Raw genomic sequence first — 144,179 nt, 5'->3', positions numbered from 1 at the left:
TACACAATGCTGCTGACTACTTTGAAGGTCAGTAAAACTTTGAAGCATATATATATATTGTACAAGCTGTAAATAAATACTTGACACTATTAAAATTCCAACCCTCGTATTTCATGTCTATTTGTAGCTATAAGACAATAGCGAAAGGTACCCGGTTCGAATCCCTGCCAGGCGAAAATCATTTGTACCGTCGTTTCAGGTTCCAGTATCATGTTGTTGGTGAGCATATTTAATACCTGACACCTGATTGTGCTTTGCCAGCAATCCATACAGGTTTTGGTGAACACTTCGATATTTTGTCGCTTTATTCATAATCGAGTCTCTATCAGACACGCAAGCTTTGTTCACATTAGGATCATGAACAATAACTCATCATGTCATTTAATGAGTGTGACAAGACTTCTGCATTGTTACCTATTGTAATGAAGTTTAATTTACAAGCACTAGGGTCTGTATCATCTCTAGTAATGCGTTTTGTAATATTTTTGTATGACGGTATTGTGTTACATCTGCACTGATTGCTATAAAGTGCATGTTCTCTAGTGGTCTCTAGTACGCATTGCGTATATACGAGGATGAGTCAAATGAAAACCTTAAATAGTTTTTTAACTATTATTTATCGTGCAGAAGTGGTACAAAGCTCTATCACTTTTCAACATAATCTCCCCCACGCTCAATGCAAGTCCTCCAGCGCTTACAAAGTGCATAAATTCCTTTAGAAAAAAAATTCTTTTGGTAGTCCGTGCAACCACTCATGCACGGCGTGGCGTACCTCTTCATCAGAACGAAACTTCTTTCCTCCCGTTGCGTCTTTGAGTGGTCCAAACACATGGAAATCACTTGGAGCAAGGTCTGGTGGGTGTGGTCGATGAGGAAGTGGTTGGTGGAAGTAAATCCAGGTTTCGTCTCTAGTAACGATTCTTGCAAGGAAGCCATCACCTTCTCATTCAAACCGCCGAAGAAGTTCTTCACAAGCATCAACACGTCGTTCTCTGACTTCAGGAGTCAGCTGCCGTGGCACCCGTCTTGCAGACACTTTGTGAAACTGGAGCACATCATGCACAATGTGGTGTGCTGACCCATGACTGATCCGTAAACATTTTGCAGTGTCATTCAGTGTCACTCGGCGGTTTTCCTTCACTATGGCTTCAACTGCTGCAATATTCTGTGGAGTCACAACTCGTTGTGCGTGACCTGGACGAGGAGCATCTTCCACTGAAGTCACACCATTTGCGAACTTCCTACTCCATTCGTAGACTTGCTGCTGTGACAAACATGCATCACCGTACTGTGTGTCAGCTTAGGGACTGATGACCTTAGCAGTTAAGGCCCTTAAGATTTCACACACACAACTGGGGCCTCTGGTCAAACTGAACCGATCATTATTGGAAATGGTTATTTTCGTCTACTTGGAGACCATTTGCAGCCATGGACAACGATGGAATTTTTATGGATGAAAAGTGCCCCATGTCACCGGGCCACAATCGTACGCAATTGGTTTGAAGAACATTTTGGACAATATGAGAGAATGATGTGGCCACCAAGATCGCCTGATATGAGTCGAGAGAGGTCAGTTCATCCACAAAATCCTGCACCAGCAACAGTTCTCAATTATGGACGGCTATAGACACAGCATTGCTCAATATTTCTGTAGGGGGACTCCAACGACTTGCTGAGTCCATGCCACGTCGAGTTGTTGCAAAATGGATCAAATGGCTCTGAGCACTATGCGACTTAACTTCTGAGGTCATCAGTGGCCTAGAACTTAGAACTAATTAAACCTAGCTAACCTAAGGACATCACACACATCCTTGCCCGACGCAGGATTCGAACCTCCGACGGTAGCGGTCGCTCGGCTCCAGACTGTAGCGTCTAGAACCGCACGGCCACTCTGGCCGGCGCCGAGTTGTTGCACTACACCGGCAAAAGGAGGTTGGACACGACATTAGGAGGTATTCCATGACTTTTGTCAACTCAGTGTATGTTGAGAAAATTATCGGTCCTATTACGCTTGTTTGGAGCACATCCGACGTTACTCACATTTCTGTACATTTGCCGTCCATTGTACACTCCTGGCCATTAAAATTGCTACACCAAGAAGAAATGCAGATGATAAGCGGGTATTCATTGGACAAATATATTATAGTAAAACTGACATGTGATAACATTTTCACGCAAATTCGGTGCATATATCATGAGAAATCAGTACCCAAAACAACCACCTCTGGCCGTAATAACGGCCTTGATACGCCTGGGCATTGAGTCAAACATAGCTTAGATGGCGTGTACAGGTACAGCTGCCCATGCAGCTTCAACACGATACAACAGTTCATCAAGAGTAGTGACTGGCGTATTGTGACGAGGCAGTTGCTCGACCACCATTGACCAGACGTTTTCAGTTGGTGAGAGATCTGGAGAATGTGCTGGCCTGCCCAGCAGTCGAACACTTTCTTCATCCAGATAGGCCGGTACAGGACCTGCAACATGCAGCCGTACATTATCCTGCTGAAATTTAGGGTTTGGCAGGGACCGAATGAAGGATAGAGCCACGGGTCGTAACACATCTGAAGTGTAACGGCCACTGTTAAAAGTGCCGTCAATGCGAACAAGAGGTGACCGAGGCGCGTAACCAATGGCACCCCATACCATCACGCCGGGTGATACGTCAGTATGGCTATGACGATTACACGCTTCCAATATGCGTACACCGCGATGTCGCCAGACACGGATGCGACCATCATGATGCTGTACACAGAACCTGGATTCATCCGAAAAAATGACGTTTTGTCATTGGTGCACCGAGGTTCGTCGTTGAGTACACCATCGCAGGCGCTCCTGTCTATGATGCAGCGTCAAAAGTAACCGCAGAGATGGTCTCCGAGCTGATAGTCCATGATCTGTTGACTCAGGGATTGAGACGTGGCTGCACGATCCGTTACAGCCATGCGGATAAGATGCCTGTCATCTCGACTGCTAGTGATACGAGGGCGTTGGGATCCTGCACTGCGTTCCGTATTAACCTCCTGATATCACCGATTCCATATTCTGCTAACAGTCAGTGGATCTCGACCAACGCTAGCAGCAATGTCGCGATACGATAAACCGCAAACGCGATAGGCTACAATTCGACCTTTATCAAAGTCGGAAAGCTGATTGTATGCATTTCTCCTCCTTACACGAGGAATCACAACAACGTTTCACCAGGCAAACGCCGGTCAACTGTTGTTTGAATATGAGAAATCGGTTGGAAACTTTCCGCATGTCAGCACGTTGTAGGTGTCGCCACCGGCGCCAACCTTGTGTGAATGCTCTGAAAAGCTAATCATTTGCATTTCACAGCATCTTCTTCCTCTCGGTTAAATGTCGCGTCTGTAGCACGCCATCTTCGTGGTGTCGCAATTTTAATGGACAGTGGTGTAATTTTGTGGGTTCTATTGGCCAATATTTCATCTTGCTAGTCGCGTAACGTATGACTGAAGATACTTCGTATGATCTCATATTGGTTGGTAGACGATGATACGGTATAGTGTCATTCGAAATTTTGGAAATATAGAAGTTATCTGTTCATTTTTTATTTCATTTACATCTATGATCGTTTTTCCTCTTAGAGCTTTCTCCTTAATCCGTGCTATTTATTGGAGAGCAAAATCTTTATTATTCAGTTGCAATATTTCAGGGCAAGACGAAATTCCCACTGCTGCTGTTCAGTGAGTTGTTTCTCTTTGGCGGTAGAAGTGGGTGTGGGGGGGGGGGGGGGGGGGGTGGCAGCTGGACATAGAAAATGTAAGTGGTTCATTATAAACAAAGTCATTGTTGTATCTGTTATAACGACTCAAGAATTTGGAATCTGCACCAATTCAAACCTTTCTACTAATTCAGTAAATCAAATACAGTATGGTGCGTCTGCTGAGGAAATGCAGTCGGTATCGAATTATTGGAAAAACGTAGCTCCTCGCCAGCTGGGAAGCTTCAGGTCGATGTAATGCGACGGCAGTTACAGCACTGCTGATACTAGAGGGCCAGGGCAGCGCTGTTCACTTTCTGGTAACTGAATTACAGGCAGAAACTTCAGCACGGGAAACAATTCGAGAGGTGCTCGATTCTGAGAAGAAACCATAGATACACTTTTGTAAATCATAGATTTCAGTGATCAGTCGTCTTTTTAAAATTTATTCTAAATGGAAGGTAACCTGATGATAGATACAGTTTCCTAAATACGTAATATGTAATTCCTTTACTAGTCGCAATTTTCATATGCCATGTTCTGAGATTTAACATTATACTAGCTGAATAAACAAAACACTACAGCTTCTCTCTCTCTCTCTCTCTCTCTCTCTCTCTCTCTCTCTCTCTCTCTCTCTCTCTGTGTGTGTGTGTGTGTGTGTGTGTGTGTGTGTGTGTGTATCTTTCACCAACACACATACTATTGACTGACTTAATACTATTTAACACTATATTTTGCCTATTTTTACTCTGTGATGTCTAATGGAATTATATAAGGGGCGATCAAAAAGTTTCAATTTGAGTGCGTCTCTGCAGCGTATATGCAGCACCCGATCTCTCCCCATGCAATTATCGCACCTTCGCTCCCTTGAAAAAAGGCCTTGAAGGGTGGACGATTTCTGTGGGACGAGAAAGGCAGTCATTTACCAGATGGGTTCCTGTAACGTGGTTCATCGCTGAGACGATTGCCTCAATGCTCAGGCCGATTTTGCCTTATTGGCATACCGGTTCTGGACCGTACGGCCTTCGAAAGAAAACTTTTTTGACACTCTCGTTATACAAGGGGCGTTGAAAAAGAAAGGCGTCGGAGGTATAATTACAGAAACCAGTACCTGTACGTTAGAAGTATCGACCCTGGCTGATGAAACGTCCCACTGTGACACAAGGCGGTGAATGGCTGTCTCATAAAATTCCCAGGTCTGAGATGTCAACTAGTTGCGCACGTACAGCTGGACGTCGTCGTCCGAGATGAATCGTTTGCCCCTCAGAGCCTTTTTAAGGGGACCAAAAATGGCTTAATCACAGGGAAAGAGGTCCGGACTGTGTGGAGGATGGCCGAGAACCTCCCATTTGAATTTCGGCAGGAGTGCCGCGACTGTCTTGGGAGTATGAGGATTTGCATTGTCCTGGAGCAGAATGACCCCCCACATGTGAGATTACCTGGTCGTTTTGATTTGATCGCTTGGGGAAGGGTGGTCAAGGTTTGCGAGTAACGCTGGGCATTCACTGTTGTCCCATGCAGCAGGAAGTGAATCAGAAGGCGGCCATCTTGGTCAAAGAAGGAAGTCGGCGTAACGTTTCCTGCACTCGTTGGATCGCCTTGGCTTTTTCTGGTAGTGTTGACCCTGGATGCTTCCAGAGGAGACTTTCTCGTTTTGATTCTGACTCCATGATTCATCTCCAGCCACCACTCGTGCCAGGACTGCATTCCCTTCCCGAGCATAGCACTGCAGATGAGCAAGACAGTGGGCTATTCGACATGCTTCCTGGTGTGGTTCAAGACTTTGGGCACACACTTTGCGCATGTGCACTCGTTCCTTCATGACGGTGTGAACACTTTCGACTCAGCAGTCCTGGGTAATGATAGCCTCCACCAATTGGACGATGTCATCGGTAATGCAGTGTGGTGCTGCAGACCGTGCATCATTGGCTAATGACACCTGTCCTTCCCAAAGGGCTTGTGGTACACCTTGACCCTCGCAAGGGACGTGCAGTTCTCGTCGTACAATTCTGAGATTCGTCGATGATTATCCGTTCCTCCTACTCCTTCAGCTGTCAGAAAACGAACAACACCTATTTGCTCTTCTTTTGACGCCTCCATGTCACTGTTTGCAATGCGACTGGCAGAGTTTTACGATTGATGCGTGCTGCTGCTAGCTCTGTATAGCCACGTGACGTGCACGCGTGCCCTCTAACGACGGGCTGTGAACTTCCACGCGCTGGTCGGAACCACATCTCGCTACACACGCCACGATATTACCCTCGTGTCACCGGCTTGCGCATTCCAGACTCCAGCTCTTTTCTTTTTGAACGCCCCTTATATTTTGGGGTAACTCCTCAGTTAGGTAGAAAGTATTCAGTACACAGAAGAAAGTAATTAGAATTATGTGATTTGATAAGCTTTCTCGGCGGAATAACTTGTGCTACTCTTCTCAGGTTTGAAGCAGCAGCTTCAAGAGAAGTTGACACAATATTTCGGCGGTCTACTGGCCCAGCATCTTCAGTTGCAACTGCCGAGTACGTCGACGAGACGAGTTCGACGAGACGCGGGAACAGCAGTGTATTACATGAAGATGACGGCCAGTTGGACAGTCGAAATATTGTGTCAACTTAACCTGAAGATCCGGTGCAAACCAAATAACAGTATCACAATTGAAATTAAGTGTGAGGCTCACACACATACCTCTAGGAAACATCTCTTTAAACATTTCGGAATATTAACCGCAGCCTATCAGCACATTTATTCACTTATGAAATTTGTTATCACCAGTCCAACGGTGTTTGAGACTAACGAAGACATTCTCAAGTACAACACTAAAAGGAAAAACGATTCGCGTAACACTTTAATGACTATAAATTTGGAACAGAAATGGGTGGAATATGCTCTTTGACAATCCACGCATGGAAATAAGATACGTCTGCACCATTTTAGCGGATGACCCAGGAGCAACTGCTCGCGTTCTTCGTTTTATCCACTTGACAGACCTGTCTAAGGACATTTGAGTATGCTGTTTTCTTTTCACCCCTTGCCTGTTAATGTGCCTTTTATAGTGTTGTCCTTTGTAGTTGCTGTTTTAACCTTGTGCCTCGCAGTGCGTTCATAACTTAGTCTGGGCGCTAATGACCACCGTAGTAGTGCGCCCTAAAACCACAAAAATAAAAATCCTCCTATACCATAGCGGAGTACAGGGTGATTCAAAAACAATACCACAAATCTGAAAATCGAGAACTCTGCGTAGAAGGAAAGGAGAGCTACGCTGTTTCTGCCGTCGATTGAAGGAAGCCCTGAAGTTTCATTTGCTTGCTCATTTGGCCGCTAGGAGCGCTGTTGGCCACATAACCTTCACTTCTGTTGTCAGTGCAAAGATGGTGACAACTCAACAAAAAGCTTTTTGTGTTATCGAGTACGGCAGAAGTGAGTCGCCGACAGTTGTTCGAGTCCTCCCTCGGGTGTGTGTGTGTTTGTCCTTAGGATAATTTAAGGTAAGTAGTGTGTAAGCTTAGGGCCTGATGACATTGGCAGTTCCATAAGATTTCACACATATTTGAACTTTTTTTTTCTTTTTACACTTGTTCAGCGCTCATTTCAAGCCAAGTATGGTGTTCAGCCTCCTGATAAGTGGTGTATCGTACGTTGGTATAAACAATTCACAAAGGAATGGTGTTTGTGCAAAGGGAAAAGTCCCGGACGGCCGCGCACGAGTGAAGAAAGTGTTGACCGCTTTCAGAAAGCATTAGCTCACAGTACACGAAAGTCGACCCCCATGCTAGCAGAGCGCAAATTTCGCAACCGACCGTTTCGAGAGTTGTAAGTAAAAGGTTAGTAATGAAAGCTTATCGTTTACAATTGGTTCAATCCCTTACCGAAGGGATAAGGTGAAAAGAATCGAGTTCTGCGAGTTTGTCCCTAAGCAAGTGTAAAACAGTTGACCCGTTCATTTCGAAGCTAGTGTTTAGCGATGAGGCAACATTTCACACAACAGGGAAAGTCAGTCGGCACAATGTCCTTATACGGAGCCCTGAGAATCCGCGGTAAACAATTCATCATGAACGTGATTCACCCAAGGTGAACGTTTTCTGAGCCATTTCAGCCAGTAAAGTTCTTGGTCCTTTTCTCTTCGAAGGTACAACTGTATGTAACGGGGATAACCTATCCGGAATTTTATAGAACTGTTCCCTCAACTCGAAGAAGAGGCACATCAACTCACATTCCAGCAGGATGGGGCCAACCTCGCTGGCACGTATCTGTCCGTGCCTATTCGAACGAAAGGTACCAACAGCATGGGATCGGCCGCCAGGCAGTTCGTGACAGAGCACTTCAAAATGGTTCAAATGGCTTTGAGCACTATGGGACTTAACATCTGTGGTCATCAGTCCCCTAGAACAGAACTACTTAAACCTAACTGATGTAAGGACTTCACACACATCCATGCCCGAGGCAGGATTCGAACCTGCGACCGTAGCGGTCACGCGGTTCCCGACTGAAGCGCCTAGAACCGCACGGCCACACCGGCCGGCTAGCACTTCATCACTGGCCGCCAAAAAGCACTGACTTCAGCCATTGTGATTTTTTTTTCTATGGGGGTATGTTAAAGACATGATGTTTCGACCACCTCTGCCAGCTTGAAACGAGTTGTATTATCATTTTAAAAGATATGTACGGAAATGTGCATGTGACGTTCCGTCTCTGGCAATAATTGAATTCCGACTGAGAACAAAGAGAAACAGGAACAAAAAATTAATTACTCCTTCCACGAATTACAGAGAAATCAATTCTCATCCAGCTGACTGCGAGTTTTAAAAATATCCCCTAACGTCTCCTAAAAACTGTTCTGCAGTGCTCCTGTACGCGACAGACAACTTAACCTCGTCTCGTTGCTGCAATTGCCGGCCGCGGTGGTCTCGCGGTTAAGGCGCTCAGTCCGGAACCGCGCGAACGTTACGGTCGCAGGTTCGAATCCTGCCTCGGGCATGGATGTGTGTGATGTCCTTATGTTAGTTAGGTTTAAGTAGTTCTAAGTTCTAGGGGACTGATGACAACAGGTGTTAAGTCCCATAGTGCACAGAGCCATTTGAACCATTTGATTTTTTGCCGCTGCAATTACGTGATCAGCAACATGCTAAAATGTTTCAAAAAGCAGTACTGCGATCCATGCAGAGTGCTATTCATGAATTAATTGCAACAATTATTACCACGCTTTCATACATAGAAATCGAATGATCAAAATGGGTTTGGTCAACTGACCTTAAACGATGTAAATAAAAATGAAAGAAACCAATAAAAACTTTTAATTTACTATATTCAGAAAACTGACGATTTAAAAGCTGACAAACTTTTCACTGACTTTTAATTATGGCCAGCATGTAGCGATGTAAATATTTTTCTTCTTCTTTTTTAAATGTGTTCTGTGTTTGTTCCATTGGCGTGTATACATGATAACGTTTATCGTGAATGTGATCTTTGAAAACGTAACTAGTTAACTAACTGTACCACGCAACATCCTCTACAATTTGTTTTAGATAATCTAGCTTTGTTACTGTTGCTAGTTTTCCCCTGTACTGCTCCTCCAAGAGCCGATTTAAATGTCACTGGACGTCGTAACACATGTTCCACTAACCTGTCCCTCCTGGTAACCGCCTTCCGTAGCCTTTTTTTCTCACCTCTTGCTTTTAGTACATATTCATTTCGTATTTTATCTGTCCATTTAATTTTTAACATTCTTCGATATTACCACAATTCCAGTCCTTTCTTTTTTTCTACCCTGGATTTGTATTTTACATTCCTACAGTTTCAGGAACTTCATCATTTCCACATCAGTATCTCATACTGGCAGAACGCCCTTCTTTTTATAAAGAATGCTTTCATCGACTGTATTAGTCTACATCTCACATCTTCATTGCTTCAGCCATCCTTGCTTCTTAAACGGCTTAATTCATTCACTTCCTCACTACTGTGTCGTTCCCAGTTTTTGGTGCTAAACGAGTTGTTATCTCCCTTTCTACTTCTCCTCATTATTTTCGTCTTTGTTTTGTTTATTTTTAATCCACAATATGTACTGTGAATCCTATTCCTTTCAACAAGTATTCTAACGTTTCATTATCGTAGCGAGAAGGACAACATTGTCTGACAGCAGTAGTTTTGTTAGCTAAATAGTATGACAGTTTTAAAGAAGTCTGTTGTAGATGTGTAGCCGGCCGGAGTGGCCGAGCGGTTCTAGGCGCTACAGTCTGGATCCGCGCGACCGCTACGGTCACAGGTTAGAATCCTGCCTCGGGCATGGATGTGTGTGATGTCCGTAGGTTAGTTAGGTTTAAATAGTTCTAAGTTTGGGGTGTAACGTTAGTTCGCCTCCACGTGGTGCAACCTGGGTAACGCTAAATGAACTAACACAACTGGCGGCAGACCGAGCGAAGAATTCCTGCCCGACATCACAGTGAAACAGACGACAGACGAAGCGCTGTGAAAGATACATACAACGGTCCTTTTAGGGACCAATTGACGAAGGATCTCGGACCATGCATCCGAATCTGCCATTTAAACATTGAGGGCATAAGCAGAGCAAAATGTTAAGTATTGCAGGGAATTTTACACAATAACGACATTGACCTGGTAGCTGTACAGGAAACTCATGCTGAGAATAGAGTCCAACCTGAAGCTAGAGAAAGGATACTGGGATATGATCTACTTGGAGCCACGTATGACAGACACTACGGCGTTGCGACATATGTGCGTGGGGACATAGAGGACGCCTTTCTAGTTGAAGCCTCCAGTGCAAATGATATCCATGAAGTTGTCATCAAAATAGGAGAAGTTACAGTAACTAACATCTATAAACCTCCTGCTACTACATGGCCGGCTTAAGTGATAAAGATCCACCCACACCCAAGCGTAGACGTTGGGGACTATAATAGTCACCACGAAATGTGGAAATATAGTACGGATGATGGCAATGGAGACATGCTGGTCGATTGGACCAAGGAACAAAATACATATCTGGTCTTTGATGCCAAGGACCGAGGGACATTCAGATCAGCCGCATGGAACTGCGACTACAACCCGGATGTGTGCTTTGTTTCGAGGGATACAAACGATAAACCACTGACAGCCTCTAGAAGGGTCCTGACGGACTTCCCTCATAGCCAGCACTGCCCTGTGCTTATTAATATCGGTATATCCATCCCGATAATAAGGTCTTACCCTCGGAAAAGGTGGAATTTTACAAAAGCTGACTGGACAAAATTCTCTGAACAACTTGATTATACCTTGAGCTGGATCCCTCCAACCAGCAAGAGCTATGAGAGATTTGTGGGAGCGGTCATTAGCTCTGCGAAAACAGCGATCTCAAGAGGGTACCGGTCGGACGGGGATATGCGATGACCTGTACGCGGAGTTCCTCAAGAATGGGGACCGGGAAATAACGGATGAACTGTTACATAACATCGACTTTATTAGACGGCATGAATGGGAGAATACTGTTGAAAATCTAGACTTTTGAAAGTCAAGCCGACAAGTCTGGTACCTACTGCGTAAACTTGGAGGCGTAAATCCATCTGAACATAGAAAGGACGAAATATCTCCCAACAAGGTTGCATCCCGCATAGTTTCCGCGTCTAGAGCCCCACGAGATAGAAAGCACACAACGAAAGTGAAGAAGGAGTTAAAAACATTAAAAAGGACCCGTGCAATTGACTCAGAATATCCATCAGATATTCGTATCGAGGAGGTTGTCAATGCCCTGAAGAAGGTTAAATCAGGCAAAGCTCCGGATTTCGATGGTATCCACCCTGAGTTCCTCATACATTCGGAGCCTGCACAAAACAATGGCTGGCTAAGTTCTTTACGGAGATTCTCCAAGTGGGTAACATTCCTCCCTCACTTAAACGAGCAAAGATCATCGCAGTCTTGAAACCTGGTAAACCAGGCGATAGACCAGAGAGTTACCACCCCATTTCTCTTCTCAGTATGGTCTATAAATTATTAGAAAGACTGCTCCTCAACAGAACAGGTCAAACTATGCTCAAAAAAATCCCTATCGAGCAAGCAGGATTCCGTCCCTATCGCTGCTGTACAGATCAAGTCCTAACAATATATATAGAGGCGGGGTTCCAGAAGAAACATAAAGTAGCTGCAGCATTCATAGATCTAACAGCAGCCTGTGATACAGTTTGGAAACAGGGGCTCATGTACACATTAATCTGTGTCGTCCCCTTCAAGAAGATAACCAACCTCATTGATGATATGTTGTCAAATAGAACGTTCCAAGTAATAATGGGGAATGAGAGAAGTAAACAGATGAAACTCAATAATGGACTCCCACAAGACTCTGTCCTTGCAGCCACTTCTTTTCAGCCTTTACATCGCCGACATGCCTGCAACCAGATCGCGCAAATTTGGTTATGCTGACAACTGGGCTCTAGCAACAGCCCACATATAGAAACTGCCGAAGATAACCTTACGAGTGACCTAGGGATTCTCAGCGAAAATGGAGGCTACAACCTAGTGCTACAAAGACGGAAGTATCTGCCTTCCACTTGAACAACAAAATAGCCAACAGAGAACTACATGCCTATCTAGACGGGAACATTCAAAGAACACCTGACGAAAACTGCAGCGAAACTCAAAAACACGCAACAACATTTGCAGAAGCTCTGTGGCACCACTTGGGGCTCCACAGCATCTACCTTAAGAACATCCGCACTTGGCTTGGTGTATCCAGTGGCAGAATACTGTGCCCCAGTGTGGCTCAACAGCAAACACACACACATGGTAGATAGCCAACTTAATGCAACAATGTGTATTATATCAGGCACAATCAGGCCAACTCCTACAGTGTGGCTGCCCGTTCTCGGCAACATAGCCCCTCCTAACCTGCGCCGAGAACACGCTCTGGTTAGAGATTTTCAGAAAATCATGACCAACCCTCAATTACAAATCCATGAAGATACTCACGACATCCAAGGAAACCGACTCCGGTCTAGGCATCCTCCACTAAAGACCGCACAGGCTCTGCACCAAACCAACTTTAAAATAAATGACCGATGGAAAGAGGAATGGGAGAGCAGACCAGCAATAAACTGCCACAGTATGCCATGCAACTTTAGTAAACAAAAAAGATTGATTGCCCTCGCAAAGTTTGGTCAACTCTTAATCGCATCAGAACCAACTGCGGGAGATGCGCCGACGACTTGCACAGGTGGGGTAAACTTCCTTCAGCCGCTTGCGACTGTGGCGCTGAGAGATAGACAGTCAAACGCATCGTGCAGGAATGGCCACCAAGGATTTCCTAATGGCGACCAAAGAGACAATCGACTATATATCATCTAAGCTGGACGTCTGCTTGTCATTGCTCTTCTGTGAGTGTAAATTTACAATTGGTGGTGTCCTTCTATACAAACTGTTACTTATAGCTCTGTTTATAAATATGTGATTTTTTTAAATCGTGTTTTTTCTGTAATTTTTACTGTGATGTTATGAGCCATACGCTAAACAAATAAGTTCTAAGTTCTAGGGGACTGATGACCTCAGAAGATAAGTCCCATAGTGCTCTGAGCCATTTAAACCATTTTTTGTAGATGTGAAGGTCAGTTTGTATTTCACGCTTTTAGCTGAAACTCAATCTCTCATTTAGAAGGTAACAGATATTTTGAAAACAGGCTGAGTTACTGGCAACGATTATCAGGCGCTAGTAACTACATGCCTTATCAAGTTAATATGAACTAGTGTAGTCGTTATTAGAGGAACATACAAGAATAATGACCATGCACTACTCTTTATGAATAACGACGTAATGAATTGGTTGAGGCTAGTGTTGCCAACCGTCCCGTATAGTAAGGTATTTCCGTATCTAAGGTTTAAATAAATTATCCCTTATCCACTTGTTGGGACGCTAAAATCCCGTATTTAATATTTTTCCGCTAATTTAACTTATTCATGTACCTCATTTGTCAAAATTACAGAAATGTTTGGCGTATATGTCGCTGGTCAGTATATTGAAGTATTAATTTATCTTGTAGCACATTTGTCGGAATCATGGCATGGTACATCAAATTATTTGTTTATTAATAGACATAAATAACGTAAATAACACAATCTGACTTACTGAACAATACTTTGAAGTTTGAACAGTTGTGACAACGATGAACGGTACTTTATTTCAACAAGCCAAGACAAACTGCAGCTCAGAAACAATGGCAATCACGCCTTGAAAAAATGTCAATCGTCAACAGCCAACACTCGATATTAGTTATTTGTTGTAAGAATACGGTTAATATTGAAACAATAGTGAACGATTCACCTCGTAAAATACTTAAATGGCCGGAAAATTGAGAAAAAAAAATAACTATTCCTACCAAGTATTAATAACAATTTGTTCAAGATGGCATGAATAGGTTGTAACTTAGAGTCACAGTTATCAGGATTTTTTTAAATTGTTAAGAATGACAAGAAACTGTGGCTAAAGCAAAAGAAACAGGCAAAAACGATTTTGTCAGACATTAGCCCCAAGAGGGAATGATATAATTATGTCATTGTTCAGTGATTGACATTTTGAATCTTTTACAAGTTTTGAAACAAGCCCCATACTATATACATCCATAGTTATTAATACATTATTTTACAATGATCTAATTAACATAAATTTTCTGGTTACTGCGTTGTGCATGACCTTTAGTCAACAAAATAACAGCTGATAGGATTAAAAATTTTGTTTCCGATATTGGGGTGTTGTAAGAAGTTGGCAGTCGCAGTGAGGTACTGAGACTGTACTTAGGGCGGCGAGGTTCAAATTTTGCTCCAGATATCCAGCTTTAGATTGTCCTTGATTTATCTAAATTACTTCAAGCGAATAACAGGCTGGTCCCTTCAAAAAATTCTATGACCAGTTTCCAGCGTATTACTTGTTCAGTCCGTGCTTGTGGTTCAGATATACAAATATTGGTGAAGTTATGATCGATGGGACGTGAAACCTTAACCACCCTTTCTTTCTTCTTAATGTCTAATTTTGGGGACTGAATTATGTGTCAAGGACAGATTATGAAACTCCGCAAGCCAAGGGCAAGGCGTGCTATTAACTTCTGTAATCGCCAATTACAGTTACAGATAAGAAACATTTAAAACATTTCTGATATATATTTCTTTCTACAATTTCAGTTGCGGATATACTTCATCCTTACAAAACGCACTGTTAATCCGGAGCATTTAAGACATTTACGGCCGTCAGTGTGAAGGGTGCCCGTCTGGAAGCCACAGGGACTGTTCAGCTACACGCTACACTCCTGTTAACTTTTCAGCAACAGCCATTAACGATGCGCGCGTATCCCTCTGCAAGGTTCATCCCCTCTCTTCCTTCGATAGAGCTGCGCAGCTGTAAAAGGCAGTTGATAATCGTGTTAGCGCCAACGATTCTCTAGTCCTTTTCAAGACACGAGAGCTATTCTTTTGCACGCAACAGTGCTGAAAGTGTTCAGATATAAATCTGGGTGTATATTTTAGTGTACCGTAGTATTTTAGTAAACATCCTTATTCATTCATTATAGTATTAATGAACATGCATATTTTTTAATCATTTTGAATTATTTTCTGCTTAAGGGTGAAGTTGGATTGTTGAATCAATGTGGACGCTGTAGCAGGCTCCTCAAAAGATGCAAACATACCAGATTGTAAATGTGTGCTGGAAAGTAGGTTGAAAAATCCATTTCGAGCACTTAGTTTTGAGGGCTTCCCCCCATGAACCATGGAACCTGCCGTTGGTGGAGAGGTTTGCGTGCCTCAGCGATACAGAGAGCCGTACCGTAGGTGCAACCATAACGGAGGAGTATCTGTTGAGAGGCCAGACAAACGTGTGGTTCCTGAAGAGGGGCAGCAGCCTTTTCAGAAGTTGCAGGGCAAAGAGTCTGGATGATTGACTGATCTGGCCTTGTAACACTAACCGAAACAGCCTTGCTGTGCTGGTACTGCGAACGGCTGAAAGCAAGGGGAAACTACAGCCGTAATTTTTCCCCAGGGCATTCAGCTTTACTGTATGATTAAACGATGATGGCGTCCTCTTGGGTAAAATGTTCCGGAGGTAAAATGTCCCCCATTCGTATCTCCGGGTGGGGACTATTCAAGAGGACTTCGTTACCAGGAGAAAGAAAACTGGCGTTCTACGGGTCGGAGAGTGGAATGTGAGATCCCTTAATCAGGAAGGTAGGTTAGAAAATTTAAAAAGGGAAATGGATAGGTTAAAGTTAGATATAGTGGGAATTTGTCAAGTTGGGTGGCAGGAGGAACAAGACTTTTGGTGAGGTGAATACAGAGTTATAAATACAAAATCAAATAGGGGTAATGCAGGAGTAGGTTTAATAATGAATAAAAAAAATAGGAGTGCGGGTAAGCTACTACAAACAGCATAATGAACGCATTACTGTGGCCGAGATACACACGAAGACCATGCCTACTACTATAGTACAAGTTTATATGCCAACTAGCTCTGCAGATGAAGAAACGTATTATGAGATAAAAGAAATTATTCAGGTAGTGAAGGGAGACGAAAATGTAATAGTCATGGGTGACTGGAATTCGATAGTAGGAAAAGGGAGAGAAGGAAACATAGTAGGTGAACTGGGGGTAAGAAATGAAAGAGGGAGCCGCCTGGTAGAACACTGCAAAGAGCATAACTTAATCATAGCTAACACTTGGTTGAAGAATCATGAAAGAAGGTTGTATGCACGGAAGAAGCCTGGAGATACTAGAAGGTATCAGATAGATTATATAATGGTAAGACAGAGATTTAGGTACCAGGTTTTAAACTGTAAGACATTTCCAGAGGCAGATGTGATCTCTGACCACAATCTATTGGTTATGAACTGTAGATTAAAACTGAAGAAACTGCTAAAAGGTGGAAGTTTAACGAGATGGGACCTGGATAAACTGAAAGAACCAGAGGTGGTACAGAGTTTCAGGGACAGCATAAGGGAACAATTGACAAGAATGGGGAAAAGAAGTACAGTAGAAGAAGAATGGGTAGCTTTGATGGATCAAGTACTGAAGGCAGCAGAGGATAAAGTACGTAAAAAGACGAGGGCTAGTAGAAATCCTTGGGTAACAGAAGAAATATTGAACTTAATTGATGAAAGGAGAAACTATAAAAATGCAGTAAGTGAAGCAGGCAAAAAGGAATACAAACGTCTCAAAAATGAGATCGACAGGAAGTGCAAAATGGCTAAGCAGGCATGGCTAGAGGACAAATGTAAGGATGTAGAGGCTTATTTCACTAGGGGTAAGATAGATACTGCCTGCAGGAAAATTAAAGAGACCTTATGAGAAAAGAGAACCACTTGTATAAATATCAACAGCTCAGATGGTAACCCAGTTCTAAGCAAAGAAGGGAAAGCAGGACGGTGGAAGGAGTATATAGAGGGTCTATACAAGGGCGGTATACTTGAGGACAATATTATGGAAATGGAAGAGGATGTAGATGAGGATGAAATGGGAGATATGAAACTGCGTGAAGAGTTTGACAGAGCACTGAAAGACCTGAGTCGAAACAAGGCCCCGGGAGTAGACAACATTCCATTAGAACTACTGACAGCCTTGGGAGAGCCAGTCCTGACTAAACTCTACCATCTGGTGAGCAAGATGTATGAGACAGGCGAAATATGCTCAGACTTCAAGACGAATATAATAATTCCAATCCCAAAGAAATCAGGTGTTGACAGATGTGAAAATTACCGAACTATCAGTTTAATAAGTCATAGCTGCAAAATACTAACACGAATTCTTTACATACGGATGGAAAAACTGCTAGAAGCCGACCTCGAGGAGGATCAGTTTGGATTCCGTAGAAATATGGGAACACGTGAGGCAATACTGACTCTACAACTTATCTTAGAAAGTAGATTAAGGAAGGGCAAACCTACGTTTATAGTATTTGTAGACTTAGAAAAAGCTTTTGACAATGTTGACTGGAATACTCTTTTCAAATTCTGAAGGTGGCAGGCTATTTACAATTTGTACAGAAACCAGATGGCATGAAAAGGAATCAGTGGTTGGGAAGTGAGAGAGACTGGGTTGTAGCCTCTCCCCCATGTTATTCAATCTGTACATTGAGCAAGTAGTAAAGGAAACAAAAGAAAAATTCGGAGTAGGTATTAAAATCCATGGAGAAGAAATAAAAACTCTGAGGTTTGCCGATGACATTGTAATTCTGTCAGAGACAGCAAAGGACTTGGAAGAGCAGCTGAATGGAATGGACAGTGTCTTGAAAGGAAGATATAAGATGAACATCAACAAAAGCAAAACGAGGATAATGGAATATAGTCGAATTAAGTCGGGTGATGCTGAGGGAATTAGATTAGGAAATGAGACACTTAAAATAGTAAAGGAGTTTTGCTATTTGGGGAGCAAAATAACTGATGATGGTCAAAGTAGAGAGGATACCAAATGTAGACTGGCAATGGCAAGGAAAGCGTTTCTGAAGAAGAGAAATTTGTTATCATCGAGTATAGGTTATATATATTCTGAAAGTATTTGTATGGAGTGTAGCCATGTATGGAAGTGAAACATGTACGATAAACAGTTTGGACAAGAAGAGAATAGAAGCTTTCCAAATGTGGTGCTACAGAAGAATGCTGAAGATTAGATGGGTAGATCACATAACTAATGAGGAGATATTGAATAGAATTGGGGAGAAGAGGAGTTTGTGGCACAACATGACTAGAAGAAGAGATTGGTTGTTAGGACATGTTCTAAGACATCAAGGGGTCACCAATATAGTATTGTAGGGCAGCGTGGAGGGTAAAAATCGTAGAGGAAGACCAGGAGATGAATACACTAAGCAGATTCAGAAGGATGTAGGTTGCAGTAGGTACTAGGACATGAAGAAGCTTGCAGAGGATTGAGTAGCATGGAGAGCTGCATCAGACCAGTCTGAGGACTGAAGACCACAACAACAGTTTTGAGGGGAAATGGCCTGATCAAACAGGGACGACTTACGCCAAGTCCTAGGGAAGGCCTACATCAAATCTTCCACGTTTAAATACAATAATTAAAATTATGTCAGACATTTTCAAAAATCTTGTACTCCTCCTACAAACTGTTTTGTGGCTGTAAAATGACACAACAGTTAAGGTGTTGACATGTTTTTTTTTTTTTTTTTTTTTTTTTTTTTTTTTTTTTTTTTTTTTTATCGATATGCACGTCAGAGTGAGAGAGAAAATTATGTTACTGTTAAACAATCTTTGGTCTCGTTGTGGCACAGGCTTTGCCTCTCTGGAGTGTGATTGATACATTCCTAGTTGCAATTTGGTAAGCGATAGACATATTCAGTAGTGCTGTGTTGACTTGTCATTGTATCTATTAGATGAAGAAAAATTCATTGCAAAAGACAGCAAAGACGAATATGATGTACACTCCTGGAAATGGAAAAAAGAACACATTGACACCGGTGTGTCAGACCCACCATACTTGCTCCGGACACTGCGAGAGGTCTGTACAAGCAATGATCACACGCACGGCACAGCGGACACACCAGGAACCGCGGTGTTGGCCGTCGAATGGCGCTAGCTGCGCAGCATTTTTGCACCGCCGCCGTCAGTGTCAGCCAGTTTGCCGTGGCATACGGAGCTCCATCGCAGTCTTTAACACTGGTAGCATGCCGCAACAGCGTGGACGTGAACCGTATGTGCAGTTGACGGACTTTGAGCGAGAGCGTATAGTGGGCATGCAGGAGGCCGGGTGGACGTACCGCCGAATTGCTCAACACGTGGGGCGTGAGGTCTCCACAGTACATCGATGTTGTCGCCAGTGGTCGGCGGAAGGTGCACGTGCCCGTCGACCTGGGACCGGACCGCAGCGACGCACGGATGCACGCCAAGACCGTAGGATCCTACGCAGTGCCGTAGGGGACCGCACCGCCACTTCCCAGCAAATTAGGGACACTGTTGCTCCTGGGGTATCGGCGAGGACCATTCGCAACCGTCTCCATGAAGCTGGGCTACGGTCCCGCACATCGTTAGGCCGTCTTCCGCTCACGCCGCAACATCGTGCAGCCCGCCTCCAGTGGTGTCGCGACAGGTGTGAATGGAGGGACGAATGGAGACGTGTCGTCTTCAGCGATGAGAGTCGCTTCTGCCTTGGTGCCAATGATGGTCGTATGCGTGTTTGGCGGCGTGCAGGTGAGCGCCACAATCAGGACTGCATACGACCGAGGTACACAGGGCCAACACCCGGCATCATGGTGTGGGGAGCGATCTCCTACACTGGCCGTACACCTCTGGTGATCGTCGAGGGTACACTGAATAGTGCATGGTACATCCAAACCGTCATCGAACCCATCGTTCTACCATTCCTAGACCGGCAAGGGAACTTGCTGTTCCAACAGCAACATATCCTCCTTTCAAGACACTGTCCATTCCGTTCAACTGCTCTTCCAAGTCCTTTGCTCTCAGTGACAGAATTACAATGTCATCGACGAACCTCAAAGTTTTTATTGCTTCTCCGTGGATTTTAATACCTACTCCGAATTTTTTCTTTTGTTTCCTTTAATGCATGCCCAGTATACAGATTGAATAATATCGGGGAGAGGCTACAACCCTGTCTCACGCCCTTCCCAACCACTGCTTTCCTTTCGTGCCCATTGACTCTTATAACTACCATCTGGTTTCTGTACAAATTGTAACTAGCCTTTCACCCCCTGTATTGTACCCCTGCCACCTTTAGAATTTGAAAGAGAGTATTCCAGTCAACATTGTCAAAAGCTTTCTCTAAGTCTACAAATGCTAGAAACGTAGGTTTGCCTTTCCTTAATCATTCTTCTAAGATAAGTCGTAAAGTCAGTATTGCCTCACGTGTTCCAGCATTTCTACGGAATCCAAACTGATCAGTGCTGCTACAGAAGAATGCTGAAGATTAGATTAGTAGATCACATAACTAGCATAACTTGATAAGAAGAAGGGACTGGTTGGTAGGACATGTTCTGAGGCATCAGGGGATCACAAACTTAGCATTGGAGGGCAGGGTGGAGGGTAAAAATCGTAGAGGGAGACCAAGAGGTGAATACAGTAAGCAGATTCAGAAGGCTGTAGGTTGCAGCAGTACGGGGAGATGAAGAAGCTTGCACAGGATAGAGTAGCATGGAGAGGTGCATCAAACCAGTCTCAGGACTGAAGACCACAACAACAACAACAACATGGAGTACCTTAGGAAGATATCATTCAGGGCTCGTGGAAAGAAAGCCAATGTGCACTCGGTATGTCTGCCGGGGTACCCCATTCGAGATGTGCAGGCAGCCTTGCCTACGGCTATCGAGCATGGAGGGTGTAGTCGTCTGCAAGCTGTGGACCAGGTCGACGCCAATAAGGCCTGTTGCATGCGTTGTGAGGCCATCCTCAGTTCATACAGGTGGCTGGCAGAAGTGTTGAAGGCTGCTGGTCTCGTGTATCGACTGCAAACAGAGCTCGCAATTTGCAACATTGTTCCCAAAGTTGACAAGGATCCTTTGCAAAAATGAACCGAAACCGGTCATATGAATAATAAAAAAATTTGCAATCAAGACGGTTTTTAAGTAACATTAAGGATCCTTTGGTTTGGAGCCGAGGATCTCAACCATAAGCTTCACCAAATCAGTGACACTCTTGGCTGCAGATTTCTGAACCTGCATTACTGGATGGAGGATGTGAGGACTCCCCTTGATAGGTCAGGAGTGCACTATATGAAGGACGCAATTACTCGGTAGCAGAGTCCTTGTGGGGTGTGCACATGGATTGTCAGGCTAGGTTGTAGTTTAAGATTCTTTGATGAACACTCGCCAGTCGATACGCATGTAGTGAAGGATGCTTCAACTGCCAAAATTTTATCAGTAAACTGTCGAAGTATTCGCAACAAATATCCAGAATTTATGGCCACATAGCGCTCAATTATTCTTGGGGCTGAGAGCTGGCTGAAACCCAAAGTACGTAGAAATGTATATGGGAAGACAGATTAGACATGACAGGGATTGGAGTCTTCACTGTACTTGTTAAACGTATTGTCTCTATTGAGGTCGAAAATGAGTGCGACAGTGAAGTTATCTGGTCGCATATAACAGATCTAGGTGAAAAGAAGTTAATTGTTGGATGCTTTTACCAGCCAGCTTATTCCAATGTGACAGTTCTAGAATCATTCAAAGAAAGTCTATGGTCAGCACTGCATAAGGTAAAGTACCCAAATGTGGCGCATTACCCAAATATGGCCACCCTATCTAAACTCTTTGGCAAGTCGTGCACTCTTGCAGAGGGTGCTGGTGAGTGCTTGAAAGAAGAAGACCTGAATCTTGTGTTTCCTTTTCAGGAAAAAAGTGAGTTTTAGGTACATTGTAGCGAGAGAACATGCAAGGAGACCAGTTTTTTTAATAACACAAAGTCCGCATTGTTTGCTTTATCTTCATTTGTTGTATGTATTTTACATCAACTGTGGCTTTGGAAATCACGTGCCGTTTGCAATGCAGGCCGTTCTCCCAATATAGTCCCCAGGCTGGATCTAATTATGGCCCTGGCGCCAAATTTGGCTAAAGATCTTCAAATAATTGCTCTTCCTGTTTTCAGATGACAGAAAGACGAAACTGGGATACAAATTCTGAGCTCAGTGCTAGTGATGCAATGCAATAGGGAAATACACTGATCAGCCAGAACATTATAACCTCCTTCCTAATAGCCAATATGTCCACCTTTGATACGGATAACAGCTGTGACGCACCATGGCATGGAAGCAATGAGGTCTTGCTAGATAGATGGAGGGAGTTGGCACCACATCTGCACACACAAGTGTCACCTAATTCCTGTGAATTCCGGGAAGGGTGGCGACGACCTCTGACATCACATTCAATTACATCCCAAGTTTGTTCGATTAGGTTCAGATCTGGCGAGTGGGAAAGGGGGGGGGGGGGGCGCAGCACATCTGTTGGATCTCGCCCTCGCCATTGTGTTCCTCAAACAACTCCATCCCACTCCTGGCCTAGTGGCATTGCGTATTATCTTGTTGAAAAATGCCATTGCCATCGGGAGATTCACGATGAAGGGGTGTACGTGGTCTTCAACCAGTGTATGATACTCTCTTGACGTCATGGTATCTTGCACAAGCTCCACTGGACCCATGGATGCCCACGCGAATGTTTCCCAGAGCATAATGGAGCCGCCGCCAGCTTGTCTCCATCCAGCAGTACAGATGTCAAGGAGCTGTTCCCCTGGAAGACGACGCATTCGCACCCTCCCATTCGCATGATAAGAGTGTTGGGATTCATCAGGACATGCAACTCTGTGCCACTGTGCCAACGTCCAGTACCGATGGTCACGTGCCCGTTTCAGTAGTAGTTGCTGATGTTGTGCTGTTAAAATTGGCACATACGTGGGTCGTCGACTGCAGAGACCCATCTTTAGGAGTTTTCGGTGCACTGTGAGGTCAGACACACTTGTATCCACCCAGCACTAAAGTCTGATGTTAGTTCCGCCACAGTTCACAGGCGTGTCCTATTTTACCAATGTCTCCAGCCTACGGCGTCTGACATCTGTAAAGAGAATTGGTCACCCAACCCTACGACGTCTGGCCGTGGTTCCACCTTCGTTTCGCCACTTGTTGAAGACACTCACCATAGCACTGCTCGAGCATCCGACAAATCGTGCAGTTTCCGAAATGCTCGTGCCGAGCCTCCAGGCTATCACAATCTGCCCTCGGTCAAACTCAAAACAGATCATGCACCTTCCCCATTCTACATATGGACAGCACAATCACTGACACTACATGCGCTGTGCGTGTGTCTGTCTAGCAGTCATTCCTCGTCAGGTGACGCTGTTATCGCCTGGACGGGTTTATATCGATAGCAGGTCGGTGGTCATAATATTCCGGCTGATCAGTGTATGCCTCATAAACAAGTGGTGCGTGAATTTGAGGTAGCAAGAACAACATTAAGAACACATCTGAAGTCTCTGAAATCGCAAATCGCTGAATCTCGATATGTTTTGAATGTTGCACTAAGTCGGAAAACTACTTTACTTCCCAAGATAGAGGCTCAGCTCGTCGAGTACTGTAAAGTAATGAAGAAAAATTCCTAATGTTTAATTGGTTTGTGAGACAGTCATTAGAAACAATATTGTGTATCCTTTTAAGTCTCAATGGCTACAACTGTTCATAAGACACCATCCTGATATTTCCTTCAGAGCACCGCAGCTGCTCTTTGAAGCTAGATTCCAAGGATTCTCAAAGGAGAACGTGAACAAATTTTTTGCGATTCTCTTTGTAAGCCACAATCAAACAGTCTCGTGCTTACATAAGAGCTGCAGATATGTCAACATCTATCAATGGGTTTATATACACGAGAGTTTTCCCCTTGGATGAAAATCAACGTTCTTCACGTTAATCATCAATGCTATCATCTCGTGAAATTTGATCTGTGCCTTCCATCGAACCAAGCACTTCCACCCAACGAGGTACCACTACCTTTATCACAGCCTCACCTCACAAACATTACATTGTGGGGACATAACAGAAGAAGCAAGACAAGGAGGATTCAGCTGCAAGAAAGAAGACAGTTTTTGGAAACCGAAGAGAAAATGAAAAGTTTCTTTCTCTCAATCCTCAGAAGATTTTGAAGCTGGAGATTACGATTCAAATTCTGGTGGCATAGATGTTGGTGGCGAAAGGGATGACAGTGAGCATGCAAAATGACCAGTGTATTATAAACTGTATTCACGGAACAACAAAGGACAAAAATGGAATCGATGGAGACGGTGCTTTTCATAAAGCAACGAGAAAAGTGCGATGGACGAATTTCACATAAAATTACATTTATTTGCACACTTTGTTTGAAATGTAAATGTTAGTATTCGTGTGTTTTCTAGTATTAACAAATTTTTGCAAGTTCTTACGTTTACAGTGATTTTATCACCAACTCTCAATGTTTTATGTGCGTTTAATACATAGGGACCATATTTGGATCACCTTTCTCGTAAATAGTGGAAGGACACTTTCTCATATTATCATTACTTTTGATATTTTTCAGTTACGTGTTACAAAAGTTAACCTTAGCACGTACAATAAACATACTAGTGTGTGTATTGAAGCATATACTATACTTTTCTTCAGAATAAATTTACAGGTAATAATGAAAAAAGGGCCCATATTTGGGTACTTCACCTTAAATACCCAGATCATGCAATACTGATTGGAGGCGACTTTGACATATTAAGTATAGACAAACTGCAAATCGATTTATAAAAGATAGCTGAATGGTGCGAAAAGTGGCAGTTGACCCTACATAACGAAATGTGTGAGGTCATCCACATGAGTGCTAAAAGGAACTCGTTAAACTTCGGTTACACGATAACTCAGTCTAACCTAAAAGGCGTAAATTCAACTGAATACCTAGTTATTACAATTACGAACAACTTAAATTGGAAGGAACACTTAGAAAATGTTATAGGGAAGGCTAACCAAAGGCTGCGTTTTATTGGCAGGACACTTTAAGGAAACTGCCTACACTACGCTTGTCCGTCCTCTTTTAGAATACTGCTGCGCGGTGTGGGGTCCTTACCAGATAGGACTGACGGAGTACATCGAAAAAGTTCAAAGAAAGGCAGCACGTTTTGTATTATCGAGAAATATGGGAGAGAGTGTCACAGAACTGATACAGGATTTGGGTTGGACATAATTAAAAGAAAGGCGTCTTTCTTTGCGACGGAATCTTCTCACGAAATTCCAATCACCCACTTTCTCCTCAGGATGCGAAAATATTTTGTTGACAGCGAACAACATAGGGAGGAACGATTACCATGATAAAATAAGGTAAATCAGATATAGGTGTTCATTCTTTCCGCGCGCTATACGAGATTCGAATAACAGAGAAATGTGAAGATGGTTCTATGAACCCTCTGCCAGGCATTTGAATGTGATTCGCAGAGTACACATGTAGATGTAGACTGGGCCATCTATGGATACACTGCAGGTGGTACAGACAGTCTTGTGAACTAATCCTTAGCATTCTTTCCGAAAACTGTCTTGAACAGCTAGTTAGGCAGCCGACAGGCAATGGAAATATCTCTGACCTTGTAGTCATAGATTGCGTCAGTATAGACACGGGGATTAGTGGTCATGATGTCATGATAGCGACTATGGTTACGAAAGTTAATAAATCTGTCAAGAAGGCTAGGAAAGTATTTCTGCTAGAGTAGCTAAGCAATTGTTAGCATCTCATTTAAACAATGCACTGACATGATGCAGTTTCTGTATGAATGACATAGAAGAATTATGGGCAAAGTTTAAACAGATTGTGAATTGCGCTCTGGACAAATATGGGCCTAATAAGTAGACTGAGGACGGGAAACATCCACCGTGGTTTAGAAACGAAATTCGGGAAATGCTGAGCAAGCAGAGGTTCAGAAGAGAACGCGCAAATGACGACAGGCAAAGTTTAGTACAGATTCGTGCGTCTGAGAAAGGATCTACGCTCGAAACATACAACAACCACTGTCATATCTCAGCAAAAGATGTGACCGAAAACCCGACAAAAATTCTGGTCCTAAGTAAAATAACTAAACGGTTCTAAGGCTCCCGTCCAATCACTCCTTGATCAATTTGGCGTGGCAGTAGAAGATCGCAAAACGAAAGCCGAAGTTTTAAATTCCGCGTTTAAAAATCGTTCACGCTGGAAAATCGTACAAAAGTACCGTCGCACAGAGTCCCGTATGGATGACATATTAATAACCATCCCTGGTTTAGAAAACGGCCAGGGTGGCCGAGCGGTTCTAGGCGCTACAGTCTGGAACCGCGCGACCGCTACGGTCGCAGGTTCGAATCCTGCCTCGGGGATGGATGTGTGTGATGCCCTTAGGTTAGTTAGGTTTAAGTACTTCTTAGTTCTAGGGGACTGATGACCTCAAATGTTAAATCCCATAGTGCTCAAATCCATTTTTTGAGCCCTGCCTATATCAAATATCAAGATGCAGTAACCACTCAAACACGGTAGGTGTCAACAGTACAGTCGGAGTTATAAAAAACATGTCAGGGAGATGCAGAAAACGGTACAATCGTTGTCATAATGCGGGAACACAGCGATTATGTCACATAATCTCTGGCTTTCGGATCAAGGATGGAAGCACTTCTAAATTGGCTTTGTTCGTCAACTTTCCGCGTACCGCCATGGTTGAAGTATACCGTGCATGGCAGAATGGCCCTATCCAAAACGCACCGAGGTAACTGCGGAGCACCACAGGCTATACATGACAGAAGTGAAAGACGGATGCGGAAGTGTGTACCGGTAAATAGACATGTAACTGTTGAGCACCTGAATGCCCAGATGAACGAAGGGGCTATCAACAGCGTCTCATCAATGACCATTCACCATATCTTGCTGCGTAGGGACTACACAGCTGGTGCCTGGTTCATGCACCCACGGTAACTGCTATTGATAAATCAATGCCAAAATTAGAAGATGCCTTTCCAGATGTATCATAATTTGTGTTCCCTCGTACAGATGGCCATTGGTGTGTACGGCCCTCCAACAATCATCAGAAAGGTCTAGGTCAGAGGAGAGAATGCTAATGTCTGGGGAACATTCTTGTTGCATTCCCTGGGTGATCATCATTCTGGAAGGCACAAATTTGCGTCCATTCTTGGGGACCATGTCCACCCCTACATGCAGTTGGTTTTTCCCCAGTACAATGGCATTTACCAGCAGGACAATGCAATGTGTCACACAGCTGGCAGTGTATGTGCGTGGTTGAAAGAGCACCAGGATGAGTTTACCTTACTCCCGTGGCTGCCAAATTCCCCGGATTTAGACCCAATTCAGAATCTATGAGACTACAATCAGACAGTTCGCACCATCGATTCTCAACCCACAAACCTATCACATCTGTTAACAGCACTGGAGTCGGCATTGCTCAATATCCCTGTTGGTACCTTCCAGAACACCACTGACTCTCTTCCTCCATGCCTGCACTGCAGAAGGTATTTATTCAGGGTTTTGCCTGGTGGTCACACTGACGTGACTGGATGGTGTACCTCGGCATTATTTCTGGGCAGTTGATACGTGCTCTATACGCCATCTCTTCATACACTGCTCCACTATCTCAATGTCCTAACAATGAACTGAAGTTTCTCCGTTGAAATTACTACAATTCTTGTGGCATTTGTCTTGGGACAAACATGATGTCTTATTACAACGAAACAAAAATTCAGTTGGCACTCTTATGCTATCATTTTGTCATACAGGAATTCATCATCCATACACAAGGTGTATCAAATTTTTTGGGTCCATAATTATACAAATGGTAGAAGACACAAAGTTTTATATTTAGAGTCTGAAACCAACTGCTACAAATGTACATTTAAGGTTTATTTAAATAAGCAATATAAACTTCATAGCAACACCATACAGTACACAGTAATTGACGAAGCAGTGGCTGCTTCCATACACATACTGCAAGGTTGTGTATCATCTTGTCACACAGCCTCAGTGATCCCCGAAACATATTGTACAATCACTGAGACTGCTAGGGCGCTGTCATCAGTTTTGACTGAGCTCACGTAATCCCACAGGGCAAAAATGTAACGATGTTTATTGAGGTCCTTCTCCTTCTGGATGGTGCAAAAACATTGTTTAATACCCTGGCCAGCAAGACTCTCAGATGATTTCATCTACAGGTAAGGTAGTAAATGTCTTCAACTCAGATGTTCTCTGCTGTTAACTTTTCTCTGTAGATTTATTTGGCTTTCTAAGCACTACATACACTACTGGCCATTAAAATTGCCACACCAGGAAGAAATGCAGATTATAAAAGGGTATTCATTGGGCAAATATATTATACTAGAACTGACATGTGATTACATTTTCATGCAATTTGGGTGCATAGATCCTGAGAAATAAGTACCCAGAACAACCACCTCTAGCTGTAGTAACGGCCTTCATACGCCTGGGCATAGAGTCAAACAGAGCTTGGATGACGTGTACAGGTACAGCTGTCCATGCAGCTTCAGCACGATACCACAGTTCATCAGGAGTAGTGACTGGCGTATTGTGACGAGCCAGTTGCTCGGCCACCATTGACCAGACGTATTCAATTGGTGAGACATCTGCAGAATGAGCTGGCCAGGGCAACAGTCGAGCATTTTCTGTATCCAGAAAGGGCCGTACAGAACCTGCAACATGCGGTCGTGCATTATCCTGCTGAAATGTAGGGTTTCGCGGGGATCGAATGAACGGTAGAGCCACGGGTCGTAACACATCTGAAATGTAACGTCAACTGTTCAAAGCGCCGCCAATGCGATCAAGAGGTGACCGAGACATATAACCAACGGCATCCCATACCATCACACCGGGTGATACGCCAGTATGGCGATGACGAATACACGCTTCCAATGTGCGTTCACCACGATGTCGCCGATGTGGCCATCACGATCATCCGAAAAAATGTCGTTTTGCCATTCGTGTACCCAGGTTCGTCTTCGAGTACACGATCGCAGGCGCTCCTGTCTGTGATGCAGCGTCAAGGGTAACAGCAGCCATGGTCTCCGAGTTTCCATGCTGCTGCAAACGTCGTCGATCTGTTCGTGCAGATGGCGTTCCGTATTACCCTCCTGAACCCACCGGTTCCACAGTCATCGGATCTCGACCAACGCGAGCGGCAATGTAGCGATACGATAAACTGCAATCGCGATAGGCTACAATTCGACTTTTATCAAAGTCGAATACGTGATGGTACGCATTTCTCCTCCTTAGGTGAGGCATCACAACAACATTTCACCAGGCAACGCCGGCCAACTGCTGTTTGTGTATGAGAAATCGGTTGGAAACTTTCCTCATGTCAGCACGTTGTAGGTGTCGTCACCGGCGCCAACCTTGTGTGAATGCTCTGAAAAGCTAATCATTTGCATATCACAGCATCTTCTTCCTGTCGGTTAAATTTCGCGTCTGTAGCATGTCATCTTCGTGGTGTAGTGGCCAGTAGTGTGTTTCGCAAAACATTAATACACATAACATGTGTAACATCTCAACTGTTTGACAAATAAAAATTCCGCTATAAAAACTTCACAGCAGCTGTTTGTTATAAGAACTAAAGCAGTTTACAAACATGAACCCCACACACCAGACACATTCATGACGCATGATACACCGTTTCGTAGTGTCTGAAGTATAAACTTTTTATTATTTGTTCGTCAACTGAAGATAATGCAGTTTGTTTTGGGGTGGGAGCGGGAGTAAGTGCGGCTCACCATTTGTCTCATTGGATTTATGTGGCTCACCACAGTTTCCTCTCCTGTGGAATTATCTTCACCTCAGAGTAGGACTTACAGTGTCTATTGCTGTATATACACTCCTGGAAATTGAAATAAGAACACCGTGAATTCATTGTCCCAGGAAGGGGAAACTTTATTGACACATTCCTGGGGTCAGATACATCACATGATCACACTGACAGAACCACAGGCACATAGACACAGGCAACAGAGCATGCACAATGTCGGCACTAGTACAGTGTATATCCATCTTTCGCAGCAATGCAGGCTGCTATTCTCCCATTGAGACGATCGTAGATATGCTGGATGTAGTCCTGTGGAACGGCTTGCCATGCCATTTCCACCTGGCGCCTCCGTTGGACCAGCGTTCGTGCTGAACGCGCAGACCGCGTGAGACGACGCTTCATCCAGTCCCAAACATGCTCAATGGGGGACAGATCCGGAGATCTTGCTGGCCAGGGTAGTTGACTTACACCTTCTAGAGCACGTTGGGTGGCACGGGATACATGCGGACGTGCATTGTCCTGTTGGAACAGCAAGTTCCCTTGCCGGTCTAGGAATGGTAGAACGATGGGTTCGATGACGGTTTGGATGTACCGTGCACTATTCAGTGTCCCCTCGACGATCACCAGAGGTGTACGGCCAGTGTAGGAGATCGCTCCCCACACCATGATGCCGGGTGTTGGCCCTGTGTGCCTCGGTCGTATGCAGTCCTGATTGTGGCGCTCACCTGCACGGCGCCAAACACGCATACGACCATCGTTGAACCAAGGCAGAAGCGACTCTCATTTGTGAAGACGACACGTCTCCACTCGTCCCTCCATTCACGCCTGTCACGACACCACTGGAGGCGGGTTGCACGATGTTGGGGCGTGAGCGGAAGACGGCCTAACGGTGTGCGGGACCGTAGCCCAGCTTCATGGAGACGGTTGCGAATGGTCCTCGCCGATACCCCAGGAGCAACAGTGTCCCTAATTTGCTGGGAAGCGGCGGTGCGGTCCCCTAAGGCACTGCGTAGGATCCTACGGTCTTGGCGTGCATCCGTGCGTCGCTGCTGTCCGGTCCCAGGTCGACGGGCACCCGGCCTCCCGCATGCCCACTATACGCCCTCGCTCAAAGTCCGTCAACTGCACATACGGTTCACGTCCACGCTGTCGCGGCATGCTACCAGTGTTAAAGACTGCGATGGAGCTCCGTATGCCACGGCAAACTGGCTGATACTGACGGCGGCGGTGCAAAAATGCTGCGCAGCTAGCGCCATTCGACGGCCAACACCGCGGTTCCTGGTGTGTCCGCTGTGCCGTGCGTGTGATCATTGCTTGTACAGCCCTCTCGCAGTGTCCGGAGCAAGTATGGTGGGTCTGACACACCGGTGTCAATGTGTTCTTTTTTCCACTTCCAGGAGTGTAATAACAGTAATCTGTCTTCCCCCAGAATTTTTCCCCTCTATGTTCGTAGAGCTAGTGTTGTCCACATATTCCTTTCCTCAGCATCTGCAGCGAACCTCTTCATTTCCTATTTTCGAAAGATGGTGGTGCCTTTCAGGCAGGCCACTGCCATGGTGATATCCATCACGCACTTCCTCTTTCATGTTGTTTCAGTGATTATCATACAGTTTCATTCGACTTTGGCGTATCTAAATTTTCCTGATTGATATTAATCTGATGGATTATTCGAGTTAGGGTAAACCACTGAATGATCTGACAGTACTTTCATCACTTGAGTAGCAGTAGTAGAATTAAATACGGCGTTAGAGACAGATTTTTGGACGCTGGAGGTGACCATTGCATTAGGGGCAGCTTTAGAACTTTCCTCTAGCAGCAAGGGAGTTCGCCTCCCTTTGTAGTCACCAAAACTGGCCGTGCACCCTGCAGGGCAGTAGTTTATGGGCTGCCATTCGGGCGGTTGGCCTTGTTCCGTGAGCGGCCGAAGTAAGAGGGTCGGAACACGGTCGCTGAATGCGAAATGACAGTTCTTTAGAAACATCCTGGCGCCGGCTTAACCGCTGTATTAGAAAGTGGACGTGATGTCGGAGTTTGGTCTCCTTATACCATGTGTGGATCCAGGTAAAGCGGCGTAGGGCTGGCGCCCGGCTAATGTGTTTATCACAAGAACAGCGTTCTCTTTGAGACTGGACGACGAATTTCTCTGGTTGTCGCGTTTCTTAGATGCCACGCCTCGCCAAAACGCCGCCCACTAAATCGTTTTGTGGACAAAATGGAGCTTGTTTTCACTAGGAAGCTTCCCTCATCTTGTGGATGGCGTCAGGGGTTTGGCTTGAGGACCTCCAGGCATTGTTTGCTGTCATTTGGAGAACACAATGTGTACTGCACTGCAGTGATTAGTTGAAATGAATGGCACAGTAACCACTGCCAGGATAGGTTTGTTCAAGAACAGCGACAGGTGTGTGGGGGGGGGTGGGGGTGGCTGTTTTTCGGAAGGTTTTGAGCAACGGTAAAGACGAGGACTTGCTTCACGAGGGTCGCGGAGTACGGTCGCTAGAGCTCTTCCGTTTCTACAGAGAGAACAGTTAGGTGCAAACATATCCGGACACCCGGGCGAAACTTTTATATTTTCTCGGACGTGAGACAATCACCGGCGGACGTGGTGTCATCTCCCACGGTACAACTTAGCAGCTTCGGCAGCGCACGCACGCAGACGACAGCATCTCGACTTTCACCAGCCGTATCGGCAATGTTGCGCAGCTTTGGCAAATTCAGCAGCTTATCAATCGTTTTCTCGGCCATCTTTTTTTTTATAGCAGCCTTGTACTCGTGGTAGTCACTCCCGGTGTCCATTGCATGCTTAATTATAATCTGATGCGGGAGAACAATCAGTGGAACGATTCAGCAGAGTGTGCTTGACTAGATTGGCATTCTTCCACTCACATAAGCCAGTCTTATCTACACGTAAATTCCAGTTATATTCCCCAAGTCTATTGCCAATCAACCTGAGTTCGTATTAATGTAAAATTATATACAGATGAAGTTTCTGTTTATATGTTTGTTCTCTCTTGGCCTTGATATTAGTTAATAAATCTCTTTGTGACACCATAGGTCCTTGTTAACAATTTTTCAACGACACCCATTCTCATTCCCTATCATGTCTTTTATTTTGTTGCGGGTTTGGAGGAATTAAATTAATTTTATGTCATGTTAGTCAACTCAGGAGTGATCCACACAGTGGCCACTATTTAACGAATATCAGATTACCTTGCGTTATTCATAAATCTATCATCTCTTGGGTATAGTGGTTACGACATTTTAGTCGTTTGGCAGATGGAGAACTGCCGCCACCATTGACTAGCTGGCATATTGTCTGTCCAATTTCAAAATCCCTGTTTCTTATTTGCTTCACTCGCAGCACATGATTCAAATCCGTGTTGTAACACACATTCTCAAAAATTTCTTCCACGAATTAAGACCTAGATTTGACTCTAGCACACTTCTTTTCGTGAGGTATAGTCTATTTACCTGCAGTAATCTGCCTTGTGCGGTATAAATGGCATGTTGGTCGAAAACACCCGGTGCACCTTGCCCAGTTACATGAGAAGCAGCACTTGTAAACTCCCGCCAGCATGCCACTGGACAAGTTTGCTCTTCCTTCACTAACCATTCTCCGAGGGGTGATGTCTAACGAACATGTCACCAGAGGACGCTGAGTTGACATGACCTCACTGCCTTCAACTCCGATTGGATAACACGACTTTTTAAGCAATCACACTCAGAGCTTCGCCCCTACCCACCCAGATACTGTGTATCTACAGACGTAACATTAGTGTAGAATACTGCAGTGAGGACAGTACACTGACATAGCATTATGCTACAAACCTTTCAGTGAGTTATACACTGAGGTATCAAAAGTGATGGGATATCTACTAATATCGTGTCAGGCCCCTTTTGCTGGTGTAGTGCAGTAACTCGACTTGGGGTGGACTCACCAAATCGTTTTACATCTCCTGCAGAAATATTGAGCCATGTACATTTGCAGCTGTCCAGAATTATTACACGTCGATTATGTTCCATATATGTTCGACAGGATTCATGTCAGGTGACGTCAGTGGCCAAACCATTCGCTCAAACTGTCCAGAATGTTCTTCAAACCAGTTGTGAACAACTGTGGCCCAGTGACACGGTGCTTTGTCAGCTACAAAAATTCAGTTTATTGAAAGTAACTTCTTCTACAATACAATAGCTGGCTGTACAATAGATGTAGACGTCCGTCGATCTAGCCGGAGATATGGTTCCTCTCGGTCGGCTGGTACTCCGATTGGCGGTGCAGTACAGCGGCTTCGGTAATATCTTCTCGGAGACTCTGCTATAGCGGTTGCCATTAGCAGCGGACGAAGACTGCTCTGCCTTCGACCGGCCGGGCCTATATAGTGAGCTGGAGCCAACAGAAACCGGGCGTAGGAATCCGTGGCCGGAAAGTCGCGGCAACCTCTGCAAGGAAAGGTTCCTATTAATCGACTGGAATCTTCGGCGTGTTTACCTGACGTCTTCGCCTGTTTGGCTGTTGGTTTGTTTCCCTCATAGCGTGGCTGTTATGCGGTGCTGCCTACCATATAGGGGAACCCGATGGCAGACAGTACAAAGTCCATGAATGGCTGCAAATGGTCTTCAGGTACTCGAACATAAGCATTTCCAGTCAATCATCAGTTCTGATGGACCAGAGGGTCCAGTCCATTCCATGCAAACACAGCTCACACCATTATGGAGCCACCACCAGCTTGCAAAGCTCCTTGCTGACAACTTTTGTTCATGATTTTGTGGGATTTGTTCCACATTCGAACTGTGCTATCAGTTCTTAGCAGCTGAAATCAGGACTGATCTCACCATGCCATGGATTTTCAGTCGTGTAGGGTCCGAACAATATGGTCGCCAACACAGGAGAGGTGTTGTGGGCAATGTCGTGCTGTTAGCAAAGGCTCTCACATTGGTCATCTGCCGCCATAGGCTCAAAATTTCGATGCACTGTCCTAAAAGACGCGTTCGTCGTACATCTCGCATTGATTTCTGTGCTTATTTCAAGCAGTGTTGTTTGTCTGTTAGCTCTGTCAACTCTACGCAAACGCTGCTGCTCTCGATTGTTGTGCCATACAACATTGCGTTGTCGATAGAGAGAGGCAATGCAGAAATTTGATATTCTCACTACGCTCTTGACACTGTAGATCTTCGAATACTAAATTTCCTAACTATCATTCCACATTTAAAAACCATTAATTCCCATCCCACGGCCATAATTACACCAGAATCCTTTTCACTTGTATCACCTGAATACAAATGACACCTCCGGTAATTCACTTCCCTTTTATATGTTGTGTACACGATACTTTCAAATGGTTCAAATGGCTCTGAGCACTATGGGATTTAACATCTGAGGTCATCAGTCCCCTAGAACTTAGAACTACTTAAACCTAACTAACCTAAGGACATCAAACACATCCACGCCCGAGGCAGGATTCGAACCTGCGACCGTAGCGGTCGCGCGGTTCCAGACTGAAGCTCCTAGAACCACTCGGCAACCCCGGCCGGCTAAACGATGCTACCGCCGTCTGCATGTGTATCACTATTCCATCACTTTTGTTACCTCAGAATATACGTGTTTCAGCATTCAAGTCTGTTTGTTCCACTCCAGGACATTACTCCCTTTGCATCTAACTCCACACCACAAAAGACCTTATAATACACTCCTGGAAATTGAAATAAGAACACCGTGAATTCATTGTCCCAGGAAGGGGAAACATTATTGACACATTCCTGGGGTCAGATACATCACATGATCACACTGACAGAACCACAGGCACATAGACACAGGCAACAGAGCATGCACAATGTCTGCACTAGTACAGTGTATACCCACCTTTCGCAGCAATGCAGGCTGCTATTCTCCCATGGAGACGATCGTAGATATGCTGGATGTAGTTCTGTGGAACGACTTGCCATGCCATTTCCACCTGGCGCCTCCGTTGGACCAGCGTTCGTGCTGGACGTGCAGACCGCGTGAGACGACGCTTCATCCAGTCCCAAACATGCTCAATGGGGGACAGATCCGGAGATCTTGCTGGCCAGGGTAGTTGACTTACACCTTCTAGAGCACGTTGGGTGGCACGGGTACATGCGGACGTGCATTGTCCTGTTGGAACAGCAAGTTCCCTTGCCGGTCTAGGAATGGTAGAACGATGGGTTCGATGACGGTTTGGATTTACCGTGCACTATTCAGTGTCCCCTCGACGATCACCAGAGGTGTACGGCCAGTGTAGGAGATCGCTCCCCACACCAGATGCCGGGTGTTGGCCCTGTGTGCCTCGGTGGTAAGCAGTCCTGATTGTGGCGCTCACCTGCACGGCGCCAAACACGCATACGACCATCGTTGAACCAAGGCAGAAGCGACTCTCATCGCTGAAGACGACACGTCTCCATTCGTCCCTCCATTCACGCCTGTCGCGACACCACTGGAGGCGGGCTGCACGATGTTGGGGCGTGAGCGGAAGACGGCCTAACGGTGTGCGGGACCGTAGCCCAGCTTCATGGAGACGGTTGCGAATGGTCCTCGCCGATACCCCAGGAGCAACAGTGTCCCTAATTTGCTGGGAAGTGGCGGTGCGGTCCCCTACGGCACTGCGTAGGATCCTAGAGTCTTGGCGTGTATCCGTGCGTCGCTGCGGTCCGGTCCCAGGTCGACGGGCACGTGCACCTTCCGCCGACCACTGGCGACAACATCGATGTACTGTGGAGACCTCACGCCCCACGTGTTGAGCAATTCGGCGGTACGTACACCCGGCCTCCCGCATGCCCACTATACACTCTCGCTCAAAGTCCGTCAACTGCACATACGGTTCACGTCTACGCTGTCGCGGTATGCTACCAGTGTTAAAGACTGCGATGGAGCTCCGTATGCCACGGCAAACTGGCTGACACTGACGGCGACGGTGCACAAATGCTGCGCAGCTAGCGCCATTCGACGGCCAACACCGCGGTTCCTGGTGTGTCCGCTGTGCCGTGCGTGTGATCATTGCTTGTACAGCCCTCTCGCAGTGTCCGAAGCAAGTATGGTGGGTCTGACACACCGGTGTCGATGTGTTCTTTTTTCCATTTCCAGGAGTGTACTTCAAAGTTATGTATATTTCAATTATTAAGTATATCTATTACAAATGAACGTATTAATGTGTTAACTTTTCTGTATGTCTGATTGCGTTTATTGGCCATCTCAACTACCAACACAACAGACATCAATTGGCGACAAGCGTGATTTTTTTCCTTCAACTGGTGACGAGTCTGTTTTTGCTGTAATTAGTGACGAGCATACAGTAACTTTGTGTTACTTTGTGTTAATTTGTGTATGCAATGGAAACTTCTCGGCAGCACTTCCTCACTGCACTTATTCGGTGTCAGAGCCAACAAACTATCTCGTTGCTCACTACTCTTGGCACATTCATGGAAGCACAAAAACCTCAACAAAGCACGACGACTCAAGCACGGAATGCCAGTGACCACAGGTACACAGACTCCTACACTCTTCAGCTCTTTTGTTGCACAAAAAAAAAAATGGACAGAATATTGCCATCAACTAGAACAGGAGTTTCAAGCCTACGATGTATCATGTGAATCACAATGCTTTTTCTTTTTTTCTCGGATAGGAGCGCATATTTTCCAATTTTGTAGGAATCTGTTCCCTCAGAACTTTAAACCCTAGCACACGAGGATATTATTCGTGCAATAGATGACTACTTCGAAGCTCAGATTCATGAAGCTGCTGCTAGTTTCAACTTTTTTCATGCACGTTGTCGTAAAACTCACTCTTTCAAGAAATGAACTGCTGAACTCAAGATTATGACCAGGAACTGCAAATTTATCTGAGCTTGTGGAGTTTCAGTTCAAAAAGAGATCACTTGTGATGCCACCACTCAAAACGTTGCTGAGAACATAGGAATTATGGTCTGAGATTCTAAAACATCAAAATCCCGCTCTCAACAATGTCCTTAAAGTAACCAAAGCTCAGGAAGTTCAAGACTTTGCTGAACATGACTAACACAGCCATGCGGCTTAGGGGAGTGTTGTCGTCCAGTCCAGGGAAAAAAAATTATTTCTAACCTCACATTGAATAAGTTCTAATGTTGTGAAGTGCACCCCGAAGGTATGAAAGCTTGAAGTGCTTCAAAAGAGGGCTTAAACTGTGAGGTATCCAGCGTCCTCGTGGCCTAGAAGTGAAGCCCAGCTTCAAAGGGATGCGCCGCGAGGACACCAGCTACCTCACTGTCTTACAGGGTGTGACCGTAAAACAGTATATACTTTATAGAAAATGCAGCCAATTGACTGTTATTTGTTAGGTTATGTAATAAACAGTATACAAACATAGGACCAACAATTGATTTTCTTACAATTTGTGTGTTTTTGAAGAACAGGAAATGCAAACAAATTCATGACATTCCTTACAGACTGTAGTTGGTTTTGCTAGAAGTCTCTGCACTTCATTTCTTCCTTTACCTCTTCAAATCTTGAAGTAGCAACTTCTGCACCTCTTCCAGATTTTTCTATTTCGCTTGTGTCTCTGCAAGCTCTCCATTAGGGTATAGCACTTGAAACTTTTAGAAGGTTGATTTGAAGTCGACGTATCGACGTTGTGCCCTGAGAAGCTCATGACTATTTCCTCCCTCAAATTCTTTATAGGAATATTTGTCTCAGTAAATATTTCTTACAAAATGTGAGCATTTGCTACTGCTGTGTTGAACATAACTTCAAACGCCACTTTATGGTACCATCTTGTTGTTTTCCAAAATTGTGAAAAATTTGACATCTTGTCTGACACATCGATTCCTTGCTTTGCCGCATTACAATCCAAAATGGCTGCAGGCTTAAATATTTTCTCGACAGTTTTCTTGCTTTTCGTCCCAGTGATCCCATTTAGATGCCTTGCTTAGTAGTGAGAAACATCACATCTCTTACTACTATTCCATTAGACTCTCCTCCAGCGAGTTTGCCTTGTCTTATTTGTGGCACTGTGTGATGGTGGGGAGGGGGGGGGGCAAATGCTTCCTTTTTTCCCCTCAGTGTACCTATAAGGTAAGTATTTGTAAGCAGCAAATGCCTAACTAAGAACAAGCTTGGGAAATAATTGCCAGTAACAATGGTGCATCCCTTACCTACATATTTTTCCATTAAGTCTAAAACTACTTTTTCTGCAAGATTTTTACTCACATTGTACAGCCCTCCTGTATAAACAATCATTCTCAGCATATAACCCGCTTGGTTACAAAGTTTGAATACCATGATTCCATATCTATGGTTCTTGCTGGGGATGTAGGGCCTACTGACGAAATAAAAGACATCCGTGAAAGAACACCATCCACTCACCCACTACTAACATCTCTGACAGTTCATATTGCAAGCAAAATTTACTTTGGATCATATTAAGGAGTTTTCAGACCTTGAATATACGTCCATTTTATCTGCAGATGCGTTGCCCTCGAAATGGACAACCCTCAACAGCAGTTGAAATCGATTACAGGATATAGTTCTAGCGACTTGTTTATTCCTTCATGAACACTAGTACTCCAGTAGTTGGTAATGTTAGGGTAGTGAAAAAGCTGCATGTACATAATGATGCCAAAGAAGTGGCGTTTGTCTCCCTCCAAGCTGTAGCTCTTCCTTTACCATGGAGCTGAGCAGTAGACGAGAATTACACAGCATTTATGTTTGTTTCAGTAACAATTAACGCTAGAATATCGTCCCCGATGAAAGTTCTGAAGACTTGTACTGGTTTCAGATCCTTCTGATTCTCGGGGTAATGTGAGTCATTATATTCAAAGGTTTCCATTCATCTGATTGTGCGTTCCTTAGCGGGCTACAGTCCATTTCGGCCTAGTTTTCGTTTTCACTTATATCTAGAAATTGAGGAGAAATGGGTCACGTAACCTTCTTCCAATTCCTTGTCACTTTCATTCTCAGACACCAGTTGTTGGTTGGGTGAGGAAGATTCGTTGAGTCATTGTCGTCACACAAATCACGAGCACTGAGAATTGTTAACAGCTCTTCCTCTGTCAAGATATAAGACTTTTCTTTCGGTCACTGTTTACCAGTAGAGGTACTGCGGCTTGTATCTCCACCGCACCTCTTCGATGGCCTATCGTTATACTGCGCCATTTACTGTACAACAGAGAGCAAAGTAACAGTGTCAAAATACATTTGGTGTTTAGCAAGTGATTACAGAACAATTCATAATGTGCCAAATAGTTACCCGTCATATTCTTCAGTTGCTTATGCCAACACGTACTGTCACTCTGCCGCACAGTTACACAAGAGTATTACTAAATAATTAAAACTAAACTATGAAAACAATGTATCAGAACCATGTCACACAGAGAGCAGGGTTTCACTCGTAAATGAATCTGCAATCTAGCTGCACATACTATTACAATGTTACCTGGAAGGCCACTAAAAAGGTAGAACTGAGTTTTCCGCCAATCCAGCCTGTTTCAGAGTAGATTGTATGCAACTAAAACTGATGGAGCCAGCACCCTCGCAGCCTGTGACAAACCCACATCTGAGGTTACCGGCGCTCTCATATCAGTACTGCGATCTAGTGGCCACTGCATGTACTATTATAATGTTACTTCATAAATGAGAGGTATCGAATTCCTGCAAGACCAACCAGTTAGAGAGTCAGTTGAATGCAATTAAAGCTGAGGGACGCAGCGTCCTCATGGCCTGTGAGAAACCCACTTCTGAGGTTACTTGCACCAACATGGCAGCGAAAGTGTTAATGTGCCTGTCGTTGCAACTCTAACCACAGATAGCTCAAAGCTGCCCCAGTTTCACAGGCATATAACTGCTGCCACAGGCAACTGAGTAAACACACAATGCGGGATGCTCAGCCATTTCTTCAGCTTGCTCAAACATTCCACCATCATGCATAACATTTTATGTAACCCATGACCATAAGAACTGCTTTCTCTGCCATGAGTACTGCCCACACTGCCACAAATCAGGACACAAACAGATGATGTGCATGAAAATGAAATAAAAGTAAATTCTGTTACAAGCAAGTCACGATTTGTGAAACAGTAAATAAACATGGTATCTCAATCTTGGTGTATGAACTACTACTGGCTATCCACACTGGCACCATGGACGAAAGAAATGTATTCGTACAGCAAAACACACGCTGCAGAACTTGTGTTCTCCTAAGCAGCTCTCCTCTATAGACGTACAGTTTAATGCTTCGTCAGTCACAGCTCAAAGACAGTCTTCTGCAAGTTTGAACTGATTGTCATATTCAGAGGACAAACCACAAACTGTTTATGTCTTTGCAGATTTGCACTCAATCTGAACCGTACCATTTCAATTAGATACAGATGCTTCAGTCACGAAAATTAATCAGAATATTTATGAGCAACCCCAACTAAACAAATCATGCCTGCATCTCATGGCATACAAGGGCTAAATTATCTCCGTTCAAGTAACATGTGCAATGCAATCAACGTATAGAAATACAACCATGGTCTTGCATCAGTGGCTTTCACAATGGCTCACTCTCGTTCTAATCCCAATATTTTTGGTATGGATGCTTTTGATTTTTTTAGTTTAGATATTGGGTTGTGTACATGCTACTGGTACATAACTTTTCCCATCAGTATTCATCAGTTGTATGATAAATAAGTACATTTGTTCAATGGCACACTGAGACATGCAAACAATTTTCACATGTGACACTGCAAAACCAAAATTTTAACATTCTCGTTCAATACTGCATGCCACTCACAATGACATTGCTTCTAAACTCAATAAATTAGTTATGAAATCCATTTCTGCAAGTCAATCATCATCTCCTCTTGTCATCACATGAAAAGCGAACAGGAAGGTCAGAATTCTTGCTAACTTTGAAGGTACAATTAACACTAATAAGAGTGATGGTTTCCTTCTCATTTCCAAGTATTGATGAGCTTATGTGATTGCTTCCTTCCCACTTTCACCACACAGCTGTCATATAGAGTAAAATGTTTACTGGACATGACATATATGTCAAACGTTACCTTCTATTGTCACTGCCTAAGATCTGACAGCAATAACATACATGAAACACTGTGTACTACGTTTTCCACTGAAGCACCAAAGAAACTGGTATATACATGCATAATCATATACAGAGATATGTAAACAGGCATATTGCGGAACTGCAGTCGGCAGTGCCTATATAAGACAACAAGTGTCTGGCACAGTTGTTGGTCGGTTACTGCTGCTACAATAGCAGGTAATCAAGGTTTAAGTGAGTATGAACGTGGTGTCAGTCGGCGCACGAGCGATGGGACACAGCATCTCCAAGGTAGCGATGAAGTGGGGATTTTCCCATACGACCATTTCACGGGTGTACCATAAATACCAGAAATTCAGTACAACTCAAATCCCTGACATCGCTGCAGTTGGAAAACGATCCAGCAAGAACGGGACCAATGGCAACTGAAGAGAATCGTTCAGTGTGGCAGAAGTGCAGCCCTTCCGCAAGTTGCTGCAGATTTCAGTGCTGGGCCATCAACAAGTGTCAGCATGCAACCCATTAAACGAAACATCATCCACATAGGCTTTCAAAGTCGAAAGCCCACTCGTGTACTGTCGATGACTGCATGACACTAAGCTCATCCTTCTCATTACCATATATCGATGAGCTTACGTGACTGATCCCTTCCCACTTTCACTACACAGCTGTCATATAGAGTAACATGTTTACGGACATCACAGATGTGTCAAACATTACCAACTACTGTCACTGCCTAAGATCAGACAGCAATAACATACATGAAACACTATGTACTATGTTTTACACTGAAGCAGCAAAGAAACTGGTATATGCATGTGTCAATACTGACGTAGAACTGTTGATGACTGGGAACATGTGGCTTGGTCAGACAAGTCTCATTTCAAATTGTATCGAGCAGATGGACATTTACGGATATGGAGACAACCTCATGAATCCATGGACCCTGCATGTCAGCAGGGGAATGTTCAAGCTGGTGGAAGCTCTGTAATAGTGTGGGAGTGTGCAGCTGGAATGATATGGGACTCTTGATATGACTAGATACGATTCTGGCAGGTGACACAGAAGTAAGCATCCTGTCTGATCACCTGCATCCATTGATGTCCATTGTGCATTCCAGCGGTCTTAGGCAATTCCAGCAGGACAATGCGACGCCCTACACTTCCAGAATTCGCTCAGGTGGCTCCAGGAACACCCTTCTGAGTTTAAACACTTCCGCTGGCTACCAAAGTGCTCAGACATGAGCATTATTGAGCATATCTTGGATGCCTTGCAACGTGCTGTTCAGAAGAGATCTCCACCCCCTCGTACTCTTATGGATTTATGGACAACCCTGCAGGATTCATGGTGTCAAGTTCCTCCAGCACTACTTCAGACATTAGTCAAGTTCATGACATGTCGTGTTGTGGCACTTTTCTGCGTGCTCGTGGGGCCCTCCATAATATTGGGCAACTGTACCAATTTATTTACCTCTTCAGTGTATGACCTATTTCAGATCCTATCGTATTAACCAACAAGCATATCATTGCTACAGGAGTTCATGACATGCTACTGAAGATGGGTTATAAACTCTTAAACTGATTTGGCAAATAAACCATTTATAGTGCAGCTCATGGCCTATACTAGATGTCCTTTAATATTACATAAATGCATTAGCATGCAAGACTATTTGCCACAATCCAGAACTTCATTCTCTCTGCTTATAACTGCGCATCACAAAAGAACCTATAGCACATCAAAGTTACGTACATCTCAATTATTAACTCTATCTATTGTAAAGAAACCTTATTAATGCACTATCTTCTTGTGTATGTCTGGTTCTGTTTGTTGGTCACGTCCACTATCAACACAAAATTTCGTATCTCCATCCATAATTCAATACTTTGCTTTTAAAGCAGCAGAATTTCTTCACTTCATCTACTGCTTGATCCACCATTTTCCAGATTTGATGATAAGTATTGTTGTTACTTGTAATGCTTTTCAGTTCTTTTGCCTTTCTTTGCATTACTCTCAATCCATATTCTGTGCTCAGTAGACTATTCATTTGTCACTTTCACAAAAGACAGCAGTGCCATTAGTGAAGCTCAGCATGATTACCCTTTCAATACACAGTTTAACTCCACTTCCGGACAACTATTTTATTTCCTTCACCGCTTCCTTGATAAGCAGGCTCAGGCAGTACAAGGAGACAAACTGTATCCCTTATTTTCACTCTTTTTCAACCCAAGCACTTTCATTGTTTTCTGGTTATTTTATGTATTTTCTTTCCCTATACCATATACCTACAGGGGATGAACAAGAATGAGAAAACTAAAAAAAAAAAAAAAAAAAAAAAAAAAACACATTACCATGCCCAACATGGCATTCAAAGCAGCTTCCATATGTCTCAAAATAGATGAATATAGGTCCTGTATTGTTTTCAAGGAAACTTATAGCATTCTTAAAGCAAAATAGTGGAAAGATTAGGTAATGATTATGGAGTTGGATAGCAAATACACAGTCTTCTCTTCAAAACAGACAACGAAACCTCAATATTATTAACATCTGGTGGCTGCAGTGTCCCGGGGACATGTGACAACTCATCCTCATGCTCATAAACTTGTTCTCGACAATGCGAGCTGTGCGAACAGGGGCCCTGTCATCTTGGAACACGGTATCACCATTGGGGAACAAGTGTTGCACCATGGGCTAGACCTGTTCAGTCAAAATTGTCATATAATCCTTCACAGTAATGCAACATTGTGGCTCACGGAATACCATGATCCAGCTGCTCAAACCATCATCGAACCCTCTCCATGTGTGACTCTTGGGATATCAGTTCAACCAGAAGTCGGAAAGGTGTGAAACAAGGCTTTTCTGATGGGGTAACTTCCTTACATTGCGCCATAGTAAAGGATTAATGGCTTCGGCACCAAGTTTTCCAGTTATGGGCCATTTGCATCACTAATGAGTGGTTTTGAGATTCAAGCTCGCTCTGCAATTCCTTACTTATGGAGTTTCCTCATTGTTCTTTTGAAGTTGACAGGATCTGTGAAGTGGCATTCAGTTTTGCAGTCCCCTTATTTTTTGTCACCATCCTCTTTTATGATCTTCTGTCATGATCAGTCAACACACATCATCTTCCACATTGTGATTTGACAGGTGATGTTTCTCCACTTTCCCTGTATGTGGTATAGATCATCAATATGTTGCCTCTTACAACATTAAACATTTCAGCTACCTTGATTACAGAAGCACCCACCTTATGAGGAGCAACAACTTGTATATGTTCTAGCTCTCTTAGCTCTGACATAATGTATTCACAACACACACAACATTGTTCCAGCCATGACTTTCATTGCGTTGCAATATTTTTGTCCCATCTCTGCATTTTTATAGGAATTCAAAAGTTTATTCTGGTCCTATGAAAGTGTACTGATTTTTCAGAAGTCTTGTACTTATTATCAAGAATAACATCAGAAGTGTTTCTTTGGTATCTTTACTTTTCCTAAAGCAAACTGATAATCTAACTGATCTTTTGTACACTATGTTGTCAGCAACTTTAACCATTTCACAGGGCATGGGAAGAATATTTAGCCAACATTTTTATTTCTTGTTGCAACCTGGGAAGCCATACAACTTCTGTACACTCCTGGCATCTAGTGAGTCTGCTGCAACAGCTGTAGTTTCTGTTTGTTGCAAAATACACTGAGGTGACAAAAGTCATGGAATACAGCCTAACATCATGTTGAACCTCCTTTTGCCCAGCGTAGTGCAGCAGCTCAATGTGGCATGGACTCAAGTGTTTAGAAGTCTCCTGCAGAAATATTGAACCATGCTGCCTCCATAGACTTTCACAATTCCCGAAGTGTTGCCAGTCCAGGATTTTGTGCATGAACTGACCTCTCTATTATGTCTGAAATATTCGATGGAATTCATATCCCGCAATCAGGGTAACCAAATCATTTGCTCAAATTGTCCAGAATATTCTTCAAGCCAATTGCAAATCATTGTGAACTGGTCACATGGCATATTGTCATCCATTAAAATTCCATTGTTTTTGGGAACATGAAGTCCATGAATGGCTGTAAATAGTATCCAAATAGCCATACATCAAGAGGTCCCAGACAATTCCATGAAAATGCAGTCCACGCCATTATGGAGCCATCGTCAGATTTCACAGTGCCTTGCTGACAACTTGGGTTCATGGTTTTGTGAAGTGTTCACAACACTCAAACTCTATAAACAGATCTTACCAGCTGAAATCTGGACTCAACTGACCAGACCATGGTTTTCCAGTCATCTTGGGCAACCAGTATGGTCATGAGCCCCAGAGTGTGCTGCAAGGAATGTCGTGCTTTTAGCAAAGGCATTCACTCACGTCTACTGCCATAGCCCATTAATAACACCACACTGTCGTAACAGATACATTCATCACACTATCTCTGGTACCGCGCGCTGCAAAACTTGAATCCGCACCAGACGATATGGTTGTCGAAGACCCCTAGACGTCTCTGCACCATCACGGCGCAAGCCGTGATGGCGTGTGCCTCCTGGCCTGCATTTAGTGTGAGGGCGCCACAGTGGAACACGTGGTCCCAGCGGCCAATAGCGGCGCCCTCGATCATGTATTTAAGCGCCTGCCTCTCACCCAGCCAGTCAGTCTACTCTTGCATACGTCTCTGGACATATCGTCTCACCTTAGACAGCGTATTTACTTCTGTGTTCTGTTAATGAGTGGACGTGGTTGTCTAGTTAGGTTTTTTTGTGACTCTGTTATTTCGATCTTGTTGTTGTCATAAGGTCCTTCGTTGGCTGTGTCCATCCTCTCCTGTTTGTGTTCTGTGAGTCCCGCCGTGTGCTTTCCATCACGTCAACCCTGCAACCATTCCGGTCGAAGTTACAAAATTTAGGCGATAAGGTAAATGGTGGCCTTTGTTGGCATGGAGGCGAAGTTGGTCTGTCTGCTGGAGCAACAGCAGCAGCTCATGCAACAGCAGCAGTTCATGCAGCAGCAGCAACTCCAGTTAGACATCTTACAGCAGTCACTGTGATTGCTAACAGACAAAGTCAATGCCCGGGATGCATTACCACAAAAGCTTCCAAGTCGTCGGGTGTCTGATGCATTCCCACATCTGCTGTCATCCCCACCATTTAATGACACAAAAGAAGACTGACAGACATCCTTACATCAACTGAAACAACATTTCACGGCTTTTCAAGTCACAGATGATACCTTGCAGCAGTCATTGTTTTTGTCATGGGCCTCCCCAGACAAGTTCTTTCTTCTCCGCAAGTTGGTACCGTTGACCGATCCTGTGGCTCTCTCTTTCCAGGAGATATGCCTTTTGCTGACAAACGTTACCATGTGGTCGCCTCTCGGCTGGAGTTCCACCAGTACCATAAACAGCCTGGTCAATCGTATCGTTCCTGGGTCACGGACTTGCAGGGTATCAGCCATCGATTTGGTTTTACGTGCACCAATCAGCAGAGTAAGGCTTTGTATGTGGACTCCCTGATCCAGAATGTGGTGGTTCAGCTGGCTCCCGATCCTGAGGTCCATACTGCAGCACTGAAACTCAATAACCCCTCCTTGGAAATCCTTCGCATTGCCCACTACTTTGAACTTGCTCAAGCAGCTAACGAGCTTCTTATAGCACAGCCACAGGTGGCGGTGATAGAGGCGTCACAGTGGGTTCCATCCTCACGACATCAACGTGGCCCCGCCAACAGAGGCCAGCGCCATCAGGACTCCTCATTGTCCAACATCTCTATGGCAGCGGCGCCTCTGGTTGCCCGTCGTCACCAGTCATGTGGGCCACTTCCATCTTGCCCACAGTGCTTTACTGCACATTCCCACTTCTGGAAAAGCTGCATGCTCTCAACAAGGAGGGCCACACCTGATCGTTTTGTCATAGTCGCTTGACTCGCTCCAGTTCTGCCCCTCCTGGGCCTCAAGATACTGTCCATGCTCTGCAATCGGTCGTCCCACAGGATGACCAGTCGGCACGGAAGTTTTTCCTCATGCTCCGCCTTTTCAAAGAGGATGTCAGTTTTCAAGTCGATACTGGGGCCACCGTCTCCCTGATTGATGTGGCGACATATGCCCGACTGGGATCTCCTGAGTTGTCACCTCCCTCTCGCCATTTGGTAGCCTACGGAGATGTTTCCATTCCCCTTCATGAGACGTTCATCGTCCAGGCAACGTACAAGCGTGTCCCCAGCTGCTTACCCTTTTTGTCATAGACCATCCATCGACTTTGAATATTTTTAGCCTGGATGCATTTCAACTTTTCAATTTCTGACGAAGTTAATGTAGTTTCCACGGCTGCTCCTTTTCAGGACTTGGACGATCTGTGCTTTGCTTTTGCGTCAATGTTTGCAAAGGATCTCAGATGTGCTTCCAGTTTTCAGGTGCACATCACCCTGCAGCCGGATGTGCAGCCTCGCTTTTTCTGGGCCCGGCCCCTTCCGGTGGCCTTACAGCCAGCAGTCAAGCAGGAACTTCATTGGCTCTAGGCTGCTGGCGTTCTGGAGCCTGTGACTTACAGTGCCTGGGAGACACCATTGGTGGTCATACGGAAACCCGATGGGTCCCTTCGGCTGTGTGGACTTCGGCACTACTATCAATGCTCAATTCTTCGTCGACACTTCTCGCAAAGCTTGCTGGGGGCGAATATTTTTCAAAGATTGACCTGGCTGAGGCACACCACCAGTTACCCTTAGATGCCGAATCTCAGAATATCATGGTTATCAACACGCCTTTTGGATTGTACAAGTACAAGCACCTTCCCTTTGGTGTCTCTTCGGCACTGGCCATTTTCCAGCGGTTCCTGGAGCAGCTAACATAGCCTATCACCACCTGCATGAGTTATCTGGATGACATCTTGGTCACTGGGCGTTCCCGCCAGGAACATTTGCAGAACCTCAGTGTCTTATTTCAAGCTCTGCAATCCACAGGTTTATGCTGTTGACTGGACAATTTTTTTTTTTTTCCAACCGGAAATGGAATACTTACGCCATTGACTTAGCAAAGATGGCATTTGCCCTTCATGTTGTAATGTCGTGGCCCCTGAGGCCCTTCCTCATCCCAAGGACTTACCTGAACTCCAGGTGTTTTTAGGTAAGGTTACTTATTACTTAAAGTTCTTGCACCAGACTGCCTCCGTTGCTCAACCCCTCAATCACTTGCATCGCAAAGGGGTACTTTTTGATTGGACTCCTGTGTTTGACCAGGTTTTCCTCCATTTAAAGGCGATGCTATAGTCTGCCCCTTGCCTTACTCTCTTCTCTCTGGACCGCCCCTGGGTTGTGGCTGATGTATCGGCATACAGCATTGGGGCTGTCCTCACACATCAGAATGCTGATGGCTCTGAACAGCCCATAGCTTATGCCTCTAATACGTTGACCCCAGCACAACAGCGCTACTCCCAGATCAAAAAGTAGGCCCTGGCGATCCAAAAATTTCACACCTGTCTTTTTGGGGCAAAGTTCACCCTCCTGATGGCCCATAAACCCTTGGTTACACCTTTTGGACCCTACTCTCACCTTCCAGAGTAGATGGCTCAATGTCTCCAGTGCTGGGCATTGTTTTTACGAAATTACACCTACACCATCCAGTATAAGCCCACCATCCACCATGCTAATGCAGACACTTTGTCACATCTCCCAGCAGGCCCCGATCCTGCCTTTGACCAACAGGAGGTCCTCTGCTTTCACATTGATTCTGCTCACCGGGATGCACTGGACAGTCTGCCTCTCATGGCTGCTCACATCGCCGCAGCTACCCGCTGCAACCCTATCTTGCGGCAGGTTCTCCACTATGTGGTCCACAGGTGGCCCTCATGTGTTACTCATCAGATGCTGTCCGATTTCAGCCCCTGGCGTCACCTGTCCCACAGGCTCTCTGTTGTTGATTACGTCCTTCTGTTGGCCACAGAGTTTGATGCCCATCCATATTTGCAGCTTTGGGTGCTCAGTTTGTTATACTGCGGGCACTGGGGTATGCCCCGTATTAAAGTTCTGGCTTGCCGGCACATGTATTGGCCCGGCATCGATGGCGAAATTGACTGCCTGGTCCGTGGGTGCACTTTGCGTGCACGTCACCAGGCAAGCCCCCCCTCAGTCGTTTGCACTCTGGCCTGTGCCTCGCCAGCCCTGGGATCGCATCCATATCGATTTTGCAGACCCATTTTTGGGGTCCATGTGGTTACTTATCATTGATGCCTACTCCAAATACCCATATGTGATCCGCATGGCGGCCACCACCGCGGAGGTTACGCTAACGGCCCTCGCCCAGGTTCTCGCCATTGGGTCCCTGCCACACACATTGGTCTCCCATAATGGCCCCCAATTCACGGTGTCCTCCTTCCACGACTTCTGTCATGGCAACTGTATCAAACATATCCGTAGCCCCCTTTCCACCATTTGTCCAATGGCATGGCAGAGAGACTTGTCCACACTTTTAAACAACAGTTGACAAAGGCGGTTGACACATCTCCAACCACATCAGCCCTCACCCTGTTTTTGAGCACCTATCACACTACGCCAATTGACGAACGCAGTCCGGTGGAGCTCCTTCATGGGTGACAGCCACGGACCCTGCTCCATTTGCTGATGTCTTCCCCCACCCACCCCCACTTCTGGCCCTCGCAGCATTATGTCCCCACCACAGCCGTGTGGGCCCGCGAGTACAGGCGTAAGGTGGGCTGGACACCTGCCACAGTCGTAGCACCACATCTGCAGCGTGTGACGTTGGTGCAGGTGTCGAAAGAGTTGGAGCGCCGCCATCATAATCAGCTCCACCCGCGTGCCCCCGCAGGACTTGCATCACCACCTCATCCCCTCGTTTCTTCGGGTACGGACATGGTCCTCAAGTCGTCACCCTTGCACCCAGTTTACGTCTCTCCACAGGCCTGCCGACAGCCCTCCCCACCCACAGGTGGATCAGCAGCTCCCTCCCAAGCCCTGAACTCTGGGTCGACCACCATGAATACATCATGTGCCCCTTCCTCCCCACCAATGGCGGTTGACGAGCCCAGCTCTTCTTCCCACTGCCACCCACCTCGGCACCGTCAGGGGCGTTTCCGCCCCTACGCGCAAGTTTCACGGGGAGAGGGATCTGGCAACGCACACTGCCGAGCTCGAATCTGCACCAGACAATATGGATGTCGAAGACCCCTAGAGGTCTCTGCATCATCATTCCGTAAGCCGTGACAGCGCGCGCCTCCTGACCTGCATTTAGTATGAGGGCGCCTCGGTGGAACATGTGGTCCCAGTGGCCAATAGCGGCGCCTTCAATCGTGTATTTAAGCACCTGCCTCTCACTCAGCCAGTCAGTCTAATTTTGCATACATCTCTGGACATATCGTCTCGCCTTAGACAGTGTATTTACTTTTGTGTTCTGTTTAGGAGTGGACGTGGTTGTTTAGTTAGGTTTTCTTGTGACACTGTTATTTCGATCTTGTTGTTGTCGTAAGGTCCTGCGTTGGACGTGTCCATCCTCTTCCGTTTGTGTTGTTGTTCATGGACCGCTCCATGGGTACCGCCATGCTTTCCGTCGTGTCAACCCCGCCACCATTCTAGTCGCAGTTACCACACAATCAACATTGATTTCTGTGGTTATTTCACACAGAGCTGCTAGTCTGTTAGCACTGACGACTCTATGCAAATGCTGCTCTGAGCCGTTAAGTGAAGGCCGTTGGCCACTGTGTTGCCGTGGTGCCAAGCAATGCCTGAAATGTAGTATTTTCAGCACACTCTTGACACTGTGAATCGCAGACTATTGAATCCTCTTAACATTTCCAAAATGGAATGTCCCTGCGTCTAGTTTGAATTACTACTGCACATTCAAATTCTGTTAATTCCCGTTGTGTCGGCATAATCATTTTGGAAATCTTATCACATGAACCACCCGAATACAAATGATGGCTCCACCAATGCATTGCTCTTTTATAGCTTATGTACACAAAACTATCGCCGTATGTGTATGTGCATATCACTATCCCATGACTTTTTTTCATGTCAGTGTATAGCTTTTAGGGCCCTGAGAAGCAACAGCCAGCCAAGTAATGTTGTTTTAAAGATGTTTGGGAAGTAAGAGCAGGCATACCACTGAAGTAGTGTCTCCATGGAGCATGGGAAGTACACTTAGCACAGAACTGATATTTACCACCACGGTTTAACAGGAGCATGGGAAATATACATACCACCAGCGTTTTTGGTCCTAAATCACAAAAATAAAATTGTCAAAAAATAAATACAGTCAGTTGAACACAATACCAAAAACATTAACTTAGTTGAGTTGCTATAAACAGTGGTTCCCCAATATGTTTAAATAATTCTTTGGTTTCTGCTTCCAGCAATGGTTTTAAAAATTCTGGAGGAATGTTAAGAGGACATGCTGAAAAGTAATGTCCCCGAATTTTTAGGTGAAAACTATTCATGTTTTGCAAATAAAAGAAACTTTATTAATATTCTACATCTTCAGTCATATGTGTAGGTATTTATTTCTCAGCATAGTATCCCATGGCTTTTGTCATGTCATTTCTCCCTACGTGAGACCAGTTTGTTGATACTGTCATTGTAGATTGTTTTAACTTTGTTACCTTAGCCACTGCTTCACCTCTGTTCCCACTGCTTCAGCACTCTCAAAGTGAAGTCCTCAAACACAGACAAAAACTGGATAGAGACAAGACAGGACTGTATGGAGAATGATCAATAACCGTGAGCCCTAGGCATTGGGTAGTTTCAGATGTTGCAGTGCTCGTGTGTGTCTGGCATTTTCATGCTAAAGGAAAATTTGCTCCACTTGTGGACAAACTCTTCAAATTTGTGTTTTCAGTTTTCTGAGACCCTCATAGTGCCTTGCAGAGTTTATGGTGAGGCCTTAAAAAGCATGAATTCGAAATGTGCCACACCCTGAACATCCCGGAACACTGTGAACGTAGCACAACTTTGCCTTCTGATGGCATGACCTTGAAACTTTATGGCATCAGTGATCCTCTGTTGCAGAGCTCAATTTACGCTCCTTTTTTTTTGGGCAGAATGGTGAAGCTAACATTCATCATATGTCACAATGTTGTTATGGGATCGATCTGCCTCACACTTAAAATGCAAAAGAGATTTTTGTCAGATGTCCAGTCTCCTCTGTTTCGTGTCACATTGAGCATTCAAGGCACCCACCACACACACAGTTTTCTGTACCACAGTTCTACAATGATGGCCTGTGCATGATCTTGTGATGTGCCACATTTACCTGAGGTATGCTTTGATGATTTAATCTGAAGTGTGCATCAGTTCAATTCCAATGAGTCTCGTCGGCTTCTGTACATGGTCATCCATTCTGAGCTCTGTCACATACCCTTAGGTTAACACCACCATTTCTTCATTACAGACATGAACAACTCAACACCACACATTACTGATGTCGATACAATCATCACCAAATACAGCTTTCATTCTACTATGGTTTTCAATTGAGGCACATTTTCTGTGGTTAGAAACTCAATTACAGCACACTGTTTCTCACACGCCAACATAGTTACGTTACACACCACCATGCTATACACTACTATTCAGAATCCTCTAGCAGCAGAAGGTTGCAACTACTGTCAGTAAAACGGGAAGATGACTAAGTATTATGTCTGACATGTATATCTCAACCGATATTCAGAAAGAATAAAAAATTTGGAGGCATTACTTTTCTGCACGCCCTCATATGTATCCCTCATGTCTAAGTATTTCCATCATCGATTTCTTCTATCACATTAGCAGACATTTCCTCCACTTCTCAAGGCTCTCAATGTACTCTTTAACCTATTTGAGCTCTCCTATACATTTAAAAGTGGACTTTCTTGTGCAATCTCAAATATCGAGGACTTTGCAAGCTATTTTGACTTTCCTTGAAGCTTCTATCCTCCAGAATTTTTTTTCCTCCACAACCATTTCATATAAATTTCCTTGCACTTCCTACTGATTTTATTTTAATCTGGCTTATTCTGGAGAGTCTTTTCTCTTCCTGTATTTCCTTGTTTCATCAATCAGCTGAAATACTTCATCTATAACCTACAATTGTTTTGCAGTCACTCTTTGTATACCTACAGCTGTAATTGTTGACTTTGATTTGGCATTGATTCTGATGAGAATAATCTTGTTGATGGGCTGTTCATAGCAACTCATTCTGTGCCATATTCCTATACATTATGAATACTATTCCCATTTTATCATATTCTGCAGCTTTTTATATTACCTTATATTTGTCTGACTGCGCATTTACATCTTATTCCAATTTCACTTCAGTGCCCCTGCCATAACTAGTTTCAGGCTGTGCCTTTCCCTTCTCACATGTTCTAGTTTCCCTACCACATTCACACTTTTGACATTCCATAACCTACCTTGTAGAATATTAGCCTTCTGTTGCTTTTTTAACCTTTTCTCATTTTCACTTCTGCCTTGTCAGTCCCTTCTTGAGACCTGACTGGAGCACTGATCTGAAGTCTTTTTGCCAGTGGACAGATTGTCATAATGCTCTTCAGAGACTACATTTCCTTAATGCAGTTATTTCAATTATCTTCTTCATCCTCATACTGTTGAACATTCCTTATTCTTCCACCTTTGTGGGCTATGAGTGTAATACAAAATAAAGACTTAACACACATTTCTTCTGTGGTGAGCTGTAATATTATTACAACACCATGTCCTGTACCAGGCTGACTCACTCTATAACAAACTAGTTCTAAACAGCTTTCTGTAAGTTAAAACTGTTATTTCAAAAATAACAGATATATGTACAAAGCTCTTTATTTACAAATTAAATTGAAATACAGTATAGAAATGTTACAATCTTTTCCTTTTATTTTGTACTTTAGTTTTCTTTTCATTTGTATTTACACTAACTTCAGGTGTCTCCTTTGGATGATGCTTCATTTTTCTTTTTTTTCTTTTTGTAGCAAGTTTCTGAAACAATACAAAGAAACTCCTCAAGTAACATAAATATGGTTAGTAATAAATTCTGTTTAAAATCTCTCACAAGAGATACATTGTAAGAAAACAATGTCATTAATATCATATAACATAAAACCTTTATGTAAAAATAATTTCTATTTCTTCTGCTAAAAATAGAAGTGTCGTGTGACTAGGGCCTCCTGTCGGATAGACCGTCTGCCGGGTGCAAGTATTTCGACTTGACGCCACTTCGGCAACTTGCGCATCGATGGGGATGAAATGATGATGATTAGGACAACACAACACCCAGTCCCTGAGTGGAGAAAATCTCCGTCACAGCCGGGAATAAAACCCGGGCCCTTAGGATTGACATTCTGTTGCGCTGACCACTCAGCTACCGGGGACGGACATTTCTTCTGCTGGAAGACACGAAACATATTAACACTGTTCATCTACATCTATATTGATATTCTGCAATCCGCCTCATGGCACGTGGTGGAGGGTACACCATACCACTGCTAGTTGTTTCTCTTCCTGTTCCACTCATAAACAGAACAAGGGGAAAACGACTGTCTGTATGCCTGCGTATCAGACCCATTTTCTCGTATCTTATCTTCTTGGTCCTTATGCGCAATGTATGTTAGAGGCAACAAAATCATTCTACAGTGACCTTCAAATGCCAGTGCTCTAACTTTTCTCAATAGTGCTCCTTGAAAAGAATGTTCCCTTCCCTCCACTAATTCCCATTTGTGTTCTCAAAGCATCTCCGTAACACTTGCATGTTTCTGAACCCACCAGTAACAAGTCTAACAGCCCGCCTCTGAACTACTTCGAAGTCTTCCTTTAATCCCAGCTGGTATGGATCCCAAACACTCGAGCAATACTCAAGAATAGGTCGCACTAGCGTCCCATATGCTGTCTCCTTTACAACTGAACCACACTTTACTAGAATTCTCAAAAAATAAACCAAAGTCGACCAATCACCTTTCCTACCACAATTTTCACATCCTCATTTCATTTCATATTGCTTTGCAACATTATGCCCCTGATATTTAAACATGATTTTCTCAAGCAGTACCCTACTAATAATGTATTTGAAAATTACAAGTTTGATTTTCATACTCATCCACATTATCTTACATTTTCTACACTTAAAGCCAACTGCCATTCATCATACCAACTACAAATTTTCTCTAAGCCCTCTTGTATCCTCCTTGAGTCACTCAACTTTGACACCTTACCATATACCAGAGCATCATCAGCAAACAACAACAGATTGCTGCCCACCCTGTCCTCCAGATCATTTTTGTTGTTGTTGTTGTTGTTATTGTGGTCTGAGTGGTTTGATGCAGCTCTCCAAGATACTCTTTCTGTGTGAGCCTCATCATCTCCAAATACCTACTGCAACCTATATCCTTCTGAAACTGCTTATTCATCTCTTTGTCTCCCTCTATGATTTTTACCACCCACCACTCTCACTCCCTTCCATATCAACCAATCCCTTCTTTTGGTCAAGTTTTGCCATGACTTTCTTGCCTCCCTAATTCTGTTTAGTACCTACTGTTAGTTACATGATCCACCCATCTAACCTTCAACATTCTTCTGTAGAACCACATTTCAAAAGTTTATACTCTCTTTTTGTTTAAACTGTTTATCATCAATGTTTCACCTACATACATGGCTACACTCCAGACAAACACTTTCAGAAAATATTTCCTAACACAGAAATCTGTATTTGATGTTAACAAATGTCTGCTCTTCAGAAACACTTTTCTTGTCATTGTCAGTCTCCACTTCATATCCTCTCTGCTTCAGCCATCATCTGTTATTTTGCTGGCCAAATAGCAAAACTCATCTACTACTTTAAGTGTCTCATTTCCTAATCTTATTCCCTTAGCACTACCTGATTTAATTCTACTACATTCCATTTTTCTTGTTTTACTTTTGTTGGTGTTTATCTTATATCCTCCTTTTAACACATCATCAATTTCATTCAACTGCTCTCCCACATCCTTTCCTGGGTCTGACAGAATTAAAATGTCATCTGCAAATTTCTAGGTTTTTATTTCTTCTCCCTGAAATTTAATCCGTACTCCTAATTTTTCTTTGGTTTCCTGTACTGCACGTGGAAAAGAAAGAGTGCCCATATAAATATGGATGGAGCACCTGATGCACAGCAATGGCTACCTGGTAAAGCTTAACTGCTAAGCTTACGACTCGAACCAAACTACTTAGCTGTATCTTCATCCATTTGACCTAAATTGTGTCTCATGTTACAATGGACCAACTTTGTTTCGATTTCTAAAACTTTTCTCTCCCCTTGAACTTTGAGTCTCAAATTTCAGGTGCGGCTTAGATTCAAGTAAATACGATATGTGGTACAATGAGACATACCCTCTGACATGCACCTCATAGCATGTTATTGAGTATAGATGCAGATGTAGAAGAGGACCTCGCTGATCCATATAGTGTGCACCCATATTCTAGCTGCAATCGCACAAAAGCCTTATACAAATGGAGTTGATGTGCTCTGTCCGCTCCCAAGATCTGTGGCTAAGAAAGCATGATGTTCAGTGTCTTCTGGGTTCTGGCTTTCAAGTCTCTCAGGTGCGGTAACCATGACAATTTGGAGTAAAAAATGTGGCCTAGAAGGCTCACCAAATTTTTAAAATGTAGGATGGGGTAACCCACTTATAGGTCAAGTAAATTAAAAATATGACAAGAATGATTAAAATGAACACACATACATGTATCTGCAGGAAACTGAAAACTTGTCTTTGCAGCCCACTCACCTGAACTGTGCACTGTAAGTTGCAAAATCATCCACAAATAAGGAGTGTTTTACACAACTCTTCACTGCAGACATGATACTGTTTATGGCTATTGAAAAGCGGGTAATGCTAACAACACTGCCCTTAGGAACACCATTCTCCTCCTCAAAACGATCCACCTGTGTGTCACCAACTCAACACTTTAAAAACTGCTTAGACAGGAAACACCGTATGAAGAGTGGGAGGTGGCCACAAAAGCCCCATTGATGGAGTTGTGTGAGAATATTATGTCTCCAAGTAGTATTGAATGCCGTACAGATTTCAAAGAATATACTGAGACAGTGGTGTTTACATAGAAAAGCCTGTTGAACAGCTACCTCCAGCACAGTCAGGTCGTCAACACAGGACTGAAATCTCATGAATCCACACTGAGTGTGGCTAAGTCATTGCATGATCTCTAACGACCAGACCAAATGACTGTTAATCACTCACTCCAGGGTCTTTCCTATATCTTTCCTATACAGTACGTTAAGGTGACAATATGGTAACTACTGGGACATACGCAGTCCTTTCCCGGTATGAGGACAAGTATCAAAATTGCCTCTCTCCATGAGTTGGGAAAGTGACCTGTCTGCCATATCAAATTAAAATATTTGAGGAGGATTTCCTTTGATGCTATTGCCAAATGTCGAGGCATGCTGTACCAGATTTGGTCGTGACCAGGTGCAAAATCACAAGTCTCAGTCAGTGCTGAATTCAACTCCTACAAGGAGAAAGGGCCGCTGCAAAAATCAGAATTGTTGAATCTGAAGTCCATCCTGCCCCCTCTCTACAGCTACAAGGTTGAGGAGGAAGAACAGATCCTGGCTGGATTTGGCAGCAGGTGATGTCTTGGTGCATTATTTGGAAATGCACCTGTTTCAGCACTGCTGCTATTGGGAAACGATTGTGTTTCTAGCAAACACTCCTGATGGCTTTCCATACTTTCGTGGAACAAGTGGCATGGTTTATGGAAGCCAGGAAAACTTGCCGTGACTTTCTCTTACTCTCCTTAATTACACCTCGAGCCTCGGCTTTTGTGACTCAAAAGGCTGTGAGGTTATCTGTTGTTGGGTGGTCTTTAAATTGTTGAAGAGCTGCCTGCCTGTACCAGGTTGCTGAGCAGCACTCATAGGTCCACTAAGGTACAGACTGTCTCTTAAGGTAACCTGAGGACTTTGGGATACATACGTTAGAAGCAAGATGGACCACTGTTGTGGTGTTATCCACCCATTCCTACATACTGTCGCAATGTCTTAACACAGCCAGCTGGCTGAACACTGTCCAGTTAGCCTTGCTGACAATCCATTTTGGTGGCTTCTGTTAAGTAATGCTCCATCCAGTATGTGGATGACCCACATTGGGAAGTGGTCACTGGAATGACGAATATCAGTTGCTTCACACTGAGCAAGGTCTCCAAAGGCTGGAGAGCCAAAAGAGAGGTTGATGGCTGAGGACGAACCAGTAGCAGGTGAGAAATGTGTGGGACCATCTGTGTTGAGGATGCACAGCTCCTGAGAAAATATGATGTTCTCCAACACTCAACCCAAAAGGCATATGCAATTTGAGCCCTATAATACATTACACACACTGATATCTTTTACTAGGAGAAATGGGCAGGGGAGCTGTTCTATAAGGTCTGTGAGAGCCTCAGTGTCTATCACATCCTGCAGAGGTACGTACAACACAAGCACAGGGGATTTTCCTATGCTAGGAGTTTCAGTTCCTTCCCCTGTGCCCTCAATCCATTGATTTTCCACTGCAGTATGGGAGTCATTTGTATCAGAGGTTGCACTTTCACCTTGTCTTTCTGACTGGAAGGGGAGACCATAGTGGGTGGAGGCTCAGTCTTGGGGTAAAGATTACAGCCCTAGGATGACAAGAAGGTCCATCAGCTTTGAAGATGAATTATGAGAGAGATCACAGAGAGTGACATCAACTTCACCTTACAGCTTACTTCCCATCTCTGTCAGAGGCTAATTCTTTGCCTTTACCTTAGGTAGGCTTTAGAGCCACAACCACAGCTATGGTGGAGGCAACACTGGACAGTGAACTGAACTATTGGAGGGGCAGGGAGCTCTGCAACAAAGGCAACCATAACCTTTTCTGATGTTCTAGGGGGTGGCGGGGTGGGGGGTTGGGCTTCAAAACAGCTGCAGCAGTGCAAGTGCTTCGAGAAAAAACAGATACTACTGCAGACACTACCAACGTCCTTTTGAATACCAGCATGAGTTTTCGGGATTGGCTGTTTGAGAATGGAAGCAAAAGAGGCAGCAAATGTGAGTAGTTGCATGGTCTTTTAGATATTTTTGGTTTCACCATGTAAGATGCCCTTGTAATTTATATCTCCAGGATCTTCCTTTCTTCAAGAAAGACACTGCAGTCTCTACTCCAGACAGGGTGATCCCCAGAGCAGCTGACACACTTCGTAGGAGATGAACAACCAACTCCTTCGTGGGTGCCCTTACCACATTTGCCAGAAGTGGCTTCTCTCTTACAACTTAACAGTAGTGTGTCCAAAGCATACACACTTAAACCAGTTCATTGTGTCACGCCACATGCTTAGATGAAGTAAACCTGCTTTGACACACTCTGGAAGTTGCATGGTGTTAACTGTTAAGTATAGAAGAGTTTGATTTCATCAGACTGCCATCCACACTTTTCATTATGTTTTGCATATCAACAATGCCTTCTTTGGTCAATCAGCATTCAGTTCATCTTTGGGAATACTGACGAGATCTTTGCATGGCATAACTCCTTTGCTGTCGTTGATGGTGTTGTACAGTTCAGTTTCGGTTGCATACTCCCCGAGGTGTTGAGCTTTCTGGAGGTTCTTTACTTGATGAGAACCATACTTACCTGTCAACAGCATCTCATTTCACAAGCACTTGACATATTTTAAAGTGCCATAGATTCCCTCTCAATCCTTTTGGGTGCAGAAAGGTGAAACTTTCTTAAAACTGCCCTTTTACAGTTTGACAGAGCAGCAAGCAATCTGTTACTGTAAATGGCAGCACCTTAAATAACTCCTAAATTAAGAGGACTGGCTACACCAGCCCTCTTGTTATATTGGGTGTTTATACCTATGACCTGCCTACCCATTCCACTGAGAGAAAAAAGAGTAAATATTGAAGGTTCCATCTCGGTCCCTCAGTGACAATGGACTGGCAGCACTCACCAGTCTCCAGCTCAGGAAACTGGTGTCACAAAGCCTGTACATGGTAAATGAATGCTGATCCCCTGTGGGCTAGACTCATTCAAATTACAACTGATGGTTTCTGAAATGTAATTAACATTGAAAACCGAACAATGCAAACTGAAAGCAGAGGAATTTGTTAGGATGTGCCACTGACATCTATAGCCCATCAGGAAATTAGCAACGCTCATTATCCCCAACATATCTAACAGGATCAATACAGATTTGGTTCAACATACGACTTGCAGATACTCAGCACATTCAAATTGTGACTGCACAGAAAATTCAAGTGTTAACACCGTGTCAAACTGTCAAAATTACATGTTCTAATAATACAAAATATTTGCACACTGCTTTTGCTCATTAACATGCAAATCTGTTAAGGTACTCAAACCACCTTATCATGTACGGTTTTGGTTTTCCAGAGTACAAAATGGTTCTACCACAAATGGATCCTGACAAGTAATGACAGACAAATAACATATATTCTGAACACTGCTTTCACAAACCTTTTGTTTTCCAATTACTTTGCTGAATATGCATTACTCAGAGAGTTCAGCCATTTCTATGCCTAGCAACCCAAAGGCATATAATAATTATAGACCGAACATCCAAAAAGAAAAAAATAACACAGGAGGAAAAAAGCTTACAGCAATACAATAAGCCTTATCTAGATCAAAAAATGACTTGGAATCCAACAGTTTTTATTATTTTTTGTTACAGCACTTTGCATTAAATCATAAGAACAAGAGTACGCAAGGTCAAATATGTGATGCTGTAGAGAAATGTCATTACCAGCATCAGAAAAAGTTTACATTTTGCGATTAATGCAAATACAGATTTGATTTCTGCCACAAAATATGAAAACGCGAAACCATTCAACATATCGTGAAACAGCGAACTGTATCAAAGATGAACTATTTTATCAGAAATTGTCTGAAATAACTTTATTTTCTTTACATAAATACTGAAAATGTAACCAGTTTTTGGTTACTGGTATTACACATCATCTGGCAAATCCCAATTTGAAAAGATAGTGTGTGTCATAATGTATTTGCAAAATAAACAATGCACAAATGCAATAGCATATCAGTGCACTCAATGCTCTGGTGCCATGCCAATTGTGAGCAGTTGAATGGTCTGTGTAAGATACACACCACATAATGCAACAGAGTACCACTGACTAAGACAGCCCTTATCAACTGAGCAGCAGTACAAGTTTGTTCCAATCTCAGAAAAAAATAAATACATGAATAAATAAATAGATAAATAAATAAATATAAGGATGAAAATCCATGTAAATGATAGTGTTTACATTCACTGAATACTGTATTCAGGACCGTAGCTTATACACTGCTTCGAGTGCTGTTGTCGCAATGTATAACAAAAAATAGTAGGTGGTTGCACACATTTGTTTGTTAGCCAAAGTTCACCACTTTTACTGTGGCAATTTTTGGTGGTGGGTATTTTGAACTGTGTTCACATCAAATTCTGCTAGATGTTGGGCCTGAACTACCGGGTTTACAATATTCTGAAAATGTCCTTAAGCAATATACTCTTCCAACCTCAAGATGCAATTGGAGAGTTGCCCATTCCGAATGCTTTGTGTTGTATGTTGCTTGCTGTTGTTTTTTTTTTTTTTTTCTTATTTCCTCACAACACCAGAAAGATCAGTGATCCCTGACACTGTGTCAGTTCTGCTTTCACAGAAAAATAGAGCACAGATATTAGCTGGCTGACTGCCTTGCAAGAGGAAGGCAGGGCTTTTTTCCCCACACTGCTCCCTTCCCTCTGCAAGTCATTTTTCTAGTTTGTTTAGTTTAGGCTCACAGCTGTCTGCCAGTATACACAGTCCACATACTACACCAAAGCAAGTGGAAAACGAAAGCTGTCATGAATTTTGATCATGCCACAATTCCTCCTCTAACATGTGAAAGGAATTCTTTTCAGTACTACTTCTATGCAGCGTGTCTTGTCAGTACTATCTCCAGCATCGTCACGTATGGGCTGCATGGCTATGAATGCCCAAAGAAGCTCAAAATCAATATTACACAAATTTTGTAGCAATAGAATTGAGTGGAGAAAGAAAAATAATTTCAAGAAACACATTAAGTCAGAGATGCATTCAATTCATTGGTAGAAAAATGCTCGAACTTCTGAACAGAACAATCCTTTGTTGAAAGTTGAAATGTAGCCAAAAGAAGAAACAAAGGTTATTTCAGAATTTCAGAAAGAAAAAAAAACTGTTGAAGGTTTTGCAAAAGCAAACATTCCAGTCATAAAGTTCCCCAGTCTGCACATTTTTTAACATTCAATGTCACATCAATAAGGCTTTGTCTTCATTCATGTCACGTGACATCTTTTTAAATTTGCAAGCAAAAAAGTTAGATGTGAATTCTGACACAATTTGCAAATTTTGGTAAAAATAGATATGAATTTAACCAAAGATAGATGCTACATTTTCCAGATACTAGTCAATACCAAGTGATCATAAAACATCCGCAGCTTAAAAAAACAGACATCTGTGACTGTATGAACAAAGAAAGATCAGGGATTAATGAGCTGTTAACAATGACAGAAGCAGTGACAGAGCACAAGATTGGACTCATTAAGGCTGTCACAGCATGGTGTTTCATATGGAACTGTTCTAGCATTTACCTTAAGTGATTTACAGAAACCTTGAGATGGTGCCAGGGGGAAGTCTGCCTTAACCACAGCGTCAATGAGGGTAGAACATTCTAACACTCGTAACAGGAATATTAGAAAATAAAAGTTACAATTAAGCAAGTAGTACATTAAAAAAAACATAGAAAGAGTGATGACTACATATTAAAATTCTACTGTTACTGAGCAGATAGACATAAGGCATAGTAACAACAAATAAAAAAACTGACATAGCAAGAGCTTCTTAATTCTGTAAAAGAGCTTTTCTGTAATGTATTATCCTCACGAATTCAATTTAAACCCAATGCATACCTCTTTCTGTGGACAGTTGCCTTTCCTGTGTCCTTCACCACCACAGTGGAAACAAACACCAGAAGGAATGAAAGTTCCACATTTGTGATTAGTAAGGCAACAGCGTCCACATGTGTCACAGTGCTTCCAAGAAGGTTTCACACATCTGTTGCACTTAAAGCAATGCTCATAAGTTGTCCCATTCTGTAACAGAACAATAAAAAATGTGTGATAGTGTGATAGCAAAAAGAATTCAGTCAGTTCAGGTCTAGTATGTACCAATATAAAGAATTCCTTCAATAGCATTCACTGCCATTTCATAGTAAAAGACTCAGAGAAACACTTTAATATGTGTCATAACGACAAGCCACAAACCGCAACCCACTGATTCCACTGAGCTTTGACACACTAGTCAGGGAGCCATATAAAGTAACTCCTTTGAATAGGTTTAGATCACTAGTCTCCCATTTTTTAAAACATCAAGGTCAAAAGTCTTGAGGCCTACAACACAATAGTTTCTCATAAATTGAAAAAGTTGCTGATTTTGATCTAATGCAAAATTTAGTTGAGACAGAAAGCCAATGCTAACTGGTGCAGTGTCCAAGCTGTTGCAAAATCTATATAATATAATTTTAGGTTAAATAAACTTTATATTGAACAACAAAAAATAACAATTAGCATGTGTTCCTACATACTTCAACAATTCTTGGTGCCAACTGTATTTTTTGTGTTTTCCTGTTTTCTCATAACATACTGTTTTTTAAGGTACTTGGAGAAGAAAAAGAGAGCAAATATATTATACACTGACAACTGGTTATATACACGGAAAAACAATATGCACATATACAAATGGTGTTAGTATCACATACACAAGGTATAGAAGGGCACTGCATTGGCGGAGCTGTCATTTGTACTCGGGTGACTCACATGTAAAGGATTCTGATGTGATAATGACCACAAAATGAGAATTAACAGACTTTGAATGCAGAATGGAAATTCAAACTAGACGTTAGGGACATTCAATTTCAGAAATCTTTAGCAAACTCAATATTCCAAGATATACAGTGTCAAGCGTATACCAAGAATACCACACATAAGGCATTACCTCTCACCACTGACACTGCAGTGGCTGACAACCTTAACTTAATGGGGAAAAAAACACAGTGGAATTTGTATGGAGTTATCAGTCCTAACAGACAAGCAACACTGTGTGAAATAACAACAGAAACCAATGTGGAATGTTCAACAAACACATCCTTTGGGAGAGTATGGTGAAATTTGGTGTTAATGGCCTAATGGCAGCAGACGGCTAACGCAAGTGCCTTTTCTAACAGTGCATCACCTGCACCACCTCTCCTGGGGTCTTTACCATATTGGTTGCCCTAGATGACGGTAGAACTGTGGTCTAGTCTGATGAGTCCCGAGTTCAGCTCGTACGAGCTGATGGTAGGATTCGAATGTAGTGCAGACCCCACAAAGTCATGGACACAAACTGTCAACTTGTGTGTGCTGTGTATACATGGAATGGACTGTGTCCTTGGGATGTTTGGCTACTTTGATAGAATTTGCAGCCATTCACAGACTACATGTTCCCAAACATGTCACCAGACCACAGTTGTTCATGATTGGTTTGAAGAACATTCTGAACAATTCAAGTGAATGATTTGGCCACCCAGATCATCCAACATGGATCTGATTGAATATTTATGGGACTTTAATCAAGAGGTCAGCTTGCGCACAAAATCCTGCACCGGCAACATTTTCGCAATTATGGACAGCAGTCAATATTTCTGCAGGGAACTTCCAGCGACTAGTAGTGTCCATGCCACATGAAATTGCTGCAATGCAGCAGGCAAAACGAGGTCCAACATGATATTAGGAGGTATCTCATTACTTTTGTCACCTCACTATATAATCTCTTTGAAGTTGATTTTGACATTCTGTATGTATAAGAACTGTGTGTGGAATACCGAGGCTGAAATGTGATTCCATATACAGCTCTGGATCCTTATAACATCACCTGGAAAATGTAGTTTTCAAACTATTTTGAGAAGTATGAGAACCTTGCTTACTTTCATAAATTTGTGTTAATACGAATGCACCACAGGAAAATTTAGATGATAAATTATAAGACATAATTGCTGATGAATACTTACCTTAAGGAGCAAAAGCATGTAGTACTGTTGATTTGCACATATAAAAGAAAAATTCATACATTTTCTAGCTTTCAAAACTAACAACTCCTTTTTCGGGGAAGAGAGAGGAGTAGGTTGCGGAAGATAAAAAATGAAGGGCAGCTCCTACAGATTCTCAGAAGAAAGGACTATTAGTTCTGAAAGCTAGGCAATGTAATATACATTTAGCCACCATGTTAGTACATATGGCACTGTCATCTGTTATAGATTGTTAACTGAACTCCCACAAAAATCATCTATTCATTTATACTACTGTGAGATCGTGTCCCTCAGTTACACACACACACACACACACACACACACACACACACACACACACACACACACACACACACCAGAGAAAGATTCTGATTACTTGAGCAGAGCAGCTAATATAAAACACATCTCTGAGATTGACAATGATTATTATAAATGGACAAGTTCAAGATTACTGTACAACACATCATAAACAAAGTTATGGTGTGTGAGAAAACTTCAAAACCAAAGAGAACTTCATTGTAGGTTTAAGCATAGCCAAAGCTTCATGGGATAGGGAAGGTGGGATTGGGGTGGGGGGCACTAGCAGATCTAAGTTAAGTTGAAATTAGTATAAGGACAGCCATGCACGAAGCACTCAACAAATTCAAAAGTAATATTTTATCTATTGATTTGAGGAAAATTCTAAGAAATTCTGTTGCTAGGTTAAATCCATAAACAGATTAAAGCCACTGATCAACTATAAAGAAACAGAGGATAAAAGAGAGAAGGTTACAGTACTAAACCCTCTTTCTCTAAAACTATCTCACTGAGGAAGACTGTACTGTGGTATCTTCTTTCAATTGTCATACAAAAAATAAAATGATTGATATCGAAATGAGCAACTGTATGATACAAAATCAACTAAATTACAGCAACAAAGGAAATGAGACTGCACCTGACTGGATACCCACAAAATTCTAGATACAGAATGTGAAGGAACTCACTCCTATTCTAGCAATAGCCTGCCATATATCACCAGAAGAATGAAGAATTCCAAATTAATGGAAAATCCAGGAGACATTCTCGTTTTGATGAAAGGGTGGCAAATAAGTGCATAGAACTATACTGCTGAAGTCCATCTGTCACAGAATTTTGGAACATGGTTTATGCTCATGTACTATGACCTGACTGACTGCTGAAAATCTCCTCCATATGAATTGAAATGGGTTCTGCAAACAGCAATCACATGAAATCCAACTTGCTCTGTTCATCCACGAGGCGCAGAAGGCAGTAAATGCTGATGCTCAGGTTGATACTATGTTCCTTGACTTCCAGAAGTCGCTCGGTACTATTCTGTACTCTTGCCCAACAAACACAACGTAACTGTACAGAATATCAGATGAACTTTGCAGCACCTCTACACATAAAAAAAATCAGAAAAGAACTACCGATGACCTTGATTTGATGGTTCAAGTTCCTTTTGAAACAAGTAAAAATCGTTGTGCTCAAAATAACAAACAGGAGATTCTCTTTTAACATAATTAAATGCTGACCACGAACATAAATTGTACACTAACAGGGACGATACACATAGTCTCATTAAATTACGAAACTTCAGTAGTTATTTCTAAGGAAGGAACAGCTACAAATAAGGATAGGTTTTCTCCTATATGCTAAATAGTATTTTTTTCACTGAGATTTATCAAGTGAAGAACAGGTGCACAAGGGCTGTAAATTAGAAAGCAGACAGAGAGTGGCACCTAACGAGACAGATAATGAATAGAATATTTCTATGGTAAAAAATTCTGTATGATGTGTCCTAATGCGTATTAAGTACAAACTTCATATACAGGACATTAAACTCTAATACCCCTTTCATTTTTAATGTATGAATAATTTCTAATCCTATTACTGCACACATTACCTTTGATGTACACTTGTTGCAATAAGTGCAATGCTTGTTCTCCTGACTAGACCACTGTCTACATACGGGGCAGAAACGGTATCCTTCTTCTGCTGGTAATTCACATTTCTCTAGTGGAATGTCAGTGAAAATCCGTACAGGTGACCCCTTCTTCATAATTTTAGAACCTAAAATTTTGTCATGAGAAGTGAACCAAATATCATAACTGAACACATTTAAATTAATAGCTAGAAAGACTTCATGGTAACAGAGAAATGAAACAAACAAACACACACACACACACACACACACACACACACACACACACACACACACCATCATTCTAAAAAACAGTAAGTGTCACCCACAACGGTTTTACAGAATTGGGTGTCGCACTCTTCGCTTACTTTTACAACTCTGTACTTGTTAATTTCTTTTGTTATTTTCATGACATGGGGTTCACACTGATTAACTTAGTGTCTCTTTTTTTTTAAAAAAAAAAGTAATGTTTGTGCGACTAATTACCAACACTTCACATTGATTGTGACATTCAAGCCAGGTATGAAACAATTGTTTATCATCATACTGTAAAATGTTAAGTTTTAAAAAGTTGTTTTATTTTATAAAATCATTTATGTAAATCTGAAGACCTGAAACAATCATATTAAAATTCACAAGTAAATCAACTGAGTAAAATCCAACAGCTTATTCAATTCATTTTATATCTTTGAATTATTTATCTTTTGCCTATTGTGTCACCTTTGGTACATATCTTAGTCGATTCAAGTCCATAGTCAGTCTTACTAGCATCAAGACGATGAGATCTGCAGGAATACTGTAACTGAAAGGAAATAAATAACGCATTTGTTGAAAAAAAAAAAATGCAGTATTGAATCTACGTCCTGTAACCAAGGTCTCATAAGGATCCAGCACAATAATGGGAACTGCACATCATCTGGTTACAATAAAGTTTCAATGACTTAAAAAATCCATCATTTAAGTTAAGTTACAAAAACCAGTTGTACTTATTCCTACCATTTGATAAATGTTGTCTGGATGAAATACATTCATCACCAAATTTATTTTATGTAACAATATGACAATTGCTACTCACCACACAGCGGAGATACTGAGTCGCAGAAAAGCACAACAAAAACACTGTCAGAAAGTTAGTTTTCAGCCAACAAAGCCTTTGTCAAAAATAGAAACCACATGTGCACATCCACACGCACACGCACCTCACACACACGACCACAGTCTCTGGCAGCTGGAGCCCGACTGCGAGCAACAGCGCATTATGGGAAAGACAAACGGGTGGGGGTAAGGAGGAGGCGGGGACAGGGAAGATGAGGGATAGCCAGGTAGGGCTAGGGACAGTAAAGAGCTGCTGCGAGTGTGCAGGGATAAAGTGGAGGGTAGGGGAGCTTGGTGCAAGCGGGAGGTTAGGCAAAGGGTTAGGAACGAGGTGGGGGGGGGGGGGGGTAGCGGACGAGGAGAGAATTATAAATACTGGGTGTGTTGGTGGAATAGAGAGCTGTGTAGTGCTGGAATGGGAACAGGGAAAGGGTTAAATGGGTAAAGACAATGGCCAACAGAGGTTGAGGCCAGTAGGATTATGGGAAATAAGATATATTGCAGGAAGAGGTCCCACACGGCAATTTAGAAAATCTGCTGTTGGTGGGAAGGACCCAGATGGCACAGGCTGTGAAGCAATCATCGAAATGAGGAATGTCGTGTTGGATGGCGAGCTCAGCAAGACGGTGGTCCAGTTGCTTCTTGGTCACAGTTTGTCAGTGGCAATTCATTTGGTCAGACAGCTTGTTGATTACCATGCCCACTTAGAATTCAGCACAGTAGTTGCAGCTTAGCTTGTAGATCATATGACTGGTTTCACATGTAGCCCTTGATGGGATACGTGATGTTTGTGACCATGAGTAGGTGGTGGTGGTGGGATACTGTATGGGGCAGGTCTTGCATCTAGGTCTGTTACAGGGATCTAAGCCATGAGGCAAGAGGTTGGGAACAGGGGCTGTATAGGGATGGACAAGGAAATTGTGTAGGTTCCGTAGGCGGTGGAATACCATCGCGGGAGGGGCGGAAAGGACAGTGGGTAGTACATTTCTCATTTCAGGGCACAACGAGAGGTAGTCGAAACTCTGGTGGAAAATGTAATTCAGTTGCTCAGTCCTCGGCGGTACTGAGTCACAAGGTGAATGCCCCTCTGTGGCCGGACGGTGGGACTAGGGAAGTATTGGGTGATTGGAAAGATAATACAAGTGCACGGTTGGCTAGGCTGTATGGAAAGGACTTCTTGGTACGGAATGGGTGGCAGCTGTTGAAGTGGAGGTATTGCTGGTTGTTGTTAGGTTTGATGTGGCCAAGGTACTGATATAGCCATATTTGAGGTGGAGGTCAACATCAAGGAAGGTGGCTTGATGGTTTGAGTAGTACCAGCTGAAGCAAATGGGAGAGAAAGTGCTGAGGTAATGGAGGAAAGTGGATAGCGTGTCCTTGTATTCAATTCAGATCATGAAGACATTGTCAATGAAGGTAAGGTGTTTGGGATTCTGGATGTTTAGGAAGGATTGCTCCAGATGGCTCATACACAGGTTGGTACAAGATAGTGCCACGTGGATGCTCACAGCTGTATCCTGGATTTGTCTGTAGGTAATGCTTTCAAAGGAGAGGTAATTGTGGGTGAGGGTATAATTGGTAATGGCAAATAGGAAGGTAGAGGTTGGTTTGGAATCTTTAGGGTGTTGGGAATGTTCAATAGCAGTAAGGCCATGGGTATTACGGATGTTAGCGTACGGGGGAAGTGTCATTGATAGTGATGAGCAAGGCACCGAGTGATAAAGGAACAGAAAATGTGTAGAGTCAATAAGAGAATGGTTGGCATATTTTATGTAGGAGGTAAGTTGGATGACATCTTTGTGATCTGGATCAAGGGTGAGGACACTCTATTTACATTCCTCCAGAACCTCAACACCTTCTCCCTTATTCACTTCAGCAGGTCCTACTCCTCGCATCAAGCGGACTTCATCGATGTTGATCTCCACCTCAAATATGACTACATCAGTACCTCTGTCCATCAAATCTACCAACCACCAACAACACCCCCTCCACTTCGACAGCTGTCGCCCATTTCATACCATGGAGTCCCTTCCACAAAGCCTAGCCACCAGCAGCCATTGCATCTGTAGTGACGAGCGTTCCCTCTCAAAATATACCAAGGGTCTCACTGAGGCTTTTACAGATTGTAATTACCCTCCCAATCTTGAACAAAACCATCTCCTGTGTCTTATCTTTCCAGTCACCCAATACTTCCCAAAGTTCCACCATCTGGCCACAGAGCAGCATTCACCTTGTGACTCAGTACCACTCAGGACCAGAGCAACTGAATTACATTCTCCGTCAGGGTTTCAGCTACCTCTTGTAGTGCCCTGAAATGAGAAATGTACTACCAATGATCTTTTCCCACTTGTCACATACATCCTCCGACCACCACCACCACCACCACCACCACCACCACCACCACCACCACCACCTACTCCAGTCCAGTCACAAACATCACCTAGCCCAACAAAGGCAGGGCTACTTGCAAAACCAGTCATGTGATCTACAAGCTAAGCTGCAACTACTGTGCTACATTCTAAGTGGACATGGCAATCAACAAGCTGTCTGTCCAAATAAACTGCCTCTGACAAACTGTGACCAAGAAACAGCTGGACTATCCTGTTGCTGAGCACACTGCCCTAACACGACAGTCTTTATTTCAATGACTGCTTCACAGCCTGTGCCACATTAATCCTTCCCACTAACACCAGATTTTCTGAATTGCCAGGTGGGATCTCTTCCTGCAACATATCCTACATTCCCGTATCACTCCTAGACTCAACCTCTGTTAACTATTGTCCTTACCTGTCAAGTCTCTTCCCTGTTCCTATTCCAGCACTACCGAGTCCTCTATTCCACCAACACACACAGTCTTTTTACTTATCTCCTTTTCCACTAACCCCTGCTGCTCACAGTCTGGCTCCAGCTGCCAGACTGTGGTCGTGTATGTGTGTGTGTGTGTGGGGGGGGGGGGGGGGGGGGTTGTCTATTTTCGACAAAGACCTAACTGGCCAAAAGCTAACTTACTGACAGTCTTTTTGTTGTGCCTCTCTGTGATTCAGCATCTCCGACGTATGATAAGTAGCAACTACCCTTTTCACCATACTGTTACATTCCATTCTGGATTTTCCACCATTAAATTTATTTTATGGTTAGATACAAACAAAATAAGCTGTTAAATATATATATGTTTAAATTAACACTCCTCTAACACTTTTTCTTTGAAAGGAAGATTTTTGTCACTGATTGTGTACACTGCTACATACTATAACTTATACTTCACTTTCCCTATAGGAAATCACACTTAAAGCAAGGCCACTATCGGTAAAGTCTTTGCTTAAGTTGCCCTCACATGGGATGTTTCTTATTGTGAAGTACACCTAATATGGTTATCATTGTGGTTGATGCATGCTTAAAACATGCTTAAAAAGAAGCTGATACAATCGTGTACTGAAAAGTAATGCCTCTGAATTTTTTATGTGGAAACTCTTACAGCATTTTAAATAAAACAAGTGTTGCTAATGTTCTTCACCTTTATTCTTCATGTCTATGTATTTGCAGCCGTCTGCCACTACAAAGCTTCGAATTGTAGCGTGTACCATGGTCATCCTGGTACCGCGCACCACGGAATTTTGAATCCATGCCAGACGTCATGGACGTCGAAGACCCATAGAGGTCTCTGCACCATCACGCCGTAAGCTGTGGCGGTACAAACCTCCTGGCCCGCTTTTAGTGTGAGGGCGCCACCGCAGAACACGTGGTCCCAGCGGCCAATAGCTGTGCCCCCGACAGCATACTTAAGCACCTGCCTCACGCTCAGCCAGCAGTCTAACATCACATGCGTCTCAGGACATATCGCCTCAGACAGCATATTGACTTTCATGTTTCTATTCCAGTGGACGTGATTGTCTTGTTTGGTTCGTAACTCTGTTGCCTGTTCTTGTTGTGTCGTAACATCCTCCGTTGGCCGTGTACATCCTTTCCCGTTGTGTTGTTGTTCGCGGGCCACTCCACGGGTCCCGCCGCGTTTCCGTCACTACTACCCTGCAACCGTTCCAGTCGGCGTTACAAAAGTCATGTGTAACAGAACTATGTTGGTACACGGAAAATCATGTGCTATAATTCTATTTCAAATTTGAAGAGTTTGTCCACACATGGAGCTTCATCTCCTTCAGCGTGACAATACCAAATCACACATGAGTGCTGCACCATCTGCAACAGTCCAATGTCTTGGATTCACTGTCATCAGTCATCCTCCAAACAGTCCCATCTTGGCCCCATCTAATTTTCATCTGTCCTTCTGAGGACTTCATTTTAAAGATCACAAACAATGCATCTATACTTGGCCCACTGGAGGCTTCTATTACATCTCTGAAAAAGCTGGTTGGTTGGTTGGTTGTTTTTTGGGGCTTCTATTACATCTCTGAAAAAGCTGGTTGGTTGGTTGGTTGTTTTTTGGGGAAGGAGACCAGACAGTGAGGTCATCGGTCTCATAGGATTAGGGAAGGACGGGGAAGGAAGTCGGCCGTGCCCTTTGAAAGGAACAATCCCGGCATTTGCCTGGAGCGATTTAGGGAAATCATGGAAAACCTAAATCAGGATGGCTGGACACGGGATTGAACCGTCGTCCTCCTGAATGCAAGTCCAGTGTCTGAAAAAGCTAGCTCTGTTTGCTTGGACACTTGTCTCGACAGTCTCCACTTGTACCCTTTTAACTGAACACTCACTACTTGAGTCTGCTGTTGCACACAAGTGGACTATAATGGCACAGGAAGTAGGGTGAGTACACGAGTTTGCAATTATAACTGAGGACTCGCGGCATTGGTGCTACGTTCACAACTGGTGGGCTTCACAATTATTATTTAGCACCTTCATACATCCATATTTAAACAGGATGAAGTTGTGACACAGCTGGTATAATTTTTATTAAAAATGAAATTCCTCCAACTGTACTTAACATTTTATATTTACTTCGCTACTAGTTTCGATGTTGCATCAATGCCATCTACATGCCCGTACACTTTGATGAAATCAGTTGTGTGTGGCTCAGTCTAGAAGTCCACTGTGAGACCAACACGTGGCATCCAATGGGAGCACATGTTGGTCTCACTGCGGACTTCTAACCTAAAATCTGTTTTACACCAGAGCAGACACAAGCAAACAAGCATCATCAAACAAGAATTCTCTCTAATGTGCAAATGAACTGCATCTGGTCATGTTTGCTTTCATTCACTAGTGTTTACTTATGTTCTGGTGGTTTCGGCACTTTGGGGAACTTTCGAAGGAAGCATGCATTCACTCCACTTCGTTGCCAGTAGTACAGGATTATTTCATCTGCTAACCTGTCTACTTCCCGTTGCTGATATGACTTGCAAGAATGATGGAGTGGTTTGAGGAGTGTTCAATGTTGCTGACAGAAAAATATACATATATGTGCTTCTGGGATCCAAGAGATCCAGAGTACAAATGTTGAAGGAAAAGTAGTAAGATTGATAGAATACTGCAGAAGCACTCAGTGGTCATACTGGGGTCATACTGTGGGGAGGGATTGGGGGGGGGTTGAGAAAGTCAATAAATTCATTAGATGCTTACATCACTGGGAAATGGACTGAATTAACACAAACTCTGTATTTCTTTTTGTTAAAAAGAACAAGGACCACAAATTTCCTTGAACGTAAACAAGTGCAAAAATGTATCTATTGGGATGATTAAAATTAAAAATATACAGAAGTCCTGATTACTCTCATCGCTTACATTCGCGGTAGCTATAATTACACAACCAATGTGTCACTGTCATGTTCAGAGAAATAGGAAGAAAAGCAAAAATAATTTACTCGGGGTAATACTATCTACCCTCTAATAAACTATGAAGCAGATTTTATGAAGTAGCCTTTGTGAAACATCTATGTATGTTTCCATTCAATTGATCATATTTTATTCTTGATGTGCATTGCATGACACTGCATACATAAGACACTATCTGTGATTTAGCAGATACTGAAACAGAAAACAATCTCTACAGTACCATAAATATCCACAGCTGCCAATAACGAGTGTGTTAACGCTACCCTTTTTTCAGGTTATGTTGGTCATCAGTAATTAGTGAACTGCTTTTAAATTTCCTGTTCAAATGTAATGAGAAGCTAGCACAAAGCATAAACCGAAATATGTGCAAAGTTTTGAAATATTGAGAAGGAAAGCTGGAGCTGCAATTCAGTGTTAAGGGTGTTACCTCCAAGTATTTCATGTTTAAGTACAAATTGAGACAACTAATTTTTCTTTTCCTATGACATTTTGATGACTTTATCAAAAACAGTGCACTTGCCATACAAAGTAATCCTGTCTGACTATCAAAGTTCTGCACTCTGGCTCCAACTATACAGTGTTATATCTGTAATGCTGCCTATTAGCACCAAAAAAACAATAATACAGAGTTCAACTGTTCATATCTTGTGTTGTCTGTCTTTCTCTCTGATGTAATTGTTTGTTCACAGATAGAAGCAAATGGTACGGATCGCTGCTGAATTGTCTGAATACTCATTTGCTTGTGTTCACTACCATTTGCTCCAATGTCTGAGGGTGGTTTGAAAAGTTCTCAAAATCACCATGAGAGATCAACGCTAGTGCAACGAGTTGCTCACGTGATATTCATTGGACTATTGCCTGTAAACATGTACGACGTCAGTGCTCTTGAAAGCGAGTTGTGGCAGTGACGTGGCTCTGTTGTTCCCGTGCAGTGATTTGCAAAGATGGGGGGGGGGGGGGGGGGGGGGGATATCGAGATTCGAGCACTGATTAAGTACTTCGTAAAGAAAGGTATGACACATACAATATTCACAACTGCTCAACTGCTTCAGACTTATAAAAAAAAACAGTTACCACATATAATACAATGTTATCAATTAAAATTTAACATCATGAAGGCAGCACGGAACAAATGTCAAATTAGCATGCTTGGACACACAAATGATTAGCATTTCAGCACAACTGCACAAAGTGGGTGGTAGTAACACTATCTATAAGGAACAAGCAAATGATAACCAAATGCTTGCCACAATGGGACCATAAAATGATTTCATTTTAAATTAATCACCACACAAGTTAAGACATTTATCCTCCTGGGAGACACGATGATGAATTTCTGTTTCACAGAATGTGGTTAGCTGCTGATGGATCCACAACCACACCCACTCTTGCACTTCTTTGTCTGACTGAAACCGACATTCACACATCTTTCTTGAGATCGCTTAAGATGTGAATATTACACATTGAAAGATCCCGGCTGTATGGAGGCTGTTGCAGCATTTCCCAACCAAACTGCTCAAGAGTAGCCAATTAGCAGTGTGAGGGTGGGCACTATCAAGCAACAAGAGAGTTCTATTTGAAAACATTCATAGGTGTTTTTACTTCATGCCACATCACAGTTTCTTCAAGGCATCTTCATAGTACAGCGCACTAATTGTGGTTCCATGCTCGAGGAACTCCGTGAGCAGAGACCTTCTGGAGTCAAAGAAGTAAGTCATCATGACCTTACTGGAATTTGTGTGAACAGCTCTGGATTTCTTTGGCTGGGAAGATGTGAGACACTTCCACTGTTGGCTTTGCTGTTAGCCCTTGGGCTGTCGGATGGAATCATCTATTTACACAAAAACACCCAACCCCTCACTGCAAATGTGACAAAGTGATTTGTTTGGTACACTGCAACATCCTCCATACAGCCGAATGTAATTTTCACATATTTGGCAAACCTTAAGACAGATGAGCATGGACGTTGGTTTCAGATGGATGAGCAAGTTCTGGAGTGGGTGCTTTGTGGATTTGTGAGTGCCACAACCACATTCTATGAAACAGGAATGGTTCATCTGACTAAATAACGTAACATGTGTTGTTACTGATTTTGAATGGAACTGTACCATGGTATCACTGTGGTGGGTTTTCAGTTTTCATTTGAGGGTCTCTCAAACATTCTGTATTCAAAAAGGGTGAGATTCTCAGTCAGAAATCATATCTGAATGTTGGCTGCTTCCAAGATGATCATATCATGTCTTGTGTAAGAAGGAGAAGTGTCTATTGACATGTGTTGGAATTCGACAGTAGCAGTATCATGACCTATAGCAACTGACTTTTATCACTCTGAGTTTAATGCCGCAATGACGTGAAGCAGCATGAACTTTCAGCATGGTGACCACTGCCACTGTTTCCCTTGAGCAGTAGCAGAGAGGCATGCTGACAGTGGTGCAGCCAATGACTACAGTGGATACAAGAATGACACCACAGCATTTTTTCAGGCAAGTCTTCATTATGCATACAGCATTAAACTGGATGCTCCATTGTGGAGGCTCCAAGAAAACAGTGGTCGGATTGCATCATCATATGGACCCAACACTTTGATTGATAGTATTTGGTACAACTGGGTACATGAAACTATCACCTCTGGTACAAATAGCCAGTAATTTGGACAGCAGCTGTTAGATTTCTGAAATGTATAAGCCCCATTTTTTGAGATCCCTGAGACGTTCTCTTTCAATAGCACAATGCAAGACTGCATGTCGTTTGTGCTGTCCTGACCTAGCTCGATACAGAAGGTGTTTGAGCGTTGCCTTGGCCAGCATGTACAGATCTCTCACCCAATGAAAATATTTGGTCACGGTTCACCACCATCTGACAGACACTATGGTTGATGAACTCTAGCTCGGAGATGAAGAAGAATGGAACGATTTACTTGTACGTGTCATACAAGCTCACTCTGACTCAAAGTCCTGATGTCTTATAACCATTGGTGCTGTCAGAGACAGCAGCTCTGTGTTCTAAATGTCAAAGACTGTAAACTCATATATAACCTCCACATTCAGTCATGAATCCTTCCTACTATACTTTATAAGCACAATAAGTAAAATATTGTTATTTGGAATTCTTTCTGGTGTTGTAGTTTTAATAGCCAGTAGTACGTATAATACATGCAACTAATTATGTACCTAAGATTACCTTGAGAGAACAGAGGGTGGTTCTCATAATAAACTTTGTAGTCCAACATGCGCAACTTTGGACAGACATCAAGTATGTATGGTTCCATGAAATATGGACATACCCAGACAACTGAAAAACAAAATTCAAGTCTACATAAGACGAATGTCTGAAAGACATCACACAGAAATTTTGGGAAATGCTCATTTTAATATCTCTTGGTAGAAATTTATTAATACAGAAGCATTCAGCACCAAATTACAACATGTAAATAAACAGAAAATGCTTGAGGAATACTTGTATATGAATTATGAGTTACAGCACAGATGCACTGTCAGAAGTGCTTTTCTTCCTCATTTGTTTCACTCTGATAATAGTAATGTGGGTCCGATTGTAAAAGTGTTGGTGTGGCAACTTTTCAAAATATTAAATTGTAAACAATCAGCACTATCATGGAAAAAACACCTCTTACTTTCTAATTTACACTATTTTTAGTTTGTTCCACTTTTTTTTAAAAAAAAATGTTTGTTTATACAAAAAATACTCTTTCTAAGTATCATTACAATCTGTTGGTTGGCTAACAATACAAGTCGCTGATTACCAATCCATTCTGTGAAAACCGCACATCAATAGCACTTTCCATTTCTGCAATGTTTGCGGTGAAAGATTTAAGTGATGCACTTTGTATACGATGATTAGTTGATTTGGGGGAGGGAACCAAACAGTGAGGTCATTGGCCCCACGATTGAGGATGGCAGAAATCAAGGGAGGAACAACACAAACAGCACAATCCAGTGAAGGGAAGAAGTAATGCACAAACAAAGAGGGAAAAGGGAAGTCAGCACAGCAGGAAGAGGACAGACAAGAGAGGGTGGGTGGGAACGAGGACAGCAGGTGTGCCCCAGAAACACCACGCAAAGTGGGACACCAACACTGTCACTGACCTGTCCCGACATCCACATAATACCATTATCATGATACAAAGGGGACAACACCATGGGAAGAAGACACAAGAAAAAAGCAAACAAAATATCACAATGGATCAGACAAAAAGGTAGGAGGAAGGGGGGAGAACCTGGTCAGTGTGGAGGCAATGTCAAGGCCTTCTTAACCAACACCTACACTAACCAAGCAACACATACCTGACAGTACAACCCACTTTCACAAAGAACCCAAGGACAGACGTAACCATGTCATGGACATTCCCTAACACCTGCGACAAGGAAGGGAGCAATCCAGCAAAATTTGGTTCACCGTGACCGGATCCCTGTAACTACAAAGGAGGAGGGGAAGGGTGGGGCCAACTGTGGAGTAAAAAAGCATAGGTCAACATAGTATGGCCAATATGAAGATCTGCCATCTCCCTCCAGAAGCAGCAGAGGGAAGAACACCACATGCTGGGAGTCCTGTTGACAGCAAGAAGTTTATTAGACAGAAGGACAGCCTCTCCAGAGTCAGCACATGATTGAGCAAAAAGTTACAAATCCGCCCCCAGAGTGGTCACGGAGAACGAAGGGTAGCTACTCCCCCTCCCTCCCCCTCCCCTCCCCCAACCAGATGATCATCAAGTGCATTAGCCGGTATGCCTACATGTCCAGGAACCCAAAGGAAATCAACCAAACAAGCTGCATCAGCTAGACCAGAGAGAAGGTCTTGGATGTCAGATACCAAGGTGTGGTGGGAAAAAAAAACACCGAGTGATAGCCTGAGCCCCACTCACTGAGCCCATACATAACAAATCTCAGGTAAGAGACGACCTTTAATAAAATGGAGGGCCCAAAGGATGGCCATCAGTTCCTCAGTAAATACCGCACACGTGGCAGGCAAGAGATGGTGTTCTGTGCCAACAGAAGACGTGGAGAGATATCCAACTTGGATTTAGAGCCATTAGGGTAAAAAATGATGGCATCCTGAAACTCCCATAAGAGCATTCAGAACAAACACCATTGGAACAATGGACACTTTTGGTACCCAGAAGAGATCCATCCGAATCTGTGGTCGAGGAACTACCTAAGGAGGGTTGGTCAGGGAAGAACATGGGGAAGAGGATAAGGAGAGGAGATGGAAGTCATGGTGGAGAGAACTGAGGTGGATCCCAACAGGTAAACCCACGTGAGAGTTGGCAGCAGGCAGGCGATAGCCACAAAAAGAATGAAATAAGACAGGTAAGCAGGGGAAGAGCGGATAGTGATGGCACAGGAAACCAGGTTCTGGGACTGCTGCACTGAAAGGGGAAAGATCCGAGCATCAACCAGAAGACTATCAACAGGGCTAGTGCAAACGGCACCAGTGGCTAAACACATACCATGATCATGAGTTGGGTCCAAGAGGAGCAGCATGGAAGCGAAAGCTGATCCATAAACTTGAAAAACACAGTCCAGAGACGACAGGTATAGGCGGAGAAGAATCAAATGATCTGCACCCCAAGAGGTGTGGGCATGGAAGCAAAGGCATTGCATTTGAAAAGACAGCCAACCTTCAGATAATGGATATGGGGAAACCAAATTCAAAAAGAAGACCCAAGAAATGTAAATGGGGGCCACAGTCAGGTTGTGTGTATCAAGGTGGAGCTCCAGATCAGAATGAACCATGGTACAGTGACAGAAATTCTCCACGCTTGAGTTAAGGGGAGAGAACCGAAAATTGTGCGAGAGTGTCTACGGGGAAGCGTGCCAGATAGCACCCTGGAGCTGTCATTCCAAAGAGGCCACCAAGTGGCAGATACCCCAAATACAGAAATCATCCACATACAGGGCATGAGAACAGTGCCAACCCAGACTCTGAACAACCAGTGGGACAGGAGATGTCAAACAAAATTTGGGAGGTGGCCCCGAAGACCTGAGTCATGGAGCGTAAAAGAGAGATGTGATGGTGCCAAGCGGTATTGTAGGATTTATGAAGATAAAAGAAAACTGCCACAAGATGGCGGCACTGAGACAAGGTCTGCCAAACTGCAGGTACCAATTGAAGCAGATGATCGATCAGAGACCATCCCTCCTACGACACTGGTAAGGAGAAAAAAGACCCCAATAGTCAAAGACCCAACTGAGCCGATGAGCCATCATCCACTCTAGTAACTTGCAGGGGATGTTGGTCAGGCAGATTGGCCAATAACTATCAAGGAACAACAGATTCTTGCCACACTTAAGGTCAGGAACCACAATACTGACTCTTCACTGAGTAAGGAAAATTACTTGGAGTCCAATATTGTTAAACACCTGGAGGAGATATTGTCACTGTGGAGGACTGAGGAGTTTAAGTAGTCGGTTAAGGATGGAGTCACGAGCAGGAGCTGAATCGTGAGAAGTAGTGAGGACCAGAAGAAGCTCCCATTTGGCAAAAGGTTCATTGTAGGATTCTGACTGACAAGGGTTGAACATAAGCAGGAAGCTTCAGCCTACTGTTTCCAGTGGAGGGAGGAAGCTGGACAGGAGGCTGCCGCCAATGCAGTCACAAAATGGGTCACGAGGTGATCCGCAAGAACTGATGGATCTGTACAAAGGCCATTTGGAAGGGCAAGGCCCAGAATGCAACAAGACACTGACAACCTTGGGAGCACAGAGTGTAACCCACACCCGTGACAAAGAGACAGAAGAACCTACAAAAGAGACAAAGTATTCCCAACACACATGTTTGATCTTTTTGATTAAGCAATGGCCTTTGGCATGAAGATGTTTAAAGGTAACAAGACCGGCGGAAGGCAGGTGGCACTTAGGATGTTGCAAGATGATCACAGATAGCAGTGGCAATAGCCATACTCCAACACAGAACTGGCCGACAGGGCCTGTCAAGTGGGGAACAGCAATGCTGGCAGTGTAGATTATCTTATTGGATGATCATGGATGACTTTGTCAATAAGACCTGATAAGTAAGGTGGAAACAAGACATGAGAGGTAACAGAGGACAATCAAGCAAGACAGAAAGCCCAGCAAGGAAACCTAGTCATCAGGAGGTGGGAACAGAACAAGTGAACTAACGGGAAGTGGACACTATCACAAGAGGTCATCAAGTGGCAACCAGTGTAAGAGAAGCAGAAGGGGAGGGGAAGAGAGCGAAAATCAATGGAAGAGAAAGTGCCATGTGCAGCACTAAAATGAGTTGGGGAACCATCATTAAGAAGGCACAAGTCATGGTGCACAAGCAATTGTTCAATGAGGAACTACCGACTAGATGAAGAAGCACTGCCCCACAAAGTGTGATGGACAATAAAATCCCCAAGGGAGAGGAAGGGAGGGGGACATTGCTGAAGGAGGACAGTTACGGCAGCATATGTACATGGTGTGTCAGGAAGGAGACAGACTGTAAACTGTGATGGAAAGGTCCAAGTGGACCCAAATAGCAACAATTTCTAATGTGGTAGGAAGTGGAATCCATAAACAACAATACACATACAGACCAACATGCAGACACCACCAAAAGCCCTCACAGGGCACCTGGTTCTGACAAAGCGTGGAACCCACGAAGGGTCAGTGAGTGAGCATCACAAAAATAGGGTGTCATTCTACTGACACTAAGGGAATGTGGAAATGGTGGTGGTTGTTGGGATGTTTAAGAGGGAACTAAACAGCTAAGGTCATCAGTCCCCCATTCCAAAAACAGGCGAGACAAAAATTTATGGAGCAGGTAAAACCCCAAGGGGGAGGAGACGACCCCCCCCCCCCCCCCCCCCCCGTCACTGAAAGAACACAAATGTGGCAGTGAACACTAGAGACAAGAATAACACCGGACAGAAAGAAACGGAAGAAAAGGAGAGGGCCGGAGACTGGTTGACTGACCATGAGAACAAAAAAGGGAAAGAGTCAACCATCTGAATACACACTAAAATCTGCAACCAATTATGAGAGACTCGAGGACAAGAGACACAGAAAGGGAAAGGTGCAGGACCTCCCTAAATGGAACCATAAAAAGAACTACCATGGATAAAATTTAAAATGTCGTCAGCCATGGAGGCATCGTCGCATAAAACCAAAGGCAATGTGCCCGGGAGATTAAAAGACTGCCGGAGGGTGCGCAGTTGGGGACACTCCAACAAAATGTGGGCGACCATCAACCGGGAACCACACTGACACAGGGGGGGATCCTCCTGACGCAAAAGATGTCCGTGCGTCAGGGAGGTATGGCCAATGCGGAGCTGACACAGGATGACAGAGTCCCTGCGAGAAGCCCGCAGGGAGGACCGCCACACATTGGTCGTCTTCTTAACAGCCCACAGTTTATTTGGCGAAGTCAGGCTACGCCACTCGTCATGCCACATCCCAAGCACCTTACGGCACAACGCCAGCTGCAGATCACGAGCTGGGAGGCCGATCTCCAAAGCGGGGGTGTCGATCGCCCCTTTGGCCAGCCTGTCGACACGTTCGTCCCCTGGGATGCCAACATGACCTGGCATCCAAACAAAGACCACCGAACAACCAGAGTGGGTAATGGCAAAAACAGACTCCTGAATAAAGGATATCAGAGGAGAAGAGGTATAGCAGCAGTCGATAGCCTGGAGGCTGCTCAGGGAGTCACTGCAGATGACGATGGACATGCCTGAGCAGGAACGCATATGCTCAAGAGTGCGCAATATGGCCACCAGCTCTGCAGTATAAACACTGCAGCCAGCCGGCAAGAAGTGCTGTTCAACATGGGTAGTGTGAGCAAAAGCGTAGGCAGTACGACTATCTACCAGGGAACCATCAGTGTAGACAGGCTTACAGCAGCCTGAAAATGAGGCGAGGAGCGCAAGAAAACGGCGACGGAGGGCCACAGGCGGAACCGAGTCCTTGGGTTCCCGTGCCAAGTCCAGGAGGACGGTTGGCCGGGGCATACACCAGGGACGCGTGGGTGCACGGACCCGGAAGGGAGGCAGAAGAGGGAATGACCCCAGTTCCGACAGCAGGGACTGGACGCAGACAGCAATGGAAAGCCCAGACCTAGGTTGCCGTTCAGGCAGAGGGAGGACCATGGCAGGGAAAAGCAGGCGATGACTGGAATGGCCCGGCGAGCAATGCACGTGGACAGCATAGTCGGTGAGCAGTCGGTGGCGGCGAATCCGCAGCGGGGGAACCCCGGCCTCCACCAGTAGACTATCGACGGGGCTCGTATGGAGTGCCAGTTGCAAGCCGAACCCCACAGTGATGTATGGGGTCCAACAACGTCAACACTGAGGGTGATGCAGACCCATAGGCCAGGCTCCCATAATCAAGCCTGGACTGCACAAGGGCTCTGTACAATCGCAACAGCGTGCAGCGATCTGCACCCCAAGACGCGTGGCTCAGGCAGCGGAGGGCGTTGAGGTGCCGCCAGCACTTTTGCTTCAGCTGAGTAATATGAGGAACCCATGTGAGCCGGGCATCAAAGACGAGTCCTAAGAAGCGGCTAGTGTTCACCACTTCAAGTAGGTGACCGTCGAGGTAAAGTTCAGGATGAGGGTGGACCGTCCGACGCCTGCAGAAGTGCATAACTCGAGTCTTGGCTGCAGGGAACTGAAAACCACGAGTCAGAGCCCATGATGCTGCCTTGCGAACGGCTACTTGCAGCCTGCGTTCGGCGACTCCCGTAGTCGTTGAGCTAAATGAGATGCAGAAGTCGTCGGCATACAAAGAAGGAGACATCGCCGACCCCACGGTTGCAGCCAGACCATTAATGGCCACAAGAAATAAGGAAACGCTCAACACCGAGCCCTGTGGGACCCCATTTTCCTGTATATAAGACGAACTAGAGGCGGACCCAACTTGCACCCGGAAAGAGCAGCGCAATAAAAAGTTTTGAAGAAAATCTGGGAGCTGACCACGAAGACCCCACTCATGCAACGAAGCAAGGATGTGATGCCTCCATGTTGTGTCATATGCCTTCCGCAGATCAAAAAATACAGCAACATGATCCTGACGGCGGGCAAAGGCCGTACGGATAGCAGATTCCAGCCGCACCAAATTGTCCGCAGCAGACCGGCCCTGACGGAAGCCACCCTGGGATGGAGCGAGGAGACCGCACGACTCAAGGACCCAACACAAACGCCGCCCCACCATACATTCGAGCAATTTTCACAAAACATTGGTGAGGGTAATGGGACGATAGCTGTCCACGGCCAGAGGGTCCGCACCGGGCTTCAAGATGGGGACAATAACACCCTCTCGCCATTGCGACGGGAACACGCCCTCGCTCCAAATGCGGTAAAAGATGGTGAGGATGTGTCTCTGGCAGTCCCTGGAGAGATGCTTCAGCATCTGCGCGTGGATGCAGTCCGGTCCTGGTGCTGTACCAGGGCAATCGGCGAGGGCAGCGAGGAATTCCCTCTCACTGAAAGGAGCATTGTATTTTTCAGAACGACGCGTGCGGAATGATAACGGCGTCCGATCGGCGCGCTCCTTTAGAGAGGGAAAGGTGGGGGGGGGAGTAAGCTGCAGTCGCAGAGCTCGTAGCAAAGTGCGCGGCAAGGTGGTCAGCAATGACGGCAGCGTCCGTGCAGACAGCACCGTCCAGGGAGATTCCAGGGACACCCATAGTAGTTTGGTATCCATAAATCCACCGGATGCAGGACCACACGAGTGAGGGGGAGACACGGGAGCCCAAGGCTTACGCCGTGCAATAAGACGACGTGTCAAGGCACAGAGCCTCTTAAAGGCGATGAGGGTCTCCAGAGACGGGTGCCGCCTATTACGCTGGAGAGCCCGCCTACGGTCGCGAATAGGCTCAGCAATCTCCGGCGACCACCAGGGGACAGCCTTCCTCCGAGTGAGTCCAGAAGTTCGGGGGATGGCAGCCTCGGCCGCACAAATAATTGACATCGTCAAGACACGGACCACCTCGTCAATGTCACCCTGTGGGGGAGAAGCAATGGTGGCAGCGGAAGTAAAAGCCGGCCAGTCAGCCCTGTTGAGAGCGGGGCAGGCGCCCAGAGGAATGACACTGGGGCAGTGACAAATAGATGGGAAAATGATCACTACCACACAGGTCAGGATACACTCTCCAGTGGAGGGATGGGACAAGTCCGGGGCTGCAAAGAGAGAGATTGATGGCCGAGAACGAGCCATGGGCCACACTGAAATGCGTGGAAGCACCGGTGTTCAAGAGGCTAAGGTTGAGCCGAGCCAACACATGCTCCACGGCACGACCGCGGTCATCGGAGACAGTCCCACCCCATAGAGGGTTGTGGGCATTGAAATCGCCCAGAAGCAGCAATGGTGGTGGGAGTTGAGCCAGCAGCGCAGCCAAGACATGTCGGGGGAGCTCACCATCTGAAGGAATGTAAACAGAGCAAACAGTAATAGCCGGCGAGAGCTCTATCCTGACAGCGACTGCCTCTAAAGGCGTCAGAAGGGGTACTGGCGAGCTACAGACAGAGTGGTGAACAAAGAGGCAAACTCCACCTGATGCTCATTGACAGGCAGCGCGGTTCTTATAGTATCCCCGATAACCGCGAAGGGCGGGGCTCCGCATTGCTGGAAACCAAGTTTCCTGAAGAGCAATGCAGAGAACAGGGGAAACACTCAGAAGCATCAGGAGCTCAGGCAGGTGGCGGAAATAACCACCGCAATTCCACTGGAGAATGAAAGCAGGAAGGTACTGGGAGGGTGTGAAGGCGACTAAGAGGCAGACGGCACCTCAGAGCCAACGGCCACCACCGGGCGAGAGTCAGCTGCGTCCATAGGAAATGCCCCCGAGGGTTCCGTGAGGGTGAGATCCGCGGCAGAGGCGAGGATCTCCATCTCATCCCAAGAGCCAGAACCATGTACAGCAGGCGGTACTGAAACCGCCGGAACGTCCTTCTTCTTGGACACGTTCCGTTCCTTCTTCTCGCGTCTGTCCTTTGGGTTAGAGGGCTGGGAGAGTTTCTCTGAAGCAGCGTCGGAGGCTGATGATGACGCAGAAGCCCTACGACCAGCAGGTGGCAGAACCTTCAGCCACTGGCTGACATCCGGCTGGGTATGAGAAGAAACGGAGGAAGGGAGGGCCCCAAGGGACCCCTTCCGCGAGAGAGGAACCAGCAGAGGCAACCCCGGCGGAGAAGGAGGGGGAGGGATTGAGCCCGCCGGTTTTTGAACAGATGTCACTCCCAAAGTATGCACGGGGGGAGTGACAGAAGGGGGTTTGCCCCCAACTGCTAAGGGGGCAACAGAGGAAGGCTTGCCCCCAGACACTAGGGGGGCAGACAGAGATGCACGGCCCTGAGGACCCACTGAAGGCGGCACAGATGAGGCTACAACCGCCGCCCGCGAGTGCGACGATAACGTGGCTGCAGCATAAGATGTTCGAAGTGGGACAGGATACAACCTTTCGAATTTCAGTTTTGCCTCGCGATAAGTAAGCCGGTCCAGGGTCTTAAATTCCATTATCTTCCGCTCCTTATGAAGAACGAGGCAGTTCGGCGAGCATGGAGAGTGGTGTTCCCCACAGTTGACACAAACAGGCAGAGGTGCACATGGAGAATTGGGAGAGAGGGGCGTCCGCAATCTCGACATGTGACGCTGGATGGGCAACGGGAGGACATATGCCCAAACTTCCAGCACTGGAAGCACCGCATCGGGGGAGGGACGTATGGCTTGACGTCACAACGGTAAACCATTACCTTGACCTTCTCGGGCAATACAGCACCCTCGAAGGCCAAGATAAAGGCACCAGTGGCCACCCTGTTAGTCTTGGATCCTCTATGTACACGACGGACAAAATGCACACCACGTCGTTCCAAGTCGGCTCTCAGCTCATCGTCGGATTGTAACAATAGGTCACTATGGTAAATAATCCCCTGGACCATATTTAAGCTACTGTGGGGAGTGACAATAACAGGGATATCTCCCAGCTTATCACACAAGAGCAACGCCTGTGACTGGGCTGGGGAGGACGTCTTGAGGAGGATGGACCCATTCCTCATTTTAAACAACCCCGCCACTTCCCCAAACTTATCCTCCAGGTGTTCCACAAAAAACAGAGGCTTTGTCGTAAAAAAGGAGTCACCATCAGTCCTGCTGCAGACAAGGTATTGTGGTACATAAGGCTCCGGCTTGGCACTAGATCTGCGTCCCTCCCACTGCGCAGCCAACGAGGGGAACAACTGAGTGTCATATTGCGCAGCATCAAAGTCAACTCTGCCTCGCTTAGAGACGCTGGTGGCCGTGCGACCACCAGCTTTGTGTGATTTATTGCGCTTCATTGTGCCACATCCGCCCAGATGCCACCTACTCCGAACGAGGGCTCTCCCCAAGGGCGCCACCCAGCCAAAGCAACGGGTACCTGGCCGATATCCCGTTGCCCGGAGTCCCCATGCCCCAGACAAGATGGGCAGATACTCCTTGGCATGCATGGGGAGGAAACAGCTCTGGCATCTGTAGTGCGATCCCTGCGTGGTCAGGGGGCTACCACCAAGAGGGTACATGACGACCCCACCACAACGGACTGGCTACCGTGCTGGATTTTAGGTGTTTAAAGGGTCCACAGTTGTCGTGGGCACTAAGAAGGGGATTGCGCACAAGATGAGAAAGAGGCAACCCAGAAGACGTGGGGTGTAAATCCCGCCACACGACAATAGGTAGCATGCAAGATGGCTGTGCATGATGGACCAATAGAAAAACACCACATAAGGCGACCTTCCCCAAATGGCACACACTAACAACGGAAATTTGGAAAAATTGGAGGTCAAACCCAAGAGGGGACCATCACATAAGGCCGAAAAGTTTGAGACTCCTTTTAGCCGCCTCTTACGACAGGCAGGAATACCATGGGCCTATTCTAACCCCTGAACCCGCAGGGAGGGAATGTGGAAATCTTTTGAGATAAGTGACTCTCACAAAGTGCAAATTGCTCTGGCCTGGAAGCTGTAAATGACCATATAAGAAAATGGTGAAGCTGGTTGGTTGTCTGCAAGCTACTTTCATGAGCATCTACTGAAAGTGGTTGAAGTTCGGTGAAACCATGACTAGATGACAATTTGTTGGAATATGGATGTTGGAGACTTGCTTACTCTGTAGACGGTAATCTGCAGCACATCTGATGACACAGTAGAATGCTGGTCTAGGCACAAGTGTTTTGGAGCACACTGTTCAAGGCACTTTGTTGAACATGGGGCTCCATACCAGGTGATACCTATGTGTTCCCATGTTGACCCGACATCTGCATGGTACTATTGAGACTAGAGTGTGGATCATGGAAAAATGTTGTCTCATTGTGTGAATCCTGTTTCTTCCTACACTAGCTTGATGTTCATGTCTGAATATGCCATCACCCATGGAAACAGCTGCTCAAAACATATACGGCACAGTGAATGCAGGATGATGGGGATATGCTATGGGGAAATTCACCTGATCTCTCGGCCACTAAATTCACATGATCTGAACACATCTGGATGCTATTGGGCATCAGCTCCATCCTCACAAATCCTCAACTAGTAATTCATGGAAATTGTTTGACCTGTGACTAGCGTGCAGACATCTTGTGCCACATACCTCCAGAAACCTTCCTAGAAGCAAGCCACACACAAGGTGAGGGGAGAATGAATAATATGCACTTGTAATATTCTTATCCTTTTCCAGATAGTAAATGAGGATTACCCCCTGCGAATCCCAAAAGACAGTTGCCAAAACCTTTCCGGCCAAAGGAATGGTCTTCGCCTTTTTTAGTGCAGATTCTCCCTTGGTAACCCATTGTTTAAATTGTTGTTTGGTCTCAGGAGTATACTAATGTATCCATGTTTCATCCACAGTGACAAAACGACGTTTAAAGTCCTGCGGATTCTTCCTGAACAGCTGCAAACCACCCTTGCAGCACTTCACACGAATCCGTGTTTGGTCAAGTGTGAGCAATCGCTGAACTAATCTTGCACATAGCTTTCTCATGTCCAAATGCTTATTCAAAATATTATGTACCCGTTGGTTCGAGATGTCCACAACAGTAGCAATCTCATGCACTTTAACTCTTCTGTCATCCATCACCGTATCATGGATTTTATCAATGATTTCTGGAGTTGTAACTTCCACAGGGTGTCCAGAATGTTCAGCATCACTTGTGCCTTTATGGCCACTCCGAAAATATTGAAACAGCTTATAAACTGTTCTAATCGAAGGTGCAAAGTAATTGTAATGTTTATCAAGCTTCTCTTTAGTCTCCTGAGGCGTTTTGCCGTGCATAAAGTAATGCTCAATCGCCACACGAAATTCTTTTTCACCGATTTTTTGACAATCTCACAACTTTACACGAATGCCAAACAAAAAGAAATAGACCAATATAGCTGAAACTAGGTGTGCGTTCTTTCCAAAGATGCTACTAACTAAACATGAGCTCAATACATGATGGTGGTGCCATCTCTCGGACTTTGCATGGGCTTTTCAAATGACCCTTGTATTTCTTCAGATAGTCTTCAGTTTTAATTGAATGAAAAGGATACATTGCTACTCATCACATGGTGGAGGTGTTGAGTTGCAGAGAGACACGACAAAAAGACTAATAAACAAATAAGCTCTCGGCAAAAAGGCCTTCTTCTGAAGTACACAAACACACACACACACACACACACACACACACACACACACACACACATTCACGAAAATACGCAACTCCCAGCCACGACCCAAGGCCAGACAGAGAGGTATGTTCTTGACAACCAGACAGTGGTCATTTTTGTGATATATATATATATGATGTAAATAAAATAGAAAGAACTCTTTGCCTTTACAAATGTCTGCTTGTGTCTGTGTATGTGCGGATGGATATGTGTGTATGTGGGTGCGCGCGCGACTGTACACCTGTCCTTTTTTCCCCCTAAGGGAAGTCTTCCCGCTCCCGGGATTGGAATGACTCCTTACCCTCTCCCTTAAAACCCACATCCTTTCGTCTTTTCCTCTCCTTCCCTCATTCCTGAAGAAGCAACCGTCGGTTGCGAAAGCTAGAAATTCTGTGTGTGTGTTTGTGTGTTTTATTTATTGTGCGCCGGTAGATAGGCACAATGAATTAAACACAATCACACACACACACACACACACACACACACACACACACACACACACACACACAGAATTTCGAGCTTTCGCAACCGGCGGCTGCTTCGTCAGGAAAGAGGGAAGGAAAAGGAAAGATGAAAGGATGTGGGTTTTAAGGGAGAGGATAAGGAGTTATTCCAATCCCGGGAGCGGAAAGACTTACCTTAGGGGGTAAAGGATAGGTATATACCCGCGCGCGCGCCCACACACACACACACACACACACACACACACACACACACACACACACACATCCATACATACACAAACACAAGCAGACATATTTAAAGGCAAGCAGACATATTTAAAGGCAAAGAGTAAGGGCAGAGATGTAAGTCGAGGCGGAAGTGTGGAGGCAAAGATGTTGTTGAAAGACAGGTGAGGTATGAGTGGCAGCAACTTGAAATTAGCGGAGATTGAGGCCTGGTGGATAACAAGAAGAGAGGATATATTGAATGGCAAGTTCCCGTCTCTGGAGTTCGGATAGGTTGGTGTTGGTGGGAAGTATCCAGATAACTCGGATGGTGTAACACTGTGCCAAGATGTGCTGGCCGTGCACCAAGGCATGTTTAGCCACAGGCTGATCCTCATTACCAACAAACACTGTCTGCCTGTGTCCATTCATGCGAATGGACAGTTTGTTGCTGGTCATTCCCACATAGAAAGCGTCACAGTGTAGGCAGGTCAGTTGGTAAATCACGTGGGTGCTTTAACACGTGGCTCTGCCTTTGATCGTGTACACCTTCCAGGTTACAGGACTGGAGTAGGTGGTAGTGGGAGGGTGCATAGGACAGGTTTTACACCAGGGGCGGTTGCAAGGGTAGGAGCCAGAGGGTAGGGAAGGTGGTTTGGGGATTTCATAGGGATGAACCAAGAGGTTACGAAGGTAAGGTGGATGGCGCAAAGACACTCTTGGTGGAGTGGGGAGGATTTCATGAAGCTCTTGGTGGATTGGAATGACTCCTTACCCTCTCCCTTAAAACCCACGTCCTTTTGTCTTTCCGTCTCCTTCCCTCTTTCCTGAAGAAGCAACCGTTGGTTGCGAAAGCTAGAAATTCTGTGGTGTGTTTTATTTATTGTGCCTAACTACCGGCGCTTTCCCGCTTGGTAAGTCTTGGAATCTTTGTTTTTAATATATATATATATATATATATATATATATATATATACAGAGCGGGAAAGCGCCGGCACACAGGCACATGAACAAAACACACAAACACACACACAGAATTGCTAGCTTTCGCAACCGATGGTTGCTTCTTCAGGAAGGAGAGGGAAAGACGAAAGGATGTAGGTTTTAAGGGAGAGGGTAAGGAGTCATTCCAATCCCGGGAGCGGAAAGACTTCCCTTAGGGGAAAAAAAGGACAGATGTACACTCGCGCGCGCACACACACACACACACACACACACACACATATCCATCCGCACATACACAGCAGTGTACATCTGTCCTTTTTTTCCCCTAAGGGAAGTCTTTCCGCTCCCGGGATTGGAATGACTCCTTACCCTCTCCCTTAAAACCTACATCCTTTCGTCTTTCCCTCTCCTTCCTGAAGAAGCAACCATCGGTTGCGAAAGCTAGCAATTCTGTGTGTGTGTTTGTGTGTTTTGTTCATGTGCCTGTCTGCCGGCGCTTTCCCGCTTGGTAAGTCTTGGAAAAAAATGAAAGGATGTGGGTTTTAAGGGAGAGGGTAAGGAGTCATTCCAATCCCGGGAGCGGAAAGACTTCCCTTAGGGGAAAAAAAGGACAGGTGTACACTCTCACACACACACATATAAAATAGAAAGAAACTTCCACATGGGAAAAATATATTAAAAACAAAGATTCCAAGACTTACCAAGCAGGAAAGCGCCGGCAGACAGGCACAATGAACAAAACACACAAACACACACACACACACAGAATTACTAGCTTTCGCAACCCATGGTTGCTTCTTCAGGAAAGAGGGAAGGAGAGGGAAAGACGAAAGGATGTGGGTTGTAAGGGAGAGGGTAAGGAGTCATTCCAATCCCAGGAGCAGAAAGACTTCCCTTAGCGGGGAAAAAAGGACAGGTGTACACGCGCACGCGCGCGCACACGCACGCACGCACGCACGCACGCACGCACGCACAAGCAGACATCATGTCAACGTCAAGGAAAGTGGCATGGGATTTGGAGTAGGACCAGGTGAATCTGATGGAACCAAAGGAGTTGAGGTTGGAGAGGAAATTCTGGAGTTCTTCTTCACTGTGAGTCCAGATCATGAAGATGTCATCAATAAATCTGTACCAAACTTTGGGTTGGCAGGCCTGGGTAACCAAGAAGGCTTCCTCTAAGCGACCTATGAATAGGTTGGTGTACGAGGGGGCCATCCTGGTACCCATGGCTGTTCCCTTTAACTGTTGGCAAAGATGTTGGATACTTCTCACCAACACTAACCTATCAGAACTCCGGAGATGGGAACTTGCCCTTCAGTATATCCTCTCTTCTCGTTATCCGCCAGGCCTCAATCTCCGCTAATTTCAAGTTGCCACCACTCATACCTCACCTGTCTTTCAACAACATCTTTGCCTCTGTACTTCTGCCTTGACTGACATCGCTGCCCAAACTCTTTGCCTTTACAAATGCCTGCTTGTGTGTGTGTGTGTGTGTGTGTGTGTGTGTGTGTGTGTGTGTGTGTGTGTGTGGGCGCGCGCGCACGTGTATGTATACCTGTCTTTTTTTCCCCCCAAAGTAAGTATTTCCACTCACGGGATTGGAATGACTCCGTACCCTATCCCTTAAAACCCACATCCTTTCATCTTGCCCTCTCCTTCCCTCTTTCCTGATGAAGCAACCGTTGGTTGCAAAAGCTTAAATTTTGTGTGTGTGTGTGTGTGTGTGTGTGTGTGTGTGTGTGTGTCTATTGACCTGCCAGCACTTTCGTTTGTAAGTCACATCATCTTTGTTTTTAGATATATTTTTCCCACATGGAATGTTTCCCTCTATTATATTCATATCATTAATTTGAACCCAAGAATTACGTTTGTTATTGTCACTGTTGCATTTCGAAATCTTTTCTGTCGTCTTATTTTCTCTTTCTGTTTTTGCCAGTAGTTTCACTTTGTATTCACCTTCTCCTTTTTACCATAATCTACTATACAATTTTATCCCGCCTATATATACTCAATAATACGTAACCCACTTCCAAACCACAACAAAGAAAAAAACATTTCTGCTTTCAACACTACTGCTGCTATAAAATCCACCGTTTCTAGTTCACAAACAGTTCCTTTCACCTATTAAACAACCATTTCGGCTAGTTCTAATAACTTTTGCTTGATTTCCATTTCTGTTTTTCCCACATCACTGATCATTTTTAGCTGCTTCTCACAGGTTTTAACGTCATTATTTCTTCGTCAGACAATTGTTAGCCTCATTTTCATAATCTGCCACCACAAAACCACTCCTTTTAATACATTTACACGCAGTTTTTTCGAACTTTTCCTGAATTTCTCCACTCTTTAACGTGTTTTGGCAGCAACACAACCACCTAACCTTTATGCACATCATTGTCTACCAACACAAGTTCACTACAGGATCAACATAGCCCAGCTTTAACCAACACTTTTTTGCCTTTTTTCACACCAGATCTCCAGTTGCTTTCTAGTTCACCTTTATCTCTCCCCATATATTTTTATTTTTATTTTCATTTTCATTTCAGCCTCATGTTACACTTTCCAGCTTCTAATACCATGTCACCCTCACAACACCCCCACAACGACCCCATTAAGTTTTATTTACATTCCCTCTGCAAACATGCCTTCGCCCTAGCCAGATTACGCTCCCATATTTTATTTTCTTAGGCTTGTCTGACATTTGGCATTACCCCCAAAGGCCTCACACTTAAAGTTCCCATCTCTGGCTGCAACCCTTCTTTCTGTCAGTCCCTATACCAGTTCCAAACTGAACAATCCATTGTCTTCACCCACCTAATCCTTTACCTACTCATCAACTCAGCCAATGAACTCACCCGTCAACTCCTATCCTTAATACGAGGTGCATTCAAGTTCTAAGGCCTCCGATTTTTTTTCTAATTAACTACTCACCCGAAATCGATGAAAGTGGCGTTACTTCTCGACATAGTTGCCCTGCAGACGTACACATTTTTCACAACGCTGACGCCATGATTCCATAACAGCGGCGAAGGCTTCTTTAGGAGTCTGTTTTGACCACTGGAAAATCGCTGAGGCAATAGCAGCATGGCTGGTGAATGTGTGGCCACGTAGAGTGTCTTTCATTGTTGGAAAAAGCCAAAAGTCACTGGGAGCCATGTCAGGTGTGTAGGGAGCATGAGGAATCACTTCAAAGTTGTTATCACGAAGAAACTGTTGCACAACGTTAGCTCGATGTGCGGGTGTGTTGTCTTGGTGAAACAGCACACGTGCAGCCCTTCCCAGACATTTTTGTTGCAGTGCAGGAAGGAATTTGTTCTTCAAAACATTTCATAGGATGCACCTGTTACCGTAGTGCCCTTTCGAACGCAATGGGTAAGGATTATGCCCTCGCTGTCCCAGAACATGAACATCATCATTTTTTCAGCACTGGCGATTACCCGAAATTTTTTTGGTGGCGGTGAATCTGTGTGCTTCCATTGAGCTGACTGGTGCTTTGTTTCTGGATTGAAAAATGGCATCCACGTCTCATCCATTGTCACAACCGACGAAAAGAAATTCCCATTCATGCTGTCGTTGCTCGTCAACATTGCTTGGCAACACGCCACACGGGCAGCCATGTGGCCCTCTCTCCCTCCGTCCCTCCCTCTTCCATCCCCTCTTCCCTCCCCCCCTCCCTCCCCCCTCCAATACTTCAGTAGGTCATGCAGAATTTTGCTATTCGTCTGCGCCACATCATCATCAATGAGGGCAGACATATCGGACACGTCATAACCTAGACCTCAATGTCTGTAGAGACATTTACATGTTGAATAAAGTGTGTGTACACCGTATTTTGTAACTAATTTACTGTTTTTTCACATAGTTCAATAATTGTCACTGTGTGTGTGTGTGTGTGTGTGTGTGTGTGTGTGTGTGTGTGTGTGTGTGTGTTTTGCCCGCATCAGTTGAAGGCCTTTTGCCTGAAAGCTTACTTCTTTAGCAGTCGTTTTGTTGTGCCTGTCTGCAACACGAGATCTCCACTATATGGTGAGTAGCAATTTCTCTCTTCAAAATATCAGTTCAGTATCGAAATATTTTAATTAACAGTGAGCTGACACTAAAAATCGTTATAAAATGGATAAAGGTTCCCCATTTCACCCACATTCATATTTTATGTTTCTTTGCTTCACATAATGGTTGAAATATACTGCATAAGCACTTTGGAGTACATAATGAATTGGAGTATATATATCTACAAACAGAAAAAATATGTTATAGCATAACATTATAACGGATAATAAAGTGCCTTTGAAACACCAAGACAAATCAAGAGGAATGAAACTTACCTTTAAATGAAGGGTTTTGCAGGTGCTCATTAACTTCCTGATGCAGTCTGCGCATCTCATTGATAGAGTACGCCAAAGGCTCCATTCTGCCTCCAAAAGGTGGGTCAAGAACCAATAAAATGCCATCATTGGCGTCTGTTAGTAAGAAAGGTTTCAGTACTTCTTCCAAGCAAGAAGAGTCAAAGAAGTAGTTGTTAAATGAATTGTACCAGCAGAATTTATCTCGACTGTAAAAGCAATGCTGAAATTCAAAAATAAACTATAAATAAAATAAACATTTAATGCACACAACACATTTTAAAATAATGTAATACTTTACTATCAAATATACGGAGATTCTATTCTTCACACGCTAATCTCCGACAAATTCTCATAAGATTTTCACAGACAACTTGAGTGTAGCTTGTGGCAACATGAAAGTCTTTTATCTCATCAAAAATTATATCGTTAATTAAACTTTAATCTAAAATTATCTGCTCAGTTTAGCAGTTCAGATGTTTCATCATCACGGCATACTACGCCAAATAACTAACAGACTGTGCTGTCATTCTGTAATACACCAAAGAAACAACAAATGGTGCTATCAGTTTTCTTTCTTTAAGGGCGCTCAACTACTAAGGTCATTAGCGTCCAGTCACAAACATTAGTGCACTAAGAGCATAGAAAAACGCAAGGGGGCAATATCAGAAAGTACTTACAAAGATGCGGAGAAACAAAATATAAGAGTTAGATCTTTTTGGACAAGCCCGTCAGTGTAATAAAACGAAGGACACGAGCAGCTGCTTGAGCATCATCAGCTAAAAGTTCCTGTAAGGTAGACTGCAGACATAGGACAACACAAGAGTGAATAAAATGGGTACAGGACAATAAAACATGGCGTACCACCAATGGATGACCACAGGGAGACTGCGAGGCAGGGTCACCAGACAACAGATAGCGGTGGCTAAATCAGCAAGGCCCAATCTGCAACCTGGCCAAAATGACCTCCTCTCGCCGGGAAGGGCGTGAGGAGGTCATCCAAGCCATCGGGATCGGTTTGATGGCCCTAAGCTTATTTTCATGGAGAGACAAAGAACCTCACTAACATCAGTTTATGGGACACAAAAGGAAGCTGTCCGAGGCAGGAGGACAGCAGCCTTGGCCGCATCATCAGCAGCTACGTTCCCAGGCACACCAAAGTGGCCAGGAATCCACAAAAAAAGGACACTAGCACTGGTATCAGCTAGTGACTGTAGGGACCGTTTAATCCATTGCATTAGAAGGTGGTCCGAATATAGGTCATGGAGACTCTGAATGGTGCTTAAAGAATCAGAGCAGATGGCACAGGGAGAATGACGATGGTGGCGGATATACTGAACAGACTTATAGAGAGCAAAAAGCTAAGCTGTAAAGCTTGAACACTGGCCGAGGAGCCAATATTGAAAGGTATCATCTCCAACGACAAAGGCTCATAAGACGCGAGCAGTAGTCGTGGAGCCATCTGTCTAAATAAAGTCGTTATGAGTGAGTCTCGAACGAAGTTCGACAAACCCCGAGCGGTGTATCGAATCCGCCGTCCTCTCCTTTGGGAGCAAGCTGAGTTCAAGGTGAACGCGAACCTGAGCCTGGAGCCAAGGTGGCGTCAGGCTCCCACCCACTCAAAAAGTTGTAGGGAGGGTAAAATCAAGTTGCTGAAGCTGGTGACGAAAGCAAACTCCAGGAGGTAACAGGGCAGAGACATACAGAATGTATTGGCAGTCGAGAGAGTTGTCAAAGAAAGAGAAATATGACAGGTGGTCGGGCAATGGCATCAGTCAGTAGGCATACCAACAAAGCAACATATGACACTGGTAGTTTAATGGTAATTCGGCAACTTCGGCATACAGACTCTCAACAGGGCTGGTGTACAATGCTCCAGTCGCCAGATGAAACCCCTGATGGTGGATAGAGTTAAGACGGTGTAAGATGGATGGCCAGGCAGAAGAGCAGACAAAGCTCCCATAATCCAGCTTTGATCGGACAATGGACCAATATTAGCGATATAGGCAAAGTAGGACGGTTCGATCGGCTCCCCATGACGTACAGCTGAGAATACGGAGGACATTTAGGGGACAGCCAAGTAAGACACATGTGGAGACCAGCAAAGTTTCCTGTCAAATGTAAGACCTAAAAATTTTGTTGTCTCCACAAACGGGAGAGTAACAGGACCGAGATGTAAGGATGGTGGAAGAAAGTGTTTGTAACACCAGAAGTTCATACAGACCGTTCTCTCACCAGAAAAATGGAAACCATTAGCGACATTCCAGGAATATAGACGGTCTAGAAAATGCTGAAGACAGTGCTTCAGGAGACATGTTTTCTGAGTGTTGCAGTAGATCGTAAAGTCGTTCCACAAAAAGGGAGCCTGAAATGTCAGCTGGAAGGCAATCCATTATTGGATTGATAGCTATGGCGAAAAGGGCCACGCTCAAAACAGAGCCCTGGGCACCCATTTCTCCTGGCGCAAGGCATCTGACAAAACAGAACCCACACATACCCTGAACATTCTTCTTTGAAGAATTACGTTTCGTTGAAAGAACAGTTGATGGCTGTGAAGTTCGGGTACGCAAGAAATCTTCGCGTGTCAGTTCTTTTTTGAAGGTCCGAGCATCTGATTTAGAGGTCCTCGTCTTAGCAGTAGCAGATGATGACATTTGATCCTTAGGGTTGGTGGGAGGAAGAGGAGACGTTGATCGGGTGATCTTAGCACTGGCCGATCTGACGACCGAATCGCTAAATGTTAGATCACATGGCTGTGTAGCTACCTCCCTGGTAGGCCGAGGAGAGATAAGAACAGTACTGTATTTCCCTGCCGGAAGCACAGTGGGCTTTCTGCTATTGAATAACTTGCGGGCAGCTGAGGTTGACACCTTCTCTGTCACTCGAATTTCCTGTATACTTTTCTCATCTTTGTAGATGGCGCAGTCGCGAGAGAAGGCAGCATGGTTGCCCATGCAGTTGACGCAACGAGGTGACGGAGGTGGACAGTCACCCTCATGGGCGTCCCTGCCACAGTTAACACATTTAGCCGCACTTTAACAAGACTGCTGTGTATGGTTAAACCACTGACATTGGTACAACTTGTAGGGCTGGGTATATACGGCCAAACAGGAATGATCTCATAACCGACTTTAATTCGTGAAGGCAATTGCACATTATCAAATGTCAGGAATATGGTTCTGGTCGGTATGAGGTCCTTAAGGACCCTTTTCATGACCCGATGGATGGCCATCACTCCCTAATCAGAGAGGAAAGACAGAATCTCCTCATCAGTTAGTCCATTGAGTGACTTGGTATACACCACGCCATGCGACGCGACGAATTCAAGGTGTGCTGGGCCTCCACCCGTACAGCGAATGTGTGGAAGAGAGTGGCTTGAAGTAATTTTTGGCCCTGGAAGGCGCTCTCTGTCTCCAACAGCAAGGTACATTTGCACAACCGAGTACAAGATTTCACTGGTCCTACAATCGCATCTACACCCTTCTGAATGACGAAAGGGTTGACTGTTGAGAAATCGTGACATCAGATCTTGTGACAACAAGAAACTTCGGTGCTGGTGGTAGAATTTTCGGAACAGGAGTTGCATCCAGCTTTCTTTTTTGGGCAGAAGACAGGGAGGATGATAAAGAAGAAGAAGAAGAAGAAGAAGAAGAAGAAGAAGAAGATGAGGAGAAATCCATTGCGGATGAATCCTCCACGATTGCCAGCATCTACGATGGCGCGCTCCTTTCCTGTGGGGGTCCCCTCAGAGGGTATTACCACCTTAGGTGACTGTCCACATTTCAGGTCACATCTCCCGCGAAACGGACGGAGGCACCATTCGGCACGTTTGGAAGGTTACAGCTCAAGCAATCACCCCTCCCTGGGCCTGGCCTTTACCAGGGGGTACGTGCGTGCCTTACCTGTCCACCCAGGGCGGGGAATTACGCGTTACCTTGTCGCCGGCTACACGTGCAAACGCGTGGGTCGGCCTTCAGACACGCACATGGAGGAAAGAAGAGAGGAAAGAGAGAGAGGGATAGAAGAAAGAATCTCAAACGCCGAAGTGGAGAATAAAAATGGAAAAGATGACAAGGAGAATGGGGCAAGGAGAATGGGGCAGAGATAGAAGTAAGGGCATGAAAGCAAGGAGAAGAGAGAACATAGGGAAAGACCAACAGAGGAAGAAAGCATGAGAACAGAGAAAAACAAAGGAAACAGGATCCTGGAGTGTTCAAACGTCTCCAGACGAAGGCTCGATACATTACTCCCAAGAAGAGGGAGTGTGAAGAGGAGGTAATGGGGGAGGGCAGGGGGGGGGGGGGGAATGATTGCGGGGAAAGGGGGGTAGGGCAACCCAGAAAGGAAGGAGAACTGCACTAGATCGTGGCCCCGTGCTCGCCGTGCACATATCCACAAGAGAGTTGTGGACCCTCTTGGGGGGGGGCTTTATGATTTTTGTGCCTATTCATTACATTTTAATTTTGCTTTGTATACAAATAAAAATGACCAGAAAATGGCCGAGTTTTCCTTCACACACCAGAATGACTAAAAAGACAGGACTTTACTGTCTCAAGAACCCAAAGAAAATGAGGCAAGAGTTATTGTGGCTCGAGAACATCAAGCTCTAACTCAGTCTTTGGAAACTCCTTCCACAAGCGAGGAGTGACATAATTTGATCAAGAGTGTCATGCATTATCTGCCCTTGATTCACACAGGCTTAAAGTTATTTATCTCCAACATAACATCATACAAATTTTGACGGGAAGTGGGGTAGGTGAGAGATTTTTACATCCCGAGTCCTATTTATTCCTAACAATTTACCATTTTACTTAAATGTTTACAATTCCTGGTGAGCTTACGCTATATTACGACCACAAATACAGCACATGGATAGGTGCTGCATGTTGCGGGTGTGGACAGTAGTATCAGTTGCTTTTTCTGTTGCCAGCTCTATATGGCTCTCTCTCTTGTTATTGAAGCACACGAGCTCTTCATCCATGTCCCCAACCATACTATTTCAAATGGTGTACAGAAAGAAGTGTTGTAAAAATAAATTCCATGCATGCAAAGTCTCGTGGACAGATAGAAACAGACCCCTGGGCAAAGCCAGGTTTCTCAGCCAGTATTACATAACCCGCCATTTATCACACAAAACACAAATTTTTCAGCTCAGATGACAAGTTCTATGTGAGAATGAAAATCAAGTACATCTTCTTAAGCTGAAATACTTACATATCTAGTGTCTATGTCAAGAAGTAGACTGTGCATGTTCCGGTATTCAGAACTGTTTACATACTCGTGTACCCGTGGTGACCCAATACAGAGCAGTTTCCTCAAATTATTTTTCTGTGCTAAATTCAATATTACTGATACTGCACTGGAGGAAAACAGGTACTGAGCCTCTTTTTTGTCCCTCTCTGAAGGTTTCAGTAGCTGCAAAAGGAAAAGTGATATAAGCATCATTGGTATGGAGATTTCAAAGGTAAACACTGGAAATAAATTAAGTTATATTTTTGTTATGTTGGTAGAAGGGTCAGCTTCTAAACATCCACCACAACAGGAATATGTAGAGCTACATTTACAAAAATGGACAGTAATAGGAAGTTTAAAATTGCTGACATTCATTTCTGAGCTATGTTTCAGTTTAAGAAGATACCTACTCAAATTATTGTGAACATCTAACCAAATTATTACTGGTCATGGATCCTGTTTTTTACCCGTAGTGCCTCACTGGGAAAGTGAGATATACAGACTCAGGTAAACCTGACCAACAGACACCCACCTCAGTGACTTACAAGGGGACCCTCCATACTGTAAATCACGGATTTTGATGCACTTCATATATGTTGTAGAGGCGCATACCCTGAGTACCTGGCTATCCGGTATTTGAGCGACGGGTCTTGGTTTTTGAGAAAATCAATTTTGAAGTTCATTGCACACATTGTACACCTGTAGCATTTACATATATTCTGAAGTCAGCGTAGCACAGCATTAAAGGTTCACTGCTACCACACTGGAGGTACCATGTTACAATCTTGATGGTGTACTTTTATTTCCTTTTTTTCCAAAATCGACCGAATTTTTCAATTTTATTTCAAAGAATATCAACAAGCACTGTAAGGTATGCAAAATTATAAAGATACATTCAGTTATTAATTTTTTCTGTCATACAATATTACAAAATCTTATTTTTCATCATCCACATTGCTTGATGTGCCAGAACAATATTGTGGGTGATACTTACCATAGAAACAACTGAAGCACAAATTTTCGCAGCACCATGCGTATTTTATGAAAGCAACGATCTTGCAGGTGCATGGTTACTTCATGAGCAATACCAGGAAACACTATTCTTTTGCATTCAAAAAGATTTTTCTTTCATCCACTAGTTTTGATGCGAACCATGCGTATCTAATCATGCTTTTGAAATTAGGTGCGCTGATTTGATGTAGGATTAGCGAATGTAATTTTATCTAATCTTCCCTAGAAGCAATCTATCTATTGTCTTTCATCAAGTCGGGAGCATTCTGAACAATTTTCGTGAAGATTTTCACCTGTGGGTAAAAATAAACATCGCAGGGCTGGGAATAAGGTGTGCACTTTGGTGGGACCACTTTTAGGTTGCAGATTTTTTCTTTCCTTTCATCAATGGATAGATGATAATATAAAGTTGAATCTGTTTACCCTCCCCATGAATTGACAATGTACAAAAAAAAAATTCTGTCCCATGTGCAGAAGAATTACAAAATGCAAAAATTTTTCATATACTAGTTTCTTGAACTTCCCAGATTTCGTGCAGGACATGACTACATTTCTGTATTTCCCAGTTAATTCATCTACTTGTTTTTGAATGTTAGGACCAAAGTTTCTGGATGGTTCTTGCATACATAAAAAAACATATGGGATCACCTTTCCCGTATAAGAACGAGTAGCCTTTTTCTCAGACTAGAATGGTTTTTGTTCCTTTTTTCAAAAGTGATCTATTATACGTTGCCTGATACTGGCAGCCAGTTTGATCAGTCTTGATTATGAAGTCATGGTCAAAATTCTCCATAAGTATTCTAGTTTGTATGCGGAATAGTTCAGCAGCTGCTAAAACTTCGTTTATCGTTGCAAATTCTTTAGAGCTGACAAACTTTGTAATTTTTCTTTGCCGAATCTTATGTTTTTTCTTCAACTGCTCAACCCAAGCATGGCCAGCCATGAAATTGAAGCTTTCCGATAAAAGGGGAGGACCAGCGTTCATCGCCCACTGCTGTAGAGTTCTTGTTGTCACCTGAGCTCAGAAATAATTATCATTATTTTCACAAGCCATTCTCTTTTTTATGATATACTCAACACATATTTCATGTCAATATGATTTACCTGTTCCAAATTCTGCCTCACTTCGAGGAACCTTTCATAAGTCTCACAATCAATGGTTCTCCATTTATCGAGACGAGTTCCACCTCGCTTTACATCCTCTTTTCTTTGATATAGTATCGATTTATGTTTCAATCAAGAAACTGCATGAGATTGCAGACTTTTCAAGCTCCACTTAGGACAAGCTGCAGCAAGAGCAACTGCTTTTTCCTTGCAGGACAGAGGCACACAATCTGTCAGTTCTGGCGTGAGCACCTCGGGAACGTAATCGCCATCTTCCCCTATCCCCCTACACTGCAAAGTGAAGAGTTTTATTTTTATTTTCATTTGTCCGAAAGCGAAAATATTCATAAACAAGTAAAACTTGCTGCATCATATTCTCCTAATTCATCGTCTTTGTTGAAATCTATCAATTCAATACCAATAATGATCTGTCTTTTGGCCAAGAGATCCTGTATTGAGTTACATATCTCATCACCAATTGCAACAGAACTGGCGGAGGTCATGCTAGGCAGTGTATTCGTTACAAGATTCAAATCGGGGAGTAGATTTTTGGCATATTTAATGGCATTTGTGATTTCACCTTTTGATTCTTCATTCAACTCCTCTACTTGTGGATCTTCTTCTGGCTGCACTACTCCAGAAACACTTGGTTCTTCCATTTCACAGATTTTTTTTTAACACACAGCACTTGAGATGCTTTGTGAGCAACAGATACTGTAGTTAGACACGAATATAAAGGAAAGCAGCTCGCATCCTCATTGGTCAGAACTAGGAGCTGAGGTTCCCATTATGGCTAACGGTATTCATGGGAGAGGGGACGATAATGGGCGGGGATTAATTTCAGGTAATGCAAGAAGCGATCGTTGTATAAACATTTGGAGCTCCAACTGCGAACCACAAACGGAATGAATATTTGAAAAAATTAATAACTGAATATATCTTTATAATATCGCACACCTTGCACTGTTTGGTGATATTCTTTGAAATAAAACTGAAAAATTCGGTCGATTTTGAAGGAAAAAAAAGTACACCAGCAGGATTTGAACATAGTACCTCCAGCACGGTAGCCGTGAACCTTTACCGCTGCACTACGCTGACTTGCTCAGAATATATGTAATGTTACGGGTATACAAAGTGCGCAATGAACTTCAACATCGATTTTCTCAAAAACTAAGGGCCGTCGCTAAAAAATCAATTAGGCAGGTACACAGGATAAGTGCCTCTACAACATATTTGAAGTGCATCAAAATCCATGATTTACAGTATGGAGGGACCCCTTGTTAGTCTGAGCTGACTGATTTCACAGAAAACTTGATCACACTCACAATTCTAAGACCAGTTTCTGTAAAAGGTGGTAACACTGTAGCCTGCAGCAGTTTGTACAGGAAAAGTTCTCTTCTTCTCAAGCTGCCCTGTGCTGAACTTGCAAGTGGTTTAGCACTAAAGAACACAAAGTGTTATGTAAAGTCCACTGTTGAAGGTCACTTTGTCTAACAATTCAAACCTCTTAGGGTGAATGAACTTTCAAATATCCACTGTGCTTCAGACAAAACTATTATAATGGCTGTGCAAAGTAGACCCAAGCAAATAACACTCCTGCACTTAAATTTATGATTTAGGTTGGCATCAATACACCTAAACACTATTCCTAACTATGGTTTGGCTTTAGCCCTTGACCATAATTACTTATATGTGAATAAAAGTCAATTGGGGTGTTTGCTGACCCTTCTTTCTTTTTGCCCAACCACACTGTGTCTTTGAATGCCAGCCAACAGCCTCTGTAGCAGCAAAATAGGTCCAGACTACCTTAATCAGGAGACTAGCTATGTAAACAAATTATTTGTATAATTAGTGTAGCTGACACTTTGCAATATTGTGGGAAATATTTGTCTTTCTTGGCATCTTCATGAAATGAGCTGAATAATTCTCACTTAAAATGTGACAAAAGGTGGGTTAACTTTACATTCTGAATAAAAAGAAGGTATTCACACCTATTACAAATTTTCTCTTCTTTCACTCTGCAGTCTACCCAGCATCCTAATTTGAGTAATTACTACAGCACCTTCTTGACAGCTTAGTCCATATTGTGGATGCAGTGAAAAACTGTTTTATAATACAGGATGATTCAAAAAGAAAGAACAGATTTTAACTGTGTATTACGGACAAACTATGAAACATATAAAAAGTTTGTGAACGTTACTTAATATAGGGAGGTTCAAAGAGTTATGTTTCCGCAGATACATACCATACATTCAACATGACCACTCAAGAAACATCAAAATCATTGTCAATTTCATTCTACACTTGAATCAACAGGTCCTTTTTACTGAATCGACAGCTCCAATAATTAGGTTTCTCAACTCTTGAAGAGTGGCTGCCATAGGCGAGACAAAGACTCTTTTAAGAATGCCCACGGAAGAAATTGTAAGGTGTGATGTGTCTGGTGATCTGGGAGGCCCAAAGCAATGAACAAGACCTTGTCGTCCACCTCTTCCAACTGAACATTGTCATATGGTGGTGTTATGATAATAAGGTGAATGTTAGGTGGGGCACTACCATACATAAAAATGAAATCGCTGGACTCGTCATGAAATTGAGGAAGCAACCAATCTTGCAGCATGCCTACATATGACATCCCTGTCACAGTTTCTTCAACAAAAAAGAAAGGCCCATAAACTTTGTGAACAGAAATGGGACAAAACACATTCGTTTTTGCGAGTCTCTTATATTTGACAATGATGGCAGGATTTTGTAACCTCCAAATTGTTACATTATGGCAGTTTACTTTACCCAACAGTTGAAACGTCAAGTCATCCAAAAAGAAGAGTCCTTCAAAAAAAGTTTCCTCTGCCATAACCTGGAGGACTGAAGCATTGCTACAGTAACTGCAACTTGTACGGCTTCCTATGCAGGGGCCCTTTCAGAAAATGCCACTCTGCTGTTTGACGAAGTTGAAGTTCCTGGCATCTCGGATAGGCTCAAATTTTTCATCAGAAGTGTGTAGCTGATCAGTTTTCTTCTCTTTGCATATGCAAAACTTCAAAAATTTGTTTGCCAGTCATAAATCTTCTTGTGCAGAGGTTCATGCTGAATCGACAGCCCAATGCATGAGGCACTTAAGCAATGAACTGACTTTGTGGAAATTTCAACATACAAATTGATCTCTCTTGTGGTGTAGTCGCCATGTTGCTACAAACACACGACAGCGCAGCTATGTCGAAACTTGAACCTTCCTCTACCCAACAGCATGCATAATTTGTCTCTATCTGCCATAGTTTGTCTGTAATAAACAATTTTAACTTTTTTTTCTTTTTGAATCACCCAGTGTAAGTTACATAGCGCAAACTGTGTTTGATTCAAGGAAGCACAAGGACCAACCAAATGAGGCAGCGGAGTCACTTAGATACTGGCCTCATATTCAGGAGGATAGAGTTTGCTCAGTTGTCATTCTGATTTAGGTTTTCTGTTGTTTTCCTAAACCATTTCTGACAAAAGCCAGGATGGCTCCTTCAGCAACGTCAAGGCTAACAAACTGTCCATCCTCATAAAAATATCCCTATATATTTTATGGATACATATGTTGTTGTTGTTGTTGTTGTTGTGGTCTTCTGAGACTGGTTTAATGCAGGTCTCCATGCTAATCTATCCTGTGCAAGCTCCTTCATCTCCTAGTACCTACTGAATAAATCCTTCAGAATCTGCTTAGTGTATTCATCTCTTGGTCTCCCTCTACGATTTTGATCCTCCACGCTGCCCTCCAATGCTAAATTTGTGATCCCTCGATGCCTCCGGACATGTCCTACCAACCTATCCCTTCTTCTAGTCAAGTTGTGCCACAAACTTCTCTTCTCCCCAATCCTATTCAATACCTCATTAGTTATGTGATCTACCCACCTAATCTTCAACATTCTTCTGTAGCACCACATTTCGAAAGCTTCTATTCTCTTCTTCTGCAAACTATTTATTGTCCATGTTTCACTTCCATACATGGCTACACTCCATACAAATACTTTCAGAAACAACTTCCTGACACTTAAATCTATACTCGATGTTAACAAATTTCTCTTCTTCAGAAACAATTTCCTTGCCATTGCATGTCTACATTTTATATCCTCTCTACTTCGACCATCATCAGTTATTTTGCTCCCCAAATAGCAAAACTCCTTTACTACTTTAAGTGTCTCATTTCCTAATCTAATTCCCTCAGCATCACCTGATTTATTCGACTACATTCCATTATCCTCGTTTTACTTTTGTTTATGTTCATCTTATATCCCCCTTTCAAGACACTGTCCATTCCGTTCAACTGCTCTTCCAAGTCCTTTGCTGTCTCTGACAGAATTACAATGTCATCGGTGAACCTCAAAGTTTTTATTTCTTCTCCCTGTATTTTAATACCTACTACAAATTTTTCTTTTGTTTCCTTTACTGCTTGCTCAGTGGGGAGAGGCTACAACCCTGTCTCACTCCTTTCCCAACCACTGCTTCCCTTTCATGCCGCTCGACTCTTATGACTGCCGTCTGGATTCTGTACAAATTGTAAATAGCCTTTCAGTCCCTGTATTTTACCACTGCCACCTTTAGAATTTGAAAGAGAGTATTCCAGTCAACACTGACAAAAGCTTTCTCTAAGTCTACAAATGCTACAAACGTAGGTTTGCCTTTCCTTAATCTAGCTTCTAAGATAAGTCATAGGGTCAGTATTGCCTCGATCTCATTTTTGAGATGTTTGTATTCCTTTTTCCCTGCACTTTTATATTTTCTCCTTTCAGCGATTAAATTCACTATTTCTTCTGTTACCCAAGGATTTCTACTAGCCCTCGTCATTTTACCTACTTGATCCTCTGCTGCCTTCACTACTAAATCCCTCAGAGCTACCCATTCGTCTTCTACTGTATTTCTTTCCCCCATTACTGTCAATTGTTCCCTTATGCTTTCCCTGAAACTCTGTACAACCTCTGTTTCTTTCAGTTTATCCAGGTCCCATCTCCTTAAATTCCCACCTTTTTGCAATTTCTTCAGTTTTGATCTACAGTTCATAACGAATAGATTGTGGTCAGAGTCCACATCAGTCCCTGGAAATTTCTTACAATTTAAAATGTGGATCCTAAATCTCTGTCTTACCATTATATAATTATCTGATACCTGTTAGTATCTCCAGGATTCTTCCATGCATACAGTCTTCTTTTATGATTCTTGAACCAAGTGTTAGCTATGATTAACTTATGCTCTGTGCAAAATTCTACCAGACGGCTTCCTCTTTCATTTCTTAGCCCCAATCCATAATCACCTACTATGCTTCCTTCTCTCCCTTTTCCTATTGTCAAATTCCAGTCACCCATGACTATTAAATTTTCATCTCCTTTCACTAGCTGAATAATTTCTTTTATCTCATCATACATTTCTTCAATTTCTTCGTCATCTGCAGAGCTAGTTGGCATATAAACTTTTACTACTGTAGTAGGCATGGGCTTCGTGTCTATCTTGGCCAGTATAATACATTCACTATGCTGTTTGTAGTAGCTTACCCGCACTCCAATTTTTTCATTCATTATTAAACCTACTCCCGCATTACCCTTATTTGATTTTGTATTTATAACCCTGTATTCACCTGACCAGAAGTCTTGTTCCTCCTGCCACCGAACTTCACTAATTCCCACTATATCTAACTTTAACCTACCCATTTCCCTTTTTAAATTTTCTAACATACCTGCCCGATTAAGGGATCTGACATTCCATGCTCCAATCTGTAGAATGCCAGTTTTCTTTCTCCTGATAACGATGGCCTCTTGAGAAGTCCCCCCCGGAGATCCGAATGGGGGACTATTTTACCTCCGGAATATTTTACCCAAGAGGACGCCATCATCATTTAACCATCTAGTAAAGCTGCATGCCCTCGGGAAAAATTACGGCTGTAGTTTCCCCATGCTTTCAGCCGTTCACAGTACCAAAACAGCAAGACCGTTTTGGTTAATGTTACAAGGCCAGATCAGTCAATCATCTAGACTGTTGCCTCTGCAACTACCGAAAAGGCTGCTGCCCCCTCTTCAGGAACCACACGTTTGTCTGGCCTCTCAACAGATACCCCTCCGTTGTTGTTGCACCTACGGTACGGCTATCTGTATCGTTGAGGCACGCAAGCCTCCCCACCAACGGCAAGGTCCATGGTTCATGGGGGGGTGGGGGGGGTGGGGGGGGGGGGGGGGGGAGGGATGGATACATATATTTGACCTATTTATTATTCATTGTACGATGATGACACATCCTATTTCACTGTGAAATGAAACAGTGGTAGCATGATGGTCTTCTGAAGTGATAGTTACCTTAGCTGAAGGTTTAATTCTTAGTGGAGCAACAGAGTACTTTATCATTTTTTTGCCCTTTGTTTTTTCAACAGAGCTGCAGACAACCAGAACAACAATATTATGCAGTCCCCCCACAAAAAAAACTCTGCTTCCTTACAATTCTCGCCAAGTATGTGGTATCAGATTCAAAAGATCTTTGATAGTATGCGTTCAGGTATTTTTCATCAACTGGGAACCAATCAACATGAGAAAAATTACTTAGTAACTGGTACCAGCACTCCTGTGTGATAGTTATGAAAATGAAAAATGTATTAAATTGCTGAATGCACACTTCTTCCTATCTGCATTTTCCCTCTGAATACACCATGAAGTACATTACTGTGTGAAATCAAGTAATTTGTTAACAGAGCTTTTTCACATGTCCACTCTGACCACCATATTTTTACATTTTCAGGGTAGTTCTGAAATTTTACTTGTATATGACATAATACTACACATATAAATAGTCTGTTACGATATCGAATATGTTTATCATCTTACTGGTCCATGACAGTTTCGGCAAGTCAAAAGTTTCTGGCACTATTGTTCTGCAGTCATTAAGTTCTTGCTCCCTTCCCCACTAGGTAGCTTCAGAAATGCGAATCTATTAGAAAACCTTCCACACTACATAACTACAGAAACATGAACCTAATAGAAAACCTATTGTGACACTTTCGATAAGTTTGAGTTCTTCATGAATCCCGCCATGAATGTCAAAATCGGACAACTTTTCTGAAAGAGCATCACATAGTATTCACTCAGTTTATTGCACACATTTTCTATGAGGTCATTATACCATGTCATCTAGGGATCCAAGGTCTACTATCTGAAATGGTTCAAATGGCTCTAAACACTATGGGACTAAACATCTGAGGTCATCACTCCCCTAGACTTAGAACTACTTACACCTAACTAAAGTCCATCACACACATCCATGCCCAAGGCAGGATTTGAACTTGCGACTGTGGCAGCAGGGCAGTTCCGGACTGAAGCGCCTAGAACCACTCAGCCACAGCAGCCAGCTCTACCATCTCCAATTTCCTTGAAATTTGTACAGAATGTAGCTAATGGACCTATATAAACTTCTAACACATTTCAGCTCCATCTGTAACATGGTTTAGGTACTAGAGTCATTTACATTAGGCTCACTTTCTTCAGAACTTCTCAAGTTTGGCAAACAATTGTTCCTTGCCTAATAAAGCTATAATCCTGATACTTGTCATCCTGCCAGGACTTTTTGAGCTGCAGACAGAAATAACATAAATGATGGTCAAATAGCAACACTTGTGATACAATCTGCCTTCACACTTGTTGGAAAATGTTGATGCCAAAAATTTTCCCTCTCTTTTAAGAAGTAATAGGTAGGTAGTAAATAGCACTAGAATCATGATCATTTGTCAATGCACTGTCTGTCTATCTGTCAAACAATAGTTAATGATGAACTTTCCTACATAGTAGTCCACTATGATATCAATCTCTAAAATTACCAAAAGTTGCCCACATTTAACACCATGTATCTTAAAAGTGACACCTTTGACTTTATAATTGTTGCAACCACTTAAAAGGGTGCATTTCAACCTCTAAGAAACAGTTATTTTCATTTTGGTGTTGTTTCACATGACATGCAAAAAGGTGGATTGCATTTGTGATAAATAAATAATAATTATGTAAATATACATGTTAGTTTATGGTGGATTCTCAACTATCTGCTTGGGATGTATTTTACACACAGAGTGTGGACCTGCTGCACCTACAGTAACACACCACTCTGGATGTAATCCACAAAACTTTGAAAATTTGACTTCACGTCACACATTACCTATTCCTTGTTAAAATATGGGGAAAGTTGGTTGTAATAAATTTTTTCAGCAAGTTTAAAGAGAGAGAGAGAGTGCTGTAGCTACTTCTTTCTTAACTAATAGTTATTTCTGTATTCTGCACAAAAAATTGTCTCAGGATGGCAAGTTGCAGGATTGTAGCACTGTTAGGTCTTGAACAACAATTTGTTCCACTTCATTTTTTTTCAGTTCCAAAGAAATTTGACCTTGTGGAAACAGCTCTAATATCTGCACCAAGTAACAGATTGAGCTCAACTCTGCCAGAAGTTTATATGGCCCCCTTAGGTACTTTATGAACAAATTTCAACAGAAATGAAACTAGCTCAATTGGGAGCATTTTCAACAACTGGTCAATTGACAAAGGCTCATCCCTTGAAAACTTGCATAAAAAGAACATATAAATTTATATTTTCAAAAATAAGAATAATAGTGATACTGTGGAGTACAGGTCTTAGCAACTGAAAGGGAGCATACATGTAGTTGCCAGCACCTACTGTGTCAAAGGCACACTCCCAAACACAAAGTTTCACAGCCAGCTGAGAACTATTTCACAAATTTTTATGGTAACACTGACATGTCAGGAAATGAAATAACTACTGATTTTGTATTCAATCCTCAACCAGCCATAACTTTCAGTGCTGCCAGCTTGTGCAAATTGCCAGACTGAATTCTGAGGGTGGTCAGGTTTACTGTCATGTTATCAGTTCAGATTTATTCACTGTTGGGATCACCCCAATCCCAAGTTTGGTGTTTAAGACAGTAAATATGGCACGAAGTCTTACAAAGGAAAGGAGAGAATTACACGTATGAACGCGAAGATACAGGATTTTCCTACTAAGCAATAGTAAGGAGGTGGGTAGAGGGAAGGAGATTGTTGAGAAGAGAGCAATATGAAGCAAACTATAAATAAAATAATTTCTCTAGGACACTAACAACAGAACAGAGAAGCAGGCAGTATGTCTCCGCCCCCCCCCCCCAAATATATTGAAACATCTTTATGTTGGTACAGATGCACTTTTACAAGCAGATAATTCTTATTTTGGCTTGTACAGTGACATACTATTCCTTCGTAAGTGTTTGTATCATGCAGGAGACATAAAATTGCTGCCATCGAATGCCATTGCTATTTTAGCCAGTTATCTTATATTAGGAAATTAAGAGACATTTTGTATTAATGTTTACATGAGAAGAAAGGAATTAGTGCAGAGATCAATTTCATTATCTATAGAATCTGCAAGAGTAGAAGTCCAGGGGTTATTATGTACACTGAAATATTGAGTTGTATATGATAATGTGAACCCCAGACAGTGTTTGAAATTAATTCTGGCTTATCATGATTTAGTACAAATTTACTTATTTATTTATTTCTTCATAGGAAGAACTCAGATATATTCTGTAGAAGATGAAGCACTTCCGTCTAAGATAATATAGTACTTCAATATGAATCATGAATCATATTATTACTGCTAGCAGTCTCAGTAGGTGTCCATGGTTAACGGTGCACTTCCACATGTTCTGCTGAGTTGCTCTTCCCATTTTATGCAAAATATTTTCACAACCAACCCATCTGTGTTCTTCAGGTGCTGTGAGTTCTGAGTTCTGTTGTTATGTGCAGGTTTTCAGACATCTTTATTTTGATAGACTCTCCAATAATGCTGTTCCAGAAACAGTGTGTTTGCTCCATAATACTGGCCTCGTCATATTTCATTTCATGTTTTTATTCAATGCAGTGCTCGGTGACAGCTGATTTGCTAGGCTGTTTAGGTTGGATGTGATGCTGATGTCCCTTGTATCTCTCCTCGATTGTTCTGATAGTCTGCCCCATGTAAGACATGCCACCTTCACATGGAGTGTGGTACACATGCTGCTTTTGGAGACAAGACTGTCTTTAACTTTACAAAGAGTGAAATGAAAAGTAGTTGAAGGGAGTGAAATGCCATGTTCCCATATCCGTATACCAATCTTTCCAGGTGGTGGGCCAGCATAACATAGATAAGTGAGTTTTGCCTTCTCTCCCTTGCTTTCAGTCTCAACCTGATTTTCGGGTGTTCTTGATTTGGCTCCATCAACCATTCAAACTCATGACCAGAGAACCTGTTCCTCCAGAACAGTAAATGTAGATGTAGTAATTCTTCAGTGAGGCTCTCCTTGTCTGAAAGTCTTCATACTCTATGGGACCGAGCTTCCAGCATTGAATTTCTTTGTGATTTATGGTGATGGCTCGAGGCACAGACACACAGTTCAGTGGTATTTCTTTTGTTTTGTTTTGTTTGGTTTAGGACACAAAAACAACCAAGTTCATGAGAGACAATGTCATAAGCTTAGACCATCAAGAAGTAAAAGAACTTAAAAGTGACTACATATTAAGCCGAATCAAGCAGAAAGGTCCACAAAATGAAAAGTAGAGACAGCTGACGTCCCGAACCAAATATTAAATGTCATTAGCTATATTGTCATGGCAGAAAAAATGTAAAATGCAGTCGACAGCCTGTGCTTTGTTTGCCAAAACAGCCGACAATGCAGACAGCAAACATATATGAGAACATAAGTGGTTAAAAAAAGGGCATTTGGTCAGGAAATGGTGTGGTGTTAAAGGTTGACGACAATGGGCACAAAGTGTGGGCAGTCACCACTTAACAAATGGTAATGGCTAAATCGACAATGCCCAATACTCAACCTAGCTATAACAATCTTGCGGCAAGTAGGCCAAGATGAGGTCGGCCAAGCTGCTGGGACAGGTTTAATTCTCCGGAGCTTGTCCCCATGAAGAGAATACCAGTGGTGATGCCAAAATAACACCACCTGCCAAAAGATGGCAAGATGGAGATCATCCAAAAGGATCGAAGAGCTAGTGAATAGAGGTAGAGGTAGGAGAGCAGCCTTGGCAGTAGCGTCAGCAGCCTCATTTCCCGTCAGACCAACATGACCCCTAAACAGTGAGCAAATGGAAGGTTTCTTGGATGTGCTGCATTAAGGGATGGACTGTGGACTGCATACAGAGGCTCTGAAAGGGCACTGAGAGAACAGGAGCATATGACACAATTAAAATGCCAGTGTCGCCAGATGTATTGGGTGGCCTGGTCGAGGGCAAAGAGCTCCGCTGTAAATATTGAGCAAATTTCTGTGAGCCAATACCAAAAATAGTTGGTGTCAATGGCAAAGGCACACGCGACACCATGGCCAGTCTTAGAGCCATCATTCTGCATGAAGGTGCTGTCACTTTGTTGCATGCAAAGGTCAAGAAACTTACTGCAATAGACCAACCCACAGTAGTTTCCTAGTGAATGAACACAGGCCGCTTCCCGAAGCTAAGGTGGTGAAGGGTTCACACCCATTGGGAACGTGTGAGATAGCATGGAGTAAAACTGCTGGAGTAGGAGCCGAAAGCAAACTTCACGAGGTAATAGAGAAGACTTGCAGTCAAAAAAAGGAGGCGTAGAATGGGTGGCTAGGCATGGCAGACAAACGGCATGCATATCTGTCAAGGAGAACATCACGCCAGTATGACTGTGGCAGTTCAGCAGCTTCTGCAAAGAGATTCTCAACCAGGCTAGCGCAAAAGGCACAAATGACCAAACGGATTTCACAATGGTGGATTGTATTAAGATGACATAAGATGGACAGACATGCAGATGAATAAATGAAACACCCATAGTCTAAGTTTCGAATGGACAAGGTATCAGTACAAATGAAGGAGAGTGGTCCAATCCACTCCCCAAAAAGGACAACTTAGAAGACATAGGACACTGGGAGACTGGATACAGTGTGTGGCCAGGTAAGAGACATAGGAGGACCAAGAAAGTTTTCCATCAAGCATGAGTGTCGGGAATTTCATAGTTTCAGTGAACAGAACAGCTGCAGGACCAAGATGTAAAGAAGGTGGAAGAAACCGATTGTGCTGCCAGAAATTCATTCAAACTGTTTTGTCAATAGAAAAGTGAAAGGCACTGTTGATACTCCACTAGTAAAGATGATCAAGACATCGCTCAAGATGCTGCTCAAGGAGAGAAGTCCATCAAGAACTGCAATAGATCACAAAGTCATCCATGAAAAGGGAGCTACAGGTGCCTGGTGAGGAAACAGGCCATAACAGGGTTAACGGCTATAGCAAAGAGGATGACACTTAGGACGGAATCTTGAGGTACCCCGTTCCCCTGGAAGAAGGTGTTCGACAAAGCCCGAACCCACTCACACCTCAAAATCGCAGTCCTTTAAAAATTCCTGGAGGAAACAGGACAGGTGGCCTTGGAAGTCCCACATGTATAGGGTACAGTGGGGCCAGTCCTCCAGCACGTGTTGTACACTTTCTCCAGATAAAAAATCAGTCACAGTCTGGTATTTCTGCAGAAAACCATTCATGAAATGGGTTGACAAAGTAATGAGATGATAAACAGCAGAATAGCATGTGACCTAATCTTTAAAGTTTAACCAGTTTCAGAGTTATGACTTATAGTAATGTTTTGAAGTATAAGGACACTTGATTTTAAACTTTTTTAGCACACAACTTTCGTACTATAGTCAAATTTAGTGCTAATTATTGTAATGTTATGAGAACTATCTAATGTATTTATTTATAATGTAATGACTATTATTTGCCATTAGTGTTAAACATTTTTTGTCTTAGACTTCAGTCAGAAGAAAAAGTAAGTGTACTAAAGTAGGGTATTTTTGTCTGATTTTTTCATGTACTGTGGTGGAGGAGAACCACCTCCAAGGGAACTGATAGCCGTGCATTTGCTTGCTAACTGCCACTTGGACCTGTTGAAGGCATGGGCAACTTGGTGAGAGAGTGTGGAAAAGCTCATTAAACGTGTGAAAGTGCTTGTGGAAAATATTAATAGAAGTGAAATTTTCTGTCTATTGCAACCTATGAGGATTTATTATTTGAAGCAAGACAGGACTTTTATCAAATTATATGTACCTTTAAATGTAATCTTCGCTTACCCAAAAAGAACATCACTTATGATGAAGAAGCCGAATTTTTGTTAAAAGTATAACTTGTTGATATTTTATGTAAATATACAATACACTGCATGTAATTATTTTGTAAGTGGATTTTAATATGGTCAGTTCACATAAGTATAAATCTGAAAAAAAATCATATGTACTGTAGTTTTGATAAGATTTCTTATGTAATATTTTTTGTGTGTAGATTTTAAACCCAATTTCTAGAGTCACTTGTGGTTATGAATTGCCCAGTTAGCCATTTGCAATATCTATTTGCTCAGTCAAATGAGGGGGTCATATGACTAAGCAAGCTGAGATATTTTTACTTCCCCTCTTGTTTTACCATCTGCCTCCTTAAATTCATTCTTTTTACTTTTAACTATTCACCATTAACATACGTAAATATAATCTCCATTTTCATAAAAGAGAAGTTTTACAGAGTATAACACCAGATATAATTTAGTGCTTAGTTTTATGTATGTAATTGGTTTTCTAATTTATTTTAAGTATTCCTGGTTAGTATCTTTTGTTGTAGGGTGAAACCATTAATGGTTTTGTAACTTAAATTCTATTGTCGATGTATAAACAAATAAAAATTCTGTGCTAATTACAAACATTTGGAAGACGAAATACTAGTAATATTAAAGTATCTATTTGGCTATATTCAAAAACATGCAAGCAAAGCCAGCCCTTAATTAATGCCAAAGTAATTAACAGTTTTGTCAAAAGTATTGTTTGTGTAACTACACTCCTGGAAATTGAAATAAGAACACCGTGAATTCATTGTCCCAGGGAGGGGAAACTTTATTGACACATTCCTGGGGTCAGATACATCACATGATCACACTGACAGAACCACAGGCACATAGACACAGGCAACAGAGCATGCACAATGTCGACACTAGTACAGTGTATATCCACCTTTCGCAGCAATGCAGGCTGCTATTCTCCCATGGAGACGATCGTAGAGATGCTGGATGTAGTCCTGTGGAACGGCTTGCCATGCCATATCCACCTGGCGCCTCAGTTGGACCAGCGTTCGTGCTGGACGTGCAGACCGCGTGAGACGATGCTTCATCCAGTCCCAAACATGCTCAATGGGGGACAGATCCGGAGATCTTGCTGGCCAGGGTAGTTGACTTACACCTTCTAGAGCATGTTGGGTGGCACGGGATACATGCGGACGTGCATTGTCCTGTTGGAAAAGCAAGTTCCCTTGCCGGTCTAGGAATGGTAGAACGATGGGTTCGATGACGGTTTGGATGTACCGTGCACTATTCAGTGTCCCCTCGACGATCACCAGAGGTGTACGGCCAGTGTAGGAGATCGCTCCCCACACCATGATGCCGGGTGTTGGCCCTGTGTGCCTCGGTCGTATGCAGTCCTGATTGTGGCGCTCACCTGCACGGCGCCAAACACGCATACGACCATCATTTCCACCAAGGCAGAAGCGACTCTCATCGCTGAAGACGACACGTCTCCATTTGTCCCTCCATTCACGCCTGTCGCGACACCACTGGAGGCGGGTTGCACAATGTTGGGGCGCGAGCGGAAGACGGCCTAACGGTGTGCGGGACCGTAGCCCAGCTTCATGGAGATGGTTGCGAATGGTCGTCGCCGATACCCCAGGAGCAACAGTGTCCCTAATTTGCTGGGAAGTGGCGGTGCGGTCCCCTACGGCACTGCGTAGGATCCTACGGTCTTGGCGTGCATCCGTGTGTCTCTGCGGTCCGGTCCCAGGTCGACGGGCACGTGCACCTTCCGCCAACCACTGGCGACAACATCGATGTACTGTGGAGACCTCACGCCCCACGTGTTGAGCAGTTCGGCGGTACGTCCACCTGGCCTCCCGCATGCCCACTATACGCCCTCGCTCAAAGTCCGTCAACTGCACATACGGTTCACATCCACACTGTCGCGGCATGCTACCAGTGTTAAAGACTGCGATGGAGCTCCGTATGCCATGGCAAACTGGCTGACACTGACGGCGGCGGTGCACAAATGCTGCGCAGCTAGCGCCATTCGACGGCCAACACCGCGGTTCCTGGTGTGTCTGCTGTGCCGTGCGTGTGATCATTGCTTGTACAGCCCTCTCGCAGTGTCCGGAGCAAGTATGGTGGGTCTGACACACCGGTGTCAATGTGTTCTTCTTTCCATTTCCAGGAGTGTATATATGTTAATTTCATGACTTAAACAAATAATTTGGCCTAACTATTGCAGTAGAAGAAACTGTTAAAAAGACACAATTTTTCGATGTATTCAGTTAACTGAATGAAGTAAGTTTCAATTGTAATTTCTGTAAATTTAACTTCGAAAAATGTGTAGTTTCAGTACTTATTATTGTGATGATATACAAGGGCCTGATTTTTGGTCACAAGACAGTCAGTCCACGGCTGAGTTTCAGACGAGAAACCTGTGCTGGTTAGAACAACAACAATGCTTCAACTTAACTGTGGAATAAGTGTTAAATAATTACGCCATGTGTAAAAACAATGACAGTGTCTCCTCCATACGTACCTTCCTACTCTTCAAGAACTGCTAACTTTGTGGTTAGGTTTTTACTGCTCATCACTGGACACATATGACTGTGTAACATTGGGGGTTGTGAAAAGTGAAAGTAAAAGACTGTGAAACGCAAATGTGCATCTGTCGGCTACATCATTTACAGTAGACGTACTGCATGTCCACCCCCTATTTCTTCAGTCAGTACGTCGACACCGAGGACATCAAACGAAGAGATAAACAAGCAGGTGAACTGCTACAGGTACACCAAAATCCACATTGTGCAGCAGTTAGTGGATTTGAGACTCGAGACACCATACTGACCGACCATGAATTACAGCTCCATCACCTTGGAAACACAGCTGGTGAGAGAAATGGGGTGTTAGCTAGAAGGAACCTGTTTGTCCATAATGGGCTTAGGTATGTGTATGACAGTGGTTTCATGCCAGTGTCTGGGAAACGTACCATCTGCCCAAATGCAACTGTACATATGAAGGAGAAAGTGCATGCCCGGAAGAGAAAAGTGGTGCAACATCTGAAATATCAACATTGTCTGGCCCTGGGGCGGAAGATCAGGATGAATTGAGAACATAAACTAGCTCCCTCATAGTGAAAGCGGTATTGCAGCACTCACAGTTCTGAGAGGATAAGGTTATCATCCGAGCCTCCTCCATTCATTTACAAGGAAGAAAAGAAGGGTGGCAGTGGATGGAGCTCAAAATCTCCGCAAAATAACAGCACAAGGTGTTGGAGATATCAAGAGGATCCACAATGATGTCACCTGCCACGGTCAGGCTGGGAACTGGGGAACAGACCTTGGTCGCAGAACGTTGACAGAGGTTTCCCCACACCACACAAGTGAATGAAATCCAGCTAGCTCTTTTCCTATCGAAAAGAATGCGACAATGCTACGCATGCAACTGTTTATGTCGAATACGGTGTGCCATTGTAGGATGCAGTTACAAATGCAGAGATCACATCTCTACCTGTGAATTGTGTCGCGGCACGCGTCAGTCCACCAGAGGACCAGGACATTGTACAATAAAGATGATGGATGAGGTATGGAACGTTCTGCGGCAGTAAAAATGACTTTCATCACAACTTGAGAAATGTTTGTCAAAGGTTGCCAGGGAGGAATAAAGCCTCCAATTGACCTCAGAAAGCTTCGAATTGGGTTTACACATAAGTAGGGTAGGAGTCAGCAAATGAGAGCACACAGGAAGTGGTCGCTTGAGTACATGTCAGAGAGAATGAACCACTCGAGACAATGAGGGAGCTGGGCAGTGCGGAACAAGAGTTCCTAATTGGAATAGGTGTGTATGGAGTCTGAAAGTAACATGGGTGTTCCAGTGAGGTTGAGTTGATTGAGAGGGTCAGCCAAGAGGGGACATCTCAGACAGGTTCACAGGTTCTGGAAGATCCTCAAAGGGGATGGTGTGCATTTAAGTCAATGAGCAAGAGAAGGGGCTGAAAGAGTTGATCAATAAGTAGGAGGAAGTCTGCCCAGTTAACACCAAATGACGGAGAAATGCAGGCATTGCAAACAGAAAAGCTGACACGAGGTAGGCTAACGCGGACTTCATCAGCTTGCAGCCGAGTGTTCAGCAACATTTATAGCAACACATCAGGTTTGGAATGTACAGTCGGACTGTGATGACTTCACAGCCCGCTTTGATCTTCAATGGAAGCACTACTTGATCGAACTTGAGAAAAAGAGAGTGTGTAGGCATTAATGTTGCTTCAACTTTTTTCATTGGCCAATGGGCAGTGATCAGAGAGGTACGTCTGGATTCCTCCCTCAGTCAGACCATCAAGCAGCTTAGTGTAAACAACACCTTGCATAGAATTCAGCATTTGATGAGCCTCAACACAAACAGTGTAGCTGTGGAGGACTGAAGTTGCCAGCAGTTGTTGGGCTTGAAAATCACAATTGGTCTCCAAAACCACAGTTTCATTATGTAAACCAGAGCAAGATTTCACAAGGCCTGCAACTGCATTCAGCACCTATCTGAGTAATAAATGGATTAATAGTATCAAAGGACTGACCTCCTTCAGTAAGTGATACCACGAGGAATCGAGGTGCAGCTGGGTGATTCTTTGAATCTTTAGCCTCATTTTGTTTATGTTTAGTAAATGTAGACTGAGATGGTGATTACCTCATTGCAAGAAAATCCCCACAATTTCCAGAGTCTCCAATGATGCGCTCCTTCCAACTGCCCCCTCCCCCCCCCCCCCCCCCCCCCCTCAGAGAGGGGCTCACCCACCTTAGCCATCCTGGAGTCAGGACTGTACCAGAGGGTACTTACTAACCTTACCTGTAGAGCCAGGACTGGGAATTATGCGTTACCCAGTCACCTGTTACACGTCAAACTCATGGGCCACCCTTCAGGAGTGCACATGATGGAAGGAGAAATGAAGGGGAAACTAAAATGCCGAAATGGAGGAAGGATAGGAGACGGAGAATGGGGGGGAGGGGGGGGGGGCGAAGGCTGACAGACTGTTCTGATATTGGGCTATTAAAACTTCAGAATACATTCCCAAAAACATCGTGGAATAGCTGGAGGATAGAGAAGCAGCACAGAAAGGGAAAGGGTGCTGTAAAGGCTGCGGCCCCATGGTAGCCAAGCACAAACTCACTACAGAGTTGTGAACACCTTGGGGGGAGATCAGTGGTGTGTAGGTTTTCAGACTACAACATGACTCAGGAATCCTTCTATTAACACCAGAAAAGGTAATTGGTACTTTTTCTGGCAGCCCATTGTGAATTTTATATTATGATGAGTAGAGTTTAAACATTCCAGTAACTCTTGAAACTTGTCCACTCCTTATGGTCATACTGCAAACGTGTTGTCCATGGTTTCAACTTGACGGATTCTAGAGCCTTTACTTCAAAGTTTTCCATATGTAGATTCATCTTGACAGGCAATAACGAACTACCCATCGCTGCACCATCTGGTTTTTCACAATACTTTCCAACAACAGGAAATAAGTTAATGTTAGAATGTGACTAAAAAGCTGCATGAAACAATCTTAAAACTTTTCTGTACTTATTTCCAATGAGGTCACATTGAAAGTGACGATAGTAGTCATATCCTGGAGCTGCAATTGACTGAAGTGGAGTACAAATTTGACAGTGTTACAGATATGGTATTCATATTTCACAACAAATTCTTCCTCTCGATTAAATGACTCTTGCCACTGAGTCAGGCTTGCCACCTAACATCATTAAGAGTCTAAGACACGAGCAACAGTGCCACCACAACTAAGTGGCCTTCCTAAGGTACACAAGGAAGAAATTCCTCTAATACTTGTGCACCTACATATCAGCTCTCAAAATATCTGTAACACATTCTCAGGGAATCTGTGGAAAAGTGTGAAACCACATACATAGTCCATTGCTGCCAGTCATGGTTAATATATGCATGGAACACTTTGAAGCATAGGCACTACACTCCACCAAGTTGAAACCAACATGTTTCTATTGGTATGCAAACAACACATTTGTAGTATGGCAACATGGAGCAGAAAAGCTTCAGAGTTCCTGCAACATTTAACCTCTCTCCATCATAATATAAATTTCACAACGGAACTTGATAAAGATGAAAAACTACCTTTCCTCAGTATTAATAAAGAGAAGAATTGATGGATCCCTATGTCACAACGTACATAGAAATCATACACACACTGATCTCTATCTCCATGCCTCAAGCTGTCACCATCAGGCACAAAAAATATTTCATGCAATAGACTCTGGTCCATTGAGCTCAAACACTTTCAGACAACGATAGCCTCGGAAAAGAAATACACCACCTATGAATAGTGTTCTGAAGGAATGGTTACTCAGAACATTAAATTGAACTGACAATGCAGGGAAACCCAAGAATGCCTGCACAAGAGGTTGAGACTGAGATCAAGGAAGACAAGCCACATATTGCTTACTTCTTTGTGCTGGCTCAATATCTGGAAAGATCTATAGTCTCCTATGGAAATATGGTATCCGTTGTATTCCATTCCTTCAACTACGATAAAAGGTATTTTTTGTAATGTTAAAGATGGTCCAGGTCTCAAAAAGCCATGTGAATATGCCACGTCTTACATGGGGAAGACTAGTGTAACAGTCGAGGAAAGAAGGAAAAAAAACTCAGTGACGCACCTGACTAAAGCAGCCAACAAATCAGATTTCACCGGGCACCACCTCTTATATAATCATGAAATGAAATACAATGAGACCAGTACTGTAGCGCAAAAGCCAAGTTTTTGGGATAGCATAATTAAGGAGTCTATGAAACAGAAAACATTATAAACACGGATGGGGTTTCAATTCAAATAATGCTTGGGGTCCGGCAGTCAATTTATTAAACTACTGCCAGCCATCACATCAACCAGAGCTGGACAATGCTGAGAAAATTTGAATTTCATGGAATATTTGTGAGAGCTGCAAAAACCAAAAGAACATAAAAAGGCGTAGTGAGCATCAGGAACTGAAGTCGGCTACAAATAGCAGTGTAAAACCAACAATAGTTCACAACCTGACTGAAGTCCAAGGAGCAAGTACACGAAACAGTAAAACTCACAGAACCTATAGGAGAAAGCTGTGTTGGTAGTTGAAATATTGTGCATGAATGCAAACAACTCAGCAGAACACACAGAAGCACAGGACCAAAACACTGTGTTGCAAAAGCTTGAGAGATAACAAAGGTAGTGGTGTCAATGAATTCATAACAATCCATAAAACTAATGTTGCCGGTACATTTTTATGCAAATATGATTGCATAAACACAGCAATACTAAAATGGTTAACAGTTTAGGTCTCTTATTATAGCTCTTAAATAAAGTTTTGCTTTTGCTTCTTGTAAGATTACTACTTCCAATCTGTGAATCACATGGACTGATTCTGAGCATGCTCTTTACACTATGTGTATGGTGCCATATCCTTGTCTCTAACGCAAGTATTTCTTTCCCTCTGCCCCATTACATATTAATGAAATGTTTCCGTCATCAGATCTGTGGGCAAACACTTGAATTATCACAGATAATGGAAATTAATGAGAATTATGTAACTGTGTAAAATCATTGTCTCTGTCCATACTCCACATTATCAGTCATTGCTGATGAATGAATTCAAAACAAGTAACAACAAATCATTCAAGGACAACACTTACTTCAGCAAAAACCATAAATTACCTTTATGGTGAAGATACAATTTCTGTTGATGACCCACCTCAGATGGGTGTGTAAAATGGTGAAAGGTTATGTTGGCCGTAACTTCATGATGACGGTGACCCTGTTCCTCAGTACCAAGTACAAAACATTCACAAGAATGACAGTAATCCACTTTCTTTTTCTTCTTTAGCAATTTAACAACTTTCTGACGCAAAATATCAATATTGCTTGCAGGTTCCAATTTTTCTCGTTCAGCAGCGCAAGATAAAAGATGTGCCGCACTAACTTCAGTCCCATGCTGAATGAAATACGGACACAACTTTCTATCTCTGCATGCGGAACAAGCATAGAACTTCCTGTTCTTTTGTGCAAATAGCAGCATTGGACCTGAAAAGGAAACATAAATAGTACTGGTTTCATAGAATAATCCTGAAAATGCTAAGAACATATAAATGTCTACCATCAACTCTTCTGATATCAATTGGAAGTAATACACTTTTCACAACTCACATACGGTACATAACTCTTCCAACTAATAGTATACGAGGTTTGGTTTGTGGGGCACTGAACTGCGCAGTCATCAGCACCCATACCAAGTCCCAATTTTTACACAACCCAATTTTTTCACATAGGCCAATGTAGTCACTGTCATAAATGATGATGACAACACAAACACCCAGCCCCAGGCAGAGAAAACTTCCCAACTTCAGGGAATCAAACCTGGGACCCCATGATCCAGGGGCAGCAACACTAGCCACTAGACCACAGGCTGTGGAGCAACTAACTGTAGATAAAGTGTTAAGTGAACAAAACAAACTGAAAAAGAGAAATAAATTTATCATGAAGCTTTAACAAACAAACAAAAACAGCAGCTTATAAACCACTAAGCAGTTCACCATTAAATACATCTGCTATTAAATTTTATTTTGATAATATTTTACAAAACTCCATCACTCAAAATGAGGAAGCACTTAGGATAAAGAAGAAGAATCCCCTTGTCAGGTAACTAACCTTAATTGCGGTTACTGAGGTTTTAATTTCTTGTAAAACAGATGTACATATAGGTGCTTAAAATAATTTAAAATAACCAAGATGACTCTGAAGGCATTCAGTTTCAGTCAACACACATTTACTGTCACAGAACACTTTAATGGTCATCAGAATGCTGATAAGAAGTTTCATTATCTGCATTACTAAACCACTATGCCAGAAACAGGTACCAGTTGCAAGTTAACTATCTAATTGCTTCCAGAGATAGCAAAAATTTGATTTTCAATTCTCTGCATGATTACTGACTGAATTTAAAAACTTACATTTCTGTTATAACCTACTCATTAAGAGGTATAATGTTATGTTAAAAGTTTGACACAATAAGACAAGCATAACTGTTAGAAACTGTGAGCTTTCTTGAAACAGGTCAACTCGTGGAGCCCAAATAACCATACTGTATTCATCCAGTATTTGTGAATGAGGGCATTTCCAACAACTTTACAAATTATTTCAAACTTTAATGAAACTTTTCCTCACCGACAACCCTACAAAACGATGAAAGGGAAGAAGTTCATCACTTACTACTACACTGTTCATGCAGTTTAACTTCAGCATCAGGCATGATGTTTTAATTTACTGTTTCTTTACCACTAACTCTATTCAGCACTAAACATATCTGCAAAACGGTATCACTGCACAACACATACACTATGTAATCAAAAGTATCCAGACGCCTGGCTGAAAATGACTTACAAGTTTGTGGCGCCCTCCATCAGCAATGCTGAAAAGCAATATGGTGTTGGCCCACCCTTAGCCTTGATGACAGTTTCCCCTCACACAGGCTTACATTCAATCAGGTGATGGAAAGTTTCTTGGGGAATGGCAGCCCATTCTTCAGGAAGTGCTGCACTGAGGAGAGGTATCGACGTCTGTCGGTGAGGCCTGGGATGTAGTTGTCATTCCAAAACATCCCAAAGGTGTTCTATAGGATTCAGTAAGGACTGTGCAGGAACATCCATTACAGGGATAACCACTGGACCACATGCCGTGCATTATCAACAGGTGCTTGATCATGTTGAAAGATGCAATCACCATCTCCAAATTGCTCTTCAACAGTGGGAAGCAAGAAGGTGCTTAAAAAATCAATGTAGGCCTATGCTGTGATAGTGCCATGCAAAACAACAAGGGGTGTAAGCCCCCTCCATGAAAAACATGACCACACCATAGCACCACTGCCTCCGAATTTTGCTGTTGGCACTACACATGCTGGCAGATGACATTCACCGGACATTTGCCATACCCAAGCCCTGCCATCGGATCGCCACATTGTGTACCGTGATTCGTCAATCCGCACAACGTTTTTCCAGTATTCAATTGTCCAATGTTTATGCTCCTTACACCAAGCAAGGTGTCATTAGGCATTTACCGGTGAGATGTGTGGCTTACTACTAGCCGCTTGACTGTGAAATCCAACCTTACTGTCATAGTACGTGCTGTGGATCCTGAAGCAGTTTGGAATTCCTGTGTGATCATCTGGATGGAGGTCTGCCTATTACACATTATTCCCCTCTTCCATTGTTAGCAGTCTCTGTCAGTCAACAGAGGGTGTCGGCCTGTACACTTTTGTGCTGTACGTGTCCCTTCACATTTCCACTTCACTATCACATTGGAAACAATGGACCTAAGGATGCTTATAAGTGTGAAATCTTACACATAGACGTATGACACAAGCGACACCCAATCACCTGACCACATTCGAAGTCCATGAGTTCCACAGAGTGCCCCATTCTGCTCTCTCACAATGTTTAATAACTACTGAGGTCGCTGATATGGAGTACCTGGCAGTAGGTGGCAGCACAATGCACCTAATGTGAAAAACATATGTTTTTGGGGGTGTCTGGATAATTTTGATCATATAGTGTAGTTTAGGAGATATGACACCAAAAATGCCAAGATGTGCGAAAAACTACCTTTTGCTGAAAGTGGAGGTGAATTACTGAAACTATGTTCATCCACTGTTTCGTAATGAGAGCATTTAGCGACTTCCAATAAACTTTAGGCATAATTTCACACATTTTCTAAACTTTTTCTTGCTGACAGGCTTAACATCAAATACTTAACACATTAACTCATTTGTAAAGTAATCAGATGTTTGAAGCTGTTTCGTACACCAGAGTTTGATATTTTAAAGAATCGATGGCTTACTGGTTATTACAAAGTAGGTTAGCAATCCATAAAGCTCTCAAGGAGTCTAAACCAATTATGTGAGATGCAATTTATAACACCACATGGAATGAAAGTAATGGAATGCGAAACTACTTTATAGAATGTCGCATATTGCTGGCTAAACAGAGACTCTAAGGATCAATTACCCACAGTGTGGCTCAGTGCTGACTGACTCAATACAGTTCTTGGTGCCTATTCAAAGACTTGAGTAAGAAAGTTTTCACAATATTGAAATACAGATCAGTTATGGATTCAATAATAACTTAAAAGATAGGAACTGTAAATAACACTATTACACAACTGGCAAACAAGTTACTTCCTTTAACTGTTGGCTATATACTGTCGCAGAAGCTGAGAAGCATAGCTGCCGTAGTGTAGTGATTATGATACTAGACTGTTACATCGAGGGTCGTGAGTTCAAAACTCACCTGAACTGTAAAATTTTAATTTCTATATTCAATTCAAGTACATTCTAGAAGTATCCACAAATGTACTGGAATGTTCTGTGGCGATATAAATACCATATGTGTTCTGGCCAGAGGCAGTTCGCTCCATGCTCTTGTATGTGCAAGTGCTTTATTAAAGTGGAGTTAGTGTTCATGATTCATCTAATTACACCTTCTTCTACATGGCATTATTCTGGTGGAGGCACTGGGTACTGGAACTTGTGATGCCGCACATTATCAACAACACAGTGGCTCCCATTGGGCCACGACAGAGCCGCTGTTTACGTGGCGGGAAACCCGAGTTCGAGACATATTTAGCAGATCGCAATCTATCGGAAATAGAAGAAGAAGAGGACGTTATTCACTGGTGACGATGGTCAAGATCCAAACAAGTGGCTGAAACCGAGCGAGGTGGCGCAGTGGTTAGACACTGGACTCGCATTCAGGAGGACAACGGTTCAATCCCGCATCCGGCCATCCTGATATAGGTTTTCCGTGATTTCCCTAAATCACTCCAGGCAAATGCCAGGATGGTTCCTCTGAAAGGACACGGCCAACTTCCTTCCCCATCCTTCCCTAATCCGATGAGACTGATGACCACGCTGTCTGGTCTCCTTCCCCAAAACCAACCCAACCCAAGTGGCTGAAGGTATAAGAGGGTAGAGCCAAATTTAACGAAGGGGATGACACCGTGTGTTTTGCTAACGTAATTTTCTACTTGGAGTGCACTGCCAAGCAATGTTATGAGAATAAAGAGGAAAAGTTCACAAGCTGGGAAGTATTCCAGGCAGAACTGCGCAAGTATTTCGGCGATACACAACGACAGAAGTGCAAAGCACGACAGAAGTGCAAAGCTGAAGATAAATTAAAAGTGCAGGGCATTAGTCCAGAAGGAACGACAGCATCCTAAATTCATGATATCTTGGAGCTGTGTAAAATAGTGAATCCTAGAATGAAGGAGGAAGATAATGTTGCCCATATCACAAATGGTATTGCTAAGAACATGTATCAAGTCCTACTCCTAAAGCAGGTTTCGACAGCAGATGACTTCATAAATAGGTGTCAGCATATCAAGACAGTGCATCAAAAAAGAATTACATGCGAGAAGTTTGAATGGCTTCCAAATGTCGTATTGATGTCTATGATGGAGGAAGAAACTGATTTCACAAGTGTTCTTCATCAGATAGTGAGAGAGGAAGTTCAGAAGGCACTTGGATTGTATGGCGAGCAAAAGAACCGAGACGCTTCAAGAGGTCTTAAGGAAGGAAGTGGAACAGGCATTGAATCCAATCTCTTGTCCTTCATTTACCTTTAAAATGGTAAAAAAGTCGAAACCCAGGCGAAGTTACGTTCCTGCAATGCCGCATGAGGAACCTATTTGGGCACCAAGGAAGACTGACATCCTGAGGCCCCCCAGGATAACCAACCAGTATGTTTCCACTGCAGACGACTGGGGACATGTGGTGCACTATTGTCAATACAGGCAGCGGATATTTGATGAGGCCCGCGCCAGAAAACAGCAGACCGATCTTAGCCAACGACACCTCCAGGATGACAAAGATGAACAAGAACATGCTGGTGCAGGATGACGTGGGTCACCATCGCTGAAAGCTAGCCGCTGGAGAGGACGCTCCCCAACATGCCGATCAAGGTCTCCATCGCTGTTTAGAAGGTCCCGCCAATCACCTAACCATCGCAACCTGGAGAACTAAAGGGTGCAGCCTTCCTTGGAGGTGAGGCCGCTGAAGAGAAAAATCCTCTGCTGTCAATCACTACAAAAATGATAGGAAACTACGTCGATATTTTCATGGATGGCTGACCAGCCCAAGCTCTTGTGGACTCTGGAGCATCATATTCAGTCATTTCGGAGAAGTACCATCACCAGTTGCAGAAAACTGTATTCCTCAACAACAAAACATCTTTACTGAAGGTGGATAATGGGAAATATGTAAAACCTACAGGAAGATGTGTCATTAGTGTGGGTATAAGTGGCCATACACAGCTCTTAGAATTCATCATCATGTGTGTAGCAAATGCTGAGCCGTTAATTGTAGAACAGCTGAGTGTCACAGAAACCTCCCATCCCAAGTCTGTGGGTGAAATTAGCGCTACCACTACGAGACAAAACCTTCTAGCTCAACTATCACCAGATCTCACTAAGGAACAACGTAAAAATCTAATTGCGATTCTTCAAGAGTTCTCTGAATGCTTCAATCCACAGGTGAAGAGCAAATTAGACAAAATGATGGTGAAGCACCGGATTAGCACTGGAGACCATCAACCAATAAGCCAGTGAGCACACTGTGTGTGTCAGCAACGGAACATCGGATAACTCGCAACGAGGTAGAGAAAATGATGAAGAATGACATCATTCAGCCTTTGGAGAGCCCATGGTTGTCACCAGTGGTTCTCATCAGGAAGAAGTATGGCAGTTAGCACTTTTGTGTTGATTACAGGAAGCTTAGTAAGATAACTAAAAGGGACGTTTACCCTCTTCCACAAATTGATGATACCCTAGATTGGTCTGAATGGGACTAAGTTTTTCTCAACCATGGACATGTACTCAGGATGCTGGCAAATCTAAGTAGATGAGGCTGATCATGAGAATACTGCATTCATCATCCCTGATGGCCTGTATGAGTTTAAGGTAATGCTGTTTGGTTTGTGTAATGCACCTGCAACTTTTGAACAGATGATGGATAATCATCTAAGGCACCTGAAGTGGACGATGTGTCTTTGTTATTTAGATTACATTATAGTGTTCTCAGAGACATTTGATAAACATATAAAAAGACTGAGAGCCGTTCTTAAGTGTCTCCAACAAGGTGGACTGAAACTTAATCCAAGAAAGTGTCTCTTTGGAGCAAATGAAATCAAAATATTTGGACACCTTGTGTCAAATGAAGGTGTGCGGCCAGACCCTGAAGAGGTGAGACCTATAACGGAATTCCCTGTTCCTAAATGTATTATAGGTGTGAGAAGCTTCCTCAGATTATGTTCTTATTACCGCTGTTTTATCACGAGACTTTTGTATCAAATCCAGGCCACTCCTAGAGTTGTTAAAAGCCGATGCTAAATTTATCTGGGGTGGTGCTCAACTATGATGAGAGAGCACCTACATAACTACACACAGATGCCAGTGGGTATGGGATCAGTGCTGTTCTAGTGCAAATTTCAAATTGAAAAGAGAAGGTTAAAGACTATGTTTCTAGACTTACAAAAACTGAGAAAAACTGCTCAACTACAGAAAGATAATGTTTGCTGTGATGTGGGACATGTGCAAATTTCGATAATATCTCTATGGAAGACCATTCACAGTTGTTACAGACCATCATTCACTTTGTTGGTTGACAGGTCTTAAAGACCCAACAGGACGACTTACCAGGTGGGCACTATGTCTCTGAGAGTATGAGATTACCATAGTGTACAAAAGTTGAAAAAAAACACCAAGATGCCAACTGTCTCTCAAGAAACCCTGTGCAAGACCATCAAGACTTCAATGAAGATAGTGACTGTCTCGCTGCACTCCAGGATCTCTCTGCTGAGCAGAAGGAGTACGCCAAGATATCTCAAATTATGCTTGCCTTAAATCGGTCAGAGGATGTGAATGGACAATTTAAGGTAGTTAATGGATTACTATGCAAGAAAAACTTTGATCCATTTGATTCCTAAACACATGCACTTAGATGTTCTACAAAAATTCCATGACACACTGAGGCCGAGCATTTAGGATCTATTAAAACATACGATAGGGTCTACAAGAGATTTTTCTGGACAGGTTTATTTAGGAGTGTCCGTCACTATGTGTTGCACTCTCGAGAGTGCCAGAGGAGAGAGGCAGTTCCTCAGAAACCACCTGGCCGACTCGTACCAATTCCACCAGCCGAAACGCCTTTCCAGCACATTGGGATTGACCTCCTCGGATGATTTCCAATGTCTGCTACTGCCAATAAATGGATTATTGTTTGCACTGATTATCTGACACGCTGTGCTATTACAAAAGCCGTGAAAACAGCCAAAGCATTCGAGGTAGCCAAATTCATCGTAAAAGACATTGAATTAAAACACGGTACCCCAAGGTTGTTAATTACGGATCGAGGGAAAATCTTGTGACAGAGGTGCAACATTACTCATCACAAGATGACTGCCTACCATCCGCAAAATAACGGGCTTACTGAACGCTTTAATAAGACCTTGACCAACATGCTATCAATGTTCATCAATGTTGAGCAGAGCAACTGGGATGAGGTGCTACCTTTCGTGAGGTTTGCCTACAACACCACCAAACAAGACACCATAGAATGTACGCCATTTTTCCTGGTGCATGGGTGTGAGGCAACACTGTGTTTACATTACATCCTGATGCCGTGGACGATGACTACATTGGCCAGGTGTTAACCAGAGCTGAGGAAGCTCAGCAGTTAGCTTGACTCCGCATGCTGCAAGCTCAAGAAAACAATTGCCGAAGGTAGGATGCAAGCCACCGCACTGTTTACCAGCCTGGTGACCTCGTCTGAATCTTCACTCCTGATTGGAAGGTTTGTCTCTCTGAGAAGCTCCTCTGGCGCTAGCCACTTTGGTCCTTGTAAGGTTGTAAGACTGATGTTACTTATGAAGTTGAAGACTTCGACCCTGACGCAAGATGATGAAATATCAGAGATACGCTCCACGTCCTTCGAATGAAACCTATAAGGATCCTGCAACCCAGGGTAAATTTGAAGCTCCAGCGACGGGCAACAAGCAGAAAGGTGATGAAGAGCATAGCGGCAAGGGAAGTTCTAAGAAGATCACTGTCAGGGTGAACATCAGTCATCAGGAGTTGGAGTATGCAGGACCGATGACTCGTTCCCGGACTAGGAGGACATAACACCGAGATACTGTTCTCTTAAGGAGGGAGCAATGTTGCAGAAGCTGAGAAGCACAGTTGTCGTAGTGTGGTGGTTATGGTACTAGCCTGTTGCATCGAGGGTCGTGAGCTCAAAACTCACTTGAACTGTAAAATTTTAATTTCTATATTCGCCAAAGGCAGTTTGCTCCGCACTCTTGTATGTGCACATGCTGAATAAACCTTCGTTAAGTGAAGTCAGTGTTCATCATTCATCTAATTACACCTTCTTCTACATGACAATGCCCCTTAAAATGGCATTAATACCATGTTCTGTTTTACGAGCAGATTTTAGGTTACTTTTTTTGCCAAGTGTTTGGTACTAGACCTGCAAATAAATTTTCTCGAATCATAACTTCTATCTTGAAGACTAAAGTGTTTTTCTAATAAAAGTGTGCAATTTTCAACAGCTAACACTAGAACAGATTGACTCTTGCATCGAAGACAACAGCAACCAGCTGCTTTTTACAATGCTATTTCTTTATTTAAATAGCATTGTTACTCACTTCAAACTGAAGGAAATTTCATCAATTGGGGAAACAAAAGACAAAAGCTAATGTAAAATATATCTTAGTGTGAACTAGCCATCTGATGATGAACCTGTCAGTTCAAAACCAGTACAGTACTATTTAAATAAAGAAATAGCATTATAAAAAGTGGCTGGTTGTTGTTATCTTCTATGCAAAGGTGAACCTATATCGTTTTTGTATATGGCCAAAGGCTCAGAACGTCAGTCTTCGACAAAGTAGCAGTAACATTAGATTTTTTGAAAGGCTTGCATGCTATAATTTGAATAACTATGCAAGAGCATTGATTTGTAATCTTCCCTTAACTAGAAAATTTAGAAAAAAGGACAAGAAGTTCTTTACACAGTAGAGAAATTGGACTTTCAAATGAGATGGATAAATCTTAAACCACACAACCAAGGTGGATTTTCAACTGAATGTGGTCATTCCAAATTTTAAACTTTGAACATTTCCTTAAATATAAGGTTTATATATAGAATGTTTGTACAGTTGTTGTCAGATGCATGTAAATTACACTCTGACTAACAGGCTTTAGGAAAATATGACTTGAAAATGAAGTTGGATATTTCATGTATATCTAACAGGTAAGCTAAAAAAGGAGTAAAAAATAGTACTCAAATTATTCCTTGAATAAAATAACTATGTGACTGACAGATTGCAGTGGTAGGGGCACAGCTTTGCCAGTGTGCAACCAGCTATGTAAATCAAAGCTCTGCATATACTTAGCAAATAGGCAACACAGTAAGCATGTGGTGCCCCAATAACTTGATGCATCAAAACACCAAAAACTAACTGAAGTATAGGAATGGTATCAAAGTAAGTGGAGCCACTCCATCTAGCTGTATTTCACCCTCCTATCACACTCATAGCACTGACTTTCTTCCTGTTTTCACACTGTGTGGAGTGATTCATTTTCCAAAGTCTGCTACAACATAAAAGTTATCTTCTACTATTAAAAACTGCCCAAGATACTTTGGCAAACATATGAATGATACCAGGTTAAATAAGTAGGGGTTGAGCATGGCACACTCACTGTGACCCACAACGTGTTCAATGACTTGCCAGCACAAAAAGGAATTAGCTACTGATGAAGTACGGTTTAAGAGGAGCCTAAAGTATTTATTGTTGAGCAGTTTGTCAACTCCATTGATTAGTTCCTTAGCTGGATTAATTGATTTATACATTAATAAATAATTGCCTATCACCAATATATTTTTAAGTCTTGGAAGTTTTTATGGCTACAAAACCCTTAAGATAATTTAACACATTTTAGTTTGTATTCATTTATATTGTCCTCTAGCCATTTTGCACCCTCTGTCAATCTCACTTTTTAGATGTCTGTATTCCCTTACACATTTTTCTTTTGCGTGCATGGGTTGTGATGGACAGAAGAGAGGGATTTCTGGAGAGGAATCACAGGATTAGTCATATTGACTGAAATGATAGTTGAACAGTGGTAGGAATGATAATCAACTGATATGGAAATTGGGAGTAGAGTCAAGTGTCATCTGCAGCAAACATAAAGAACACATAGGTCAGAGTAAATAGACAACGAAAAGACACTGTAATCATGCCAGCATATATGCCAGGTATAGATACAGATGACAGTGGACTTGAAGCAGCTTATGGTAATGTCAATGAAGTTGTCCAACAGGTCAATGTGGATGAGAACTTATTGGGAAAATCACAGTGGGTAGCCTAGATATGAGTACACCGCAGATCATTGATGATGTGGGATGCATCAATTATGCTGAAACAAAGAGGATATCCGCCAACTGACAAGCTCGAAGAACAACACGATACTAACCTTATGGTTTATGGCCACGCGGAGTAACCATACGGTCTAAGGTGCCTTGCCACGGTTAGCATGGCTCCACTCGTCGGAAGTTCGCGCCCTCCCTTGGGCACGGGTGTGTTAGTGCAAGTTAGGTTAAATCAGAATAAGTAGTTTGTAAGCCTGGAGATTGATGACCTCAGCAGTTTGGTCCCATAGGAATTTATCACAAATTTCCAATTTTTTTTATTGTTTATGACCGACATGACAACAGTTAAGGGCCCACAAAGAGTGACTAGAAAACCACTATGCTACTTGAAAAGAAGATTACGAAGAGAGATTAGGGTTTAATCAGAGGCACAATACAAGCTTTGTTGGGCAGGGATGAGGAAGGAAACTGTTTTTTAAAGGAACCACACTAAACCTAAATGTGGATACCTGGGAGGGACACTACAAGAAACTAGCAAACAAAATGTAATGAGGGTAAAATAACAGCTAAGAAATCTTACAACAAATGGAGAAGTATTAGATTACAGGTGCTTGCATTAAGTGAAATAAGATTATTTGTAAAATGAGAGAAAGGCAACCACTCGACTATAGTGCATTGATGTGTGGAGCACAGAAACGCATAACAGAAAACAGCATTCACACCATCTTTCAAGAACTAGCTCTTTTTCTAGCAATAGTACACACATTCACCCAAGCAACCAAACCTCATGCACACATGGATTATCTCAGGCAGCTCCAGCCGGAACTGCCAGAGATAGCTGTCATGTGCATGAGGTGTGGTTGCTTTTGTGAATGTGTGTGTGTGTTTTTTTTTTTTTTCTTTTCTGAAAAGGGCTCTCGCTTTTTGTTGTGCCTGTCTGCAACTCAACATGTCATCTTTAAAGTGAATAGGATCTATCACTTTCGTAATATTGTCTACATTAAGAACAATGTAAGAGTTTTTGACACTAGAGAAAATATACACTAAACTCTGACTAGAGGCATTATGGCTATAAACAGTTTAGGCTGACAAAGACAGGAAACTCTCATAAAGTTAATTGTAACATTCTGCTCTGACAACATCTTTAAATAATTTGGAAAGTAAGTTGTGTCACTGGTTAATTGAAAACCTATTCAAAGCATTAGCAAATTCTTTGATATGTTTAATGTTAAAAATGATTTTTAATTTTGATTTTTGGAGGTTAATATCAGATATTTCATCTGTGAGTGTAACATGAACATCAACAGTTAATATTTTGATTGCAACTGTAACATGCTATCACTGACAAAGCTTCTACTTCTGTACATTGTCAGTGTCAAATAAAGAATCTCAACTGATGTGAAATAGTCTAAATGTACCTTGCAGTTTTAGTTATTTATAACAAAAAGTATGCTGAACTGTGATCAAATGCAGATCTTAAGCTAAGCTATAGATTAATCTGTGTCCAATAGTCTGTGTGTGTGTGGCCAGGGTGGAGGAGGAACAGGGGGAGGGGGCAGGATTACAAATCAGACTCTCAGAAGGTCTGTTTCTCACTCATCAACAGATAAGTTCTTTGTGTAGTCCACAGTAAATGACACACTTCGATGTATAATTATGGAAAGGACAATTATTCATGAAGAACAAAATCATCACTGTACTGATGCCAAACTCAGATGTGTAAGTAGGCTGCATACTATAACAAACTCATTCGACACAACTTACAGTTGAAAAACTGGAAATTCTACAGTGACACTTTTTACTGCACTAAGGTATCAATCTAACAAAGTTACTATGAACAAAATAAATACAATTTTTTGTAATATACTTACCTGAAGAGCTAACATATGCTTTTTATCTGTTCTGGGTTAAATCTGACTTTGGCACAAAAAAAGGGTGAACTGTGCTGATACAAAAATCTCTGGTTGTTTGCCAAATAACATTAAAAGGCGAATTAAAAGAATTTCTGAATAACAACTCCTCCTACTGAATAGCTGAATTTTTAGATACAGAATAGTAACTTTAAAAAAAGTAGGTTACATTGAGTAATGAAATCTTAGTCAAACTGACACGTCCCATATCATTACGAAATGTCATATTCATAATCTATGAAACAAGAATTAATGTAACGTTAAGTTATTATAGGCATGCATACCAAACTGTTCAGGTAATGTGTGCAAATACATCATGTACTGTGAATTACTATTTTCCAGAATATATTTTTTCAGGAATCTTTTAACTACTTGCAAATATGTAATAATTCTTAAAAAAATATACTAGTATTACATAAAAACGCACCATGTAATTGGTAGTACAATATACTAGGTTAGAATTACAATGCAAGTGTATATGGCTACACTAGGCAACACTCATTTAAGTAACCACTGGAAAATGTGATGAAAATACATACCATGTGGGCACTGAGGGTGATTTGGCAAATCATCCATAATGACATCCAAAACCGGGTTCTGATTTTCAATACCTCTCCCCATTTTCTGAAAATTGGAATTTTTCCTTGGTTATAAGAGAGTTGCTGAACATATGCAACATAAATGTAAGAAAGTTACTGGAAACAACTTCGCATAATGTCAAACTTCTCACGTAGAGCGAAAGCTGACAAGCATTGTTTATGTAGGTTTCACAGTAACTTACTCAGAATCTGTTAATGACATGTTAAAACACTGCTACAGTCGCAGGTTCGAATCCTGCCTCCGGCATGGATGTGTGTGATGTCCTTAGGTTAGTTAGGCTTACGTAGTTCTAAGTTCTAGGGGACTGATAACCACAGCAGTTGAGTCCCATAGTGCTCAGAGCCATTTGACCCATTAAAATATTATACCGCACAGCAGCTCATCGAAATGACTCAAAGGAGGGAAGACATAGTTGTTGCTGAATAATATCAAAATCCTGATCATTAAAATAAGCAAGCGAAATACATCCTCGTGTACCTGGGCACCTGAGCTTTTCTTTACTACGCGGAAAATTGAAGTCATTTATTAATAAAAATAAAACGAAGAATTGCTTACATATTCTAGACAAATGTTTTAAAAACTGTTGATAACACCTTTAAAACCAACCTTCGTGTTTCGTCTTCAGAATCAGCAATACACTGCACTACCCTTCCGCATCATACCATGCACTCAACCATATGAACACTAAAACAACCAAAGATATGTTTGTAAACAACAGTCAATCCGTTAGGCAGTTATTAAGCTATCATATTTCTCCGTCAAAGTTGATAATTAAATACATATGTCAAAAAATTGACAGCGTAATACGGAATTTTGTCAAATCTCGCCTTTCTTCAAAGAAGAAACATGATCAAATCTACGCCCTGGGCGTATATTTCATCATAAAAGTCATTCGTTTTCTGTTCACTCATGACTACAAGCAGCAATGTGAAATGTAAACACTTGGAGCGCAAGAGTCGCTGCGCTATTCGGCCTCTTTCGTGTGTTTGTAAATATCGCTGCAACATTTATTTGGTGTGTTCCTACGATTACAAAATTAATAGAAATGTGTGAAGAGATTAGGCGCTCTATCACATGAGGCATCTGGAATACATACTTTTGTTCATTGCAGATGCTTGCAGCGCACAATAATATTTATACAAGTACTTTAGATACTTTTGTTTATTGCAGATGCGTAAAGCACAAGCAAACGTAAGGCCCGTCCACACGCAACGATCTGTCTGCGCAAATGTCTGCGCACATGTGATGTGCGCAGACAGATCGTTGCGTGTAGACAGAAGATTTGCACCAACCTGAGGTGTGTGCAAACCTGGAAGTTGGAGTTGCAGGTTGGAGCGAAACCTCTCAAATCTGTGGATTCAAACCACATCTGCGTAGACAAGTTGGAGCGTGTGGACAGGAGATCGCCGCAAATCTGGCGCGAAATAGCTGTTTGCTCAGTCTAGTATTTGTATTTGTGCGCACAGGGCATTAAAATGGCTGATACTCGTAAGTGTTCTCGAGAGTTTGTAAGTGAATTCTTTGAAATCTACAGAAACCACCAATGTTTGTGGAAGATTAAAAGTAAAGAATATAGTGACCGAGACAAAACGACAGCAGCATTCAATGCTTTAATTGAAAAATTGCGGGCAGTTGACGCCTCGGCAAGTAGAGAGACGGTAATAATAAAAAAAAAATTCGTTGTGAACTGGCGAAATTATTTGCAGATAGATGTCGAAACTTATAATTATCTCTTAAAGCTTGTAACCCCTCATATTATGAGAAAAAATACTTGTATGAGAAGAGCAATTTCTCCTCATGAACGGCTGGCGGCAACATTAAGATTACTAGCAACAGGAAGGAGCTACAAGGATTTGGAATTTTAATCTGTAATATCGAAACAAACATTGAGTGAAATAATACCCAACAGATGTGAAGCTATTTACGCTTTCCTGAAGGATAAGTTCATGAAGGCAAGTCAAGTAAATTAAGTCTGTCAGCGAATTGTTTACCGAAAAGAGTTATCCAAAGTTCAGAAATCTAGGTGGTCTGGTGTAGGAGTAGATCAAGTATACCAGCCAACGTTATGGTATTTTGATCTGCTTGGCTTTCTTAGTGATCAAGAAACGCCAAGAGCAAGCAGGAGTACAATTGAAGATGAAATTGGAGTGTCAATGTGCGAGGAAATGGAACACAAGGTAACGTAAAACAAAACTGGTTCGCCCTGCAACTCTCGCAGTAAATTTACGTGAGAAAACTGCTTTCGCTTTAGCAGCCACTGTCTACACCATTTTGACCGCTTTCTCTGTTTCCTGCGGTTGGTCTCAATGTTTTTTGCAACACTAGTTGCGAACACAGACCACAACAGAACTTCCTCCATTTCTATATTTCAAAATAACTGAATTAAATTTTGACGTTTACGGGGAGCATAGTCGCTTGCCACTGATATTTCATTTCTACACCGACAGATGGCGGGCGAGTAGTAGATTGGGATTTGTGTCGTGTGAACACACCACATTTGCAGCGATCTTTTGCATATGCAGACATCTGCGCCGATGTCTGCGCAGACAGATCGTTGCGTGTGGACCGGGCTTCAGACCCAGTTCACATGCTGCTTACACTCCACTGGTGTAGTGGTTCTCTCTTTAAGTTTATGGATCACACAACATCGCCTGATGAAAGTGTATCTAATGTAGAGGGTGTTAAACGCGACAATGAATGTTGAACACGCAACTTCGAAGAAATTTTTGTGGTAATATTTTTTTACATTTAGTTTTGGAAATGTGATTGTGTTGCCAGAGCATTTTCCCAGCACCTTTGTAAGTTTTAAAGTTTACTCTAACTGCTTTCCCATGTGTTGGACTTTCAGACAGCTTGGCAAAAACGTAGGTTCTATTGGTGTAGGTTCTCAGTGCCTTGTGGCTCAAGTGCAGTTTCTTCTTACTTCGGACACTGTTTCCTGATGAGTGCACATGTATTTTTTTTTTTTTTCCCTCACGGTTAGCAAGCTATGCTGCGTCCAAACAGGTTTACCGCACCCACTGAAACTTTGCAATTGACGTATGCGTTTAACTGGCGGGTAGATCGAAGATGCGACTAGTGCGCGTCATCCGGTGGATCATCGGTATTATCGGAGGACGCTCCACGGAGGCTGGCCGGAGAAAACGGATGGCGCGTAGGAATATCCCGGGTCAAACGGAGCTTCCGACGAGTGCACTCCACCCGGGCGTTTTTGGTACTAGCGCAGGAGGCGAAACAAATGAGGCGGTTGTTTTGAACCGACGGGAACGTGAATTTGTCGTATTTTTGTATCCCACATCGAAGTAGATATTTTGAAGCTAATTAACATTCGAAAACTTTCTTGTAACTGTGACTAGACTTTATCTGGGTAACCACTATATTTTTAATCGTAAAATAATTCCGTTCTAGGTAGGTCAAAACGTAGATCGGATGTGTGGCGCTTCTTTGAGACAGGGGATGAACGATGCCAAAAGGTTACGTGTAGGTTGTGTAGACGACTGTATGCCGCAGGTGGAGAAACATGTAATCTTCACTATCATTTAAAAAAGATTTAATAAAGACTCCTATAATAATGAAGAGCAAAACAACATAGAAGTCGTAAAGTATGGAAAGGAAAGCGTCGAAAAAAAAGTAACTAGACGATGCTTTAACACAGTTCATTATTTCCACAATGCAACCATTCGTAATTGTGGACCACATAGCATTTCAAAAGTTTGTGGAAGCTCTAAATCCTCGCTATGCACTACTCGAAAGGCATGCTCTTTCAAATGTGAGTTTATGGTAAATAATGGACTTCTATAGTAGTGTTGCGAGAAACATCAGAGTCATTAGTTATATCAGCTAACAAACAATTCGAAAACAAAATTCGCTTTATATTGTAACTATTTGTGTAAGAAACATTGCACCGTTCGTGACATTAACTTGCAATTACTAATTACGTCCACAGGATATTTTACAAGAAAAATATATGGCCATAAAATATGCAGTATTCACAGATCTATCTAAGGTTAAAACAGTGACGCTGAACACTGAGTCATGGGCTTGTAATAGGCAAGATAGCTGCACAGCAGTGGCAGCGCATTTCATAAAATATGCAACACTGACTTCGGCATGTCTTGATTGCTCCGTTTTTAAAGAAAGACACACGGCAGATAATATCGCTGATAAAAAAAATAATGGAGACGTGGTGTATTTCGGCCAGAGTAACTGCCATTTTCACAGATAATGACAAAAATATGGTTGCAGCTGAAAAAAAAACCTGTCCATCCGCCATATACCATGCGTGGCACACACAATAAATTTAGTTTTGCCGGGCGGTATAAAAAAACACTCCCACTCTGGCTGTGCTGTTATATCATATATTAAGTCAGATTATTTATTTGGTCTGTGTAACAATGATTTTTAAAATTCGTTTCAGGCAAAGCAGAATTATCAAATGTGCAAGATATCACAGGGAAACAGCGTTTACGTATAGTGCAATATGTTGCAACAAGGTGGAATAGCAGATTGGCTATGATCGCGCGTTTGCTAGAAGTGAAATACGAACTTGTCCTCGCTCAGTCGCATTTGGCAAACTTTCCTCGGTTTCTTACAGTGCAGTTATAATACATATAACTTTTTCCACTTAGAATCTATTTAATTGAGGGATCCCATTACTTTTATTTCAGCGGAGGATTGGACAGTGAGTTTAAATACAATGAGTACTGTTCTCTAAGGTGAAGAATATGCGACTGCCTCCCAAATTATTCCACTAGTTCACGGTGTCTATTTAAAACTCACTACTAAACTGAATTTAACATCTATTAAAGAATCACGCACTGTCACAAAGTTAGCCACTTTTTTTTTATCCACGCTTCAAGAAGTTAGTGCTGAAGAAGCGAGAACTATGGTGAAGAAGCAGGAAGAGAAAATTGTACAAACGGTGCAACCAGTTGCTGGTTGTAGTTACTGGATGGTGGTGGTGGTTAGTGTTTAAGGTCCCGTCGACGAGGTCATTAGAGATGGAGCGCAAGCTCGTGTTAGGGAAGGATTGGGAAGGAAATCGACCGTGCCCTTTCAAAGGAACCATCCCGGCATTTGCCTTAAACGATTTAGGGAAATCACAGAAAACCTAAATCAGGATGGCTGGAGACGGGATTGAACCGTCGTCCTTCCGAATGCGAGTCCAGTGTGCTAACCACTGCGCCATCTCGCTCGGTCTGTAGTTACTGGGGTGCAGGATTACTAGATTTTATGGCAGAGAAATTAGACACACAGAGGCCATCATTAGCTGCAGTCGATGCCGCAATTTGTGTGCATCAGTATGTTGAGAATCAATGTATGACAACAAATCCTGTTGAATACTGGTGCCGCGAAAATCGTGCGACAGGACTAAGCGACATAGCCAAGTGGTAATTGAGCATTCCAGGGTCATCTGTACGAGCCGAAAGAATATTTTCAAAAGCTGCACTAATTACTTCTGACAGGCGTAATTCGCTTACCCGGAAACAGCTAGAAAATTTATTTTTCTGAGTGGATACAAGAAGTATTTATTACTTATTTAGATTTTAATCAATTAAACATTATTATTTAAGGTAGTTACTGTTATATACAATAAAATTATATTTAATAAAATTATTTTTCCTTCGTTGTTCTCAATATCCGTTGCTGTCTCCCATCACTCCACTCTCCACTTCTTGATAATGATTGATAAGTCTGGATAGAGGAAAAAATAATAATTACATGCAGGGGTAGCTGCAACGCTTTCCTTAGAAAGTACAAAAGTGGCAAAAGCGCTACATCTGTCTTCTTGGGTAGGCTGGGATTGTCTCTGCCTATGTCAGCCACCACTCTCGGTATTCTGGGTGCCTAAAGAAGAACATCTGTTGACACTTTTCTTTGCTTTCTTGGAGTTTGCCTCAAGTTGATGGGACTCACTGTAGGTGACCTCAGTCTCCTCTTGAGAAGAATACTGAGCCTTTATTTCATGCTATAAATAAAGAAATGAAAACCATTAGTTACATATTATCTCAGACATGCATAAATTTTATTTACTGGTACACACAAGCAGAGAAGATTGGGAGCAAAATGCAAATGATTTTGAGGGAAAGTGGAACTGTTTTAACACTATAGGAGCAATGCATGGAAAGCATATTTGCATCAGATGTCTGTGGAACTCACTTTTTCAATTACAAATCTTTCAGCAGTATAATTTTGTTTCCTCTGGTAGGTGGTACCTACAAATTCTTGTACGTTGATGTAGGAAGTAATGGGTATGTTGGTGATGCTGTAGTGTTTTCAAAAAGCAAACAATGTGGGTGTG

At 43.2% G+C, this 144,179-nt stretch overlaps 1 protein-coding gene across 1 annotated transcript; it reads right to left on the bottom strand.

Annotated features, from left to right (window-relative positions):
- Positions 1 to 54,762: 54,762 nt before the first annotated feature.
- On the bottom strand, positions 54,763 to 138,992 carry LOC126354872 (rRNA N6-adenosine-methyltransferase ZCCHC4). The gene is made up of 10 exons (XM_050004880.1): positions 138,975 to 138,992; positions 138,485 to 138,562; positions 137,818 to 137,902; positions 124,650 to 124,978; positions 101,665 to 101,865; positions 96,433 to 96,673; positions 78,041 to 78,151; positions 67,961 to 68,127; positions 63,905 to 64,087; positions 54,763 to 54,934 (listed from the first exon to the last, which is right to left on the bottom strand). Exons 3-10 carry the CDS (start codon positions 137,897 to 137,899, stop codon positions 54,815 to 54,817), a joined length of 1,434 nt encoding a protein of 477 aa, XP_049860837.1. The 5' UTR covers positions 137,900 to 137,902; positions 138,485 to 138,562; positions 138,975 to 138,992; the 3' UTR covers positions 54,763 to 54,814.
- Positions 138,993 to 144,179: the final 5,187 nt, after the last annotated feature.

The sequence above is a fragment of the Schistocerca gregaria genome, chromosome 3 (genome assembly GCF_023897955.1).
Source record: "Schistocerca gregaria isolate iqSchGreg1 chromosome 3, iqSchGreg1.2, whole genome shotgun sequence".
Classification (NCBI taxonomy): Eukaryota; Metazoa; Arthropoda; class Insecta; order Orthoptera; family Acrididae; genus Schistocerca; species Schistocerca gregaria.
Note: the sequence above shows the minus strand (reverse complement) of the source record. Positions and strands in the feature narration are given on the sequence as shown.

Excerpts from the sequence above, each read along its gene's own strand:
- LOC126354872 (XM_050004880.1), bottom strand. The coding sequence starts at position 137,899 with ATGGGGAGAGGTATTGAAAATCAGAACCCGGTTTTGGATGTCATTATG. Across the intron at positions 101,866-124,649 it reads ATTTTACACACCCATCTGAG|CTACTGAAACCTTCAGAGAG; the intron begins GTGGGTCATCAA and ends TTCCTTTTGCAG. Across the intron at positions 64,088-67,960 it reads GCAACAAGTGTACATCAAAG|AATGGGACAACTTATGAGCA; the intron begins GTAATGTGTGCA and ends GTTCTGTTACAG.